The 101,475-nt window shown below is 40.4% G+C and overlaps 2 protein-coding genes across 4 annotated transcripts; both read right to left on the reverse strand.

Moving 5' to 3' along the window:
• Nucleotides 1–12,091: 12,091 nt before the first annotated feature.
• Nucleotides 12,092–17,986, reverse strand: FIGNL1 (fidgetin like 1). Its single transcript, XM_063326230.1, has 2 exons — nucleotides 17,962–17,986; nucleotides 12,092–15,220 (listed from the first exon to the last, which is right to left on the reverse strand). The coding sequence occupies exon 2, from the start codon at nucleotides 15,216–15,218 to the stop codon at nucleotides 13,143–13,145; it is 2,076 nt and encodes a 691-aa protein (XP_063182300.1). The 5' UTR covers nucleotides 15,219–15,220; nucleotides 17,962–17,986; the 3' UTR covers nucleotides 12,092–13,142.
• A 2,068-nt stretch (nucleotides 17,987–20,054) lies between these two features.
• Nucleotides 20,055–95,725, reverse strand: DDC (dopa decarboxylase). 3 transcript variants are annotated; one of them, XM_063326231.1, is made up of 15 exons: nucleotides 95,594–95,725; nucleotides 93,215–93,378; nucleotides 73,534–73,770; nucleotides 66,391–66,504; nucleotides 65,591–65,710; nucleotides 59,916–60,050; nucleotides 57,263–57,406; nucleotides 47,708–47,774; nucleotides 45,509–45,603; nucleotides 43,645–43,712; nucleotides 38,918–38,994; nucleotides 35,335–35,354; nucleotides 34,501–34,599; nucleotides 27,984–28,085; nucleotides 20,055–24,028 (listed from the first exon to the last, which is right to left on the reverse strand). In XM_063326231.1, exons 3-15 carry the CDS (start codon nucleotides 73,732–73,734, stop codon nucleotides 23,804–23,806), a joined length of 1,467 nt encoding a protein of 488 aa, XP_063182301.1. In that variant the 5' UTR covers nucleotides 73,735–73,770; nucleotides 93,215–93,378; nucleotides 95,594–95,725; the 3' UTR covers nucleotides 20,055–23,803. The 3 variants fall into 3 exon arrangements, with proteins under 3 accessions (XP_063182301.1, XP_063182302.1, XP_063182303.1); XM_063326232.1 differs by lacking the exon at nucleotides 93,215–93,378 and having other exon boundaries at nucleotides 95,594–95,724; XM_063326233.1 differs by lacking the exons at nucleotides 93,215–93,378; nucleotides 95,594–95,725 and adding an exon at nucleotides 79,741–79,776.
• Nucleotides 95,726–101,475: the final 5,750 nt, after the last annotated feature.

Genomic DNA, 101,475 nt, shown 5'->3' on the forward strand with positions numbered 1-101,475 from the left:
TCACAAACGCTTTATTTTTGCATCGCATCCAGTCACTTAGTTCTAGTCTAATGATATATATAGTATTTTATTTGCATAGTCTAGCAAATGCACATGGGAAGCGCGCTTAACACGCACACATGTATGTCAGGGGTTTTTTTGGACTCATTAAATATTGGTACAAATTAGAATGATTACTTCTGCTTTGGAAACATCTGTCTCGCTATCCCTTTGTAAAATGAAGCTGTCTGAGACACAAACCAGTTTCCTAAGGCCCAACACCGATAACACGGTCGTCCGTGACAGGAGAACTCCTACCGCAGTAACCAGAGTAAACCTGGATAAGTGGAAAAACTCAGGCTGCTGAGGAGCACCCAGGACTACCAGACCCCACGTTCATGCCCGTACAGCACGCTGCTGCGCCCCAAGTCGCAGCTGCCTTGCATCTAACCGACCTTTAACCAAAGACTGGATCCCGATCAGCTGCGAGACCAGAAACACACAAGAAAAGCTAGGGGTGGCTTCAGGAAGACAATGGAACGCGAGTATTAATAGGCTAAGGGGTCTAAAATTAAGGATTTTCAACAAAATTCCGAAGGTCTAGACCAGGAGAAGGAGACCACAGGCATCTGCCTGAGTTTCATTAAACGGTTCTTGAGAGCTGAATCACAATTTGGTCATCGGAGGCAGGGGCAAATGTACCAGAAGCGATAGGAAGACCAGAGGGGAAATGAAGGGTGGGAGAAGATTGGGTGGAAAAATTAACACATCGAGTTCAGCAGTGAAGAAATTACTCTCTACCACAAGGGTTATTACCACAGAATTAAGAAAAGCCAAAACCTGTGTGTTTCAGGAAAAAAAAATATTATTCTACCATTCTTAACAGTTGCAGGTCTCTTATACTATGGAACAGCTGGCCTTCTCTCTTAATTATCCTTAAACGTAAAATCAGTTTGTGAACTAAAAATATTTCCTGTTCGGATTTTAGCAACTTCTCCCCTTCGCCCCAGAAAAATCCAGACAGCCAGCGCAGGTGCTCTCGCTATACGTTCACGCTTCCTTTTTTCTTCAATACCTGACAAAGCAGAAGATCGCATAGTGTAAATCCTTTTTAACAATCCTTTTCATGTTGTCATTAATGTTAAAAATTGGCTTTTTTCTTAATATCCCGGTCTCTGGAGTCACACTTCTGGAGAATACCCATTTTTGTTTCAAATACAGGAGGTGCGTAGCTCTTGACTTGGGGGGGCGGGGGGGCATTACAATAAGTGAAATTCTCTTTAATGACTCTAAATCAAAATCGAATATCACTTCATTCTACTATCTTTAAATTTATTCTACAGTTTCCAAAATCCAACATGCAATTTCTGAAAAGCTGGTAAACAGCAGCGCTGCTGTGAAACTATTACATCCTTTCCCCTGCCCTGAAAGGGAAATTGTAGCACAAAAAAAAGAGCATAAATTCCTTACGCAGAATCATGCCGTGAGTTTTTTGACAAAATCAGGGTTGGTAGCCAGGTCTTCTAACACTTCTAACACTTATTCTCCAGCCACAGACGGGGCTTCCTTTTCTGTGGGCCACAAACTCAAGAATCCGTATTTGCAGACCCTTGCACCAACTCCTAAGCGCTGTGAAAAAGGATACGAGCCTAAGAGTTCAGATCAGGCTTTAGCTCACATCAAAGTGTGTGTGTGTGAGACACTATATGTGCGTCTAATTCAAAATATTTAATAATTTGTACATTTTTAACCAACAGTTGCCAGTTTTCCTTCCACTTCTTCAGTTACTTAAATATACAGAATATTTTGGCCAAACATACAAAGATACACGTCCTTTCCACAATCAGTTGTTGGAGCTTTTGCCTTGTGAATGGCTTCAAATGATGCAAGGAAAGGAAAACAATATCGGGAAAGGGATCCTCTGATGTACGGCACTGCAGACCCTCTCTCGGTTTTCCTACGGACACCTAATGAGCTGCTCAAATAACAGGTTTACGGCAACCAACAGATGTAACAAATTGGGATCCTTTTCTAAGCCTTAAAACACAATGCAAAAGCATTCTGTTTACCCTCCCAACCTATCTCAGGAAAAGTAAAATAAGTAAATAAATGAAAAACAAAACCAAAGAAACCAGCAGGGCAATAGCCACATGAAAATATTCTGCTCCAAAGAAAAAGAAACCTATGACGGCCTTAGTTAGCCGGCTAATTTTCAACAGAAAACAGGAGGCTCGCTGGAAACTTTGCACAAATACCAACGTGCAAAATAGAAACTTCAGATAAGCTGTGGAAAGAGGGTGGGATTTCCAGAAAATAGGGAAGGACTTGTTACACCCTCCTTGTCAAATTTTGCAGGATCACCACAGCTCCTCTGGAGAAACAGCATGTGCGGAGGGGAAAGCTCAGAGCTTTCCTTTTGGTTCTGCTTCTCCTAAATAAACTGCTTGCCTAATTTCCTTTGCAACTGGAGAAATATTCGACTCAAAAACCCATCCTTTCCACATCTTACTGCGCTGGCTGCATTTGCCACCGAGCCTCCGGCCACTGATATGATTTTATATTACGAATATTGTAATTATATCAGTGCTTTACTTTTTCTCAAGCCCTAGGTCGCGCTGATCTGAAGCGAGGTGAAGGCGCCGGGGAGGTGAGAAGAGGGAGGCTGGGGCCATTCAGCAGCTCTCGGCAGAGCCTCTCCAAAGGGCATGCAGGGACGGACGGCCACGTCCCTCCGCTGTTTCAGGCCACGCCAGCGTGGGAAGTCACACAGCCAGTCTTTCTCAGTGCTTTCTGCGGTCATTCTTGGAGCTTTTTTCTCCAGAAAAGCAGAATAAATGCTTTGTCATAGATAAGCTAGCCGGGTCTTGCTTTCTAAGCTCTCCCCATCGCGACTGCTTCCTGACAAGATGTCACTCGGATGCCGCAGTGTACACACGCCCGGCATCTCCAGCCTGAAGTTCCTCGAGTGTCCGAGCGGCAGCAAGGACACCGGAGGACACGGGCGAGCAGGCAGCGCCCCAGCCCTGGCCCTCAGCCATCAGCCAGCCACCTCAGGGGCACTCACCTGCCACCTCCAGCCTTACCCAGCACCTCCGGACACCCCAGTTCCTCGCGGGGGATGTATTCAGCCCCACAGGGCACCTCAGCAGGTTTGCTGGCCTGTAGCTAGAGAGGAAATACCTAGAAGAAACGAAGGCACAGAGGTCTGGTGGCAGTGGAGAGAAAATTTACACAATACAATAAAAATACTTGGGGGGAGAAAAATATGAAAAATAATTTCTTCAGAAAATTGCACTTTGCTCATTCTTGGCTTCTTTAGAGCAAGTCTGCCTCTGCATCAGGAAAACACTGGGAGGAACGAAGGCAGATGTAAAAACACTGGCTTTTGCAGTTAGCTTTATAAAAAGTTTTATCGCAGTGCTAAGGAAAAAAAAGGAACAGTACAAGTGCCATGTAAAATCAGCATACAAAAAGTAGGCCTGGAAGCAGTTCCTGCAAGGAAAAGATGCATATTTCAGAAAAGGGATTTATATTTTTAAGGCAGCCGCATATTAGTTTCAATTTTAACTATGTAGCAGGAAAAAACAAAATAGGGATTTTGGATTGACTTATGAAAGTCTTGGAGAGCTACCTGACAAATTCCCAGACTCCACAGAGTACCTTAGCCTGCTCTAGACACCAAAATTAAGTACAGGATCCAAGAGTGCGCCTCTCTCCATTCTATAGGCAGGAGAGCCATGTTACATGGCATCGTCCTGGGTGAGCAGGAGACTCCTCCAGCGGCCTCCCCTGGCAAGATTTCAGTAGCAGCGTGTTCAGACCCACAGGACAGAACACGAGAGAGATGTTACCGCCATTTCCTCTCTCTTCCCTCAGAGGACTGGTCTTTAAAGTCAATGCTCCCTTCCAAAAAGGCAATCGCAGCAGCATACGGCTTTTCCCCAGACCATCCCCGCCGCCGCTCTGTGCTGTTGCCTTCCCAGGGATTTGCTCAGCTGCACTACCGTGTTGAAGACCGAATCTGTAGCCCAGTAATTTGTTGGTTCAACCAAAGGCATGGCTGAAACAGGCTGCCTGACTCAAAGAGCGTACGCTTCCTGTTGTTGGCAGAAAGTGAGACTTCGCACTGTTCCCCCTTGCTTCCTTTAAAAACAGTGCCAGGAATTGATGTAAATTGGCTGCAAAGCATCTGACCCACACAGTAGGGAACTGAGAAACCGGAGGACTCAGGAAGATAGAGCAATATTAGCCACCTATATCTAAATACATATGGTTTTTTTTTAATAGACTTGATCAATGATCATGGATGGCATCAGCAATTTTTGCTTGAAATGTGCTCAAGGGGGTGAAGTCTTCAACAGCTCCGGAGAATTCTCTCTCAGGAGAAATCAGCTGAGTGGTTTCTTCAGTCAGGAGAACCATCCACAATGCTGACCACAAAGGGGCATGCCTTACGCTGCCCAGACAACTCAGTCGAACATTATCAGAGGGATCACCAAAAATTAACTAATTACCCAGCACGTAGGAGTTCTGTCTTCTGGGTCTTCCATCAGCTCGGTCAGGAGAAGGTCCCTGCACCGCTGGGCTAAGATGCCCAGTGGTGGGCCAGTGGTGCCAGATGTTCCACCCCATTACAATAGCATTAATGATTTTTACTTGCGAGGCAACACGGAGAGAGCAACAAATACCATTTGCTATCAACCAAAACTCAAGTGAATTGAGCCTGTTGAATTAATCAGACTCAGCTCCTGTTACCAACCTGTTATGTATCTACATTTCCATGCATTTCCAGGATCTTCAGCCTGGGAGACTGCTCATATCTGCTCACTTACTCCTCTATTAAAATTCCTAAGATCGAGGATCAGTTTCTATACAAACGCACTGTATTGGGATTTTCACCTCTTTTCCCAGCTCCAGTGTAATATTACAGCCTGAGACACAAGGTAAAATTAATGTTTAAAAATCCTATCTTTGTTAAATAGGGAGTTCTAGAGATGTCAGGCTGGTTTTCACAGCTCCCTCCAAAAATATCTTCTGAAAAATCGAAGTTCAGCCAAAGAATCAACAAAAATCCTTAATAAAATGCCAGTTACAAGTGATTAATACTGGATGATTTTAAGTGACAAAACAAGGAAACATAACTTGGACTCCCCTTGGGCTTTCCTTAAGAAACCGGGCAGACTTCTTTGGGAAAAGATCTCCATCTGGTGGCAGGCTATAAAAAAGAGCAAGTCAACAGGTGTCAAGAGGTGTTGCTTTCCCTTGAAAAGACTCTCCTGTTACTAGGAATGCAGTGGATTTGCCGTGGATAATTGTTTTCTCCATAAATTTCTAAGCCCTACGTAGGATAGCCCGAGCAAGGCCTCTTTTGGTCTTGCTAAGGCTGTCGGAATACGCCCATCTCAGCAAATTTTGTATGGGCTCATCTGGCTCACGTTTCCCATTGCACAGTTTTTTTATCTGCTGACAGCGCTGTGGGAAAGACATCCCCCGCCTGAGGCTGGTGAGAAGCAGCAGCACCACTGTCACCTGCACCTGCAGGCAGGTGTCTCCAGGATATTAAGAGTCACCTACAGACAACGGCTGTATCCCTTTATAGCCACAGAAATGAGGCGGTTCTCCTTTCCCACTGCTATAAGGACAAACAGACTCTCAAAAGATGTAATTTTTTATGGGGATTGTGTTATACAGTTAAAAGGTATAATGGTATATTTTTTCCCTGGTATAAATTACCCCTACTCTGGGGTCACTAGAGGAGGGTGTTGCACTATCATAACTACCTGGGGAGCTGTACTACCATAACTACTTCTAAAAGCACACGACAAACAGTTTTCAAGACTGAAACTACACCGGCGCAGCCTCCAGCATGCTCAAGTTGGTCCCTTCTGAGACATTTACAGACAGAGCGTTAGAACATATTTTTAGCAGAGGACAGCAAAAGTTTCTGAAAATTTGATCTCCAGTTCTCTTCCATTTCTTTGGTGCAAAACTCCTGGATTTGGAACAATTTCTGATGTCACAATGTTTTAATTATCACATTTAAATTTTTTCAGTCAACTGTAAGACTTACTGTCATGCGACAATAAGGCACTACAATAAGCAGGGTGGGACTTTTTAAATTTATAATTAAAATTACTGAAAAAAATCACTAGGGATGTTCAGAAAGTAACAGACTAATCACAGAACCTGGGAACAAACAACCCATCACCTCCTCCCTTGTCACTACAAACGTATTTTCTACCTCTTCCTTCTCTCCAGTTGTAGCTATATGAGCCCAGAATTTCTGACCTTCCTGAAAGTGTAGTTTTTCTTTAATTTTACGCCATCACTGCTGAATGTGTGCTTTTATAGGATGTTAAGCCATTAACAGATACTGAAAAAGATATCACCATTGCCCAAATAACTTCAGAGTATACATGTTTATTTGCATCTTTACATATAATCAATTTCCCCACAGCACCTTTCAGTTTTCTCTTTTGATTCTTTTTGAATTTTCTTCCTTTTTCTAGTTTGATGCCAAGTTACAGCATTCTTGGGGTAGCTGACACCAGAATAGCTTGCAGAAACTAGCTTTCAGAGTTCATGCCCTCTCTGGAAAAAACTTCCCCATAATTTAAGAAAAATCGGAAGTCTCTATAGTTCTACTTACATGGCTATATCCTTTACTATATTCTGTAGTAATTGCATACCGATAAATAATTGGTAGGCAAGAAATACAATATATCAAAAGCATTCAAACTCCTTATGTCAGTATCTCACACCTCTTCTTATTTCTATTTCATGAAAGCTCTTACAAGAAATTACATTGGTTACATCAGATCTGCAAGGACAAGCAGTCACTAGTTGTAACTGGCACAAAATAAAATTATTTATTTGGAAAAGGAGAAAACAGAGTTGTAGGTCTTAATCACCACTGAGTAACATTTCTAACTGGTGATGCCTATTAATCAAAATGATTTTGTGTAACAGGTTTAACTGGAAGGACCATCCCAACTGACAGAGACACCCTTTTCTCGAGCTGTAGGTAAAAAGTTATCAAAAGACAGTTTTACTAACATCAGTAAATAGAGAAAAAAATCATAGAAGCTACTCTACATTTAAAAGCAGAAACCTAGGCAATTTCATCCCTCATTACATTTTAACCCACAGTACAGAACTCCAAACCTGTAAGAACTGGGTAGGAATTTTCACAAGCCACTGCCTGGAATTTTATGATCGACTTCTAAAAAACAAGCCACTATTATAAACAAATGTCCTGACTGCAAATGCACAGTAGATGGTCTTACAAAGCAACGCATTATCAGTCATTTAGTTCCATGTGCCCAGATGTTTCCACTTTACAAAGCCCAGCGAGAATTTCAGATTGCAGTATTCCACTTCCAAAAGTGGGCAAACTAATCTGAAACTGGAATTTTCTACCGGCACAGTGTAAGAAAAGCCTCAGCTCCTGTGGAAGGCTTCCTCACGTGGCTTTGGTGAAAAGCCTCAGAAGAGCCCAGCTGTATTTCTAGCCTGGATGTTTGACCATGCTGCATACACCGGTAGCCGGAGGAAAGCGTGCTATGTTTGGAAGTACAAGAGAACACAAGATGCCACCCTGCCCATGAAGTCTACAAACTAACGCAGCTCAAGTAGAGGGGCACTCTTAGGCTTAGGGTGTTGTGACCGAATCTGAGAGACCATCTAAGCTGCGCACATCCAAGTCAGGATGAACTACGTGGTTGTCATGCTACAGCCACGTCCACAGCACGTGCAGCCTTGCCCCTCCTTGAGCTTGCACAGCTGAAGGTTCCCCTTTTCTGGTCCCCTCCTCCCTCACCAGTTAATGGCTCCAGTCATGCCCGGGTGGAGAAATGGCAGTTGTTCCCCTTCTCCCCAGCCACCTACACTGAGGAAGCACTGCATCACCCCTCTGACAGCCAAAAAGCAGATTCGGTATCTTTTCAGCATCCCTGCAGCTGTCATTCACTTTCCTCAACCGTCAGCTTCTGAACGAGAGCAATATTGCCTTTTGCTTGCTGCTGCATCTTCCTCCGCCCCAAGAAAACAACCTAATATTCCTCCAGAACAGGTAATGTGCCTTGGAAATATGGGAATATGTACATAGCTTACCTGCTGTGAGTCTTCTACAACTCTTGCACGGTATTTTCCTAAGACAGAAATTATTAAATTATTGTAATACCAGTGCACAGTTAATTGTGAAACCATACTCAAAGTGCAGTTACAGACAAAGGGCAAGGCCATATAAAAAAAGATTTCAGATGGGTCTGCTGCGGGAAAGCAGCAGTGATAATGTTTTCCTTGGTGACTTAAGTGATGGAAGAGGGACGCTCCACTGCACGACTTTGCTGTTGAAAGAGAGTTGGGAAAGATAGAAAAACACAGCACTCTCAGAACAGCTTTGCTCAAAATGACCTACAAACTGTCAAGAAAAAACAAGCAGAATGCCCCAATGAAAACTTCACCTATCTTCCACCCTGGTACCCATGTTCAGGCCTTCTACTCTGCTCCAGTTTCATCCCCTGTCACTGACGAGCATTATCCAGTTTGGGGGATCACAGCACAGGAGAGACGTGAACCCACAGGAGTGATCAGAAGTCTAACCAACAGGACATTATTAAAAAGAGTGGAAGAGTGACATTTATTTAGTCTAGGTTGTTTTGTAATGCTAAAGGACAACAGATCTCAATTGTTTTAATTACCTGCTACAAAGGGGACGATTAAACACTTCCCCATATCTGGGAGCAATAAGCATAGGATAAGGCACAAAATGTTTGCAATGAGGCACTGGGGAAGAATTTTGCCCGTCGTCAATCTTGCTAAAGAAGAATCCAGGCAAGAAAGCCATTTTTCTAATGGTTACCATTAAGTATTTATCCTACCAGTATCAGTGTTTGCATAGCAGCATATACCGTATACAGGAAGTCCTGAGTGTGCTCATATCATCCCTGGTATGGGTATGAATATTCAATAGTAAAAATGGTTTAAGTCCAAAAAGAGGCCAAAGATTTTTAAGTACTGAATGTTTCAAAGAGCAAACTAGGCAAAACGTGCACTAGGAATCACAAAAATTAATTCACCCTACACAAAGTGAGAATTTGATGGTTTCTTCGAGTCCTTTCCAGACCCATAACTTTGTGATAATGCAATTTTGGCTTCATGTGTATGAGCCAAGATTATATGAAGTTTCTGATCTAATGGGATAAAAACAAGTGCTAGAGATCTATTAGTACTGCGACTGCTTATAGCTACGTGACTGCTTTTCTGCAGATAAGGTAAAGAATGGTAATAAAGCGTTAAAAAGTAAGGCTAAGAAATCTAGCCTTTGGGAATTTTATGTCAGTATCTCCACTAAGCACTACAGTTATGTGATTTGCTCTGCTGAAGGCATCTATGTTGAGCGTAGAAGTTAAGGTTTCGGTATGGGGGGTGCTGCAGGGGTGGCCTCTGTAGGAAGAGGCCAGGAGCTGCCCCACGCTGGACACAGCTGGTTTCAACGGACCCACGGTGGAGCAGTTATCCAGGGTTTTTTTCCAGTGACATGTTGGCTTGGGAGTAGTTCCATAATTTCTATTAGAAAAACTGATACTGCCTTATTTCAATAGGATAATCTTACCGATGCTGTTAGAGGCTGGTCTGATTTTCATCCACTTGCCGTTAGCAGATGATGACCATTGCCGCTTCATCAGCTTTTTACCTACTTGTGTTGGCAGCAGTTTTCTATAAATGAAAACGCATCTGGGGATTTCATACTGCTCGGAGACAATTTAGCTAGCTCAAATACAAGATGCACTGAGAAAATGAAAAGAGTTTGAATTGCCTTGATTATTAGTAAGATCTCACCTTTCCAGGACTGCAATTATTTACCTTTATTTAAGAGAAACTAAGAGATTGGGCACCAAATGTTACTGAACCACAAAACCAGAGAAGAGTCTTCCATTTCTTCTAACGAAGTTCAGCCAGCCGAAAAGAATAAATAATGAAGTACATAGGGTTCTGCATATACTAAACAGATCCATTAAAGTGGATTTATCTGCACCATTTCCCTTAAATTGCAATCATGCCCTACTTCTGTGCAATTTTCTACATTTTGTGGAATTATGTTACCGGCGATCTAATCTCTTGTTTGGTGGCACTGTTATAGCAGGTTATGAAATGCATATTGGGCTAATATTGGAAGTCCTGCTGACTTGTGAGTCCTGCAGCAAAGCCTGAATATTGCTAGATGGCTGAAGAGATAGTCACGTTACCTGCATCATTACTAAAAAAGAATTAACTTTACCTAATGTTCCCTTTCACTATCTCTATGTTTTCTAAAACAAAAGAATGCTCACGTAATTCAAGAGAGTGCTAAGTAATGAATAACCTAAGTAGGAGAAAGAATATTCCTGCCTGGTGCTGTGGTTCTACCTTTTATCTCCTTCAGAAGTTCCACTTTACAGAAGATATAGTGGCACAGCATTTCCCTCCCAGTCCTTGTCATCTTAGGAGGCGCTTTATTCTCTATCACCATGTGCATTCTCACTGGTCCTGTCAGTAGAGCCATTTCCATTAAAATACGAATATACAGATGAGCACAGGATACTCACATAGCATACCAGAGTAACTCCCAGCATAAAAAAGGCAATCATTTAATCATACATAAGGGTTTTATTACCCTTGAGCAACCTTTAGGTTTTACTAAACAATTAACATTCTCTGGGGTTTTCATTCGCTTGCCCGAGAAAAGATTTTAAAGAACATTCATTGCCTTTGGGCTGGAGAGAGCAACAAACTTACCTAGTACATGTTTATAGCTCTCCAACACTAAACTTGTCAGAGTAGATTTAATCTCGTAATCTTTACCCAAGTGGCACCAAAGTCAATCAGTTTGGATCACGTCACACATTCATTCTTACAAAATAATCTAATTATTCTACTTGCACTATTTCAAAAATTAAGGTAAGTCTGCAGACCTGAATTTTTAAATCTCTGAAAAACAATTTCTAATCCATACCATACTTTACTAAAAACATAAGCTAAGAATAGAGCTGATTTTTTTTAATGTTTAAATCAGGATGAGCTCTAAGAAATGCAAAGTCTTCCAAATTATTCTGAGCTCAAGTACAGTCTCATAGCCCCTGTAGTTCCCAAATGGCTTTAAAAAAATGCTAGCTGAACAGCATTTATCCATTTTTAGAAAAATCTAAGTACGGCTAGCTTTCAAGCTCTGCATTTTCCCCAATAGGAGAAAAAGTGCTTTAGTGAAACTGAAAATAAAGCATGGACACCACTGCTGCCAGCTCTGACACACTAACAAAAGAATCCAAAAGAAAGCTTTTAATTTATTTTCCGTTCAGGAGTAGCTCTGTCCAGTGAGTGGGTGAGGACAGGTTATGTGAACAAAAGGTTGTGCATTTTTTTCAGACCCTAGGTAGGACTTGGGACATGGGATTTCTCCTTCCCGGCCACTAGAGTCCAATCGGGTACACTCTCACCCTGAGGCTTTGTTGTGGTTTAACCCCATCCAGCAACTAGGACCACGCAGCTGGTGGCTCACTCCCCCTGTGGGATGGGAGAGAGAACTGGAAGAGTGAACATGAGAAAAAAATCATGGGTTTAGATAAAGACAGTTTAATAGGTAAAGCAAAAACCACACATGCAGGCAAAGCAAAACAAGAAATTCATTCACTGTTTCCATTGGCAGGCAGGTGTTGAGCCATCTCCAGGAAAGCAGGACTCCATCACGTGTAATGGTTACTTGGGAAGACAAACACCATAATCTTGAACATCCCCCCTTCTTCCTTATTCCCTCAGCTTTAATTGCTGAGCATGACGTCATATGGTATGGAATATCCCTTTGGTCAGTTGCGGTCAGCTGTCCTGGCTGTGTCCCCTCCCAACTTCTTGTGCACTCCCAGTCTACTCGCTGCTGGGGTGGTGTGAGAAGCAGAAAAGGCCTTGACTGTTTAGCAACAACCAAAAACACCAGTGGCTTCTCCCATCTTAATTTGATGGATGCAGCTGCCGCTGGTTTTGCTTGTGGGTCCAGCCAGGAGCGAGGCTGAGCCCCTAATCCAACACAGTGGACACACACACACACCCCCCCACACACCCCCATCGTGTCCCTCATCTCCAGCCGAACAGGACTGAAGCGCACCAGCAAGACATGCAGGCCACCGCACTCTCCAGCTTCACAAGGACACCACACTCACAGAGCCTTCAAACATTGCCACAGGATTTCAGTTCATCTAAAATCCACGCCCAGACCCTGAGCCCCCTTACCCTGCCACTGGCTTATATCTGGGCTCTTTCCAGGTGCTGGTTTCCTCCTGCTTGCCAGCCAGTCCAGCTTGAAGTTCGCTAGTGAGCTTTGTTAGTGCCATTTGCACTCACACCTACAGGGATCCCTACAGCACCTGCCCCTAAACACACTGGCCCATGGCTGGCCCTCAGATCCTACAGCCCCTGTGACCCATGGCCTCTTCTACAGTTGCAGGTGCTCAGACCTCCCATTAACACACAGACGCAGCGCAGAAAACAAGGTCAAGCAGAAAATCATCAGAAAAAGGATTTAATAAGAAGCCGGGATAAACTGCAGTGATGTGGCGCAGAGCCACCAGACAAGAGCACTGCTTACATGGGACTGTCCCTTTATCCACCCTTCTAATCTTCCCACATCCACCTTGACTCTTTCCTTCCTCTGCTCCTGCCTCCTCCCAAACAACGCTCCCCTAACTTTTCCCCATCAGTCCCGGTTTTGCTACATCCCTACCCAAAACTGTTATTTCTGATAACATTACCTGGGTCCCCTCAGCCTGGAGTCACTGATACAGCAGAGTGGGCCTTGCAAGATTCCACCCGCTACTCCCTTTAATTATATGTGAGGTTTGACCCTTAAATATCAGTGAAATTCGCCAACCTTTCGCAGCAGCCATCTGTAATTTTTGCCAGCTTCTCACTCTGCCGCTTGTGTTCAGCAATTTCTCATATTGTGACCAGCAATTTCTCATGGTCTTTTCAGTGGGCTAAACCTCAGGCCAGGGCCTAGACATCTGCCTGCATAACATAAGAAGATTTAATTAAAAGACAGAAACAAAAAGAAGTGCAGACACCCTAAATTATCATGGGTTTAATACATGACAGTGTTAAAGAAATGTTTCAGTGAAATGCTTAGGATGCAATTATCTACCGCAGCCAAATGTCTGGTTCCAGGTTTCATAGAGCTCTAGATCCTTCGAGGAGACGCTGGGCCGCACGGTTCTGAAGGCACTCTCGAAGTCCAGAAAAGCAATAGGCCGTACTTGGTCTGGCATGATGGTTGCAATGTCCATGGACTGCAGACTGCGGATAGGGCCCAGAGAAGCTTCTCGACAGAGCTGTGTCATGTCTGCCCCAGAAAATCCATCTGATTTCTTAACTATGAGTTCGATTTCCTCTTCATTTAGAGAGCAGTGCTCCTTTGACATCAGACGGGTAACAATCTGCTTCCTAGCTGAGGCTTCTGGAAGAGGAATGTACAATCTCTTCACTAGTCTCCTTCGGGCAGCTTCATCAATTTCTTGGGGTCGATTTGTTGCTCCAACCACTAGAATACGATCTTCAGAGGAAGTTGTTGCCCCATCTAACTGGACCAGAAATTCAGTTTTTATTCTTCTCGATGACTCATGCTCCCCATCTCCACGCTGAGACAACAGAGAATCAATTTCGTCGATGAAAATCACTGCTGGCTGTTGACACCGTGCCACAGCGAACAGCGCACGGACCATCTTTTCTCCCTCGCCTACCCACTTCGAAGTCAGAGAAGAGGCACTGATGCTGAAAAAAGTCGCTCCGGACTGACACGCGATGCATTTGCCTATAAGAGTCTTGCCAGTGCCAGGGGGGCCAAAGAGAAGAATTCCCTTAGGAGGACCACGTAACCCAGTGAAGATGTCTGGCCTCAGCATAGGCCAGACTACTATTTCTTTTATGGTAGCTTTAGCAAACTCAACTCCGGCAATGTCATCCCAGTTGACAGGAGGCCCATGGTCCATGATCTCGTGCATAATGAGTTCAACCATTTTTGGTTCTATGTTTTTCAGTCGTTCATCTACAGGCAGCGATGGATCTGTTGCTCCTCTTGCATGAGGTTTACACTGTGCTCCTCCATTTTCATTTCTGTCTTGTTTTGGTACTGGAGGAACAAACTTGCCAAACGGACCCCGAGATCTGCCTGCACCCAGTGATTTTTTTACACCTCCATATGACGAGACTGGTGCACGCTGGGGTAGGTTTTGAGATTTCTTTTGCTGATCCACCCACAGCTGTTCTTTTGCAGTTCTAAAACCAGGAACAGTGCTCTCTTCGTTTCTGTTTCTATTCCCTGAAAAAGTACTGGTTTCTGTGCTAACAGAAGCCTGGCATGGAGCAAAGTTAGGAATCACCATGCTGCCTTCCTCAGACAGACCATAAAACGCTTTTCTTTTTCCAGAACTTGCGGACCATGCAGGTACAGCTGACTGATTGGAAAGAGACAAATTCTGCCCATCACGACAATGTCCTGACATTTTCTGAGAACTACCACTTGTTGCTTCTGTATTTCCGAAGAGTGGAGTTGCCTGGAAACCTGTAGGAACCTGTGCGTTTAAGTAGGCTGAAGAGGCAGGAAGCATATCTGAAGTTTTGGTCACAGGAGGCACACTGCTTTGAAGAGACTTTGAAGATGAGGGATGCTCGAGGAGATCTGGTCCCCGACTTTCACATTTTGCTGAGCCAGCACAGAGCTCAGTCTCTCTGGCACTGCTGAAGATACTGAGTTTAGGAAGACCTGGAGCAGCAGAGGCACTGACCCCTTTATCAGCCAGTATGCAGGCATCTGTTGGTGCCATCTGAGAGCTTTGGAAATTTTTGCCAGCCCGCATCCTCTCTTGCACACACTTTAATTCAAATACATTATCTGTTGTCAAGGCAGATTGCCACTTGTCACTGTCATTTTGCTGACACTTTGCCAAAGTCAAAATGTTTTCAGCATAGTTATTCAAGCCAGTCTCTATGTTGTCAGAGTCAATAATTGCAGAGTATTTCTCTGCGTATTTTTTAAACAGGCTGGCAGCACAGACCTGAGAGATCTCGGAGTTTGCCCATGCATACTGAATGCGCTGGATTTTGGCACGGTATTCATCTGCCTTCTGTCCGGGTGTGCAGGTGCCAGAGGTAATAGCAAAGTAACTTTTCTGCCAGTCGCTCAGGTGCACGGTACTGTGGGTGGGGGTCTCCATCACTGAAACACACATAAAATACCTGCTGTTATAAAATGCATTTCACAGCTATTTGCTTTGGCTGCTTTCCCCCATTCCTAAATACATATACAAGAAAACATACCTTATTTTAATTGAGAGAAACAGCACAGTAGATCTTGTAAGCTACTTAGCTAGTCTGGACACTTTACCACTTTCAAAAAGCAACCAGTTTTGTGGTGTAAAGCCATTTAGACCAAGGTTCTCTTTTCTTCCTTGTTCAAAGAAAGAAAAGAAGAAAAAAAAAAAAAAAAAGAGTTTGCTTCTAACCAGAGGTCTCCTGGGGAGGTAAGTAGACTGCAAAGAATGGTAACAGATGGCCAAACAAAAATTGGCCTTGTTAAATGAAATCACCAGTGCTTTCACTCTTATTTGACAGAATACAGCACAGTGCAGAAGAGGACAGATTATACATCACTGTCAGAATGATGAAATTTATTACAGTGATGGTAATAAAAATGAAACAATGAAGACAATAAATAAAACTATATGCAAAATCTCTGAGGGGAGGTAAAAGTGGAATGAATAAACTTGAATGTAGTAAACTTTCAGATTAAGAAAATATTTACAGATTCATAGCAAATGTTCAAAACTATTTATTCCATTTAGAACATACTAAAATGTACCAATTTTACATTTTAGAGAAACAAAGCTCTTGTGTGTTTAAAATAATGTGTGTTTTTCAGTTTTAGAAAGCAGAATTTAAATTCCTTCATCGATTTTTTACTTAAATAGGAAAGATGACATTTGGCTACGAAGGAGCATTTTGCTAGACTTGAAAAGATATGCTCATGTTGACGATGTATTTTCAAAAAAGTCTTTCTCTGCAGTGTATCATGTACAGAGATATTTCTGGTAATGTCAAGAATTCATGATTTCAGAAGAGACATAGGCGCAAGCAAAATTACAAGAAACCTACCACTGCCTCAACAGGGTTTGCACAAAGCTCTTAATACACAGTAATTCCAATCTTTCCATCTGTCCGTAAGGGACATACGTCTAACGTACGACATGATCAAAATACCTCAATTTCTCATTTCTCTTTTTTTTTAACTTCAAAACATACTAGGAGCTTCCATCCAGAGAACACTTAAAACAAAAACTGTTAAAGTGGAGGTCCATATATTCTGCACCCCTTCCAACACAGTACGAGTAAACTTGCAATATTCTTCTGAATCCGCTACAGACTATGTAAAAGTGCAGATGAAGGTACAGGTGTAAGGTACATACCATACCAGACAGAGCTGAGGGAATCTGGGGTGTGGGGGGGGGTCCACTCTATTTACTTTCAAAAAGCCTTGCATCAGCATAAGACAATAGAGAGAACAGTGATTATGGCAGAAGGGGTTACACACATAATAAACAATAAGGAGATAAACTATTTTGGTTTGGATTTTTTTTTGGACTTCAGCCCAACTTTGCAGAATTGTTTAGAAAAGTCAAAATATCTTTTAACTGCAAATTCAGTGCCTTTACAAGGGAAGCCAATTAAAAAACAAAACAAAAAAAATCCAAAACAACACAAAAATAAGGCTTCCTCTGAAAAATTTCTGTCAACTTTTGCACTGTGAGAAGTGTAACTTGTGCCTACTGAATGAGGTGCGAAATCCCACCACAATCCAGCTGCAGCTGAGCGACAGGTGAACAGGAGATGGAAGGCCATAGCCATTTATTTCTCTTCTCTAAACCACTACTAAACAACATACTGTCACTGTGCACATGACTTTTGTAACTGTTGAATGAAAAACTTCTTATGGAACATAAGAGCTAAGTTCAGAAAAAGTTTAGCAGCAGGCATTAGCACCCATGAAATATTTCCATATATCTGTATAATTCAGAATATAAGATCGGAAGTTCGTTACCACTTCCTAAAGATTCAGTAATCATCCTAACAGCTCTGAGGGGTCATAATAAGTGAATAGCAGTAGCTAGTTTAAAAATTCAGTTTGATTTTTCTTAAGTATCTTCTAATATCACATTTTCTACCGATTCTAATTCTTATTAGTTGTCTTCACAGTCTTACTATCAGTTTCCCCAAGAGACAGCCAAATGCGTATGCGGACAGCCAGTCATTCTTCAACAGCCCAAACTGTTCGCAGATGTTGTGGGCATCACACTTTCATGCAAATGTCTGAAGTCGGAGGTTTATCAGAGCATTGCCAACAACGAATTTCTGGCATGCAAGTGTCCAGCCTCAGCAAACAGAAGGGTAAGTAACTGCCTGGCAAGCCACGTGCTGGACGTCACCGTATTCATACATGAACGTATATACCCATTTAAAACAGGGGGAAAGCCTGCTTGCCCGGAGGCAGGAAAACCAGAAGGGTAGCAGGCCAGCTGCCCCGGCAAGGCTTCATCCTCTCCGCGGCTGCGGGGCGCGCTCAGGCCGATGCCACCCAGCCGGCCAGAAGGCAGGGCCGGAGCCCTCCCCTCAGGAGCCCTCGCTGGCACAGCCTCACGCAGCTCAACCCCCTCCACCCCCTCACCACACCGGGAGCGGGGAAGCCGAGACTGGAGCCCCGAGGGCATCTCAGAGGCCTTCGACCCTCCGCACCAGGGCGAAGGGACCCTCCTCCCCACCCCCCGGGGAGCGCAGAGAGGGCCCTCGCGTCTGAAAGGAGGGGGCGCAACGGTGGCCAACAGCCTCCAACAGCCTCCAACGGCCGGGGCCCAGCGTCCGCCCCCCGCCACGCGAGCGAGCGCGCGCGCGCGCGCACACACCCACCAGCTGCTGCTGCCGCCGCCGCCACCTCTACGGATCCCGCGCCCGCTCTGCCCCAGGCTCCGCCTCTCTCCCTCCCAACCAATCGGATAAGAGGACTCTGGGAGGCTCAGCCAATCAGAGAGCGAAAGGGAGGGCCGAGCGGAAGGTTCGCTGCCCTGACGTCATCGGGCTCGGGGCTCTGGGAGGGAGGGAGAGCCGGCACGCGGGCCTTCCTCCTCCCTATTGGCTGCCCCTGAGGCGCGCGCTCTCCAATAGACGCGGGATCCGTGCCTCGGGAGGCGGGACGGGCCTGCCCTCTCCCGCCGGCCGCGCGCGCGGTTGGCGCTGCCTCCCCAAGGCCCCGGCCCCGGCCCCGGCCCCGCTCCCGGCCCCGGCCCCGCTCCCGGCCCCGGCCCCGGCCCCGCTCCCGCTCCGCCGGTTGTTCTGTTGCCGTTCTCCCATCCGGGCGGGCCTGCGCACGCTCCGGAAGAACCGCTGTGATGAAGGCTGGGTTGCCCGCCGTTCCTTCCTCCCCACTCTCTCCGAAGGCCCTCCTGGGCGGTCTCCCGTCAGCTCGGGCGAGGCCCGGCCGCCGGAGCCCGACTCTCTCCTCAGCGACCGCCCTCCGTGCTGGGCCAGCTCCGCGGGACACAGTCATAGAATGGTTCGCGTTGGAATGCACCTTAAAGATCACCTAGTTCCAGCCCCCCTGCCCTGGGCAGGGACACCTCCCACTAGACCAGGCTGCTCAAAGCCCCATCCAGCCTGGCCTTGAACACTTCCAGGGATGGGGCATCCACAGCTTCCCTGGGCAACCTGTTCCAGTGCCTCACCGCCCTCACAGTAAAGAATTTCTTCCTAATACCTAGTCTAAATCTACCTTCTTTTCAGTTTAAAACCATTAGCCCTCATCCTATCACTGCGTTCCCCGATAAGGAGTCCCTCCCAGCTTTCCTGCAGGCCCCCCACAAGTTCCACAAGAACCTGGTGGTTCCAGCTGTAGTGATGGGCGCCCACACCTTGTGCCCACCCAACACCCGACCTCCACAGCCACTGACTTCATCCCTCCCACTGTGGCACCGGCAGCAAGGGCTAGCACAGCCTCCACGGCAGCGTCAGAAACTGGTGCTGTTCATCGTCCTCAGAAACCACAGCTGCTGAGCAGGCCTTTTTGGGAGAACGGCTCTGCTAAAGGTCTTGGTGGCAGCAGCTGGACTCTCCGGCAGAGGCACGTGGTGGATAACATGGTACCTTACAGGGCAAAAGGTGGTGGCCCAGGTGGATGTACCCTATGAACTGAAGCTGGTGGTGGAGTCCCTGGCTGGATCACACTAGGCTGGATCACACCAACCCACGTTCAAATTAGCACACCAGCCTAGATGCAAATTAGCACACTGCGCTGCAGTTACACCTCTGGTATTAACATAGTCACTTCTGTGTGGGTGAACATTTAATTTCCCGTGAGAAACATTTCTTACAGTTACTGTCAGGTTTTTGTTATACGTCAAACTTGTTATACCATTAGTGCAGACAGCATATTAAACTGTCTGCGCTGCTGTGCAAGCTATCATCTAAGACCAAATTGGGCTAATGTTTCCAGTTTGTAACGCTGCTGCCATCAAATTTCCCCCAAGGCGTACTCACCTGGTTTCCCTTGGGTTGCGCCAGGGCAGGGAGTGGAGGAGCCTGCAGCCGCAAGCTCCCCTCAGGAACACCGGCCACAGCCAGGCTGGGCTAGTGAAACGGGCCACTGCCTGGTCCTGCCTGATGGCGCCGGAGCTGCAAACCAAAGCCAAGGCTGGGCAGCTGGCTCCAGTGGCAGATCCAGCTGCAGGACCCTGCAGAACTTTATGGAAGGGTTGGCATCGCCCCTGGTTATGGCCAGGCCTTTTTCACACTCGTGTTGCTGAGGAGGAAACTTCCCGCAACAGCTCTCATTTGTGAAGTAGTTTGTTTGAAGAACACATTGAGAAAAAATCATGGACGGTGAAAATCAGGGCACTGACGTGACCTGAGTGGGGAAACTGGACCCCTGAGAGCGCATCTGGCATGAATAGAGTGAGAAAAGCTTGGTTACAAGCAAAGACAGACAACAGTCATAGTTTTGTTTCCGTTTATTAATGCTGCCAATTAAAACCTACATGTCTGCTTGCTAGGCTTTGGGTATAGATTTCAAAGGAACTCAACAGCTCACAAATTACAAGAAAAAAGCACTAAACATCTAATTATATTTCCATTTAGGTCATACAGACTCCATATATGCTATGTAGATATTATCCACCGATGGATATTTAATCTGCCCTCCAGTCTTCAGGGTTCTCAGTTTTGTTTCTCATTTGCTCCATCTTTGAGCAATTCAAGTTTATGCATGTCTCAAGGTTTAGACTGCCGTTGTAAGGCAACGGCAATGTGAGTACTACTCACCAAATATGGTATCCTTACAGGAGATGACAACAACAAAACAACAACTGTGAGCAGAATCTTATAAATCAAGGCAAGAGAAAATCAGAAATTTAATAATTATAATGCAGTTCAGAGTATAATATATTAGCAATACTTTCATAAATACATCTCTTTTCAATATTTCACCATGAGTAATAAAATATATTTATAATCTGGCATTATTATTAAGAATGTAAGCATTGTACTAGCACTCTGCTAGTTTTTAAAAAGAAACATGTATGGTTACTGAGAAGTTACTTTTTTCCCTCCTCTAGTAGCTGCACTGTCTCCCACGAGACGTAGCTATTCTACTCAAGTACAGTTCTGAGATTTTGTAATTATTTTTAACATCAAACAGTATTAATAGGCACAGACTGTATTAGCTTTTGCACACAAGGCACAATAAATCCAGGTTCACATATTAACTATTCATAAATACAGTATTTCTCACTTAGAGATAGGTTGCAAAGCTACAGAACAGAAACAGCAGTTATGTTCTTCTTTCAAAATGTTCTTTTCAACACTTTTGTTCTTGAGTTGATTACATAGTCCAGCTTTCATTTTCAGATGACCTAACATTAATAGTCTACAAAGGAATTATCACGTGAGGAAAAGAGGGTACGAGAGATTGAATACTAAGAAGGCCTTCATATCATCCCAGAATTGGGATGATATGTGAACTTCAGATTTCTTTACATTTACTGCTTTTATAATTTTTAATATTAATCTTTATTCTAAATTAGTTGCCAAAAGGAGTTTTGGTATGTGGACAGCAGCCGCTTCTAAAACTGACAGCCACATGCTGAAAAATGTTTAATTGAATGTCAGTTTCAGCAGCATTTTCCCACAAATGTCTAGAGGGACCTATGTCTGATTCTGGGCTGCTGGGAACATTTCACCTCTCCTGGGCTTGGATGTGCATCCTGCCCGCGTCCCCGTTCTGCAGCAGTTCGAGGCTCACACAGGCATGCATCATCCACCTCTGCTCTGGTTTCCATGGAGAGGATTTCCACCAAAATCCTCTTATGTTCAGCCTAGTGCTGCCTTACCTTATGTATTTCTTTTCCAAAATTTATTATTTAGATTTTAATTTCAATTATAATCACATAACCCCAAAGCAAGTCCATCTCATTTCAGTGGAATTATCCTGGATTTACTCTATGATAGCTTTGATCAGAATCTGATCTCTTTCTTTTTTCCTGGGCAGACCTGGTTATATATTTCGCATATAAAATACGGGCCTGTCTCATAGAGAAGGTGTAATTCTTCTCTGGCTCCTAGATTCTAGTGTTTTCATAATGTAAAAGCTGTAAAATTGTGTCAGTGTGGCGCATATGTGCTACGGACGAACACTGTTTCCCAAGCCATGAAACATGAATAATGTTGGTTGGAAAAAAACTAATAACAGAGAAAGGCAAAAACTGCCAGCATTTTCTGCTCTCTTCAGTCTACCAATCTATTGCATTGGGCTACTGCAGCAAAGCTTAATTTCGTAGTGGTTCTGCTAAAGAGAATGATGCTATCAAAGTTTCTGATACTGTAGCTGAGGGTAGTGTTTTGTGGAATGGCCCAGTCACCTGCTCAAATATCACTTGGTTTTGCCAGATGAATTTGTCATCCCTTGCTTCATCTGTTACCTGTGAAATCAATTCCTTAAAGAAACAGTAACCCGCTTTTCCGTCTGGGTGGACAGCATAGCCTCTGGCTAGCCTTACAGAAGGGCGGTTTGCCATCCCTCCTCTTGTCGCCTAGCTTGACCTGCTGGAAAGGCAGGGCTTGGTCAGCTTTTCCTAAGTGTCAGGATTCATGTACGTCTCTTATGTACCACTTGCACCACACATTAATGCTGATCCTTCCCGAGTTTGCACTGCAGAAGTGAGGTGATTAGGAATCACCAGCAAAATCCACCTGCTCCATAGTCAGCTTCTTTAATCCCTTCTGGAAAGACAGTGGGTAGGAGCAGACTGTGTGCCAAAGTAACTGTCCCGGTGCATGTTTCGTGGCCTCCTTGCAACTTCCCAAATGTAGGAACTACACTTGCAAGGGACAGAGCAAGAAAGCTAAATAACTGTGCGAGTTGTTCCAGGTGCTTTAGAAGTTGATATGAGCAGTAAAAGGAAAAGATTAAAACAAATGTGAACATAGAAATGAATCCTATAGATTATTTGTCTTGGAGTAGCTATTTTGTTCTTATTTAAATAACTGTCTGGAATATGTTTTCAGAATGGCAGAAGTACTTATTAAAAGTCAGAGATTGTTTCTGATTTTCGTTTCACCTCTTTACTGCACCTGCCTCCAACAGGAAGACATATCAATGGTTTGACTTTCTCTGGAGGTTAGTTTTTTCCCAATATTTTCATATTTCATGCATCACTGTTAATGGAAGAAAACCACTGATGGGGGCACCATGGCATATTTTGTGGGTTAGTTCTCTTAATTTCTATTTTTATTGTAATTTGTTAATTTGTTTGTTAGCTAAATTGAGAAGCGAAGAGTAACATTTTTGCTATCACAGTTCTTAGCAGATTTTGTCAAAGATTTATCACACAATGAAGTAAGCAGAATGGTAGCCATAAAAAGAAATCACAACTCTATATCACAGAGCAGAGTTTACAGATTATTTTCAAGTAATCACTGCTTATAATAACTTGCTTAAAAATATAGAATACCAGGTAGCACCTCATTGTGAATGATCAAAGTGAAAATCAACAGACAGCATAAACTATTTGCTGAGATTTGTCAAAATGGCTGTTTCAAAAGCAAACCCTTTAGGAGAAAGTAGAAAACCTGCCATAAGGAAGGTTAGGGTTCAGTTAGGGCTCCCTCCCTCCCTGATATGGCTATGTTATGAAGGAAGTCTGGAAGTCCTAACTTCATTTACAAAATTACTGCAGCAAGCGTGTCATGACATGACAATGCCCCACATCACAACATTTGTGTGTGCATGTTGAGATAGGGCCTGAGCAGTGTTGTAACCAGGTTACTGAACTTCCCCCAACATGGATTCTTTCTGAAGTCATAGTAATGTTAAATTAATTGTTTATAACACCTCGCAGTTTCACCTGTGAAGAAAGGAGTGGGTGTGCTCGAGGTTAATGGGGACAATGGAGGGAGCACAAACCCTCCCATTTCCATTGCCTGGTTCAATAAATGCTCTTGATTACAAACTGGTAAGAAATGGCAGCTCGAGCCCCCATGGCAATGAGCATCCTGGAAACAGGCAAGATGAAACTACAGTACAGATAAGGAATGACTAAGGCTACAACACAACTTGCTGGCAAGGATTTTGCTACTACAGCTGGGCTATATAACAACAGGGTTTGTATTTTTTTCCTTCATAATTTGACTTTCCCACCTGCCCCTAAAATAAAACTTGGCAATGCAGAGAAAGCCAGTTGATTACCTCCTCCCCACTGCTACTTCACTGCTGTCGCTGCTGGTGGTGATCTTGCTCCCATGTTTTCAGCAGATCAGTTGCCAGCTGTGAGATGTGCTGCCAGGCAAACTTGACGTGGGTGGATTCCACTGTGCGGGAACAAATAGCAAAACGTAGCACAAACTTCTCTCGCAGGTGGCATGGGACCAGATGAATCTTCTTGGCCTCCTCTATGCTCTTAAGAAGCGCCTTATTTAGTTCATTTGAGCCCTGAAATAATTGCAATTCAATGGATATGATGATGAATTTCAGAAGTAAGTTTGGGATATGCGAATCCCACCAAGCAGCCAAGCCCAAGCATCACCAGTAACGCACAGCCACTCTCTCATCCCTCAGTGCTTTGCCATCGAAGGATTACAAAAAGATGATGGCGCAAGAGATAATTTTTCAGCCACAAAGAGATTTATGGATTAACTGGGGTTTAGGAGCAGTGTTTACAGTGGGGCATTTGTGATAGCTGACTGGTTTTTTGTGACCTCGGGACGTGAGCTATGTAGCTTCATGTAAAGCATTCATTATTGCATCCATTTCATTGAACTTTTCTTAGATCTAATCAAACGAACGTGGGAGGAAGGTTTGCAATGACCTGTACTAACATTTGTAAAACAAACCTTCCAGTCTTCACTTAAGCATGTCTGCTGTGAGAGAGTCTTTCGAATATGAAGGTGGTAATTTTACCATTAATTAAGAAATAGTTAAAGTAATGTATCCCTGCCATAAGTAAGTTTCATACTATCAGGAGAAACCCTAAAAAAGTATTTGCCTCAAGTTTTATAGGAAGTGTCCACCACAGAATCCTTGAGAGTGGGGAGTTTTGGGGGGATTTTAGAAATGTGGTAAACTGACCCTCCCACTGGAAGTAAACAGTCTTCTGCATTCCAGAAAACAAAGACATAAACGTTAAATGTCTTGCAGAAGGTCACAGGAACTCTACATGCATGCAGTACTGAATTCTATCTCCTTCTAGTGTACTTCGTTCTCCTTGTGCTCAAATAGTGAATGTGAGGATTTCCCTTTGAGCAGCTGTACGCTCTTAATATCAAATCTCAAAATAGGACTGCACGGAGGAGTACGGGTTCTTTTGCAGGTTCAGCTAATGTTGAATCAATAGTTTTCCTAGTTAATCTCCGTCAGCACTTGAGAATAAAACAAAAGATTTCATCAGATTTTCAAAACCAGTAGTAAATCGCTTCAAATGAAAACAATGAAAGAAGGGATCCAAAAAATCTTGGGATTTTTGTCCGATTTAGCAACACAGGATGACGTGCCAGCTGCACATCTTTGACAGTCTTTATTACCCAAATTAAAGGAACCCATCTAACTTTTGTATCAGCAGACCAAGAGATGGCTTCAGCTTTGCTGGGCAATTAGCCGTAATAGCTTAGGATATACCTTGTTGATCTTGAGTGCTATAATTTTATTCTTTGGGGAAGTATCTTAGCTATTGTACAGCCTTTACTCTTTCTATTACACTGCTGGTAACACATAATTGCAAGAGCTGGTAGGAGCAGCTATGCTTTTACTGTAATGTTCCCTTACTGAGGACTGACTGCGGTGAAAGAGTCACAAACGGACCAATCCATCTGCTCAGTTAGCAGTTTTCTAACTGTAGCGGCATAAGTCTTCTTAAAAATATCCATATCAGAAAACATGTTCTCTCAAATCTGTGCACTTGTGACTTGCTTGCTTAGCCTTTTCCATATAAAAACAAAGCGGGAGAGACACAGTTTCCCATCGGCATGGAGGATAAATGTATTATTCTCATGTTTTTGGATCATATTAGACTTAGAACTGAACCCAAGTCAAAACCTTGTTCTGACTTAGCACAAGTTGTTAGGGAATTTGGATGAGAGTCTGCAATTCATGGCTTAGCCTTAATCTTCTAGAATCTATTTATGCAACTTGAATGCTCCTAACTAAGAGAAGGACCAGCTTTGGTGTTTTGCAAGTCCCCACCCATTATAGGTCAGTCACTGGTGGCAATGATATACTGCTTTCTTATCAAAGGTAATCCATCATTAAAATTATGATCCTTGCCTTTAATATGAAGTGCACAGCACGAACTTTTAAGCAGTACAAGCAGTTATACGATGTTACATTAATACCCTTGGCAGGGGTGACGCGAGGCAGGAGAAAGATTTATATATCTTTCTTCTGTTCTACTCCCATGGCTGCACCTAGGGGCTGCTGTCACAGTCGGGTGTCACGTCAAATTGAAGTTAGTAGTGACTAATTCTCTCCCAGAGCTTTGAGAAGCCAGTAGCCAGCTCTGATTGAGCCTGTCAGCTTCAATAAGACAGTATTCTCACCCCCCTGGAGAAATTACTAGCTTGACTTGTGTTCATCTGCAGACATGACAAGGAGGCCAGAAGTTAACCCTTTGGCATGATACATTTGATGAAATATTTATAATATGAAAGTCATAGATTATTAGTCTGTCTGCTCAACAGTGTGAAAGGCAAAAAATTAAAAGTTACAGCTAAGCAAAAAAATAAAAAAGGATTTCTCAAGAACAAAGGAAGGAAAAATATTTCATACGTTTACAGCTGTGCAGCATTACAGTTCAAATCTCCTGTCCCTCAGTCCTACTGTAACTACATAAAGTTACAAGTATTCTACTTCTATGATGCACTTTAATACGAATTAGAAGAATCACAGGAAGATTTTTGAAAGAGTGATTTAAAAAGCAAATAAAGCTGCAAAAAAAAAAGTATAGAGCGCTCTTCATCTAACAGTGTGTTAAATTTTGTTTTCTTTTTTGGACATGGAAGGCAAGCGATGAAAACACTGCTGTTTCAACATTGGTTTTCACCAGAATCACGCCTTTATTCTACAACTTGTCTAAAAGTTTCTTAGCTAGGTGTCCAATATTTACGTCCTATTGTAAAATTGTCTTTCCATGTAGATCTGATTTCTTCCTCTGGAGCATTGGTCTGATCAGAAGTGACAATTCCTGTGTTGCTATGCTCTATTTCACCAAGACTTTAAAGTAAATGTAGAGCACTGACAAACAGCTGTCTCTGGATCTGCAAAACTAGTGTTTGCTTGTTCCATGTGAGAGAGCAGACTACAACCAACATTGTGTTATTGAGCACTAAAAGCCACAGTACCTATTCCTCAAATTCTTTAAAAAGTTCTTGTTAGGAAAGAAATTACATTCGTGTTTCTACTTACTGGAAAAACTCCACATTCCGTAATCTATCTGATCCCCTAGAAACAGACCATTTTTTTCTTTTATTTTAAACAACATGTGAACTAGAAAACACCAGTGCTGTTATTACTGTTGCTTGGTGCTCAGATTCAGTGCCACAATCCAGTGCTTTACAGAGGCTTTAGCTGCAAACTCCTCTATTAAATGAGTTCTTTACCTAAAACAAGAGATTGATCCCCTTGCAATGTCTGGTGAGGTGAGTGAACCCCCCCAACTACTGCAGCTCTTGCGCCCCGAGTGCAGAGTGAGTGTTCTAGTTACTGGCAGGCAAGGTCTCTACATCAGTGTACCTGGCACTTATAAGGATTTTGGGGAATGAAAGGCCAAGAGGGGCAAAAGGGTCATGTGCAGCAAAAGGAGACGGGGGCCAAGGGCAGGTGGGAAGCTGGCCTCCTATGCAACCTCTTCTTACTCATATCTTCCTCCAGTTTTCCCAGTCTGACTGTAGGATTTTAAAAATGAAAATGTATTCTTTAAAGAAAACAACAAAAAGAAGTTTACTATTCTAATCTTCATCCATGATAGTCATTATATATATAAGTATATATATAATTGTATATTAAATATATGCACATATAAAATTGACAAGAAACATCTAAAACACACACACGTGCATCATATACAAATGTATATGAAAATCTATTAAAACAATCATCTTCATCAAAGCCCATCAAACTTAGAATATAACAGTAATTGTGGATGACCAGGTAGACTAAGGCCATTTGTTTGTCCTGACTATATATTTCCATACCCTAATATGCTGGAACTTCTCTTAGGCATTTGATTAAGTTTTAACGAAATTGTCTTAAGCTTCTTTCTTTAATCTGCTTTATTCTACGCGAACTCCCACTACTTTCCTTAAAAAATAATTAAGTATATTAACTACAAAGACTATATTCTGTTGCAGGTTTTTATACTGCTATAAAACATGACAGAGGGTCTTAGCTGCCTTACCTTCAGCCGAAAACAGACTAGTCCCAAGACAACCTCAGCACAGATCTCAAATCTTTCATCCTGAAGGACGAAATGTTCAAACTGATGCGACAGCCTGATGTGCTGGGAAGAGAAAGATCTACGTTGTATAAATTTGATTCGTCAAGAGAAAGGATGTGCTAAATTGTTTCCATCCCTAATCTTTTTTCTCAGTTCCCTTTTCTGATATGTGATACTATTCACATATCACCATCTGTTTATGTTAACTTAAATCCCATTTATGACTTTCAGAGACCATATTGAGCTGTTACTATATTAGTAGCTCAGTCTATCTTAGGCAGTACTAGCCTGTTTCTTAATGAAAAGTTTCAGCACAGTTTTATAACTGTCATGATACCAGATTAATAGTAAATAATTGCAATAACTCTTCTTTAGGTTTTCTGCCACTCTCAGTTTTGGTTGAGAATGGCTAAAGAGTCCAAAACTTATTGTGGGGAGAGGGAGATGCACAGATACATAGAGAGAAAATGATCACAATTCCCAGGCAGAATAAGCTGGAAAGATACACTTTTTAGAAAAGTTCACTTAATAGGAAAATAACTGTGAAGAAGGGCAGAACTTGCTCACTCTTCTGACCTGGGTGCTCAGGTTCAGCTGAAAAGAAAGTATGATGGCAGTACAATCAAGAAAATGGATAGCAAACCTCAGCCAACCTGTTTAAAAGTTACTGGGGGGGGGGGGGGGGGATAAGTGACATTGGACACCAAACCAGAGCAATTATTTTAAGCATAGGAAACCATTGCTCTTCCAAAATCAATCAGGAAAAATACCAACAACAGGCATACTAACAATCAGCTGGGAAATCTTAACATCAGTCAGTGATGCTTGTGTACTCATATCACATTTTGCTTTCCCCCAGACAGAAAATGAATTCAAAAACACTTGGAAAAAAAGAACCCATATCCTCATCAGGTACCTTATCCATCGCCCCCTCTCCCTGGCTATCGCCAGTTTAGAGCTCACTACCCTAAAAGCAAAAAAAAGACAGCAGCAACCAGCTATTAGAATTACAGTTTTCCTTCATGCAATAGCCAGTCTGCACCAAAAATTATCATCGACATCTAAAATGATGTTTAAAAGTTCCTTAACTTTTATGTATTTATGATTGCAAATAATTTTATAAAAATAAACAACTAAGCCCTTGTCTTTTCCTGCTTCTGCACTTTGCCTTTTTGCAAGTTCACAGACAGACATCAAACAAAAATGAAACATTGCACTTTGGGCCAGGGTTAGATGTGGAATGTTTCATCTCACAGGAACTGCTTCCAAAAGGGCAAGAAGAAGGCAAAACAGAAACTACAGAAAAAAAAAGAAAAAAAAAGAAAGAAAGAAAACACATTTTGCAATCTTAATCATAGCTTTCTGATGTTTGTTTATTTCTTAAAATAGAAAAAAACATTGTTTATATTGAAGCAAAACACTGATTCAAAACCTTCATATTGGGCATACTGGTACCCTACGCAACTGGCCCATTTTACTGTTGTTACCACTTCCCCTCTGCTGTTTGTTACATCCATTTATCATCTCCCTCTAAAATTAGATCGAAAGCCCTTTGAGTCAGGAATGAGACCAATAAAATGCCCAGTCCTTTCCAAGGCATTTGAATGGTCCGCTAATATAAACAGCACGTGTTTACATCTATGAAAACTGACCAGACGTATGTGTATACATACAGATACTTGTATGCATAAGTGCATGGAAAACATACGTGAAATACGCACACGTGTTGTAATCATCTTTTACTGCCTCCTCCTATCCTCCTGTTCTGTAGCCTTAACCAAACTGATGTCTTTTACACAACTCTGCAAAATTTCACACTGCATATACTAGATCTTGGAAATCAAAGCCGTAAAAAAATCATGTTCAATGAGATGAGAATTTCACAACTGTTCCGCTGAATGTAATCACCCGCTGAATTTAATCAAAATTTACCTGGGTAAGAACTGAATAAAACAAAAATGTAAGATTTGGCTTACTGCGGGGAGTTTGTACAAGAAAATTCTGGACCCATGCTGTGCAGGGTATTTACGTCTCTTTACGTCTCTTTCTTTATGTCTATTTATTTATGTCTCACTCTTGGCATTAGGGGGGTTTTCAGGAATTTGAAAGAAGAAAAATCGAGGAAAGATAGATTATATTCAGTAAAAGACAAATCAAAGTTCTGGAAGTATTTTGTATTCATGTCTGGATGCACGTACTTTTTATGCACAGCGTCGTAGCAAGTAGCAATTATTTGTAAAGCCACGGGGGGGCACCGAGCGCTTTAGCTTTTACAGGACGGGAAGGCGAGAAAGCGGAGGTTTCACTGAAGTTTCACCTGTAGAGCTTTGCTTAGCACAATTACCCCAGGCCCTGCACCTTTGAACCATAAGCTATTATCCTGAATTGCTTTTACAAAGATTGTTGCAACCAAACATCATTAAACGCAATAAAGTTAAACATTATGAAGTCTGGAAGTTTGAACTCTGGAAAACCAAAGGGCTTTTAGGTATCGCACTGCCTCTGGGAGTCCGAGAGCTGTACCCACACTCCGGACGTGAGCACGGCAATAACTCACAGGGGGACGCGTGTGGCTTTAGTGCTTCAACTTTTCAAGACAGGCAGGTAAACTGTGAAAATAAAGTCCTGTTTGGAGAACCACAAGCACTGAAACTAAGGATAAGAAAGAAGGAGAGGTAAAAACTGACAGGCTGTTCCCAGTTTTCTGCTGGATGTGTACGTACCAAGCAGGACCTATGGATATTTTAACCCTCCAAATGCTTTTGATTTTGACATTTGTCTCATGCTGTGTCCCTAGCACCATTATCTTAAAGTTCACGTTCAAATCTTATTTAGCCTTTAAAAACTACTTAACGCTGTTACATAATTTAACAAAAACGTGGATGCACACAAACCAACTCACACAGTGTTTCTAGCAATATCATTTGGACAATCCCTTTATCACGCGGGTTCCCAAAGTGAAATCAGATGGACTGTGTTCGTGGCCTGAAAAGTCTTGGTGTGTAGGGACAGAATTAATACCAGTTCTTCTCTTCACAGTGAAATTTAGCAGATTGAAAAAAAGAAGCTTGTAAGGAATTTTTCTATATCACTATCTCAGGTAAATAACCATTGCTCTTCTGCAGTGAGAAGGGAAAAAGCGGAAGGGATCTAATTCATTTGGTTATTCAGGATTAAGGGAAATGTCTTACATAATCACTAATGGGAGCAGTAAACTTGTGAGGCATTAAGATGTGGTACCTATTTAAAAAAAAATGTATTTGTGTATGTGTGTATGTGAATATAACTAAGTATAAATATAAGTATAAAGGCTCCTGCATTGAGGTCTTTAAATTGAGTTTTGATTTTTGGGCAAAGCCTTCAAGAACTAAAATAGGTTTTGACTGAAGGGAGCTTCTGTGAAGCATCAGAGTACATTAATGTGTATATACAAATAAGCATACCTGCCTAGCCTTGATCACTTCATACTTTCCCTCCTATAGATTTCACCTCTCTGCCTGCCTTAGCTCTCATCCCACTACACTCTGAAGGAAAATGCTGTCAAAAGAGTCTTCTCAACAGCCCCTGCCCAGCTGAAATGCTACCTCTGGCATTGCTGTTCTGTACAGTTACAGTTTCTTTGTCTCTGCTGTTAATGTTTAATGGAATTCATTATCCTTGGTGAAGAAAGAAGGATGCAGTGCACTGATTTCTTCTGGTCCTACGAAGGATTCCTCTGAGTCTGAATATTTGTGGGCATAACATACAAAACCATTAACTGCTAAATTTCTCAAATTACTTCTGAGCTCTTTGAGAGGATTTAAACCGACAAAGGAGTAATATATGGTCAAGCAGTTTGCGAATGGGCCATTTTACAAATGGGCCATTTGAGTTTCACATTTATACTGACTCTGAGTGTTTGGAATCAGTCCAGACGACTATTACTGTTGTTGGTTTTGCCCTCTTTGTACATCTCCTCTGAGGCTTTGGGACTCACCTCCAAAATTTTTATTTTTCTCTCCCCACATCCTTCAGAGATGACTGTCCTCCCCTTTACCACTGCTTTAAAACCTGTACTTTGTAATAGGTTAATATTACATGTTGTGTGGGAAAGGAGTGCATAACTGGAAGGTTTGGAAAACAAAAGAAGTTACTGTATCTAAATCCAAGTCACACATTCTTATCTCACAGGAATATTTTAGTTCCTACATACCTTCCTCAGTACGAGCAAATGCCAGGTTGCAGTGGTTATCTAGTTATTTTGATGCAGACCTTAAGGTTGTAAACATAACAAACATCTTTTTCTTAAAGCATACTAATAAAAGAGAAAAAAAAAGAAAAAGAAAGAAGAAAGAAAAAAGAAAAAGAAAGAAGAAAGAAAAAATAAAAAAGAAAAAAAAAGAAACAAATGTGGGTTTTGTGGCAGTTTACATCCAGAAAAAAAGAAATATTTGTGAAGAGAGAGTTGCAGATATCTTTGGTCTTCCATAGGTAAGCTTAAGAATGTGCAGTGTTTTTTCCCTCGTAATATGTTAGAAGCTCATCGCTGCTGAAAATTTCAAATCACTTTGTAAGTAACACCTGGCTATGCAAAAGAAGCCTACCTAGAAGTCTAAAACCACTGGATTGATATAACTTTACCAATGTGTCTGCAAACTCGTGAGAGATACCTTAAATACCCACAGAGGAGGGAGCAAATGAAATGCAGTTATTTCTTGAAATGTAAGTTCGACAGAGAACTGCTAGAGATAGAATTGACTTTCTTTTAAAGCTGCTTTGGAACCCACTGAATTTAATCATCACTCATCGAGGGGGCGGGGCAGGGGGGAGAGGAGAAATTACCTTAATGGTTCCAGTTTGACGCATGTATACAGTGACCCAAATTCTGTACTTAATTTCCCCTCTTGCCCTTCCAAAGTTGTGAACATAAGGTCATAACTTATTTTTCTCTGTACACCAGGGAACATTTTAGTCCTTACTGAAATATTAAACATACACAATCAGTTCAACAAGCCCTTGGAAATCTAGCAGTCTGAATTACCTTTACAAACAAGGGAACATGCTGGAGTTTCACTTTGGAGCGAGTATCTTTAAGAAAAGATTGATTTGCTTAGCCATCCTGAACTGTGTTGTCACAGAAAGTATAAAAAAGAGATCTTCAGCTATAATTCTAGCACGACAAGCGCTTTTTGGCTGGACACTCAGGGAAATGTCTGTGAGACAGGAAAAGAGGGAACTTGTGGAATGTAAGTACTGAACTGTGGAAATCAGCCTGATAAAAGGCCGAGTAATTCATACGGGGTTTCCAACCCTTTATTTTCCCAGTGAGAGATGGAGCCCTACTTAAAAACTTGGCCTGATATTAAAATGATTGCAGTTTCCAGAAATCTAACCTGAGAGAGAAACCCACTAGAAACTGTAATGGTAGCCTAGTAAAGTGAGAACAAACCTTGTATTAATTTTTCATCAGAAGGGTATGTAGCAGATTGCCACAAGGATGACAGAACATCAGGATTGCCACTGTTGTCAAAATTTATTTCAGAAAGCCTCATTAAGGATAAAAATCCAATTCAGATATCTGTATAGTACGTTGAAAATTATAGTGTGATAAAAATGAGAAGCAAAGAGGGTATCCTCCATCCCAGAACCCTCTAAAATCAAAAAGAAATCATGCAGGAGTTTTACAACAGTGGAAAAAGCTTTTCTTAGGATTTAATCTGTTTAGTACCACAACAGAAAGGAATGTGTGTCTGCAGAGAGTTTGCTATACTAGACCAGACTCTTAGCTAATGGATATTTTTGTAAATATTCAGAGCCAAGTCATAGATCTCCCCTCACTGGAAGTTTCCCTAAACTTCATAAACATGAAAGACATGCTTGAATTTGACTTTACGGCTACAGAAGAAGTATATATATAATTTAGACTGGCGCCAGGTGTAGTCTTTAGTGATAAAAGCTTCTGTCTTTTTACATCAAGAATAAACTTAGTACTCATTTGTACACTTTTTTTTTTTTTGTTAAAAAAAGGTGGCTTTTAAACAGGAAACAAAGAAACAGCAGAGGTAGACATGCCCAGTAAGTTACTGTACCATAAATGCAGCCCAATGACTGGAATCATAACCTAAACATGCTATCGATGCATGCACATTAGTAAAACACAGAAGTCATGAATAAACATGTTTTTCCCCAATAAAACCACTAAAGTGCCCTGGCTTAATTTCAGAAGGAACTATGGTCCCACGTTGTAGAAATTCCAAATTCCTAGACCTGTCTTCTCTAAAGATTAACAGAAAACAGGTGACAGCTTTGATCCTGCCATGATATGAAACTGTGATACTACATGGGGCAAAGAAGCAGTACCCCTATCGAACCCAGCTGTCCAAAACCTGCTGTCTGTGCTTTCTGTTGTGTACAGAAGTCACGGAGAGTAGATAGGCAGCAAGTTCGTTTTCCCTTGCCATCCCACCACAGGTTACCCAAGAAAGCAAATTCCAGTCACCTTGCGGATGTGCTCCTGCAGTCCCTTGACCCCGTACATCCTCAGCACAAACCAGAGCTTCAGGGCGCGGAACCTCCTCCCCAGGGGGATTTGCCAGTGCTGCAAACCAGGGAGAAGGAAGGGCACCTGCGTTAGAAGTTACCATTGCAGCGATACTGCAGAAATTGTACATTCTGCAATGATTTTGAAGCGTAGCGCATGGCCACATCCTACAGGCAGTTGCTAGAGGTGGGTCAAATAATAACAGAAGTGTCTATTTCTGATTAATGCCCTGGTGTGACTGTTTAATGCTGAAAATTTTCAAATGAAAGTCGGAAAAGGAGATCGGTGAGAGAATGGAAGGGTCACAAGGCAAATCACATTTTCTTCGTGCATCCTGAATTCTCCTTGAAGGGTTTGGAAAAATAAGTATCGTAGAAGCTCATGTACACAGGCTTGCTTATAGTTGTGGGGCTAGCATCTACAATGACAGGCCCATTTTCCATTCCAAAACAACAGTGTTTTTATTGATTAAAGGTTAAAACACAAGTGCTTTTAAAAAAATGTATTATTCACTATGTTAAGGAAAAAAAAATCTTTAGGACATTTCATTCTACTGCCTAAACCTTGAGATATTACACATGCAAGATGATTTCTGGTTTTAAACAATTTTTTTTAAAAAAAAAAGAGTTTAAAATTTCAGCTTGAGGAATGTTAAAAATCTAGCAAGCTGCATCCTTCCTGGAAAGAAACGTAAGTTTTTGAGGCTTATGATAGTAATAGAAAATAAAATAGAAAATAAAAGTCCTGGAAATATCGGTGTATACAAGTAATAGTATTAATTATTACACTTACCCGATAATCTGTTACAAGGCCTGGAAGTTAAAGAAAAAAAGTTCACATTGCTTCATCACGACAGCCAAAACCTACAATCATTTTAATGCTATTGAAAAAGCTGTACCTTAGCTATCCTTTATGTTTGCTACAAACTTCAGCATCATCAGTGTCAACAGGACTACTAAATACTTAGCAGGATACTCGGTAGTACGCAGAATGAAGGTGCTTGCAGTAAGCTTCATTTCTTAGCAAGTCAGAATATACCACTAACAATAAAACATTTTTCAGGAGAAGAAACACAGTTTTCCTTTCTGTTATACTTCAGGTCTTGTGGAGATGATGGACTAAATACTGTGTTTATTTTCCTCTTGTAAGGAAAAGAAGTGGTAGATAAAATGGCAATTATTAATTTTGTTTGGAATAGTTTGCAGAACCCCTGAACTCACTTCATCACTCACCCTCTGCTTTTTATACCTTTTATATTCACTCATATATTTGTTGCTAATTCTTTAGCATGTCTGATAAGTGACTTGAAAATTTGATTCAGAATTGACCTCTTCCTGTTCAGAGAATAGTATTCTGCCTTTTTTTAATGGCTTTTCATTTGATGTTGTGAAAGCCCCTCACAAACACAGATTGACCACGCCACAAAGAGTCCAGGGAGGCAAGTAGAGGGTGTTGTTAGTTATTTTTCATATGAGCACACAGAGCCAAGATGCATCTACCTTTTCTTTGAATCGGGTAATTACACTGATTTCACAGTGAAGGAAACTGTAACATAAAGTGGGATTACTTGCAGTAAACCAGGGACAGAAATTAAACTGACCTAAAATCTAAAGCACTTCTTGAGGAAAACGTGGAAGCATCTGGTTAGCTTTCTTATTCTGCTTTATTATTCTGCAGTGGAGCATAAGCTTCATAGGGAAGTATGTATTTAAATTCCAAGGGGAAGTGCTAAGTGCTTCCGGAATTATGAACTGCAAGGTGCTATATAGAACCGTAGCTTCTGAATTCGACCAGTTTACACCATTTATGTAATTCTCAGCCTTTGTATTTTCCGGGGGTAAAAAGACTATTTCCTGTGTTATAAGTTCTCTTGACAATGTTCTCTCATCTATGCAGTCAAAACATGAGGAAAAGCATGGTCCTTCCTCCCTGCAACCATTTGGTTCTTTAACCTGTTACTAGGTTCCTTTCCAGATGAAAAAAACCCCACCACACAACAACCAACAATCATTAACCTGTTCCTGGACTTCAGGAAACGAACGTGGTTATCTCAGCTCGGTAACGAGGTAATTTGATAACATTCATATTTTTCTGCATTGTAGCAGCCATTTTTGTTTGATAGTTGCAAGACGGGTAGCAAAGAGAGTAAAGCAACTGGTGACAGATAAATAAACCTACGCTCCTGTAAGGGGCTGTGTCTAATGATCCACAACAATGCCTTTCACAAGCTGTGAAGCAGAATGCAATCAACGATCAGTCCTTGATTACAAGCCTTAGTCTTACATCTGTATTTAACCAGGAGGAATTGCATTGTGGGAGCGTATGTGGCGTTCACAATAGAGTATAAAGCTGCATTCTTCTAACAGTGCCATTAGGATTTGACCTATATCCTGGGCTGCCAGGCAAGCTAGTATAATCTTCCTGGTGTGATGATGCAAATCACATAAAATTATAATTAATGACAAAATAAAGACCGTCCCTTTGGGGGCACACATAATTGCCATATGGTTATTAAGAGTAATTGCTCACAGATAGATATATTTTTCCGCTCATTTAAATTCTTGAGTAAGAGATGAGCGAATTCAAAAATGCTACTTCATTTGCCTTGTAAACCATGATGGGAATTCTCAGACCTGTGACATACTCAGAAAATAAGACCCTCCATTAGACAAGTCCTATTTCCAGGAGTGCTGACATCCCACAAATCATGCCGGGTTCAATAGCGACTGTAACAGCCTAGCACCTTTGCAAATTTGACTATTTTTATTGAAGGCATAAGTGTGGATAGGATTTAACGGTTTAACTAGAGGCATCTGCGTTTGAAAAGTGTTGTTCAGCTCTTCGGAAAATTGGTATCAAATGGGAAAAGAGCATAGAGAAATGTAGCATCAGTAGACTGCTGGTAAGCAGCTGATCTATTTGGAATCGTTATGTTCAGATCACATAACATACTACCACAGCTTCTGAAGGCACGACCAAGGCTGAACAACTTATTATCCAACTGGGGAAATAAAGTTTTCAGGCCAACTAGGCGGCCTCACTGAAAGCAGAAGTTTAAGAAAGGTTTTAAGAAAGGTTTGATTTTCTTCCAATGTTACTATTTAACCTGGCAAAAACCTAAGGTTCTTGTATCAGCATTGTCAGTTGTCACAAGGACATATTTTCACTTTAGCTAAAGTTGTATTATTTCTCCTCAAGATAAGCATTTTTCATGTATATTAACATCATGGTTAAGTAAAAGCTAGTGGTGTAAGCATATTTGCCATAACTTGTATTTTTCATTAACAAAGGCAAAAAGCAGTATATATTTTTTCTTTAAAATTCTAGCCTTTGGAGGGTGAACCTCAGCTCCGGGGTTACTGTATTTTCCTGCTTATTGCACTGTTCCATATTTGCATTGCTTGCAAGTGTAGAAAAGGAATAAAATGCAAAATTTCTGCCATTTTGGGATTACGGCACAGGAGTCCGTTTTTCCTAGGGCTTTTTAGTGAATGGTGGCATTCTGGATGGTGTTAATTTAAACGTCAATGAGCTCATAGTCATAACAGAGAGAAAAGTACTCAGGATACACTTCAGAAGGCAGATCAGCACCAGCAATTCCAGGAAAAAAATGAGAGTAAACGGTAAGAACACCCACGTGTGATTCACCCTCTTGATAAAATTATGAGGGAACTTGCAGCGCATGTTGACACAGCACTGCTGTGACCTTCTTCACAATGAATCACTTATTAACTGAATGTGTAAAAACAGGCTTCAGGGTGGCAAATGCCACTCTCCAGTTGCTAGGTATGCGCAAGGAGAAGCACTAATCCATTAAGGAGCTCCATACAGGGCCTGTGATTTCTAAGTAAGTCCCTCGTGAGCGTTTTGTGAAGAGCTTTCGTATTTGAAAATTTGAATCAGAGCTTGCATGCGTGGCTAAGAAAAAAGGTCACAGACTTTAGAAACCCTAAAAACAAATCAGATCTTGAAACCATTCTGGAGAAAGATATGTTGGGGAAGGCAGGTTAAGGGACTTGATACACAGCACCCAATATGTTTATGTGACTACCAAAAGATCATTAAGAATTTACTCAACACTCTACAAAGAGTCAGTGGTAAATCTGGAGCTGGGGAAATCCCAGTACAAAAGTACTAATATAATGCTTTATAAAAAAATGGCTTTCCATCAACTGCTTTTTATATTAACTAAAATCTCACTAGATATGTTTGCACTTTAATAAGCTTAACTCCCCAGGGCACTTTGAAAATGGAAATAGGCTCCTAAACAACTTAGGTAGTTTTAAGAATTTCGGTTTTCATCTTAAATGCCTTTTTCCATTAAATATCAGTGTCCAAACAAAATAATAATCATCTCATTTAATTATAAAATTACCAGACTCCTGATGGTGATGCTGCAGGTAAAGAGGTTCTAATTTAAAGGCGCCTGTTAAATCTGCTTTTTTTTTCACCCTGTATAAAAAAAAAAAAAAAAGACAGAAATAAAATCAAGAAACAAGAATTAAAATTTAAGGGATTAAATTTCCACAAGAAGCGAAGGCAAACTGAATGTGTTTAAACTGGCGTATTTCCTGAGCACAGCCTGTGCCATTTTCAGTGCTTTTTCACAGCCATATCAGTACTGTACTTACAAGTAGTTAAGTGTAAGGCTCAGCAGGAACGGGCAGCATGACTGCACGACTGCATATTTTAAAAACAGACAAGAAACAGACACAGAGGATCTTTTTATGGTGATAGACACTCACACCAGAATGTGAGACTAGCTAAAGCAATGTTAATGTTTGCAGTCAACAGAAGTTGCCTTGAAATTACTGCAGCACAAAGCTGTGTGGGAAGAGCTGTGGCTTCCTAGATGCCGTGCACAGCCGCGCTGAGGCTTTGTGGATGCTGGCCACTGTCTCTCCATGCTGCAGTGGTGGCAGCAGCAGCAGCCACTGGCCAGCGACGAGCCACCCGCTCTAGGCTCAGACCTCTCGTGCCACCCTGCCCTTAGCTGGATCCAATGTACGATTATTGACAGACATACAACAGCACAATGTAAAACTGAGAAGCATACCTTACTACTGCCAGCTAGTGGGTGGTGTAACTGGACTGAGGTTCAAAAGCCAATGTGTCCCTTCTAGAGAGAATAAACTACATTTTGCCAGTGGGTAATAACAACATTTCGCTGGTTTTTGTTTCACTCTATGTGTAAGATTGACTCACCTCTACAAATGATGGGGTTTATACGGGCAGAAAAAGAAGAAACCAGAAATCAAAAAGAGAGAGACTGCTACATAATTGTATCAGGCCTATAAATATTTCACAAAGTAAGCAATAATTATATCAACATGGGGATGCTCTAAATGACAAAAGTCTAAATCTTTTATGATTTTCTGTGCATCTCCTTTTTTATGGCTTTTAATGTTTTAATGCAAAATTCTAAGTAAAAATCTAATTTCCAATATTTTAATGTGTATGTACATACTCCCAGTCTCATCCACATGTGGACTATGCTCATAAACCACCTAATTCAAACAAACAAAAAAGCGCCCTTCTTTCACTTTAATGGTCCGGAAGGTACCGAGGTTAACAAAGTACTTGCCTTCAGGTACGGAAAGAACATAGCTGAAGATAAGTAAGCTTATGCACATGAAAAATAGTAAAAGACAGTCAGAATACGCTCAATAAAAACAATTAATAATCTATTTGTGTGTTGAAAATACCCCATGGACAAAAGAAAGAAACTATTATCTGAAAGCATGTTTAATTAAGGTAGATACTGTGAACAAACCCTAAGTTGTTCTACTGTAGTTTATTTGATATATTTGATTTCTTTGATATATTTGTGTTTCGGTAGCTCATTCCATAAGCAATTAACCCGAGTTACAAGCAGTATCGTTAGTTGTCTTGTGAGAGCTTCATTCCTTCTCCTGTAATATGCTGTGCTAAACAATGGAACACGTAACTATTCTGCAGGAACATCTGGTCACTTACAAGCTATAAAAGTGCTGTCATCTTGCACTTCCTTCATGATGTTACTGCTTTTTTAAAAGATGGTGTCTGTTCCATCTGGGGACTTCACAGGTCTTAATCTGGCAACCATGAAAAACTATCTAAAAGGATTACCAAAATAAATCCAAAGCCTGGCCATCAATGTATATGAAACAGTTGAGTTGCACCTCTATACACCATGTTTAGATTTCACCCTATGTATTTAAACTTTTTGGCAGTAAGTGCTTGTGTGGTCTGGTAATGGACAGAAGCGGTGTTCTTAACCTTCTTTGCAAATACCCCCAGTTGACTGAAGGATCATGAATATATTTTTCAAAAATTGTAAACTAGAATTTTTTTAAGGCTTGATGTTATGCTGATAGACCTACAAAGATCTAGCTCGAGTGGCACAGATGCACATATTAAGTGCTCCTAATATAAAACGCACAACAAACGTCCTGGTAAATAAAGTAGTGAAAATCTGTGAAAAGTGACTTACTCGGATTGCACATCTGCAGTTTTTAACAGCTTCACTATATTATGTCCTTTTTAAATTATAGATACAATAACTAATAAGGTGACTTTGTATTATAAACCAACAGGAAAATTTAACTTCCATCTACAGACAAGCATTTCCTTCCAAATAGGAAAACAACCTTCCAACGCAAAAGTTAACACTTAAACCCTGAAAAGAGTAATAGAAAAGCAAATATACCAAGACTTTGCAAGGTTATGATTTTCACTCTCTCTGAAAGAAGACACTTCTTCCTATTTTATAATATTCCAGAGTACCAATTAAAGAAGTCAGGCAAAACTGACTGGTAGTTTCAAGTCTCTAAAGGGCCCTAACATTTGAATATGGAAAATACACCCTCTCAGAGTGGCTATATTAAATTCCTTTTTATAGGAAATTGACTGCTCTTTTTTGTACATTGGTACATCGAGAAGTCTGAGAATATTTTAGAAAAGGTTTATAATGAAATTGCCTCCAAATCCCAAATGACATCAGTGCTACATATTGCACTGAGTAGTTAAATAATTACATTACAGACCTAATGGCTAGATTATCTTAATCAACTTGCAGGGAAAAGAAATGGGAGCGTTTACTGGGGAAAGTGCTGAGGGGCCTGGGTGATTTAGAAGCCTGTCTGTCAATGAAACTCAGCTTAATTTGATTCTGAAATGGTGTTCCCTGTTTATTGAACTCCTTCCATATTATTACAATAACATGTTAAATGCTTCCCACAGATCCTAAGAGGACTATGTATCCTTCACAGTTTCTTCTTCTCACCAGGTTCCTGCATCCTTTATTATTACATTTCACATTTTTAGGCAGCGTTACGGTTGATAAAAGAGGTGAATTTGGGGCAGGAGCCTTAGAAGTAGTTGGATGATGGATTTGGCTTCAAGTCAAATAGTTTAACTTTAAATGTATACTTCATTCTTTATTAAGTGAATAACACCTAGACATAAATGCCTTGCTGAAATGAAGCCTGAGTGGTTGTAAATGAAGCTTGAATATAGTTGTGAAGCTTTCACTTTGAGTCAGGAGATAAGTTGCAAGATCTCTTGAGATTCCTTGTAATGGAATTTTCCTGCCTATGTAAACATGCATTTTATGCAATGGCTTATCTAAAATGAAACAAGAAACAAAATGGAGAAAAATACTTCCCAGAGTCTAAAGTCTAAGCTTTGCTAGGAAGAAGCTAAAATCACCTGAGATGGCAACATAAACTGACAGACAGTAGGATTGTATATACCTCGTTTTCCTGAAAAGCTAGGTAAAATACTTATAGTTCCACAGAGTTTTCAGGGAAAGCTGAATTAATGAGAAATTAAAACTGGTAGGGACTAGACTCTGGCCTCTAATTGACCTACAAATATTAGAGAGAATGATGGGGTATTTTTCTCATTTCTGAGTAGCTACTTTGTTAACAATGCCTGTAAGTGATGAGGAAAGGATGAGAGAAACTAGCAAAGGAGATCCATCATCTTCCTATTTCCATAAACAGAAAGAGACAGCTAGTTACGAGGTACTTATAAACTGGAGTGTTGGGTTAATCACTGCCACTACTGATGAATCAGGATCAAAATGTAAGCCATTTACTCCAAGGAAAAGAAAAAAACCATAATGGCGTGGAATATTTGAAATGCGTACATCAGGAAAACTATTAGAGTAAAAAATGTAATGTATTATCTGAATAATACGCATATTTGTGGAAAAGTCAACTTTTCTGAGGATTTTAAAAGAGCAGATGGTTAATCAAAGGCAACCGAGTCATCACTCTCTCTCTTTTAAATTAGGTGACCTTTGATGTTTTAGAGCTGTCTTTTTAACATTCAGTTTTTCCTTCTCTTTTCATTTTTGCAAATTTTGTTCTATTATAATTGAAATTAATGTTTTTGTGTATTTTGATAAATAGTCTGAATAGCTGTTTTGCTAATAAGTATCTTTAGTCATGATGCTGGTAGGCACTAGGTTCTGGAAATTCCAGTTTGGGACACAATAGGGTCATCTATTATGGGATGTTATTATTACTGCTATTACTGCTGTCATACTTTGCCTTGTTTCAAAGTATGTCTACTGGTTTCTACTTTGGCATCTTTTTGGATCAAAATGTTGTCTCTGCTGTCATCTGGGGAAATTGAAAATCAGTACAAAATTGCACAAATAGTCCTTTTTTAAAACAATTGCTTTTCATCATCCAAATCCCAAGCATTTTGAAAAAGGCTTTTGAAAGAATCAAGGCTCAAACAAAAAGAAATTTTATGGAAAGGAAGAAAAAGCTCTGTTTAACATGCTGTTCATTGCATTAACATCCTTAAATGAAGTTTTTTCATTTATGTTTTAAACAGTCCCAAAGTGAAGCAAGTATGACTCCGCAGACTTTTCAGGACTTCTCTCTCTCTGGAACATAATGCAGAGCTCAGGCCTATTTCTAAATTTCACTTTTTTGAAACTTGGATTAAATGAAAGAGTGAATTTTGTAAACAATTTACAAGAGTTAAAGCTATCCAGAACTCCCTATTTCAATAGAGAAATGTAAACAAATGTCTACTGCTAGAAAGGCAGACTAATTTAACGTGATTTTTGTCTCTTGCAATGTTTTCTTTTCCTGTAATACTTACCACATAGCAGAGCAGTCAAAATTCACTAGGAGCCATTTGTGAGGATTAAAGTTAAATGAATCTGCAAACTGAGAATGGATAAATAAACAAAATTATGAAAGTGAAAAGGATCCATGTGCTATTGATACAACTTTGTCAAATTGTCTGACATTCACAACTACGAATGAATTCCTGAATCGGGGCTTTATAGGTAATATTCATGCTTATGTCACCTTACTTAATAACTATTCTAGTTAAATCTTGATTTATTTGGGGGATGGAATTCAGGTTAGGTGTGCGTCTAGGCTATTATCAACATTTTGAGCATTTGCTAACAATTATACTTTTTGGATACATATGTTATGGAAAAGTATGTATCTCAGTGTAAACCAAAAAACCATCCGCTGTGGTTCACACCCCGATTTCCAATAATAATTCTCTAAGCTTTCTATTTCCAAGAATATTAAACATACACCCACAAAATTCATACACAGAAAGAAATTACATATTTAGTTCAGAATCTGCATATCACATTCATTCATTAAATTACAACTGACCAGTAAATTACTTTTTTTTTACTGCCAGGGTATTTTCTTTTAGTAGAAGTCATTTTTTCATCTACGTCAAAAGAAAAAACAACACAGAATAAGCATTCACAAAACACGTTTATAGAAATCATGTAAAAGGCCCGGTTTACTTGACATATGTTTAGGCGTGGCATCAGAGGAAACCCAAGTAGGTAGAAGGGACATCGGGTGGGAAAGGCTTCGTCCATATTTTGTGTGTTAACGAAGGCAGAAGCCATCAGCCTTAAAAAAGAGAAATGGGGGCCTGGCAGCACCACGGTCTGACTACTCCATATAGTGCTTTTCTCGTTTGCTTCTCATAACCTTCCCTGTCACTGCTAAACAACTAAGAGTTGCTCTCATAAGAGGAGATTATCTGTCTGTCTATCTATACATCTGTCTAGCTACCTCTCTGTACTATGTAAGGTAAGAAACCTGTTCATGGTTGTTAAATATTTACTCTTATGACAAATGCGGGCTCAGACAAGGTATGCTGTTTCATTTCCTTCAGGAACCAATAACAATAATTTAAAAAATATTCCCCCACAGGAAATTACAACAAGCTTCATTTGCTGATAAAAGACAGACAGAAAGAAATGCTTTATATGTACGGGGGGTTTCCCTCCTCTTCTTCATTAGTCACTACCTATCAGTGCTGTGTTTAAACTTCTGGCTTTAACAAACAGTAATATTTTCTCCACTGACATGGAAGACAAGGACTTATCTGACAGTCTGAGGGGAGCAGCAGGAAATTGAAGTATTCTTATCTAAGGAACTGAATGCCAAGTAGTTCAGCAAAGGGGGAAGAAAGGAACAGGAGCGCTGTTGGAGGAATATTTCATTTAGCTCTCTTGGTTATTAAACCCTGTCTGTTTGAGATACAGCTACTGGTTGTATCCTATAAGACTTTCAGGATGTAAGCAAAAAATGAGACATAATGAGCGCATTAATTTGTTGATTTTTTTTTTCTTTTTTGTGTAACGTAGAATTAGGGTGATATAAATGTGCCTTTTTGGGTATTTGGGAAAACGATCCTCTTTTCTATTTTGTAAGACACTTTGTTGATTCACTACTACTTGCTACTCTGAATGACAAACTTTTACATGCTATGGTAACTTGCATACTCCCAGAATAAACCAGTAAGAGTTATATAAACATAAGTAATGTAATAGAATATAAAAGGATTTGTAGTGCAAACTGAAGTGCGGCGTACTGAGAGATTCTAGAAGAGCCATTTATGTTGGAGGCATAACAAACACACAAATTGTATGGAAGAACATGGTTTTAGCAGGTTGCTAGAGAAGAAACATTTCATTCACCTCCACTCCGTTTAAGAGATGCCTGAATTCAGGGCAGACGAATGCACTCCCAGCATAGGCTGCATCAATATGCATCCAGATATTTTCCTTATTACCTAAAAAAAAATAAATAAAGTAATTGAAGGGGAAATAAATTAAACAGCAGATGAAAAAGCCCTATTAATTTGCATGAAACTAAGTGCCTGAGAGATTTTTCTTTGATGTTATTATTTTCCCAATTTAAAATTGAATTAAGAGATTAAATGTTTCTGCCATCTGGGTTTCCGTTAATACATAAAGATGTATACATAACATATTCTTCTTCATACCCACTTTTCCTTACATGTCTAGGTTTATCTTACTAATATTAAGCAACATAAAATATTAAATTATATTGATTTAAGAACCATTATAAAATACACTTTAAAAAGATATATGTAGAGATGTAGTTATCATTTCTATGGTAGTAAAACTATCTACTTTAATAAGAGGGGCTAGTTTTAGCTGTGCTCCCCACTTCTAACTCATGAATCACAAATACGTTTCTAAACAGTATTTTTTAAATATTGATATATGTGCATACGCATGCTTTTGAACTATGTGCAGCGAACTATTTATTTCAAGGACCGAGACACTTATGCAAGAGCAAGCATTGAAAGGTTAAGAAAATGCTAGATTTGATGAGTCACTGAATGGTTTCTGCAGAAGTATTGTAGCATATGAACCTGTATTCTCTGTAAGTTAGTATTCACACTCTGCTATAGATCACCTGTATTAATACACACAGTAACAATCCGGTCTATGAGTTGATGACTGAAGCCCACATAACAACTTTACATCGGTCACCAAATAATTCTGATGGGTATTTCCACATACAGAGGTATATCCATTCAGATACGCAATTGGGCACCAAATTCATGCTGGAATTTTCATTCTTGTGAACTACATTTTCTTTTTGCCTAAATGTCTGGAAAAAGCTAATAAGATGTCATTCGTAACATCCACGACTTAGGTTTATTTGAAAACATGTTCAAAGTGCAATGGATTATTTATTTTTAAATCCACTTCATTTGAGACGCTGCCTTTATTTCATAGGACTACTGCTCATGTATATTAAGAAGAAAATTCACCTGCACACGGAAAAGCTGGCATGAGACTTATGATTTGAGTAGTGCCTTATCCTTCTGCTGGCCTCTGCTGCACAAGCAGGAAATCATTGAGAGCAACCAGTGAAACACGCATGATGAGTTGCCATACCTAAAAGTTTTGGTGTCGCTATGTTATTAGGTCAGGTCTATGGGAATAACCTGAACAGGAAAATAATCTCTAGCTGCTAAACAGACTACTAGAAACCTTTTTAGAAAGGAGGATTAGGAGAAACTGAGTCCCTGAGGCTTGTGCTGAAGGGCAGGAAATCTCAGAGAGCAAGTCACCACCATGAAAACCCCAAAAGTTTTAGGCCCCACCTGAATAAATTAACAGAACATCAAATCTATCCGTGTTTCCATGAGGCTGCTTCCAATTGCTTATAGCTATAAATTTCCTGTTCTAAATGTACACCTGAATAGATACGGTGCCATTCAGTTGCATTTTCATCAGCCAGCAAGCGTGTGCTTTTGACCAAGCCTTGCTGCACACCAAAGTGTGACACGAGAGACCATAACACAGAAACACTTATGAAGAGTCCATGACTCAGTCACTGTATTAAACACCCTGGTACTTCTCCTGTTTTCTTGCAAGAGGAAGGAATTTGGGGAAGGGAGAGGAAGGATTAAGGAGAATACATGTGGATTTTTGGTGCATATTTCCCTCCTTTTTATAGTTGTTAGAACCATACAGAAACAAGACACTTGGTGCAGAGGAGAATTAGAGTTCAGCCTTTCCCTGATCTTCACCACTGCTCTAGATGCTTTTGCAGGTGGAGAGCTTGAAGAAAAATGTTACAAACTGAAGCGCTTACAGTATTTTTTAACTGACAGCGTTCCAAAATACGCCCTTCCCAAAAAAACACCCTTAAGGCAATGGCCTTTGTACTCTTTAACGGTTTAAGAACACAAACTTGCTGCTTGACCTAATATTAGAAAGAGAACTCTAACTGAAGGTCTCATCTATAAGTAGCCTTATTGAATTTGGACACTGACGCTGCATAATGACCTGGAAATGACTCAGTGCGGCTTAAACTGGTATCTGTAATTTTAGAAAGTAGCAGCAAAAACTTACAGATAGGACCCAGTTCTAACAGTTTGTCAAAGGAGCAGCAAGGTGTGGTTCCAAGTGTTGCACACAACTGCAGAGCCAAAAAAAAAACAAAGGAAAAAAAATTGTGTTATAGCAAAGAAAATTATCAAATGAAAAAAACTGCCTGCAAAGGCAACAACAAACAGAGAGAATAGAGGATACAGGGCAACATGAATTGATTTTAGCTGACAGCTATCCTTCAGTGGAACCTTTGAGAATCTTATTTTTTGTTTCAAGCTTCCATAGGCATCCATTGAGACAGATGAATAAAATTGAATGTAAACATAAAATTGACTGATAATTAATGTAATATATTCATAGTATTATATTAATGCTATAGTGTATATATTTTCAGTGTGTTCCACATGCTTATCACATATGCAATTATTATCAAAATGATTTGCAGTTTATGGTATATAAGCAAGCTCTGAACTTGAGAAACTTAAAGGTGCTAGAATTCCTGTTGACAGAATGGATCATCAAATGTTACTGCCTAAATTAAAGAGCCACAGCTCTGTAGCAGAGACTTGGAACTGATTTCTGCTCATTGGATCTGCAGCCTGGGACCTGTTCATTAGTAGCGTTTGTTCACTATTAGGTTTGGAAGATTTTTTCCCAGAGAAATTTTTTCTCCCAAATTCATCCTAAAATACTGGGACCATTCTTCCTTCATTCTGTTAATGTCTCATTTAAGGTATCCTGCTGCATGGCTGTTGCGTGAAAAGGGGCAAAGCGGTTTTAGCAGAAGATAAACCCCCTTGCGTTCTAACACTCCTCACCGAGGTGGGAGGCTAGGTGCGGCTAGGTTTAAATTCTGAGTGATGCCCAATTCAGCACTATCAGTCCAATCGCGTTTAATATGTATTAAACTATTACGATTTGGATACACTAATAGTGGACTGCACCTTCAGTCTAGTCGTGCTCATGAACTAGCACGGCCACTCTCGAGTCTTTGGTCGCGTTCAGTGAGAAACCAAAACGACTAGCTACTTAAAAAAGTGCAGTTTATTTAAACAACAGATATATAGGTTCTTAGGATTGCCGGTGATAAATACACTGTCTGCAAAGCACGTGCAAATGAAAGTATTGTTACATATACAAAACGCGCGACAAAGTTATAAACGATACAGCCTGGCTTTAAATGTAGAAAAAAGAGTCTCTAGAGAAGTTTCTAAGTTTCCCGAGGAAGCACTCGGTATAATCTAAGTCTTACCCAAAGGCGTCCCTATGGGGGGGAAGAGAGGCTCAGCCCGTCGACTGATCCCAGAAGTCAGTGATGTAATTCTTTATGACGGTGTCTTCCCTGGGTATCCCCCCTCTCTTGGGCTATTTTTATACTATTTGTTATCTTCAAGGTGGAGTTTGAGTGACTTTAGTCATACATACTTTTATCACGATTGGTGTAAATTTCTCTCGCTTCACAATTAAAGGTATAGTTTACGAGAAATTCAGGGCGCAGACTCAAGAAGGAGTGGTCGCACCTTGGAGGCGGGTAGCCTTTGGGATGGAGGTGTGTTTTGGTATTATAATGACATTATAATGAGCAAAGTTCGCACAAAGGACAGCATTTCATCAAAATTTGACAAAATGTTGGCTCTGAGCATCTAGCGGGCAGCTAATTGGCAGCTTATCTGTTTCATGGTATCATCCCATTCCTGTATCCGCTATACATCATAAGGTAAAGCCACGGAATAATTGCATCCCGTCCCGTACCTCATGTAGCTTATCAGGGAACCACAGATGTTGTGTCCTTCATGCCAGCTGCGGCTATTTTCTACCTCAGAAGCCTCTTGATTTTATACTTTTCCTTAATGTGTGAACAATGCTGTACTTTTGTATTTTTTAGCCAATTTAGTATTTATTCCACAATGGCCAAACCCAGAGGCAATGTAAATGCTGAAGTTTCACAGTAGGAAGGTGAAAAGAGGTTATGGTAATTTACTGGGAATATGCAGGTAGAATTATAACCCAAAAAACCCCCAACTAACAAGTGCATATAAACTGACATTGTTTTATTTTTCATTGCTACACTTATCTTTTAAACACGCTGTCTCATTTTTATAAGCAATAATAAAGGCTGGGCCTGGTTTTTGCCTCGTACTGGAATTTTTTATATAATAAAAGACATTTTACAGTTTAACTAGGTAAACAAAGTATACTGGTTTTTAGTTAGAGTATTGAAGTACAAATGAATTAGATGATTTATCCAAGGTCACACACAAACTATAGTACAGCCAGGAGATGACTACAAATATGTAAAAATCCAGAATTTTGGGGTTTTAGTTTTGTACTTCTGGTTACTTTTTCTGCCAAGTACACTGTTAATGCACTATCTTTTGCTTTCACTCTTTTCCCCTCTGTATCTGCAACTACCCACATTTTCTAGCATGCGTGTGTGTGTGTGCACATCCCACAGTGAATTGATGACAAGACATATAAGAAGAAAAAGGAACACCTAGATCACACTTGTCCATCCACTAGACCTTTCAAGAAACATACTGTCATAGCAAAACATAGATCCAATTAAACACTAAAACTCCATACAGTGCACTTTTGTCTCACAGCTCCATAATGTGTAGGTACGCAGGGCCTTTGGGTTCCCTGTCTCCCTTGCAGCAGGAGTGATACCATCAGGAAATGTTTCCAGTGGTTCCTTCTCTGCTTTGGACTTCCCTGGCTCATCCAAGTAATATCTTCTACTTCTTAAGTGTCTTAGTTTGTCCAGCACAGTAGGTCTTCTGTTACACTAGAGGATGTCCTCATGGAACAGCCTGCCCAGGGAGGTGGTTGAGTCACCATCCCTAGAGGTGTTTAAGAAACGTGTAGATTTGGCATTCCAGGGCATGCTCTAGTGGCGGAGATCGTAGGTTGTTTGGTTGGACTTGATGATCTCAAAGGTCCTTTCCAACCATGAAGATTCTGTGATTCTATGATTCTAAGAGCAGCATGTGTTGTTGTCATTGCTGCCTTAGTTGTGGAGCTGCTGCAGGGTGGGGACATGTTGCTGAGAGGTGCAGCTGGTGGCTCGCATGTGTGGGACAGGGTGGACTTTTGGCCTGTTCTGTTACAGTCATCTTGATGTGAGCAAGCACCTCCTTAGCAAAGGATTTTGCTCATGTTTACGTTACCTGATGTGGCCTCACCTGCTTTCAGCTCGCTCCCTCTAGCACAACAAGCTTTCTACTTCAGAGAAAAATAATTTCATGTCATTATGCCAGTAGCAAATTGTTTGCCAAACCCTATAATCTGTTCTAGCATAATATCACGTTTCACTCGTCAAGTGTATGCTCTTTTCTGGTCTTCTAGCTCGGACATTTGCATGCTGTCTCTTCCGCATTTCACTGATATCTCGTTACTTCTAGGAGTTCCCATTACTCAAAAGTTAATTGATGCCAGCTTTTTCAGGAGGGTCTTTTTTAAAAAAAGTTGATACACGTTTGCACCAAGTATTTCTGCTCTAATTAAACAGACTGCTTGATAGCTACCACCATTTTACCGTTTGTTCCCTTGAACACTCTTCGTCATTCGTAAGTTATCACCCACTTTCAAGCTAGAGATCCCCTTGACTTTTTCACTTCTACCAGCTATTGGATATTGGAGACTGTTACAAATCATCTACAGTCACATCTTGAAGCAGATCCTCTACACATCTCAGGACTAAGAGTTGGTTTTCCCTCTGGGCCTTCCCTAACTAGTCCTCCCAATAACTTCTCATGAAGTTTTAACGTGTTTGTTTATTTTTGCTTTTCACATTCCTGTGAAGCTTTTTTTTTTTCTTCTTTTCATTCTATGAAATAAGGTGGTAACAGCACACTAGAAAGGTCTGACATCTTGGGAAAAATAATCTGATTATGAGACAATGAGTTGGATAAATGTGATGGGATTTTCATTTGCAAGTTCCAGGTTCTTAGTGAATTCATGCAAAGTGAGAGACGTTTGGTTTCCTACTTACTAAACTAGGCTTTTCAAAATTTCTAGGAAATCCCACAATTAAATAAACATCCAGTAAAAAGGGCAGGTGCATATGCATTCAAAAAGCCAGAAATTTAAAATTATACATCTCAAGAATATCAAACTAATTCAATATTACAGTGCTAGAGGAGTAAAACCTCTCTTTTAAGTATACTTTTGAACATTTATGCTTCTGTATTATACCATATACATCAGAAATATTTTAAATTGTTGTAGGAAGCTTAATGGAAAGTACTCAGATAGTACTAAATTCATATAAATTTATGTACACTCTTAGACGAAGTCATATCCTGCCTTTGTATAGGGCAGACCTGATTAAATGCAGTCATATAAAACCCTGAAAACATTTTATCCCTGACAGCACACATGTTCCCCCAACTTCACAATTACAGCAATATTAATAATTATGTTTCATTGCACCAATAAAAAATATTGTCTATGGGAAAAGTTGCTATTAAAATAAGAAAGGGACAATTCAGAACGTTTTCCGTATCAAGCTGCTAAGAACCTGAGTTTGAAACAAATACAGTTCTGAAAATTAGAAGCACACTGAATATATAGTTAATAAAATTTTGCTGCTAACACATTTTCCCCTCAACATAATCTGATCTTTATCTATACTGGGCCTTCCCATGTTCCTGAGACACATGAGAAGAATAGAATAATTACAGTGTCTTGAGGTACATTTATGACTTCTCTGGAAGTTTAATCATCCTTTGAGGGAGGTTACTTTAAAAAGATTGCAGGATATTTTTTTTAAAAGGAATAAATTTGCTCCCTTTTTTTACTAAAATGAATGAAATATATATTTATGAATGAAAATATATTTATCACATTATTGTCTACCTAGGATGTTCCCACAATCAGGAGAAACCTGCATTTCATCTTTGGCTGAACTACAGGTCTACAAATTGGGGCACAAGAAATGAAGGATACCATGATGAAAATTCTAATTTTCCTGCATACATAAAGAATAAGGGTTAACCCATTAGACTGGAAAATACACAAATAAAGAGTGAACTATAGACTTCGCTCTGCTTTTATACATATGTTTTATGATAATATGGTGTGGACTTTCTGACAAGATTAGAGTGGAATTATCTCGGCTAGTCCAGCAATTAAAATAATGATGGAGATTTCACAACAGAAAGTTACATATTGTTGTTATTAGTGTTGTACTGCAGTTAAAGTATTCTCCTCCTAATCAGGATAAGGAGTATGTTGCTTCAGTGAGAGATTATATGAGTTCAAACATATGCTTACTTGTTTAAGTAACGGCTTATTCTGTAAAGCATACCTCAGCTTCTAAAATAATTTTGTTGTCCTCTTTGTAGGTGTCTGAGCCTCAAAGCTACTTGTTTTAATTCTCAGAAACCACTTAAAGTGACACATCTGCTCTTGTCAGGGCTCTCATTACCCCGCCTCAGTACTACACAATGAATCTAACTCAATTTGTAACCTGTATAACACCAGCAAAATCACATTTGTGCAAAGGGCAGGGACAGTCTGGATCACAGAAATGGGACTGATGGCTCAGTATAGCCTGCAGGCATTATCCTTTTCAGGTTGTGCACTTCAAATTTGACTCAGCCCCGGCTGCGAATACAAAGCAGCTAAAATGCTTGCCTCAGTCATCTCATGTATTACTTTCCTGAAATCAAGAGCTATATCAGGGAACATGCATGAATCTTTATGATGCCCGAGAGCAACGACTCTCAGTCTCTTCAACTGGAAGACCTCCTACAGCTTTTGAAAAAGATGTGGATATATTTTGCACGGTTTCACCACAAAGCTTTTCATTTGCAATTAACTAAAATGAGGCAGAAGTTTCAATGTTCTCTTTTTATTTTTATATTCTCCTAATCAGCTGTTTGCCAGCTTGCACTCAAGAGAATGCCTGTGGCTTGAAGAAAACTGACACAGTTTACCAAACCACCATTCAGTATTTTACAAAACAGCAATCATTCACTAACTGTGGGTTAAGAAACATCGCTCTAGAAGCCTGTACATGTCTTGAGAACGCTGCTTCTAAATGGGAATCTGTGGTCAGGATCTAAGTGTTAACTTCTACTGAAAAGCTGGCTCCTCTGTCAGTCTAATTCTGATTTATTGTTTCCCACGTGAGTCCGGATACAAACAGCCTGCTTCTTAATATCCTGTAGATCGTGGTTCAGAAGAGTCATTTCAGCTAGAATCAGAGAGATTTCATGCTGGGTCTTTGTTCAGCAGCAAGGTGATCATGTTATAGCAGCTTTATACTGGATGAGGTTGTTGAAATATATTGTACTACCTATATCCCAGCTGCAATATATATACTTATACACATTTCAAGTGATCTAGGCTTGAATGCAGTGGACCCTACCTCTGAATTTAGCAGTGCTTAACTTAGTGGGCTCCATATTTGAGCACGCTGGTCAACGTTCATTCAACGTAGAGGCTTGTCTCAAGCTGGGAGCATAGGGTCCAGTGAGAAAGGCATTTACACATGTGCGTAACCACCAGTTAGTGTTTATAATTAATGAAATGGACGTGACTTCAGCACATGCTTTAAAGCTCCCCCTTGACTGGTGTCCAGATGAAGGGCTGTGTATCAGCCACACTTGGAAATTGCTTCTCAGTAAATCGTAGCACCTTTAGTGCCCCAACACCTGACACAGTTAGTTAAGTGCTTTGTTTGCACAGGCTGCTTGCTTTACTATATATATAAAAAAAAAATCTCTGTTGCAATTGCTGCAAAAGTATTTTGAAGGAGATGAATTAACACAAGTCTGAACTTAGAAATAAAAAAAGGAAACAAAAGTAGAGATCTGGGTACACTAACTGGCAATAGCCTTGACTGAACAAAATTATATACGCATTACTAGTGCTAAAAGACACTAATGGCGGATAGGAATTCAAAGACTCTTTTTAAAGACAATGCCACTCCCAAAAAAGGCTGTCTGCCAAATCCTATGTATGTGAAAAGCAAACCTATAATTACCAGATTTCTGTAAATGAGAGAACCTGTTTCACACCAAGCAAACGCATCCCTGATTCTCCACTCACCTCTATAAGCAAAGCAATTCTATCAAGTTCAGTATAATGATTCCTCATTTATACATCAAATATAAGAGGAGGATCATGCCTATAAGGCATTGTAAATTGTTTGTATTTTCTTTTTAACCCCCACAAAACTTTTTTTTTGCTGAGAAGGGAGACTGCATCAGCTTGGATGGGCAACCAAGATCTCTGCATTAGGAACGATCTCTCTGCTGTCTCTTCAGGCAAAATTTCTTCTGTTAAACTTTTTGCTTTGATGTTGAATCACTCCCCTTAGTGAAGGATCAGTGAATACAGGGAGACAAGGATTAGTGTCATACTGTCCTAAGGTGTTTCCTTGGCAATGCGCATATCTCTGTCACCAGAACAAAATAAAATAGCACCAAATTACCCAAGAACAAAAGAAATGAAAAGGCTTTTATCTGCAAGCCAGAAAAGGGAGCGCTAATACAGTGCATGGACTGCTGCTCAGCATGACAGAGAATTAACACACCTTTTGAGTTAAGAGGCCAACCATAAAGATAATGAGATCTAGTTTAATCTAAGCTGACATTTTTTATGTATACAAACAAATGGAAGACCTGGCACAGGCCATATTAACTCAGACCGAGCCTTTACTGTCTTTGAAAGCCTGTTTTGCACAGCTAAGCAAACAGAGGAAGAAAAACAACAGTTAAATCACCCTTTGTAAAGGTGTCACTGAATGCATAAAACAGAATTTTTTATTTCTTCTTGGTACACATAGAAAAATTAATAAGGGATGAATATTTATGAGAGACAAGTTGCATTTTTTTGTTAATGGACAAAAGATAAGAAAACACCATTAGATTTGTAATTAGTGCACAGAGATGTGATATAGTGCTGTACTTGTAATAGTTTAAAATTAACAGTAAGATAAACAAGTAGAACCTTATACAAGATATTATGAGCTGGTACCATATAACAGACAAATAAAACACGCCTTATGGCACATCTCCACTTCAATACGTGCAGCACACAAGTTCATTTAGGCAGCCTTTTAGATGCTTTGTTTCTCAGTCATAGTCTTATTATATTGGAAAGCAATTGATGGGATGTGCTTGGTCATCCCAAGGACTTGCTAGTTCTAGGCAGGCTAGAAATTAGCAGCATTTTGCACATATGAAAAACACTTTTCACTCTAGTCATCCTCATACTACATAAAAACAGATACTAACGGTTAGTAACAAGAAGAGTAAAAACATTACATTTTCAAAAAAGCTTGGTGAAGTTTAAGCTTCTTTTTCTTATTTCACACTTATCCAGGACTATAAGCAAGCTTAATCTGCTAATTCTTCTCAAAACATTTAATAGACATTTAAGTCACGTTAGCCCTTTTCAAAATGTTACCACATGAAAGAAAAGAAAAAAATTGTTGCCAGGCATGACTTTTCTGAAAAAATCATGACATATTTTTGACTCTCTTAAAAAAACGCATTTCTGAAGTTCTTGGTTTCTAAAATAAGTTTTTTCCCCTCCATTTTTTGTTCAGTGGAAGCCAGTAAAAACCAGTATTATTGGTAGCACATTATACCCCTTTATAGATCTATACAGATCATGGTCTATATCAAGTTTTGTAGAGGCATAATGCTTGGAAATAAGCAAAATATTTAGTTGATGACGTACAAAAACACAAGAGAGGATACTTCATGAAAAAACAAATGGTAAAATCTTGCTTTAACTTGAAATAATAAGATGGTGTTCTGAACTGACAGGAGGAGTAGATCGCAAATATTCTTTTTGATCAGGTACTTATCATAATAGAACGAAACTTTAAAATTATATCCAATCTAACACTGTTCTGTGTCAAAAATTGGGGGATTATGAGCTTTAGCCACTGAGATAGATATAAATATTTGCTTTTGCTGGCCTGCTGTGGAAGCAGGAATCTCTGGAAAAGAAAGTGGACAGATAACAAGAAATGATGACACCTTAGAACTTCCACAGCCAGGTGCCCTATAGCTCACCTGTTAGAGGTAAGTCACATACTCCCAAATGCCTATCTGACAATGTCTGATCTTGCTGATATTTGGGGTACTTTATGGAGGTTGATTTCTTTGCTGAAGTAATGAGGAGGAGAAACTATTTTTTCTTGAAAATACTTAAGTCAGAGATACCGTCATTTAATTTATTGCCTTCAAACTTGTTTTATGTGTAAGTAAGTTAGAACCCAAAAAATAAAAGTATACCTTTGTAAAATAGGCAGTTCAGAATTTGAGTGTTAGGAGATGATAACATCGCAGGATTACATGCAACTACAAAATTTGCCTGCATTTATTCAACTGGCTAATATAACTTCAAGTCCTTTTAAAACATCCATTTTTGCTGAGAAGTGCAAGCAACTGCTCAAATGAGTTTCTTACACTGCACAGAAAGACGCGTGAAGAACACTCATGGAACATGTCCTAGTATTCTAGCTCCCTCTTTTAGGGATGAGATCATCTACTCGCATCAAAAATAGCTTATCAGAAGCAATAAACCCACTGATCAATTAAATCCAGTACTCACAAAGAATGGGATAAGACCAGAAGCCTTGTCTTCATCCAAAACTTTCCTTAGCGCAGAACCACAAACACTAAATGTGTCATCTGTAGAAACACTTTTCATCTTCACACCACCAATTAATGCAGCCCTTTCCACTGACGAATGAGCCTACAAGGACATGGGCAGGTTTTAAGACAGATACCTTTTATTGGAATGTAAATAGTTCATTTGAATTTGAAAATATATAATCATTGCTTTCAAGTAAAGCAATAGTTGAGATCCTGGGACTGTTGCTGGTACATAACAGATATGTACCTCTCCCTCTTTCATACAGAAAGACAGACAGACGGACACACACACATACATATATATATATAGATATACATGTACATACACATACACACACACACTAACAGAAACCCTGAAACATTCTTGAAACCATTGTCACGGCGTCATTCAGACAAGAGTTAAATTAACCTTAGTGAGAGCTTTAATTAACATATTCACAATTAGGTAGGTTTGATTAAGAGCTCCAGGATTTGGCTCCAAATCAACTAAAAGACATGCAGATAATCAGCTCGCCTGATAATGATTCAGTTGCTCACTAGCATATTTTTATGGCATACAGGTTTGCTGAACCCTAAAAAAATATACGTCATGGTATGGTATAGACTGAGATATTTTCTTACATTACCTTTTTTTTTTTTATTATTACCTACTGAATAAATTGTAGTTCAATCATTCATTCATTTTTGGTAGGCAATTAAGGATCATTCCCAATATGTTATTTTATTTATAACCCATTTTATTTGAATTCCTTTTAAATAGTATTTTTTAGAACATAAAGTAAATCTCGGTAAATAAAAACAAAGGTATCACTAAGAAATTCTTATAAAATTGTGAAGTATAATAGTATAATAACTCTATTAACAGTAAAAGGTATGGTTAGCCACAAAATACTCTCCTTTAGAGCATGACTAAAACCAAAAAAAAGCTATTTTACCTTCCACTTTCTACAATTTTATGAATCATCATTAATTTGAAAGGAAAAATTCCTCACCTTTTCATATTGTGATTATTTTCATTCATAATGTCCATCCAGCCATGTTGGTTCTTACTAGTGACTACAAGAGCACTTACGAATTCTATTCTAATTTACTATATAATCACAGAAAAGATTAAGCCAAAACACAGGTTGAACAAAACCAAATGAAGATAAAGTTTCTGCCTTTCAACTTCACATATCCTGGAATGATGTGTTTTAAAGGCAGATTGACTATTAACTTGCATCTCAGCAGCACCTCCTGCTAAAGTACTTTGGCAAACTAATTAGGCACCAGCTTGAGAAAATATAGAAGTCTAGATTTGAAATATAATTAACTGCTTTTGAAGCAAAAAACAGTGTGTACCATAGCAATACCATACGTCATTCAAGTGTACAACAGAAAGAGGGATTTTATAACTCATTTATGCAAGAATTGTAAATAAGCAAACTATAATAATACAGTGAGGTTGTTAGCCCCAGCTAGAAACTCAGAATTCTTCCCTCAAGCCTCCAAAATTGTAGTAGGTTCGCTAATAACTGCAGCCATTCACAATCTTAAGGTTAAAACTGCCAACATGCTTTTGCATTATAGCAAATCATTAGTGACATGCTGCTCCTAGAATTCCTAGACCTCAGCAAGGTACTTGGGAATCTCCCACCACCCTCGAAGACAGCAAGGAACCAAACAGAAATGAGTGAAATGAGTGGGCAGCTACTTAAGGTAGCCAAATAAACACGGCAAAAAAAGGCTGATGAAGGAAATGGCCTGAGAAAATTTAAGAATATAAAAAAAAATACCCTGACTTCTGTCCTGGTCCCAAACAGTCAGGTGTCTGCTGTCAGGGGTAGCTGGATGCTCCTTTCAGCTCCCAGGTCTCACATTCAGTGTCCCTCGCAAGAGGAGCCTCAGTCAGGATAGCCCAGGCACAAAACTGACAGGGATAAAGATTCTCCCAAAATGCTGAGAATCTAAAATGATCTCGCAAGACACAAAAGATCGGAGTTCAGCTTTCTGCTCTGGGTGTCCTTACCAGCCAACTTTTTACCTCCCTCCCGATGCATTCTTGCAGTGTTGTGCATGGTTTTCTCTCCCGCAGAAAGGCTTAGGCTTACTTTCTTTTGTGGATTATTGCCTATGAGTCACGCAGGTCTGTTCTTAATGCAGAAGGACCAGTGAGCTCTACAACAATCTGCTTTGAAAGGTCAGCAATATCTTAAGGCAAATCCTTCTATAAACATAAGATCCTCTGACCTTCAGTAGAGAGGAAGGCCTGTCAGTCCTCATTTCAGGTCAGCCACTTACATGGGACAAAAAATGAAAACAAGTAAAAGGTTTTGTGCATCACTGGGTCAGTGACTCAATACAACTGAAATTATCACCTTGCTCAAGTATGTTTATTTAGTTCAAATGAGCTTTTCTTGTAAAGAAGCAATACTTACGTAACACTGACCTCTGGATATTTATTCTTTGTATCATGGTAGTACACATGAGATTCCAGCCAACTTATGATGTACAGTAAGATTTAAAGAAGCAAGATCAAATAGTCACCAATCCAAAGACACCTGCCTATTGAGATGGCTGAAATTGTTAAGTAGAGAGCCCATGTTTCCATGTTTTTGAGACGTGCTCACCTGATCAGAAGCATAGGCCACCAGCCTACCCATGATGTCTGATTCTGTTAGCTCAGGCTTTTCTGACTGCACCCGCCTGATAGTTTTTGTTCTTGCAGCAAGCAGTGAAATCAAGGTGGCCTCACTTGCACTTCCCTGTGGGACAAATTGAAGGAAGGTTCAAAAAGAAGACATTCCAGAAGAAGAAAAGCAATGTTTTCTTCTGTATGAATCTGCAAAGTTGTTAACAGAAACTGCCTGTGAGAAACTGCGCAATCTCATGCTTTTTAAGAATGTGTGACAGCAAGGGAGGCGTCTTTATTTGATCTCGCTCTCCTCCTTCCTGATGCCTCTCTGTCTGTTCTCTTTAATCTCTATGCTTGTTCAATTTAGGCACTAGCCTTGCAATCAGTGCTAGAAAGCCAGATTCACAGAGTTAAATGCACGTGAAAAGGCTCTTGAGCCAGGAACCAATCATTTGTTAACCAGCAGCAATGGCAGAGTAACTGTTGATTTCTGTTACTCTGGATTTCCGCACATTAAACTTCCATCAGAATCTGACTGTCAAATCTCATTTCTGTCAAGCAACATGCATAATTATAACGCTTATTTAATATTTAGAGTTACCCTGGGCAAGTCAATTATTGTGGCTAAAAGAGAAAAAACACTGAAAAAGCAAAAAAACTATGATTCAGCTACATACGTAGCTAACTACATTTCAAAGTATTAGTTATGTACATTTTATTCATCAAAAACACACAGATGAAAGGAACAGTCACACGCTATTTCTAAATTGCCCTTTGACTCACAAAACATGAGCTTAAATTGTGTCTTGGATACTCTGTGACAACACAGAGGGGAATTCTTTGTACAATCAACCGTTACATTTCACAGGAGAAGACAAGTTCCCACAAATTCTTTTTATGGTTTTCCTCTAGAACAGGCAGATGAAACATACTCTAAACTGCTCTTTTAAACTGTAAGTAACGGTTTGTAGACACATGTTCATAAACCAAGTGGGTCTGGGTGTCCATATGCAAGACAGAGTTTTTAGGTACTTTCACAGTTGAACAACTGTCACGTGAATCTTCCTCTGTCAAGCGCACAACACTACAATAGATCCAGTTGCTTATATTAGTAAGTACGTCTCAGAAATATCCCCAGTGTCAACAAGCTAATTTTGGAGAGATGTTTCTGATGCTGTACCAAAATTCTGTTCTCCCTCTATTGTAGACCTGTGTATACTTGCTAATTACAACAAACGTTTAAATATTGGGGAAGTCTTATTTCTTCCCTGGAGGTGTGCCTGATCCTACAGATTTCATACATGAGAATGATCCCAGTCAACTCAGACTTTCTCCTAATACTGAAGATAGCTGAGCTATTTGTATGAGACAAATCTGCCTTCTACACATATCAACATGTCAACAGTGAGTGAACTTAACCCAGCTGAAATTCAACCGCCTCATGAATAGAGCAAGCAGGGAAAAGGACAGTCCCTAAACATTTACTAAACATATCGCCATGATGAAGATATTTTATCTGCGTTTCCGGTAGTGTGGGATTTGAGGAATTTAGACCCCAGGGTCTGCATCAGAGCACAAAGACGAGCTGGGGACGGTTTTGTGCATTTCTTATAGCTGCTGCTGCTGCTGCACGCAGCATTATGGCAACGGAGGGAAATATTACAGATACAGAATGGTATTGGAAAACAGGTATCACTCTTGGGTCAAGTAAGGTAGAACTTCCATGTGGAGGCAAAGGGTGAAGGAAAATTCTGTCCATTAATTACAGAAAACATAATTTGGCAATCTTCCCATTTAATCTTATGCTGCACGTGGTCTGTAGCCAGATACTCAGAATACTCATCAGAATATCTGAACACCGAGAAATCATGCCTGCCCGTAGTTCTCAAAACTCATGATGCAAGAGCGCGTGCACACAATTATCTTCATCTTACACATAAAGAACTTGCACGATCTGATTCATCTGACTTTATCTGTCCAAAAGTTAAATATCTGAGATAAAATAATAGTTATGGGGCCCTTAGTATTCAGTTGTCCTGGAGAGAGGTAAGCATAACCAGAAAGCAATAATTCCATCTATTTTAGGCAAATATTCCGGACTAAGATAAATGGTTCCTCTAAAGGTACCTTCTTGTACGCTTAACTTTATCTGACAAAACATGAGAACAATCTCACACACTGTAAGTTTCCTAATGAGAAACTTCTGTCATCATGTCTTGGTTAGAAAAACTATTTCTGCCATGCTCAGCACAGTATTATCTAATAACAGTGAAAAAAAAATAATATCTGTGCTTCCTGACAGTCCTGTGAGCTACAATATAATCACTCAGGCCCTGGGGGTCCAGCAGACATGAGGCATCTTTTGCAGTCAAGAACATCACCTATTTTCTGAGAAGCTGGGGTTTTTTTCCTATTTTTTTTACAAGCAGTATATAATCTTCTAAAGAACCCTGCCCAATCAGAAGACCTGCATAGTGGGCATATATTACCAGAAAATATTGTTTGAAATACCCTTTCCAGCAATTCAGCAGAGGAGAATACTTTTTGTTTGTGCAAACCACTGCAACTTACTGTGATGTTCCTACAGTTTTTTGTGTAAGAAGTAAGTTGTATGTCCTCATAATGAAGTTAGGCAACATAAAGCCTGTGTGCAACACTTAATTCCATCTCACATCGGGCAAGTCACTTAAAACAACCTTTCTTAACTTTGGTTCTTCGCAGTACAATTAGCTCTAGCACCCTTGCATTTAATATGTAGGAAATAATACTAATTATGACCTTTATTAAAATATATATTTAGTATATATATTTAATACGTATATTATAACCTTTCAAATGTATGTGGAGACAATGGTGCTTTTTTCTTCTTTTTTTTTTTTTTTTTTAGTGATGAGGCCCTGTAAAACTTAGTGTCTTTCCAGGATATGAAAGAAAGATATAGATATTAAAGAAATGCACACAAATACATAAAAGAATATGGCTGTAGGCAATTCAAAAGGTTAAGGCATTAATTTGAGATCTGGAAATTTAAGCCCCCACTATTCTGGAGACTGCCTGGCTGGGCAGGCAAATGACTTAGGCTCAATAATAGTCAGCTTTCTGAGGAGTGCCACAAAATGTCCTGGCATCCTGGTTGTTCATCCAGGCTGGTGCGTAGTCGGTGTATACAACAGTTCTTGTAAAAATTTCCTTACACAGAAACAAGGATGAACAGGAGAGGGTCTGCTGAATCTTGCCTCCTGATACAGAGCTGGTACATAGCCCAAAGGCATATAAATCCAGCAACTTGGAAATGTTTTTGGATGTCTCATGATAGGCATAGGCTTTTTCACCTTCCCTTAGTTTCCATAAGTCACCTTTTTTATACTGAAGCTGACAGTGTTTGCAGAACCTCGTTTGTAAAGCTCTTCTATTCCCTTGGCACTTTAGTCTTGCAGTAAATATTTTTGAGGAAAACAACCCCTGGATTCTTGAACTACTCAGCTAACTGACAAGAAAGATAGATCAGCAGTGTTCCTAACCAGGCCAAAGACAGGCTGAGTCTCATTTCGTTTCACCCTTAAAATACTTCTTCTTTGCAGAGCAAGAAAACTCTTTATAATTCAAAGTAGGTACACTTTTCAGCAGTTTATCTAGAATGAACAGCAGGATACAAGCTTCAGGAAGAAAGTTGCTTTCTCACTTATTTTTAAAAGCTGGTTTTTTTCTCCTCTTGAATGCTGTATTCTGCATTAAGTGAAGGATGATGATACCTTTCCTTTTACCGCAAGCAAACAAAGGTTGCCATGGCAAGCAGGCTCAAGAGGCGGAAGAAATATCAGCAAGAGCTGATGTTCATGTCCACCAGAGCTCTGAACTGAAATTGTCTTTCATCTTTTGCCATTTTCAAGTGTCATCCTGCACGCAACAACAAAGTGCTTCATATTGACATAGACTTTCAAATGTAATTAAGAGCCAATTTTCACAGGCTCAGTTTTACCCAATACCACAATAATTACTTGGTATTTACCAAGAAAATGACTGGCACTTTCACGTGTTCATGTTGTCTTTGCCTCATGCTCTCTTATCTGTATCATTATTTCCTCAAGAGCAAGACAAGAAGATCTGCAGCAGAAATTACTTCATCGTAAGCAGGAACACAGAGCACCACTTTCAATTCTTGAAACTGACTGGTTTCTGATGAAAATTATGGGCAATCCAGCATCGTCAGCCTGGGAGGGCAATAATTCCTGCTGATAACCACCAGACATAATTGCTTGCTTTCACTGGTACAAAATAAATACTGTTGAGATGCATGACGAAAACTTGATTTCTTGAGCACAACCCCCTCCCTAGTAATCATTAACGAAAAAGATCCTAACAGAGCAAGCAGATAAGTAAAGCGTTATTCTGGAAATACACTGGTGTAGGTGCAGCTCTGCCTAGGGGAATCATAGCAGTTGGGTTAAATTCACACTCACCTAGGAAGATATTGGGAAGAATTTATTGGAATAATCTGTAGGGATTTGCAGTTGGGATGAAAGAAAGAAGCCCTCACTTCTAGCATTTAATTCAGATGTATTTTAGAAGCCTATCTTAGGATAAAATGGATTGTGCCCTGGCCTCCAATGACCAGTCTCCAGAGATTATCAAGGGAGCAAAGAACAATTATTTGAAAGTCAGTCTTTTTCATAGGAGAGATCTATTTCAGTTAGATTCATAGCTGTGACCAGAGTCTGCATTTGCAGAAAGGCCATGGCTGACAAACAATACAGCTTTATTATGCATGCAAGTTTGCCCATTGGTGATATATCCATTATTGTACAGATACTCTGTTCAGACACTGTAGGCTTTCATTAAGTACTCAATGTCAAAGTTTCAGAGTTTTGTTCTATTTTGGATACTGCAGTGTCATCTGAAAATTGTATTATCTACTGATAGCACTGTTTAGGTTCAAATTTTAAGCACCTCTTAATTTTATTTTAATATTCCAATATTTTATTTTGTTATATAAGGGAAACTTCTTAAAATAATTTCAACTTCTTTGACAAAGATTGATAGACTTTCTACTACATTCTCTTATTTCTACTTATAGAAGATTCTCTCCTATATTCTTTTCCATTGCTTGATCTCTGAGACTTTTTTCCTGAAAAAAAAAGGAAGGCTGTTTTGGAAACTGACTGAAGTAAACCATTGAACATGTCTAAGGTGGACTTCGTGGAAGCCTTTGTCACCACTTTTCATGATGGCGTACTCAAAATCCTCACATATATTTCTATTTGAGAAGTTTTTTTCTATTTTCAGCTATGGAACATTGCTGCACATTGTTTGTAAGTATGAGCTCACTTCACTTGATCAACAAATTAAAGTTTCCATCCTACACCATTTTTCAATATTATGATTTGAATTTTAAGCCCAAATTGTGCTGTTAAGTTGAACTACTAACAATTCCTCACAGAGACAAGGGTTTCAGAATTCAGCTGCTCTGAAAACAAAACCATGACTTCCATCAATGATCCTACCCACCTGTGCGCATTCTCACAGAGCATTAATCTTTCTGAAAATCTGAAAGGAACCCATGTGGCAGAAAAAACCATATCTTTCCTTTTCTTAGTGTTTTGGTATGAAGGTTTTACAAAATCATGAAGTCCACAAACTCATCCCGTATTCTTTTTTCATGTCCCCTCTTACCTGAATGACTCCTCCACCTTGGCCATCTTTCACAGCTAAAAACTCTTCAGGCAAATTAATCATCTTCCCTAGCCAATCCAGCATGACAGTCTCCAGCTCCGTGCAAGCTGGACTTGCAGCCTGTGTTGAAAATAGAACAGAGGCAATAATCTCACTAGACCATGAAGAGAAACAGGATCCACCAGAGCAAGAATAACTCTTTCTCTCTCTCTTTTGACTATAGAGGAAGAGACTAGCTGACTAACTTCACCAGCTAAATTAGGGACCTGAAGACCATTTTATGCATGTTGTTTCTAATATTTACTAAAGAAATGTCAAACTGGGCCTCACATAGAACCATGACTATCAAATGTCAGAGCTAGGATTTGCATCTTGCGTATTTTTTTTTCGACATCAAGTACCAACCTCTTTTGAGAAGAGCCCATCTCATATGAATGTGGATTTTTTTAAACACAATTTTCCATTCACCCAGATGATAAGAGAAGTAACAGCACTGGGGGATAGGCAACGGTCATACCACTTAATGAATTACCAGTAAGTTTGCACTGCTACCACTAATTCTAAATGCTGGTGATTTTTCAAGGGCAAAACTACTGGGAAATAGTCTTTTATTACTGGAGTCATTCAGGGTGTCTATGCGAAAACACTTAGTTAGCTAAGGAAATTTACCCATAAAAATAGTCCTGCGACTTCAGTGCTATTAATCAATAATTTCATTGAAGAATGTTACTGAAATGCTTGAAATTTTGGCAAGGTGAAGCACTATTACCACGCAGCAGTACATGCCCCAGTAAACTTACCCAAGAGAATCCCATACATCCTATTCCACTACACAACATATCTCCAAGAAGAGCTGGGAAGGAAGAGGCTGCAGGGAAGTAGGCAAAAAAGTATGGACTGTGCCAGTGAGTCACCTGTATTAAGGGAAACATAGTCATTTTTAACTAATGCAGGAAGCAGAAACAAATCGTCACAATGTCAGAAAAGATTAGAGGTTGGGACCAGTCAACAGTTCTCCACTACCTGGCCGTAACACAGGATTCCATTTTATACGAAAGCTTACCTTGTTTTTTCTCAAATTTTTACCTATCTTTTACTCAAAGTAGAAATAAATTAGTTCTTGCCCAAATCTCCCAACAGCTCCAAAATCAGAGTTCTCCATTTGTCTGCCCAGAAGACAAGAATTGCATGGGCAGTGGCAGTGTGAGTTTCTGTGCAGGGCATTGTTCTCGAGCCTCTGCTTCCATGGACTCCAGCATTTTGTTCTTTCGTCTCTGTCATGCAACTGACTTAGCAAGCGTGTCTTCAGTACAGTAGAGATCCACGGAACTCTCTTGCCCACACTCTGGAGTTATCTTCTAAAATTCAGGCACTGAATCTGGCCAAAACAGCTCCTCACCACAAAATGAAACAATCCATACCAATATCTACTACCTTCTATAGAAAATTAAACTATCATCTCCCCCTAACAAGTTGTGATTTATGCACAATTCCACTTTATACGTACTAATATGAGAGAACAACACGACAACTGCACAAATTGTAGCCAATTCATTGTCTTGCAGCAGCAATATTTAGAATTCTCTTTAAGCAATGTTAAGGATCTGTGAAATACTGGATAGTGCTCCACAACTCCAATCTGATAGAATTTGAAAACAGGAAATGTACTGCCACACTGCAATATTCAGTAGAAATAATGTGATCTGATACATTTGGCAAAACCAGCTTTCACATTCAAGATAAAAGGCAAATTTTAGAAAAAAAGTGCTTCCAGAGGATTAAATGGAGTATAAGCAATAATTCAGCAGAATGTGCATAAGATCTTTCCTTTACTGGAAATCCAGAGGCTGCTAAGTTATTGAAGCCTAGACTTATGCTGTTTTATTTGTTGGGTTTTTCTAATACTGGAGGAGTTCTGTTAAGACTGGAGGATGGTAAGAGCAGCCTGAGAACATCACTTGCCTGAGCTCAGTGTTCCCTTACTGTTTTGTTCTGCATTCCTACCTCTAATTAATATTACCTTTCACACTCCCCAGCCTGTGATAAGGTTTCTTGTTCTGGAGCTAACTCAGGGATCACTGTATTGCACTGTCCTGCATGCTGCATACACCCCTTTTATTTCCTCTTCTAACCTTCTTCATGCCAACAACCAGCTCTTCTTTAAGAGACATGGTCCATGCTAAGGGAAAACTGTCTTAACTCTTGTATACACAATATCAGATCAGATATCACTTTCTCTGCTGTAGTATACCATATATAACATTTCAGATGCTCCTATCTCTTTCATATAAAACCAGCTCCTATCCACTACAATTTTCCTTCCACTGTCTAAACTAGCCCTATACCTGGCATGTTCAAGACTTCACTTTCACGGGTCACTAGGTTCGAACCTGCTCAAATCAGGTATCCAAAGACAAGCCACTGTGAACATTTTTAGCTTGTATCTAGTCAGGATCTCTTTCTTTGCTGTAATGAACTTTTAGAGCACTTGTGGCAAACACCTTCCTTCACAAATCAGAAAAAAAATTGGATGGGACTTGGGTTCTTCACAGGAAAATAATAAACAGATTTAAAAATAGCCAATAAACAGCGGTCCCTGATAGGACCCACATGTACTGACTTTCACTGACGTCCATAATGAGCCAGGACTGCCACTGTTCATCTCCTCAGCTCTAATCCTCTGTGATCTGTAAGACTTGTGACATTTATCTTGGGTTAATCAAGTTAAACTGCCTACTTGCTGGGAGCCATTTGTTTGATGAAACACAGCAGATTCCAGTTGCACCACTCACACAAAGTGAAAAAGCCAAAAGCCCTAGGGCAAGTGCAGCTGCGGTTCTTCCTCTTGCCTCCCCTTCCCCTGAACAGCTGTAAAATTCATTTCTTTCGCCATGTTGGAACAGATACACTTAGTCAAATACTGCAAAGAGCTTGACATAATTGATGCTTGTTTTTTCAGCCCTCTGCTGATAAACAGTGATACACTAATGTCTTGGGCTCAGTAATTACCACTCTAATGCTTCTCAGAGACATTTTATTTCCCAGATTTCCTCTAAGGATGTCTGTCTTGTTGCTTGCTTAGTCTAAGCAAGAGTCTTCCTTTACCACACACTAAAGATAGGTACTTCGGCTGGAAAATTAGCATATTCAGTACTGCTATTTGCAGTTACAACTAAACTCGATCATTTTTGTCTCTAAAAAAGAAGGAGATATATTTCAAGGGAACAAAGCAAGTCTGAGAGAAAGGTGACTCCCACTAATATTTTTATATGCATGTCCCTTCCACCTTGGCTTCCTGCTGTGGAGATCAGAGTTCATCAGTGTTCCCTCAGTCCCTGTTTCAGTGTTAGGAACTTATCACCATTATGGTCATTATCATTTAGTGGACTTCCCTTTGAAGGTCTACATCCAATTTCACAAGAAATAAAAGAAGTTTTACCACTCATGCATGCTTGTTCTCCTATAGCATAAAGACAGCAATGGGTACTGCATTATTGCTTTACACAATTAATTGATCCTTGCTCCTCTGAAGAAACACCATTTTCACAGGGGTTTATGACCTCTGTCATATTATTCCCTATGAAGAAGCCCAGTTCCTCATTTAGAAAAGGGAGAGATAAGACATTCCCCAGTGAAATACTGGAAAAGCACTATAGCTGAAAAACACTAGATGTAACACAGGTGTTAACTAGATGTAACTAGATGAAACACAGTCACAGGGCTGTGATCTCACTGGGATCACAGAGATGTGGTGGGATAACTCACATGACTGGAGTGCTGCGGTAGATGAGGACAGGCTCTTTAAGAAGGACAGACCACGAAGGTGAGGCAGGGGAGTAGTTCTTTATGCAAGAGAGCAGCAAGAATGCATGGGGACTAGCGATGGACAATGAGCCAGTCAAGAGCTTATGGGTCAGCTTATGATGGAGATTTTAAGATGGGCAACACTTGGGTGGGTGTCTGCTACAGACCACCTGATCAGGAAGAAGTACATGAGAACAGCATTCAGACAGCTGGAAGAAACCTCATGTTTGCAGGTCATAGTCCTCAAAAGGGTCTCCAACTAAGCTGATATCTGCTGGACAGACAAAACAGCAGGGCACAATCAGTCTAAGAGGTTTCTGGAGTGCATCACTGATAATTACCTAACACAGGTGATGGAGGAACTGATGAGGAGAGACACGCTGTGGGACCGGATATTTACAAACAAGAAAGAACTGGTCAGGGATGTGAAAGTCAGGGGCAGCCTTGACTGCAGTGACCACGAGATGGTGGAGCTCAGGATCATGAGAGCAGGAAGAAAGGCAAAAAGTAGGATCATAAACCTAGGCTTCAGAAGAGCAGATTTTGGCCTGTTACGGGACCTGCTTGTAAGAATCCCATGGGAGACAGACATGGAGAGAAGAGTGGTCCAGGAGAGTTGGTTGATTTTTAAGGATCACCTCCTCCAAGTTAAAAAATGGTCCACCTCACATGCAGGAAGTCGAGCAACAGTGGCAGGAGGCCACTGTTAGATCCTGACAATGCTCAAACGTAAAAACGAAGCATATAAGAAAAGCAAGGAAGATCAGGTGACCCAGAAGAGGAAGGCTATAAAGGCACTGTCTAAGTATGTAGGGACAGGGTTAGGAAAGCCAAAACCATCTAGAGTTCAGTATGGTGAGCGATGTGAAGGGCAACAAGAAAGGCTTCTGCAGGTTCATCAGTATTAAAAGGAAAGTAGGGTAAATGTAGGTCTGCTGCCATATTGGGTTGGGGACTTGGTAACAAAGGACAGGGAAAAGGCTGAGGCACTCAATGCTTTTTTCACCTCAGTCTTTACCAGTAAAGTTGCCTTCAGGAATCCCAGGCTCACGAGACACATGAAAAAGCCTTGAACAAGGAAGACCTCACCTGGAGGAAGATCAGGTTAGGAAATATTTAAATAAACTGGACATATATGAGTCCATGGAGCCTCATGGGATGCACTCACAAGTTCTGGCAGGAGGTAGACAATGTCATTGAGACTACTCTCAAATATCTTTGAAAGATTATGGCAACTGGGCAATGTTCCTGAAGGACTGGTAAAAAAGCAAATGTCACTTCTATCTTCAAGAAGGGCTAGAAGGAGGATCTGGGAAACTGCAGGCCTCACCTCAATCCCAGGGAAGATGATGGAACCTAGAAGCTATTTCCAAACATATTAAGGACAAGAAAGTGATTGGGGCTACACAGAAAAGATTTATGAAGGGGACATCATGCCTAAGCAACTTGACAGCCTTCTACAAGATGACTGGCTTAGTGGATGAGGGCACAGGATATTAAGCTAAGTTAAGACTTTCAATACTGTCTCCCGTAACATTCTTACGGACACAGTGATGAAATATGAACTAGACAAGTGGACAGTGAAGTGGAGTGAACACTGGCTAACCTGACAGACTCATAGGGTTGTCATCAGTGGCATGAAGTCCAGATAGAGGACAGTGGTGTACCCCAGGAGTCAATACTGTGGACAGTAGTACTGTTTAACATCTTCATTATTGACGATGGGACAGAGTGCACCCTCAGCAGTTTTGCAGATGATGTAAAACTGGGAGGAATGCTCGACACACTGTATGGTCATGCTGCAATTGCAAGGGACCTCAACAGGCTGCAGAAATGAGCCAACAGGAATCTCATGAAGTTCAACACAGAAATGCAAAATCCTGTACCTGGGGAGGAGTAACGCCCCTGCATCAGTACAGGCCAGGGACTGACTGGCTGGAAAGCAGCTCTGCAGAAAAGGACCTGGGGGTCCTGGTGGACAAGCTGAACATAGGCCAGCAATGTGCCCTTGCAGCAAACAAAACCAACAGCATCCCAGGCTACATTAGGAAAACTGTTGCCAGGAGGTCAAAAGAGGTGATCATTCCCTTCTACTCGGCACTGGTGAAGCCACACCTGGAATGCTGTGTCCAGTTCTGGGTTCTCCAGTACATGTTCATACTGGAGGGATTCCAGTTAAGGGCCGTGGAGATGATTAATGGATTGGAGCATGTGTCGTATTACAAGGGGCTGAGAGAGCTGGGATTGTTCAGAGCACAGAAAGCTCAGGAGGTATCTAGTTAATGTGCGTAAACACCTCATGGGAGAGTGTAACGAAGATGAAGCCAGATTCTTCTCAGTGGTATCCAGTGACAAGACAAGAAGAAATGTCTACAAACTGAAATACAGAAAAGCCCATTTAAACCTAATAAAAAGCTTTTTTACAGTGAGGGTGGTCAAACTTCGGAACAGACAACAGAGAGATTGTGAAGACTTCATCCTTGAAAAGAGTCAACACCCAATCAGACATCGTCCCAAGCAACTTGCTCTGACTCTGCTTTGAGCAGTGGGGGTGGACCAAATGATCTCTAGAGGGGCTATCCAACCTTTACTATATTGTGACTTTGTGATTCTGTGCTCATGTGAGCATTCAGTACTTAGTATAAACAACACAGGCAGAATCCGAGTTGCTATAAGAACTTGGATTTATATACTTGTGCTCTTTGTATCACAAACACTAACAGGAAAGTTTTGGATATTACATTTCTTCAGAATATATCACTTTGTAAAAGTAAATTTATTTGCAGGGCATGTAAATATCAAGAAAAACATCAATTTAGTTAAGAGGGAACATGACATGTTGATGACTTAATTGGAATCAATGTCTCACTTTCTATTCTCAAATTATTCATCTCTTATTTTTTAATTTGATATTATTTTATTGGATGTTCTCAAGTGTTCAAAGCAAAGTGTTTTCTATTCTATTTCACAGACCAAAAAAAAATGGTTAGTATTCTCCTCCAATGAAAAAGGAAAGGCAATCGTATCTATGAGCAGCAATGAAAATATTTGCATGTGTTGGACATAATTCTCTTATCTAATCTGCACTGATTTAATTCTGTTGGATTTAAGACTTCATCCACAAATCTTTGAGAAGAGTGAAGAGATTTCCATTGACTTCAGTGGAGCTTTTGCCTGTTAAAGGACAGCAGGGTTGGCTCCAAGGGAAACAAGATAAAGTCATATTGAAAAGCAAATAGTTACATTATTCAATGAAAAAGAATTGGTATTATAGTACACTGACTAAACACATTTGCAGAGCAGTGGTTCCACGTCCAGTCACGTAGCAATCATATCACCTGGCTACATCCAGAGAAGCAACCACAAGTGGTTATTGCAGAGATCCAAAGGAGAGATTCCTCATTTACATTTACGAATAATCCAGTCCTCTTCAAGCTACTTACAGTCCTTAGGAGACAAGCATGTATTTTTTTTTAAAAAACGGTATACCGTGAGTGGAAAAACAAGAAAAATTCAGAACTGGACAAATGCCAGATGCTTTGTTTTGCATTGTTTGATCAACACTGATCTAGCCAAGAACTAATATTTAGGTAGTGGCCATCTGCCTTAAAAGGTACTAGAAGAAGTTTACATTTAGGGGAGCAAGTCAACAGAACAAATATTGGGGAGAATCCTTTCTAGTCAGCTCTGTAATAAAAAGAAGTTTCCTAAGAGAATTTTAACATTTAAAGATCAGCTTGAAGGAACACTTTAGGCACAGCAGACTAATAAAAATCCCATTTTATAAAATATTTACTGTGCTTTTCAAGTAGCAAAAATATCACATGAAATGGAAGTTATGAAGCTTCACCTTAACCATTTCAAGGGAGGAAAGGGAATTATTTCCAAAAGCAAGCCTTGCATGAAGCAAAAGAACAATTTTATTATTTCTAGCGAGAACAGAAAACATAAGTTGTATAAAGTGTTAGATCATATTTAACTATGGATGCAAAGCAGACTCCTGCCTTCTAAAAGCTAATCGGTGTGGGTACTTAGGTTTGTAAGGTCTGGCTGCACAGTCTTCAATCCACACTTTCCTTAAAATCTTTGGAAACCTAAATGCAGTATTGAACATTACACTACAAATCCATTTTTCTTACCCCTGGCATAATGATCTTCTCAATGTCTTTAAAGACATCCTCAAAGCTCTCAGGATCCTGGGGTGCACAGTCCGGAATGAGGGGCCTTAGATATCCTGGTTCCACATCTGGGAAGACCTGTCTTTCATCTATCTTCTCCAGGTAATCTGCAATATAGTCCACCACCTCCTTTCCTCTCTTGCGGAACTCTGCAGCATCCATGGGTATCAGAGTTTAGGACTTATTATCAGAAAAACCCTAAAAAAAAAAAAAAAAGGTAACTTTTTAAAGAAAATAATACTAGTTTTAAACCTGTTCTTCAGATGATTTTTAGCATGATCATATGGCCTTTTTGAAAAGACCGTATGCTCTTTTATTTCTGCGTATTAGGCTAACTCCCATACGGTGTTGAATTCTGCTCCACTCCAGTATTAGCTGGACATTGTACAGAAGTAAATCACACTGTTAAGTCTTTGATGCCTATGTCACGATGGAGATTAGATTACTACAGATAGGCTGTATCTTTAGCATAGAAGAGCTGTAGAGGCACATTGATGAAGACTGAGTAACCCGGTCTAGTGGAAGGTGTCCCTGGCCATGACAGGGGGGTTGGAACTAGATGAACTTTAAGGTCCATTCTAATTTGAACCACTATGTGATTCAGAAATCACAGTTATAATCCCTACTGCTGCTGGGTGACACAAGGATACGGCACTGTTGTGTGTGACATAAACATCTCCCTCCTGCCTTATAAAGAAGGGGTCTAAGGAAATAGCATGCTGTGTGTCTCTATTATAATCTATAATAACAAGCTATAACAATCACAGTTATCACAGTGATCCACTGCGCTGCCCTGTCATTTTATCCACTTCTTGCCTCACGTCTTGCTTCAAGATTTAGCTTCTTTACTCTTTTACTGCAAATGCACATGCTGTGCCATTTACAAAACCTTATTTCTTACCAAGGTTTCAATTAGAATTCACTTGGAGTTGATCTGTACTGTATTTTGCAGGGCGTTGTGAGGAAGCGCTGTCTGGGGCTGTCCCTGTTTCCAAGATGTTGGGCTGGAGCTCTAGGTGTGCTTTGAGCTAGGTGGAGGCTGTGTGAGCACACTCAAGGCGATGTAGGGCTCCGCTGTGATGAGCTGGAGTTTGCCTGCAAAGTGCTGTGCAAATCTAAACTCATATTGCTCGGGTGCCTGCTCCTGCCATCCTGGCCCTCCCAACTTTTTTACTGTATGTGGCTTTGCATTTTGAGTGCTCAGTGAATACCAGGTTGAGACGACAGTGCCTAAAAAGCATCCGAGAGTCTTTATACACTCAGATTAAGTGAGTGATGCTGTTCCTTGGGATCTACTGAGAAAATTGGCAAGTGAAACGAGGATACTCACTGCTGGTGTAAAGAATTACTACGCTTAGTTCACATACCTTCAGATCTTCACTTTGTAAGGAAATAATTATATTAAGCACAATGTGAATGTTATGGACTTAAGAGACTATTTCTTAGGTATCAGTTATTTGTGCTAAGGATTTATAATCGAGGACATCATTTTGAGAAAAGAGAGACCCTTCTGGGCTTTATTATATTTGAATTAGTAGCATCATATTACAAAAGAAAGACATCATTGATAAACACCATCCTAAAGACATCTCTGCTGCTACAAATAGAGGATCTGGGATTTGTGTAGAGCAGCTGCTGCTGCTATTTAAGAAAGCAGGGTGCTGCTGTAGGTCATGAACCACTTGGGAAAGCAAGGATCTGCACAGTAGGGACTTCTAGCCCCTCAGAGAATAGCTGTTCTTGTTGCTATTTTGTTAGAGCTTTATTACTCTCTTTAACCATCATGTAAGTGTTTATTTGGTGCTCTCTATGCCTTTCGGAAAGGGGAATTAGGACCTTTCTCAGATCTTGCTACTAAGTTGCTGGAAACACATTAACAGTAGTCATTACGGTCCTCAGAGGATTCTGGTGGGCAGCTTTGTGTGTCATCTCCCCTTTGAAAGACTGTGTTTAAGCAAGCAATTTTGTTTCCACTCCTTTAGAATCAGGATGATTCTATTTCTTCAATATCCCCAAATCTTAAGTTCATTTTCATTTAACACATCTTTGATCACAGCTCAAAATTTTAATAAACTTTCTAAATAAGTCAGCATGAACTGCAGCAATCAATACGCATCTCTGTGGCAGCAATCTAATTACACACCAAGGCTCAGTTCTTTGGTTTAGATTTTTTTTTTTGCCAGAAGAAATCTAAACATTGTACTGTTTCACTTCTTTTTCAAAGTATCTCTAACTTAACCCTTAACTTATGCTGTCATTATTTCTTTTATGCTACTTCATTCATCAGTTCATTGCTATAGCATGCTCTAAAGAACTTGCACGTGGTAATCTGTTATTTTTTTTTCCTCTGGTTTCAGAGATGAAAGCTATGAAAATAAGCATCTAACCCGTGACTGCCAAATTAGTGAGAGTTGCCTGAAACTGAACTGACCCAGAACTTGAGGACTTGGTGTTTCTAGCACTGCTGTTACTCACCACTGACTTACTGTTATTCCTACAGACTTTTACACGTGGATCAGTTCAGCTGAACATCTCATTCAGTGTCTGTGGGTCCAATGAACTGTCAGTAGGATGTCAGAAGAGGTCAGAGTATCACTATACTACTCTCCAGCTTTACTTTGTATCAATCAAGCACAGGGCATCATCTAACGTAGAAGCTACTGTGGATTGCTTGGTCTTTTCCCAAAATATAAATCAAACAGCATAAATTAAATAGCATCATGTGCAAGCTCAAAACAGCTCACAAACACAAAAATAAATTTACTTTATCATACTACCACAACATAGATACTATGTTATATAGCTTGTGACCATTTTTCTACCACCTAGGCTTTTTGAATCTCAAATTTCTTTCTATTCTAAGTGATATTTACATCATCTTGTTCCTATGTAGCATGCTGATATAATTTATTGTCATTTTTATTAGTAGCTGTTTGGACAAAGTTCTTTTTGGATATCAGGATAAGGAAATAAAATTTAGATCTAAACATCAGATACACATTCTGTGGTTTCAGCCTATGACCATGCAACTGAAATTTGTCAACTCAGTTTGACAAAACATACATTTTGGATAACCACTGAGATCTTATTTGTTACTTGTTAACTATAGTTCTTCCCAAGAACTGGAGGTCGACTGGCTCATCCTGACATTGTTTTGGCTGCACTACTTCTGTCATAAATCACTGTTGCAATAGCATTCTCAAAATTCAGGACAAAGAATTAAATTCCAGGGGAAAACCACTGTTTTGCATGGGAGGGGTAATTGAGCCAGGAAGCTTAAGCATAAAGAATGGGAGGATGAACCATCCATCCCAAATCTGCCATAGTTGCTGCAGTGTTATAAATTGATATAAACTAGTATATAGTTAACCTCTAATGAACTTTCAATTCAGTTTGATCCAGCAAAGTACATCAATCTGCTTCAATCTGAAGCAAAGTATTTCATTGTTCTTTCCCCCAAAGACAATACTGAGAAAATAAAATCTATCTAAAGATCTATCTATTTTCATGTGTCCATGCATCTTCTTTCCTAAAAGTCCTTGCCTGAAAATCCCTTACGTACTGTAATACAAATATCTCACCAGGCACTGTGAAGGCATACTCCTTGCAGGAACACAACGGTCACTTAAATTTTCCTTTTCACCTCCTATTTCATATATTTTTTTTTTTTCTGTGAGTGACAAGACCCACTTACTCTCTCATCCCTATTTTCATTCTCTTCCTTGACCGCTCATTACAGATCTCACTTCATCTGCTTGAAAGTATTACTTACTATGGAAGCCACATCCAGTAGACTGAATATCTGACAATTGTTTAAGAGCTAGTACTCTAACACTGCAAAAAACTTCACCCCTCTACCTGTGCTGAGTATCTCTCTCTTCTACCTTGCACATGCATATACAACACATGTACAATGCAACAACACAATGCATAGAGAGAGGCCTTCCTTCTGTGCCGGTATATTTTAAAAATATAGAATGTGATTTTCTAAGAAGCAAAATACCTCAGACAACTCAGCCCTTAGGGTCTAAAATGAAACCACTGTTTGAGAGCATCCGTATTTTCTGAAGGGCTGACTGTTACAATCTGTGTTTACTCGAAATATCCACTTAAGTCAGAGAGACTTAAACCATAGCAATGCAGGCCAGTTTCCGAAACTAAATGGAAATTTCAGAGAAACCGAGCCTCTGTCTGAAGTATTTAATAGTTGACTATTTTCTTGAAGGCCTATAAGGAGCAATAAAAGCTCCATGCTCTCAGGGATCCCACACCTCCCAGGATGAATTCAACATATTCAGCATCTGCAGCTGAACCCCAAATGAGGAGAGCACAGCTTCTCAGGAGGCACCCTGCCGAATTATCAGCCTCCACCACTTTGTAAGCACATTGTAAGCACTGTATTCAAATTCACCGACAGCCTCACTCTGGTTGATAAAATACAATTTTACCAAACATATATTATGTCTGAGCACTTTTACTGCCAGCAAGAATCAATGGATATGGACACCACTCCATACTTCTTCATATCAAGTCCTACTTTACTGGAGAAGATTGAGTTTTGCTCTTAACTTCAGGTAAAAACAAGAACAATCATGTTAAACCTTAAATGATATCAATGTATCTCTTTTTTATACTACTCATATATAAACTCTTTGCTCTTCAATTTTGCTGGAATTTGTCAGAGGACAAGTACACTACACAGTCTAAAGTTGACATATCCTTTGCTGCTTTGTTTAAACTACTACTTCTACCTCTGCCCTGAAATTGGAAAGCGGTAACATTTTATTTTAGTGAAGTTAATGAAAACTGTTGTTAGTCTTTAGATTGTATATTCAGCATAATGTTCATTTGCAAACTGTTTTCTATTTTATCTGAAACTGAACCATACAAATGAGCAGTTTACACACAGCTAAGTACTAAAAACATTTATAGGTACATTACGTAGATAACATTCAAGTTATTCATTATTTCTGTTAAAAGGTAGTGTCTATAATTTTAGAATCTGTTTTTGCATTAACTAAATATAAATTTAAAAGATATCTAAATACTACCAGGAAATTTGTTATGAGGAAGAAAAAGAGAAGAAAAAGAGGAAAAGGAGAACAAATGAGAGAGGTATATTTGATGTATTATAAATTTACGAGTGCATGTTCTCCAGTTCATCAAAGTAAAATAAACAGCTAACACAATAAAATCTTTTAGCAGCTCCTATTATTAAATACAGAAAGGAAGAATGCAGAGACACATTAATAGCACCTTAAACTGATAGCTGCATTGGCTCAAAAAAAAGTAATAACTGTCTATCTTTCCAATAAATGACACAAGTGCAGTTTCTATTCTGCCAACTGATTGTTGCAGAATATGTGATTTAAAGGCTACAGTGACACCACCGAAGCCATGAGGACTTTCTGCTATTGAACCCAGCTGAAGGCTTTTGCAGCTGTTGCCACTGTTAAGCTAAACTTCTACTATTGGCAATAGCAGTATTGCCTGAATAAGGACTGTAGGATCAATTTTTTTTCAGCACGAGTAAAAAGGAACTGAATCTACTCTGTACTTCTACCTTTGCACAAGCCAAGAATTAGGTATGTATGTTACTGGTTCTACATCTCATTTAAAAATTTAATTTTCCAGTTAGAATTTGTTGGTTTTATTCATTGCTGTCACTGGCATACAGTCTGCAACTTAAGTCATTTTCCCTTCTGAGGTCTTATTATAGTGATGGGAAAGGGTTATTTCTGAAGAACACCCCCCCCCCCAAAAAAAAAAAAAAGTCATGCATTGAATTTATCTTGAAAATTTTATTATTCAAAATATTTGGAAATGACTTTCTCAAGGTCTGCTTGGTTGTTCAGAACTGTTGCTTGGAAAGACAAGATATAAACTTTTGGAAACAGGGTATTCTGCATAAATGTACATAAAGAGTTATAGCTGACATACATTATATGTAAAAACAAGCAAACACAAAATGAAAGGTGCACATCACATTGTGCAAACTTAGGTAAAAAAGAAATGCTTTTTGAGTATCCCGGATTATCCCTAAAATAACACAGGCTGGCTGTTTATTAGCTGAGCTTCCATTCTGAGTAACCAATTGTTGCATTAATCCAAATGTACCTACTTGAATTCAATAACCACAAAGCTTTAAGGACAAAGAATGTTACTTACAGCGAGTTGGTAAGGTTTTTTCCTTCTCCTCTTTCTCACTGTCTTCGCTCCTCAGTGACAGCTATAAAGCGCAGAGGATGCAGTTGCCAGCATATATAGGCAGAGTACCCACGTCCCCTCAGCCTATCACAGCCCAGCGCTTTGCATTGAACATGCAGCAGCAGCATCTCCCCCTCCTCCCACACCTACTCCAAGATATACTTTGCGAAAAAAGCTGCCCGAAAAGCAGACGGATCTGACTGAGAAACGGCCATTGCCTTCGTTAACTGTGAAGCAGTGTGCTTCCTTCCACCAACTCCCATTAACAAGTCTGACAGTGCGTCTGATCACATGCTCCCTGTCTGTGTTACTCACTCTGGGACATTTCTGCTGTGACTGCTGCTGTAAAAGCAAGTGCTTTGAACCACTTCTGTGAAACATTATTTTCGGGAAAGAAACACAGATACAGCTGAAGTACCACTCAAGTGACTGCAAGCTCTGAACAGGTATACAGGTGGGATTAGCATCCTTGGATATGCTGTATCATAACTTTTTCCAGTTTCTCTCCTTCATCATGTGTATACTTAAAAGCAATAGTGAGATTTGTTTCCCTATTCTAAAAGAAAAGTTTTATGGGGAGTTCTCTTTCCTAGATGAACGCAGGTAACCGCCTGTCATTTTTATTTAGTTCCAAGTTTGTTTTAAAAAAATACTATTAGCATTTCTTAGTCCTGAACAGTTTATAGCCAGGTAATGTGGCAGGAGATCTGGGATGGCCGCTGCTCCCGGGCCGGGCTCTAGCACACTGCAGTATTACAGCCCACCTTTCTGTGAAGGAGGAAAAAATTCTGGCTGTCATATATTTTAAAACTGTCACGGCTGTCTTTGCTGTTACAATGATCTAAAGCCAATTACAACTCTACTACAATTCTGAAAGAGCCTATTCAAAATAAAAACAGGCCTAAAATCCACAGGTTTCATTGTGCTTGTTGTGCTAGATGTTACCCTGTGATCTGACTTTTATTTTCAGCTCTTGGGTTGTGTCTGCTGTAGCGATCAGTCTATAATCTTGAAAGCATCAAGAAATCCCAGGGTCAGTTGCAGCTGGCTCTCAGTTGTTTTTCCCTGCAAATCAACTCCTGAGTGCACAGGGTTACAGCCTGGGCAAATAGGGATCACATAAGAAAAAAACTGGTTTGGAGATTTTTCCTATTTTTTTCTTTCTTCCTGAATTCGACTGAAACAGTTGAAAAGTCAAAATATGTTGTAAGGGTATAAGAGATCCAGAAACGGAAGGTGTCTCTAGTAAACATAAAGATAACTCAAATCTAACGTCAATGTTTCATCCAAATGGCTTGCAAAAGGTAAATAACTTTCAAAGGAAATTAAAAATGGAAACTAAAATTCAGATTGAAGTATTAAAATGCTAGTTTAATCAATCAGAGTTTTGAAATACCAGGTAAAAGTCATCTGATGTAGTTTTACTTTTCTGGTGTACCTGTAACTCACCTTAAAAGTTGCCGTGACCAGGCAAGATTGCATTTTCTATTAAAATCATATTTTTTTTGGTTATTTCTTAGGAAGAAAAAGGAAATAAAGTGTGAGAGGTACAATAGGCAATGCCCTTCTAAAAAACATATCCCATGTCTCTCTGTAATTCTAATAATTCTTGTGGCTTGTACTACTTTTCAAAATCGTCCTCATCAACTGTTGGCAATACACAAATCTTTGCTTAACAGAATATTTCTGTAGTGGACAAAAGCAAGATCATTAAGTTTTCCCCAACAGGTGCTGGCTAAGGCAGCCCTGCTGTGGCCTTGCAACTTTGCTCCGGATCCTTCAATGTCCTGGCTCTTTCACAGAGGAGAACTTCCTTTATTGCTTAAACACAATGAATAGAGTACTCCCCTTTCGTGCCAAACTGCTTCAAAATTCAAGATACCAGGGTGCGAGAAATAACAGATGATCCTAAAAGGTTCAAAGGCCAGGGCTTGTTCGTAAGTGACCAACGCATCATAGTATTCACAGCTAACACGAGACAGGCTTTAACATGTTTTTGCACATGGAGATATGTCACCCTGATGATGATATATAATGATGCTGTCCCCATGCAGTCATAGTACCAATTTATTACCATTGCTGAACTCTTTGGTTTGCAAACAAGGTGGGGAGATAACGTGTTTGAACAGGAGGCTCCAGCGAAGCACTGGAGAATGATGCAGACAATGTGTTATCAGTCCCTTTGCAGTCCCATTGCCAGTCCATGTGCACAGACATGGACGAAAACACAGGGAGTTAAACCATTTGTACCCACTTTCCAATAGTTTTCACCTCTCCCATCATTATACAATGCAGACTAGAAATTAAAAGTGTCTTCCCAGGCCTTCAGTCCAATTAAGCCTAGATGGCTTCACTCCCAACTTTATTTTTCACTCACCTGAATAGCACGACACTCACCTCATGCTAGCCTCCTGGTATGGTTATAGTTACTAAATTGGGTCAAGATGTGTTTGTGCTGTAGATCACTGAGCCTAACAGCATTGGAACAAACCTATTCTGAGCTAAATGTGAATGGCTTTAAATTGACTCAAATATCCTCAATATCTTAGAGATTGAGAAAATAACTTGAAATAATTAATTAGGAATCGTACTAGTACAATGTTTGTGCCTGTTTTCAACATTTGGTGTCAAAGGAATAGTCACTGTTGCCTAAGCATAAGAAAAGGCACTGGTTTGTTGCTTAGAATTTGGTTTACTCCTTATCCATAGTTTGAGGATGCTATTTGGAGGCTACAGATCTTTTTTCCTGCTTCCCCCACTGTTGCTCCTTCAGAAAAAAACCCAGTAGTAGAACCCTGTCTTTGTCTTTTTTTTCCCCAATATATTCTTCCATGAATGTAGTAATACCAGTAATGGAAATAACATTCTCTACAAAAAGGAAAAGGAAAGAAAAAAAACCCTCTAAGAATCACTCAGATATACTGGAATTAAAAATCCTTATATGTTCCATAAACAAGGTCCAAATCTGCATGAGCCATAAAGATGAGACAAGATGGAAGAGAATATTTTAGCAGAAATATGCAACTAATAATTTTCTGCATAGAACAGAGGGTGCATTTCCTTTGGAAGAGAGTAAGAATTAAATAAAGCCTTCAGACACAAATAGATGGATTACTTACATTGTACAAGGATAAAAACGTAAGTCTCCTGCAGAACATAAGTAGACTTTGCAACAGATTAGCCAGGAGATGAATCTCAGACAGAGCTGACAAACTGAGAAAGTATCTATCTTATTGCTCATGAATATTTCATGTGTGACTTGTTTTCCCTGTTCAGTTCCGTATTGCTGTCTGTGTGAACATGTGAAGGTAAACAAAAGAAGGATAAAAAGGAACTGCTAACGAAGTGAACATGGACACAGACTCAAACACACAGCTTCGGAGGAGTTAACCTACCACTTGCTGGTTCGAGGCAGCCTAAGCACTTTACTCTTATGGAAGCAAGCCTACAGAAAAGAGAGAGGTTGTGATGAACTGAAAAAGTGTCAATAGAAAAACTGACAGGCTGTGAAGAGTCACAGAGGCAGTGAGAGCAGGCTGCAATCACAGTAGGCAGGCTCTTCCAATACAGAGATAAGAACAGCTTCTGCTGTGAGCTCAGAAGATGTCCTTACCTAGGGGTGTAGGCACTGCTGAGGCACTCGCCCAGCCATATACTGCTCACAGAAGAATTTTCTCAAGCACTGACCACTGTGAACCTCACAGAAGCTGTGGCTGACAGATGAACTCCTGTCAGGGCTTAAATGTGCTATTAAGACCTCATGTCAGAAAAGCAAATTACAGCAGTTTGTTTATGACTGGAATGTGTGGGCGAAAAGACAGACCCAGCTGAGGCATGAGGAACAAGATAGCTTGAGATACAGAGGGAACATAATACAGTGCCTGTTCTTTATGTAAGTGATTTGTTTAGGTAATTTTTTACAAAGGTATCAAAGATCACATAACGCTTGGTCCAGAAGACATTTTGCCACTGGCTGTGATTAATGCATTGTCACAAGGACCAAGCACTACCATGTACTTCTTGCAATAGGCTTGGAAGAGCATTTGCCACTGATATAAGCCTTGAGACATTCTTAATGGGATGAGAACAACATTGGAGAGCACCAACATTGCTCATAAAGAGCATAGAATCATAGGGTTGGAAGGGACCTCTGGAGATCATCTAGTCCAACCCCCCTGCCAGAGCAGGGTCACCTAGAGCAGGTTACACAGGAACACGTCCAGGTGGGTTTTGAATGTCTCCAGAGTTGGAGACTCCACCACCTCTCTGGGCAGCCTGTTCCAGTGCTCTGCCACCTTCAGGGTAAAGAAGTTCCTCCTCATGTTTAGGTGGAACTTCCTACGCTCCAGTTTGTGCCCATTGCCTCTTGTCCTGTCCCCGGGCACCACTGAAAAGAGCCTCGCCCCATCGTCCTGACACCCACCCTTTAAGTATTTATAAGCGTTGATAAGGTCACCCCTCAGACGTCTTTTTTCCAGACTGAAGAGACTCAAATCCCTCAGCCTTTCCTCATAAGAGAGGTGTTCCAGTCCCCTAATCATCTTTGTAGCCCTCCGCTGCACCCTTTCCAGCAGTTCCCCGTCCCTCTTGAACCGGGGAGCCCAGAACTGGACACAGTACTCCAGGTGCGGCCTCACCAAGGCAGAGTAGAGGGGGAGGATGACCTCCCTTGACCTGCTGGCCACGCTCTTCTTGATGCACCCCAGGATGCCATTGGCCTTCTTGGCCACAAGGGCACATGGCTGGCTCATGGTCATCCTGTTGTCCACCAGGACTCCCAGGTCTCTTTCCACAGAGCTGCTCTCCAGCAGGTCAGCACCCAACCTGTACTGGTGCATGGGGTTGTTCCTGCATGTTGGTGCTCAACTGTTTGAGATTACAGCAAGTACTATGGCAAGGGATCATACTGGTGTTTCTTCCCCTTCCTCCCTGACAGCTTTGTTGCAAAGGTGTCTTCGACCTCCCTTCAGTCCTGTGCTAACATGAGCACCTTTCTAGAAAAGATCAATGCCATTTTTCTAGAGAATTTACACTTAATATAACATAAAAGTTACTGAGTGCAAGGAGTTTCTCCAAGACAAGTGAAATTATGCATATCATAAACCTAGGGGTTTGGAGAACTGAGTGGGAACTGTATCTTCAACATCCAGGTCTCCCTGGTCATGGACACACATTCACAGTTGCCTTCTGCTATGGGTTATTGTCTCCGTCTCAGAGGTGACAGTGATATATGTACACGCTTCAACTGCTTGTGTGCAGTTGTGATTTTTGCTTAGGAAAATGTATTTACACTAAGATGAGACTTTCCATTGGAGCCATGTCACCGGTATGCCCTGCTCCAACACCATTTCCTAAGACAAACGACCATAAAATGTAAGCGTGCTGATCATGTATCACCTCTTCCCCTTTTCAACACTGTGGCTGTCACCAAGATGTGACGACCCCCGTTATAGCAACAGCCAGATCCCCTGTCAGCATTGTGACAAGACTATTTGCCCACTGAGCATTGCTGCCAGGATGTGGTGACACCCATTATGGAACAGGGAAGTGTAACAGGACATGAGATACCGCCTATAAAATCAAGCAGCCACAAGTCCTGCTGCTGGACAGCAAAACCCATGATCCCCCAGTGGTCTGGGACACTTCCACTGCTTTCTACTTCCTTCAAAGATTGAGTGAGTGACTCATGTTCTTTTAGGTAAGGTCTGAGTCCAGATTGTGATTATTTTATCATAAACTGATTAATAAGCATTTCACCCGATCTGTAGAGGGTTGCGGTGACTAAAAGTCTAGGCAACTAAAGACTCTAGATAATAAGAAAGCTATACCAATTACTAGAAATTTTGCTTAACTGAAAATATGATAATTGATAAAACCTTTGTGCAACAATAAGCTACACTAAACTTCAGAAATAGTAGATAACAATAAGTTATGCTTATTTTGTGTAATAATAAAGCTCTAATCGTAACTACAAACCTGTGGCCAGTCCTCATTCTACCAAAGATCCCTAAAAGAAACCTGCCTGTGCCTGTAGCGTTGGGTGACAGAGCCACCAAGTGTTCACACGTTCCATCCTGCCAACTCCGTAAGAAGGGCAATCATCTCCAGCTAGGAGGAAAAACAGACAGCCAGGAAAGATAACAGCTTAAGCTGCTGCAGGTAGCTTCACCACAGCACAGCCAGCCATATCCCCACTCAAAACTGCCTGCCATCTGTTCTCTTTATGATACTGTTCACTTCCACACCTCGGATAATCACAGCTTCCACATTATCATTAGGAGAGACAGGCTCTCATTTAGGCAGGATTTCCATGTGACTGGAGGAGACATGCAGTTAAATAAGGATAGTCCGACACGTTCATTACCTTTGTGCTCAGAGACCTTAGTTCAATTTCTTGTTTTCAAGTACAGATGCAAGTCTTTTCCATATGCTGTGCAATTCTGGGTAAGTCCTCAGGGGCAGCTTCCATAAAATATTTTGCTAGGAAGGGTTGTTCTCTTCCAGCTTATTTTTCTTTGTTACCACATTTGGCTCTGACTCCATTTGGAATCCACATGGCTTAAATCTAGGCCAGGTTTTCAAGTGGCAGTATCTTCCCACCCACACTCTGGCAGAGTTTGTCCCTGGTCAGAGGCACATATTTTGAACCTCTGCATGTTGAGGTCAGATGCTGCCAGTCTAGAAGCAATCTGTTTTTACAGCGGCCTGACATTCTGCATCGTTCTCTGAAAGACAGTCTAGGAAACTTTTGGGAGTTTTGAGATTCCTGGGTTTTTTTTAATTCTTCCTGCTAACTCTTTAAGAAACTATCATCTCTTTTATTTAGGAGCAATCTTGATTTGCATAGTCTTAAGAGAAATCTCTTCCACCTCTACCACCAGGCTAACTCTTGTCAGCAGGAAGTGCTTAAGAAATATAATTTTTTACTCTTCCTCAGTGCTCAGAGAATACAGAATGGAGGGAAAGTATGCCTAGGGAAGGAGAATCGCTACCAGATTTTGTGTTACATATATTGCAACGTACAATGGAGCTAAATAGCTTACCTTCCTATAGTTTCTGCTGAATTCTAGGGGGTAATATTCTCAGTTTCCCTCTTTCAACAAGACAACAGTCTAAACCTATTGCCCACTGAAGCAAAAATTAAGAAAACTGCTCTGCATTTGCATTCTCTGACTTGTGAATGATTTACAAGCAGTTAACATTTTACACTGGTTGCTAATTTTGTTTCTTAATATGTGTGTTTGGCATGTAAAATCACACTAGGCTTTCATCAAGATTATGATTTATTTACTGTATCTTACGCAATAATAAACTCATAGAACCCAGGCCAGTACTCTACATGTTGTGTAATCACAGTCTTCAAGAAAAATTATTGGAGTAATTAATCTACTATATAAAAAAAAAATAAAGCTTAACTCAAGATTATCCAACTGCAAATACAATGCATGTGAAGCATATTCCAAGCCTGCAACATTGCTAAGATAAAGGAAATAGCTCAATGAGATGTTAAACGAGGGATGAATTACATGACTTCCTTACAAAGGAAGACGCTTCCTATTCACTGAAAAAAATGTGAGAAATAGTGTTATATATTCAATGGATACTGAAAAAAACCCAGTTGGTTTCTACCAATCCTAGGATAGCAAGCTGTCACAAAAAGCCCAACAGTATTTCTGGATCCTCAAGACAATACACTTCTCTTCAGCTCTGCAACTTACAGCTCTGCTGGCTGCTACTGCTGGTACCCAGGAAGACAAGCTGTAAAACTGTGATGGCAAGGTGACCAGAAGCATCCTCAATTAGCACGTGGAAGAAGACTTGGGAATAAAGGATCCAGAACATGTGTTAAGACTGAAAACATTCGCTATGGCTCTGCCTGTTGAATGTGGAATAGAGATAGGTGGAGCTGTGGGTTTTCTTAAAATGAAGCTGTATTCACATCCTCACCAGGCATCTAAGTTTAATTATTTTTTTCCAGGAAAAATGGGTTGAATATTGGGATTGAACTGGGAGCGTGGAGGCACTGTGCAGTGAAGCAGAGAAAAACGTACAAATTACAGCAGAGGACACAACTTCCTGTACTCACAGCTCAGCTACACTCCATTATCTAGCACTACTCATTTTGTATTTCTCTCTCTGCTTGTCCTGTTAAATAGCTATTGAATAAGACATTTATATCCATACAGTTCCCTATTTGGTGGAAAAGATAACCTTCCTGCTGCTTTTCAAATGAATGATGCTTCTAGGTCTACATTTGATCTGTTTTCTTTCTGGTTTCCTTTAACAGATATTTCTCTTGAGCAAAAGGATTTTTTATGCTGCTTTGGATACCACAAATGTTGATGCATCAGCTTAGTAATTTCAAAGCATCTTCACTACTTATTAGAGACTTCTGTTGTTAAAGTAAGTACCGGTAGTCTGTAGGAACTAGGAACTGTAGGTATTTTTTCAAAAGACCAATCCTTTTCTGAAAACAAGTACTGGGTTCACTTCTGATATGGAGTAGTGCTGAGCAGTAGAAACTGCAAAAAAGGTGACAAATCAACAGCTGCTGGCAAGGTCAGCTATGTTAGATGGGATACTCTTTTGTAGTGTAGTAATGTTGTAATCACATGATGTAATAATGTCCAAAGCTTCAGAATAGCGACTACCCTTCTTCAGACAAATTTTTGCATTTTATGTACCAAATACAAATACACTAAAAATAAGCTCTTAGAAGTAATGTGCAGCAAATAGCCTCCACCACAAGTTCTTTTTAAGAATAAAGCTGTGGAGACTACACTTTATGCTAGGAACAAGCAAGATACATCAATGGTGTGGGATGCCTTTCCTAGTGAAACAGCACTGACAAGCCAATAGGCCCACCACAGAACCTGCAGAACATTGAGATCATTTTAAGTTTCAAAAACAATGAAACATCAGAGTTAGGGATGATTTTCTTAATAAAAAGGTAACTAAAACATGTTTTTTAACAACCATTTGCAACAGCAGGATAAATAAAAACAGGTGAGAAAGAAGGTGCTAACAGACAGTACTTACTGATCTGTAATAAAGCTTTTTATTTTGGAAGATTAATAACACTGGCTTCTCTATACCATTTAATACCTAACTCCTTCTGCAGGCTATGGATTTCACCCAAATCTATGCACCCTTAAAATGACTACACATAAAGAGGTACGATGTCAAAAATTGTTGCTCCAAAAGGGCGCAATGTATTTTTAAGAAGTACATACTAAAAAGGATACGAAATATGTCTTGAAAAATAAGAGTAACGTTGCCCAAAGGAACCTCCAAAATAAAGAAGAAGTTGTAGCAACAAAGACTGAGATTTTTTCTTCTTCCTTTTTTTTTTTTTTTTTTTAACCTTGGAAGGAAATGTGAGAAAGCCAGAGTAGTAGCAAATCAGTAGTTCACCACTCAGTCTTAAAGTCACTTAAGGACTAGTACACAGTTAAGTAATTGTTAAGCTGAACAGAACAACATTCGATATGGTAAAAAATCACTGTAATGGTAAAAAAGGGTTGTTTTTTTTTAAAAAAAGGAAGATTAAATGGGTAAAAAATATGTTTGTATCTCAGATTCTTGGATAGTGCTAGAAAGTAAGTCACCCAAAGCCAGGAGCTTACTCATTAGGAGGTACAATAGAAACGGGCATCAGTAACCTCGAAAAGGAGTTAGAGGTAGGTGTAAGAACAACCCAGGGCATGGATTCATACAAAAGCTGTGTGCCGTGGGCAGATATTCTTGAGATCAGCCTTATTACTAGCTAAGCTGCTGATGCAGCTACAGAGAATCTGTACATGTGCCTATAATCATAACAATGTATTCTCTCTTTTTTTGGCGTATCTTATCTTTCATTAGCACAACACACATTTGTAAGGCTCCGGGTTTTATTTCTTGAATTTAAACTTTGCATCATAATAAACGCTATTTTCAGAAGCCTAGCACAATAGGGGACCTATCCCGGCAGGTGTGGCAGAACCGTGGTCCTGCAATACTTACTCAGGAATCAACACCTCTATACCTGGTCTCCAGGTAGCTAAAGATAATGGCGCAATACGGGCCCATTTAAAAGCTGGCAAGGCAGGCACATGAGGTGACAAGTCACCCTCCCAGACAGCAGTGCCATGAAAAAATTTCTGTCTTGTGCAAGGCAACAGAAAACAGGGGAGAGAGGCTGAGGCACCTGTCATGTTAGCGACCAGCAAACAAAGGACTTCAGAGAGCCTGGAAAGATCTTGTAGCAGGAGCTTAACATATATAAGCATATGTTTACATACCCACCTGAGTAAAGGCTGTACAGTAGTATGTCATTATCCTCAACAAACATGACAAGGAAGGTATTGCTAAACAATTAAATAAATTCTAGGACATGACAAAAAGAAGGATCCTAGGGACAGATGCCAACGTTAAATATAAATTTCCTTGGAGGAAAATGAATACTGAAGAAGCAGAAGATTATGCCAGAAGAAAAAAGATCAAAATGCTAAAAAACAGAAAGAAAGGAAAAACACAGGAGCCTGCGTAACGTGTGCATCCAGTTGGGGCTGGCTGTTTTTTCTGCTGGCTCAGGCCACATGGCCAGTGGTGAAACCACTCCAGCCTACGGCAGGGCTCTGCTGCCAGCCAGTGACCGCCCAGGGATGCCTGCACTTGCACTCTAGTTGGGGTGTGAAACGTTTTCTCTTGGAGTGCGCACATTCCCTAAAGCTATTCTTATGCTGTTATTGTTTACAAAGCTTTCCAAATGTTTTCTATTACTTAACTGGTTAGTTTGAATTAATCAGTCCGATTGGTTAATTAAGGTGAATGAATAAATGAATACCAAAAAATTTATTTGATCTCAGGACTTATATTTCTGGGCAATGATAGTTCTGTATCTGTATTTGTTATGAAGTTTGACTGTATACCCCAGTTTATCATTGGTCCTTAGTACTAAATAGCATGAAGTATAGTCATACAGAGATTTCCAAGCTATTTCTCTACAATTGAGCCTTTCCTCTGCATCTACGTTGTAACATTACATTTTATTTACACATTATTTTGGAAACTTACTGATATAAGGGATTTTCCCCCACAGATTTAGATCATCAATAGGGTGCTTTCAATTATTAGCCTTTTAATATTTAATATAAAGACATTGTTAACACCTTCCTAGTTTCTACCTTTCATGACAGATATTTCAAAAAGATATTCGCTAGCCATCATTTCCTTCCAAAGATCCATTTTTTTGTTGTTCCCAGAGTGTTTCCACTTCCCATGCAAATTCTGTAAAATTAGCTGGTCTTTTATGCTTGGGCAGAAAATATTATCATCTTGTAGAACATCTTGAGTAGGTGTCAATAGCCATGGGCAAAAGGTACACAAATTATTCCTCTTTCTCTCACACAAGTTCTCTTAGATGTTAGTTTATCTTTTATTGCGGTACAGGCTTACTCATTGTCTCCTGTCTCAGACCTGTCACTAGCCATCACTACAGTGAGTGTTCCTCCTGGTCCATTCTTTTTATGTCCCATCTCAATCACAGTGTCTGCCAAGGAGGTCTGGTAGACTCCTCTACCTCAGCTGCCTAAAATACATGAAAGCTGCATTACCTGGGGGCTTTTGTATTTGTTAGTAACCATATGAAAGCTTGCAGTGAAAGGACATCACCCCATCATCCAAGCCCTACTCACTATTTTTTTCCCTATTAAAGATAGGAATTGTGGAGGAGAGCAGCCACAGGAATTGTGGAGGACAGCTAGGAATGTCACAAGTTGAATAGTCAGTACAGAGTCTCAGGAAGCTCAGTAACATTAATTCTGAAGTAACACAGCATACAGAGGGAGGGTGGAATTAAACCTCCAAAATCCTTAAGGGCCAAAATACTGGGCTTAGTCCAAGCAACCTTGATGGCATTGTTGAATGAAAACCTGTTTAATAAGTAGATCAAAAATAGCAAGAAGTTTGGATCCAACAAGAACAAGTTGCTGAATTGTACAGAAAATATTCTAGTGACTTTTGATCAATTATTGGAACAGTTCTGGAATATTCAATATTCTCTCAGATTTTCACTTTCAAAAAGACTCACTGCCCTCCTGGAGTTTAAAAGAAGATTTCTCTTCAAAGGCACTTATCCCCTCCTCCAGGGAAGATTCAAATGAGTGGGCCTGGTTAGCTTTGAAAATGGAACAAGATGAGGGAAGCCAAGAAAAGGATAAGGGAAAGAAAGAGTAAAGGGAGAAGATAAAGAACTTCTGTTTTTCAAATTTCAAAAGCCCAAGAGGGACTACTCAGTGAAATTAAAAGATAGCAGATTAAAAACAGACAGAAGGAAACACTTTTTCACATGACATGTGGTTAAAACTGCAGAAAATATAATTACCACAGGAAGCACTGCAGTCAAGAACTCAGCAAGATTCTGATGGGCTTGCAGATGTATAAGGATATCAAACATATCAAGAGCAATTTAAAACTGCTGGAAGGCACATGTATTTCCTCGGGGAAAACTGTCCAAGCATTTTAAAACTGTACAAAGAAACGCGCTAATCAGAGTGAGATACAAAGAAAAAGGTCTCTCAAGATAATGCATCCACAGGATGCCATTAAAGAAATGTCACCTCCTCCTAAATCCTTTGCATTCATTTTCTCTCCCTCCCTTTAAAGAAACAGCAGAGAAAGGGACAATATGAGCCCCACTGAAAGACAGTCCTTTACGGCACTGTCTGAGATGAAAAGGTTTCTTCCAGCCACCTCGCCAGCATGCTGGCATTTCAGCAGCCTTCAGCTTGTCCAATGTATCTGGAAATGTACATTCGCCTTGAAATTTATATACCTGGTTCTATGAGTAGCTGGATTGTTTCTGATTTTCTGAGCTCAGATTGTTTTTAAAAGCAGACAGCACCACATGTAGTATTTCTGTAATTTCCCATCTCGCTTTTTTACATGACTAAGTAGTCATAGTAATAATGCTTGCTTTCTGATATTTCACTTTAACTGTACCTGCACTGTCATGTGTCAAGAGAAAAGAAAATATAAAAACTATGAAGGTTTTTTCATTTAAATGTTTGTAAAACAGTTTGTCAACAGCACAAGTAAGTGCAAATGAGGGCAAAACATAGAGAGGTGTTATAAGCAACTTAACAGCACCATTACTCTGGCACTGAATTTATAGCCTTCCTAAACAATACGCTCCAGTGATTTTTTTTCTAGGATTTCTTTTCCACCAATTTTAGCCTGTTACTTTACATCCTGTCCACCAAGCAGGAAGAGATTATTCCCTTCATTTTTGCAGCATCCTTCTATGCATTTTAAGATGCTACTGTATCCCTTGAACTCCAAATTACATGACAATATTGCTAACACCAGTGCTTGACGTTACCCCAGCAATCAGACAGTAGATGGTACTTGGTATATAAGAAAAAGAATATTCTGAAGCATAAGGAATGTCACAAACCCAAGTTTGGCAAGACTGGCTTGAAATTCTGAAATGCTAATAATAACCCTCACTTAGGGTTATACATATCCCAGCTTCTACTGGAATGCAGAGTTACTGCTACTATGGCTTCAGTTGTCTCCAGCGTTAAGATCCAGAGAGTCCCATGTCTCCATCCAATTCATCTGAAAACATACAACCAGGGAGAGTAAAAATAAAATCTATTACACCTTCACAAAGCTCAGCAAACTTTCCCTGATTTTTTTTTAAATGTTCCTTTCAAAAGCAAGAGAGAAAAAATGGTATAGTATTATTTAGTAGTAAACTTTAAGAGCAACCTTTTAAGTGCATAATGCTCTTGCCAGCTCTCTGGCGAAGAAACTAATACTAAAACCCCAATTTACCTTTCAAGTAATGACTATTTACTATACGATCTCTTCTCCTGTTTATTTGTTTGTGAATAGATGGAGATAAAACCTGCACAGGATCAAGAAAGAAGGCGAACAATGTACAACAAAACAGTTGTTGCATTCAAAATGTTTTCTACAGGAAAGATATCTTTGTCAAGAAATAAAACAAGGACCCAGCATGAGCATTGGTTAGATGGGAGACGCTCATCGGAGGAACACTGGAGGCCTGTGTACCTGCAGAGGCAACGGACTCAGCTGAGCTGAATAACACGACTGTGGTTAGGGTACGCTTGAAGTAAGTTGAGTTTGTCGCACAGGTTTGACTAATTTTTTTCACTTATAAATGATGGTGTTACAAAATACTGTCAGCCATACATTTTTGCTGACTATGCAATGTATTATATGTGATTGAAAAAATATATAATTTTTGGTGCCTAAGATGAATGAAGTGACCACTTTTTGATGCTTAAGGTAAGGAACAGAGTAAGAAACATATATTAAAGGGAGAATATGGGAAAGAGTGAAGCAACAGGACAGTTTCCCAGGGATGTGTATCAACTAACCATCCAAAGAAACTCTCGGACCACTTTAAACAACCTTTAGCAGTCTCCTTTCTGCTACGGTGCAACAACTCACCCATCCCCTCACCTACTTGTCTTGGCTCTGCACACTTCCCATGAAACGGTTCCGCGGAAGCCAGCTGACTAGCAAAGGGGGAAGGCAACACACATCTCAAGTTTTCTGCACTTTCACAAGATAAATGTGCCGGCTTGCAGCCACCTTTGAAAACTCTCCTGTTCCATCTCCTTACTCCCAAACATGAGGTTTCAGCAACCTCTTCGTTAACAGAGCTTTTATATTACCTTCCGAAGAGATGAAACTTCCACCTACTCCAGTCCTGCTATTTCACTCTACTAACTCTGCAGTATGGGGCAGATAGGAGAGATGACTCTCTCTGTTTTACCAGTGAAGTAACAGTTTTACCCCATTATGTGTGCAGAAAGGACATAGTTGTATAATTAAAAATACACAGTCCATGCCCTCGGTCTCAGTAAATCCCTTATTCTTGAAACAGACATTCCAGTTTCCTCATTTAGCTTTTACTCTGGGTTATTGGTGGGGGATGCACACTTTGAATGTCAGACTTCCCTCAAGTGTCGCTCTCCTGAGGAAACGTTTCAGCACACATCACATACGTTGGAAACTTGTTTTTCATTAAGGTATCTGTTCTTTTTTTCCTTTTATTTACCATTGACGGAAATGGTAAATTCATGTAATATAAATGGTAAACGGTAAAAATTGATATTTTATTCCCCTTTCCTCTTCTAATTATATCTCTATGAACAGTAGTTCAAATTTCATCATCTTCTTGCTCTCTGAACCCCACCAGTGTTGAAATAATTTTTGCTGTTCTACATTTAGCCACACATAAAATTGTAATGTCAATGTACGGAGATCGCTCCAGTCCCTGTGCCAGAAACAGGACCTCTACAAGAAGACAAGCTCGGTGTGACACATTAACAATGAATCCAAGCTACGGCAACAGGAGAACTGAATTTTCAAACAAATGAGAACCTTTTTTTCTGACCAAATTTGAAAAGGTTAATAAAATCCCCTTGTCAGCCGGGATTCAGCTCTGATACTGCCCAGCATGCCATCATTCAGAAGTATTGTCATCCCTCCAGACTGCTTCACCTCACCAGCAGTGCCTTCAAGTCAATTTTTAGAAGCAGTTAAGAAGAGATTCTCTTAAAAATGTTGTGAGTTGCAGAGTTTTAATTTTAAGATACTTCATGAACTCTTGACTATTTCAACAAAATTGGCTTAAGCACATGTCAATTAAAATAGAATTACATTTAGCATATTATGCTGCATTTCTAAATGCTCACTAGTTTAATACCTAAGAAACTCTGCAGACTTGTGAGATCGGATTATTTGGTGAAACTACAGAGGCACCTTCACTTTCAGACATTAGTGAGTTTATCCTTACCTGTTTGGAGATTTCACTCCTTCTCCAGGTACTCTGGAAACAGGTATTTTCTGCAGTCCCCTTATATTCTCCCGTCCTGTGAGGAAGAAGTCACCAGTAGCAGCTAAGGAATGTTATTCTCAAGAAATTTCTAGGGCTTTTCCAGCAACTATCTGGTCTTCATTGCTACTGCGCTTGTCCTGCACTTTTTCATTAATCATTAACCACGTGTAGCACTATGTTCATCAGCTTTGTTAGTCACTCTTTCTCAGCAAGGGGAGAAAAAGAAAGCCTGTGAATTCGTTCGGCGGTGGTTCCCAGGCATCAGGATGGGAGGGACACGGAGACTTTTCACTTACTCACAGAGCCTTCACGCACTCACTGGGCGCCAGCGAGAGGTGGGACGGGGAGAGCCAACAGGCCCAGCGGATCCGGCCTCTGGGTATTACACTGATGAAAAATGCCTACACAACCGACACGTTCGGCGTTTCACTCTAGAAAGCGAGTTGGACAAGAAAGGCCACACCAAAGCCAGGCCCCCGGGGCAGCTGCCGCCCTCGCCGCAGGGGCCTGGATGGCGGCGGTTCCTGCCTCCCGGACGGCAGCCCCGGCCGCCCCCGGCGCTGCCGAGAGGTGAAACCCCCCCAAACCAGAGGCATGGTCCCCTTGGCAGGGGTCGGGACAGGAGGGGAGGGGACGGGCACCCAGCTGCCTTCAGGGTTGGCCTCAGCCCGGGGTGCTCTGCCGCCTGCGCCGCCATTTGCAACAAGTGCCCCGGCAGGCTGGCGAGCAGCCGACCTTCCCTGAGAGCTGTTTTACTGCTGTTTCACGGTAAAACAAAGCAAAGCAAAGTAAGAAAGAGACAAGAAAACCCTGTCGCGTTTAACGCGGCAGGATGATACACCACTGACTCGGGCTCCCTCGCGGGGGCCCGCCCGTAGCCGCCCTCTGCCGGCCTGCCCGGGCCTGCCATGGCGCCGGGGGCGGTGGAGGCGGAGGCGGAGGAGAGGGCTGGGGGGGAACGGATGAGGGGCAGGGGGCCCTCTCCAGGATGCAGAACCCGGCTTCCTTCAGCTCTGGCGTGAGGCAAAGTCCAGGCTGTATTTCAGCTGCCCTGCACTGATGTGTCAGATGTGTCTATCTACCTATTTATTTACTTAATTTTCCTCTTGGAAGACTGATTTTTTTTTTTTTTTTTTTTTTTTTTTTTTTTGTGCTGACTCACTCCAGGATTTAAACCGCTCAGAAACGGCAACTAGGAATTAGCAAAACGGGATTTCGCCATCACAAGTGAAACCCCTGTTTGTTGTGGGGCTGGGAAGGTTGGGAGCCCCTCACAAGGGCAGCAGCTGCCCGGGGCCTGGCTGAGCACCCGGCCGGGGCGGGAGATGGCCTGGTGGGCCCCTGCGCCCAGCCGCCCTGGGAGGCCATTCAGCAGCAGCCTCCCCAGAGACACTCCGGGAGGTAACCGGGGTGGGGGCCAGCATATGGCCTCTTCCCCTTCTCTCCCCGCCTGACCAGCGGCGGATGGCCGGGGAGAGCCTTGCGGGCTGCCCTGGCCCCCCTTGGCTCCCAGGCTCCCCGGCACAGCCCTCTCCCTCCTGCCGCACCGCAGCTTTCTGTGAGAAGAGACTGCCAGGCTTCTGCAGTTGCGTGCCCCTTTCTCTTCCTCAGCTCCCACACAGCAGGGAGGAAAAGCTGCATTTTACCTGGGAGAAGCCTTCACAACAAACCCCTGAACAAATAAAACCACTGAAGATAGCATTTATGCACAACTTTTAAGATACTTGCTTCTGACTTGCAAGTGAGCAGCATCTATTCCTAGTCTAGTGCTCATTTTAGACGATGAGGCATAAGCTTGGCTCAGTCCCTGTCATTTATCACCCTGTTTTGTGGCCGAATAGAAGCCAGACGCCACCCTTGTACAGCTTCAGGGCCCCCATGGGCTCTGCTCTGCTGCAGCAGTTGAACCAGGCAGCCCCCATGGCCCGAGCACACCCTCACTGAGGCAGGCTGGAGGGGGCACAGACCCTGGAGGCGTCGCCTTTTGGGGTGGTAGGGAGCAAACTCGTGCTTACGTGACCGCTTCTCTAAGGGCAGCCTTAATTCAGTCGAAGGGAGCCTCCAGTTGATTGTAGCACAGGCTTTCTTGGTCTTTCCTCAGCTGTTAGTGCTACCTCCAGTTGTTTCTGTATGACCTGGCCCTCATGTGGACACATGTACTGGATCAGAGAAAAAATATCTCTAGCCCAATACCTTATCTAATACTTAGTAATGGACATGTAGAGAAGAAAGGGTACAAATACGGGCTGTCAAGTAATGATTCTTTCCCTAAAGGCTGCTCCTGACACTTGGTGATGTGGCCAACAGACTTCTGCAGTGAAAGATGGTATTTTTCTAGTTAATGTCCATCATCTGAGTTTTCTCTATCATGATGTTTAAGCCCTTCCTGAATGCATGTGAACTTTCACCATTTTGTGGTGGAGAACACCAGAGCTTACATGAGCAGCCTATGAAGAAATATTTCTGGTTTTCCTGAACTGAGCCCCTGCACATTTCAGGTGATGCTCTGCGACTTTTGTATTGAAAGAGATAGTAATTAAATGTTTTGTATTCTGCTCAGCTGCCTATGTTTTTCAATAAGTCTATTGTACTACCCTCAGTCTCAGCTTTCTAGTCAGCTGAACTGTCTTACTATACTTGATGTTTCCTCTGACCATGTTGTTTGTTCTTTCTTGTATCCCTTCCATTTCTACTGGATCCTAATCCTCCTTTCCTGGTCCTGTCCTAGGAGTTCCTGCTCCCTTTTCAAGGACAGCAGCTTCTAGGATTTTTTTTGTGGCAGTGTGCATACAAGCAAGAGGATGGAATGCCTTCACAGGCACACTCTCTGTTTTCTAGAGCAGGTCAAATGCTTGTTCTGGCAACTGATTGTATTGTAAATATTTTGAGGCAAACTTTTCAAGCCTTCAACGATTTTCATCCTTGTTTAGCCAGCTGTTTTCACAAATCACATAGTCTTTAGTGAAAAAACAAATTAATTCTTCTACCCACCTATTCTATAATTATCAATTTGTTTTCTTCCGTATGTACCCCAGCTGTATTGTGGGGTAATTTTTCAAGAAGCTCCTATCCTCACAGCTTGCCTCATTTCTGTACTTGCTTGTCTTTGGACCTGTGAGAGTACTACACTAAGCTGAAAATGAAGAGTTTGTAAGTCAAGCAGAGCACATTAATATCCTGCGGAAATTCAGCAGCCAAAAGAAGTGTTGTGGAGGAAATCAAATACTGACTAATCAAATACTAACTAAATAATTTCAAAATAGGATGTATCTAGCGTTCTTTGTGGGACATTGAAATTGTACATTTTCAGTACTGAACTTAGCCATTTGCTGTAATCATTACCATTGCTGGCAGAACCATACTTTTACCTTCCTTTTCTCTTGATGGCAGATGGACAGCCCATTCTGGAGAACAGGCAGGTTATAGAGAACACCCATTCCATAGCTATTTCTCTGCTTGATAACCCCAAATGCCAATCCTCACACATCTGGAGAATGTGTTTCAAAGGGCAAATAAAATGGAAGTCTTTATGTAGACGTGTCTTCACAAGTCGGAGGGAAGAGGAGGGGAAGCTGACCCTAAGGGACTGGTGAGCAGCACTCAGGCATCACACCAGTGGCTTTACTGTGTTCATAGTCACACCCAAACCATCACTTGGACAATACTGCCTAAGAGTACTTCTCTCCTACGCGCCATTTCCCTTCCCTCCCAGTCTAGCTCTTCTGACCTCTCTTTTCTTAAAAATTATACCTCTGACTGCAGCTCAGCTGAGCTAAATTGCAGAGCCCAAGAACCCAGGCTGTACTTTAACTCAGAGCGGCTAACTGTGTTTATAATTTTACCTTCCTGTTCCCCAGTTGTGGCACCAGAATCTTGCAGCCAACAGATGGAAAACACCTGATTATTGCAAAGCATACAAACCTGGGTAACTAACAAGTGTCGTCAGACCCTGTTAATCACAGCTCAGTGTCTTGTAATGAACCAATCTTTCTTGCTAAAACATCTGCTAGTATCTGTACAAAACGATGAGCAATTAGAGCAGAATGTCTTTGGGCCAAGAGTTTGCAATGTGTTACACAAACTAATTTATTTTGAAGTCTCAGATGTGACTAATCACAGTATCTAAGGAAAATTATATAGCTCTTGGACATAGTTGTGGTTATATTAGGTTTTCAAATACTAATTAAATTGTGCTCCAAGTTAAGGAAGGAAGACGTAAGATTTAGGATGCAGAAGCAACCCAAATTAAGGCAATGTGGATATTTCAAAGGAAGATGTCTCTTTTCTCCATCTGCTGATATTGTTACTGAAGTTTCCAAGATGTTAGACAAACAATGCCCGAGACACAAAGCAATATACAAGCTGGACATTAACAAACCAGATTAAAGCATCACTAAATTAGCAATAATATAAACCCAAAGTCATCTAAAGTTCGACTTACTTGAAGGGAAATGGCTCATCTGGTGATGTTTTTCTCATCTGTTTTTGCAGGTAGAGGCCGAAGCAGCAATTTGGTGTTAAAATAAACCTAACTTCAGGGTTCTGAGTATCAGGATAAAAGTACTGCAGCCACATGCTGTACAACACGAGTCCGATACAAATTTACTCACAGGTTCAAATACATTTAAGCTGTTTTGCCAGGTGAACTTCATGCTAGAAGGCTTCATGTGGGATCAGACATCTGATTATGCCTGTTGTCCTGCAACTAATGTAAAAGCAGCGCATACCTTCCACCAGGCAATTAATTCAAATCTGAACCATATACCGATTTCTGACCCAGACTGATTTTGCACTGGTGACGTTCGGATAGCACACGTACCCGCTGTTAACGTCTAGGGCCAGGTTTCACAGGTATCGTTTTGCACTTGCCGTGGTTGTGGGCAGTTTGGACAAACATGCCGACAATACTGCCCTGCCATCGGGCAGGCTTACCGACACCTTTGTACCGTGCTGCTTTTATTTCATGCCATCTTCTCATCTGTTCCAAACACAACATATACCACAAAGGAAGGTGGGGTTTAGGAGCCGCCTTTTTTGTTTTTTACAGGCTTGTGTAGAATTATAAGCATTATAATCCTTGACTTTTAATGATTACAGAGGGGTCTGATTTCAATGTTAGCACAGCTTCCTTTAGCTAAGCAAGAAATAGGCACCTTCAAACCTTTCTGTGAGCAAGCAGCCCCTCTTTGTTCAACTCAGTGGAAGAGTATGTTGCTGCATGCAGGATAGTGAACTCTAAGCACTGTGAGGCTTAACATGCATCTCCAGATAGAAAAATTTGGGGGAATATCAAAACCCAAAATAAGTACTCTGCCTTTACGTGCTGATGAATGAATTTCATAATGCTAACATGTAACTCATGTGCCAGCTGCAATGCAAACTCACATGAAGATGTAGCATGCAGAAGCCAGAGTGTGACTAAGGCTTGAAGTGGAATGCATCTGATGGCTTCTATGGATTAGCAAGGCAGAAACAGCAAGGGATTGTGTCCAACAAAACAAGTGAAACATTTCCAACCTTCTATTATTCTGTCTACCAGGAGAACCACCAATCTCCCCCTCCAAAAATGGCTTTTTTAAGCAAAAACATATTTTGCGCAGATGTGCTTTTCCACCCAAATGCTGATGGACCACTTGAACACAAGGATTACAGGGGTAAATAATTGCTTTCTGAAAGTACTATTGAAGTTTTCTGATCCAACAGCTATCAGGCCAATAAACTGCTTTATGCAGAGTGTAAATTTTCAGTGAGTTATTGCTTTGTTATATGACCCAAAAGATGCTCATGGTGTATTTTCTGATTTGATTCTAGCAACCTTCACAAATGAATATTGTAAGTAT

The sequence above is a fragment of the Chroicocephalus ridibundus genome, chromosome 2, assembly GCF_963924245.1.
Source record: "Chroicocephalus ridibundus chromosome 2, bChrRid1.1, whole genome shotgun sequence".
Classification (NCBI taxonomy): domain Eukaryota; kingdom Metazoa; phylum Chordata; class Aves; order Charadriiformes; family Laridae; genus Chroicocephalus; species Chroicocephalus ridibundus.

Bases quoted from the DNA above. Each gene is read 5' to 3' on its own strand.
- DDC (XM_063326231.1), bottom strand. From the start codon at position 73,734: ATGGATGCTGCAGAGTTCCGCAAGAGAGGAAAGGAGGTGGTGGACTAT. The intron at 66,505-73,533 runs GTAAGAAAAATG...CCCTTAATACAG, and splicing joins AGAAGATCATTATGCCAGGG to GTGACTCACTGGCACAGTCC. The intron at 34,600-35,334 runs GTAAGTGTAATA...CCTGGTTTGCAG, and splicing joins GCCTTGTAACAGATTATCGG to CACTGGCAAATCCCCCTGGG.
- FIGNL1 (XM_063326230.1), bottom strand. From the start codon at position 15,218: ATGGAGACCCCCACCCACAGTACCGTGCACCTGAGCGACTGGCAGAAA.